The sequence below is a fragment of the Thermobia domestica genome, chromosome 6, assembly GCF_964235325.1.
Source record: "Thermobia domestica chromosome 6, izTheDome1.hap1.1, whole genome shotgun sequence".
Lineage (NCBI taxonomy): Eukaryota > Metazoa > Arthropoda > Insecta > Zygentoma > Lepismatidae > Thermobia > Thermobia domestica.
In genome coordinates, this window is record NC_137459.1 from 53,114,594 (window position 1) to 53,258,772 (window position 144,179).

At 35.0% G+C, this 144,179-nt stretch overlaps 1 protein-coding gene across 1 annotated transcript; it reads left to right on the top strand.

Moving 5' to 3' along the window:
* Positions 1-34,439: 34,439 nt before the first annotated feature.
* Positions 34,440-99,875, top strand: LOC145687664 (uncharacterized). Its single transcript, XM_081761125.1, has 3 exons — positions 34,440-34,551; positions 67,724-67,840; positions 97,620-99,875. Exons 2-3 carry the CDS (start codon positions 67,753-67,755, stop codon positions 99,698-99,700), a joined length of 2,169 nt encoding a protein of 722 aa, XP_081617251.1. The 5' UTR covers positions 34,440-34,551; positions 67,724-67,752; the 3' UTR covers positions 99,701-99,875.
* The last annotated feature ends 44,304 nt before the right edge of the window (positions 99,876-144,179 follow it).

Here is a 144,179-nt window from a genome sequence, read left to right on the forward strand (position 1 = left end):
TATATACTTCCGTAAGATACAAAAATAGTAGTACATTGATAAAAAGAAGTTTTAGTGGAATGGATAATACAAAGTTAGATGGTTTTATCAGATAATTGTTGTAGAAATAGTATTGAGATAAAAATAAAAGCAAAGGCTAAAATAATAAATAAAAACAAGTTCAGTAATATATTTACTACGTCCTGAAAACACCTACAATATACACTATGGAAAATATATGCATAACAAATGCGAGATTCAAAATTATTTGTCAAAATGACAAATTGAAGACCACTCCTCTCACACATTGGACAATGTTCCAGTTTTCGAAAGTGGTTGCAAGTTTGTATTTCTTCTTATTATTATGGGAGTGACCTGCATGTAACCGTTCAATTTGGAAGCTCGCTAACGCCTGCTTTCTTTGCAGGACATCCAATGGTCTTCATATTGAAGGATGGCTCCCACCAATGTGAGCGTCGAAACTCCGATGTCAAGGCTCAACAGCATTGAGCTTTACTTTTTCGAATTGGTATTGGTGGTTTCCCCAAATTTAGGCGGAACCTGTTTACTTTTTACTAAAATCGGTAGAACTGTTTTCGAAAAGTCTGCAATTTTCAACTTTACTCTTCCGGTAAGCTACATTTATATTTTCATGTAAAAAAAAATCTAGAAGATACCCTCTAAAACAGCATAAAAAGCTTTGGTAGCGATGGTCGCTTCTCTAAATCACACGGACGGACATCGAAAAACTAATTTCTCGTCATTAGATCTCGAATTCAAATTATTTCAAGATCACAATTTTTTAATTTCTTATAGAAGACAGTAAAAGTGCATTATATACAAAGTTTGAGCTTAAAACTAACACGCTCCTTTATTGTCAAGATTAAGTTTGTAATGGTTCCTACAGTCTACCACAACGAGTCTTTCTTTACACCTAGCGTTCCCCACACCGAGTTTTCCGTACATCAAATTTTCCCTTCACGGAATTTCCTTACACCAAGTTTTCCTACACCGAGATTTCCTACTGTTATGGTTATTTAATTTAATTGTTGAAATATTAAAACGAAACTTTTGCATACGAATGTACAATCACGAACATTTTATTAGTGTAGTACAGAAAGAAAAATAGCTAAAACGTCAGAAGACAAATAACTTTTCAGAAAAAAAAACAATACGAAAATAAGCCACAAGGACTTATTACGTACAGGTTGTTTTTCACATTCTTTCGTTTCTCAAACTAGTATATAAGCTTGAAAAATTGGAACATTATTTATCTTGGATCTTGGTTCTTGAATATCTTGAATCTTGGATCTAGACTCTTTCGAAGCTCTAACGATGATTGTCTTCAGTATACGCTACACCGAGATTAGAGAGAGACCACCGAATCTAATATGTAAGTTTTTACCTTTCTTTGAATATTAGTCTTTGAAGAAGTAATTTCTTCATGGCTGTCTCCTGCAAGGTCTCTTAGATAACAGCTCTTAAAGCTTATTTCTTAAATTACTTGTTAATTCAATATTGTTTGAAATACGCAGACTTTCTTTGAGCTCACTGAATCAATAATTCAATAATTAGTTATTATTTGTAACAAGTCTGCATGTTTATAATAATGTTAAAGAATTCTTTGTAATAAATCCATATATTGAAATTCTTTTCTTTCCACACATACTATCAAAATATTAGTAAACTGTTATCAAGAGTAAAGGATACTAACCACTATACATAACTTTCATACCAAAGATAAAACATATATATATATATATATATATATATATATATATATATATATATATATATATATATATATATATATATATATATATATATAATTTTATATAAACCATTAAACATTAGCTCTATATTTTACTCTCTTCTTCAAAGTATTAGTTCACTAATCTAAGCGTTTGTACTTCCATTCCTGCAATTTTGGCGGGTTCCCTACCTCCAGCAACAACACTAGACTTCATTCTCCTGCTGTTCTTGCTTCAATAACTCCAACAATGTAAATATATTTTGATGATCATGAGACAATTTTCTATTCAGTTTTGAATGCCATCCCTCAACACTGTTAGTCGTTCTTGCCTCTTCGCTGTCGAAGTGCTTCCACAGTACTCTAAAAACAAAAGAAATAACGAAATAATTACAGCAATGCAATGATATATTTGAATTATCTTGTAATTCTAGAAGGGTTAGCTCTGGCCAGAAAAAAAAATATCCATAGCGACCATGGAACATATTACAGGAATACCTAATCCATTCTGACCAGAGCTAAGACTTAATTTATTAAAAACTAAGTTAGCGTTGCAGTTTCGATAACGTAGCAGAACCAGATTATTCCATGTAATATATTTCGTTATATTATTTTATATTTAATATTGGCATATATATATACATTTAAGTTGTGTTATATTTAATGTTATTTCTATATACATATATATGTTTACTGTTATAACTATTTTTTAATATTTTTGTTATATTTTATATCCGTTATGTATCAAGTGGGCAAACGGAAAGGATTTGGCTTTATCAGAACAGGTGGACAGTTTTTACACGTGTGTCGTAAGATAAAAGAACAGGTGTTTTAACAGATGTCTTCTTGAATTATCTACATTAAAAAAGTAAAATTAAAACATTCTACTAACCGTAGCTGAAGGTAAAGGGAAAATACATACATTAATGTTAATAAAACCTTAAATTCGAAGTGCAATGTTAATTACTAATGTACATTTTCAATGGAACTACACGATCAGATTTTGTACGAAATACGATTCGAGAATGATGTTGTATATGCCTATACTTCCTTATAACTACATACATTAACAAGATAAGGAAGTAGGTGTACGAATATAGACAATCGTAAAAAGTAGATTCAATCGAGAAAATGTCAATTTTGATAGTGATAATTACGAATGAAACTTCGCATCTATCTCGTCTACCAACGTTTCCACCAGATAATCATGAAAAGCATTTCTATTATGAACCATTGGCGCGTTTTCTTGCAAATGGAGAACAGTGTCACCTATATTTTCAAATGGAACAAGCGGGAGAACTGCGGCCTGACGAAGCCGCTTCCGAACTCTTTTATCTTCTTGGTACAGAGAAGCCAGTCTTAATGATTGGACTTTTCTCCAAATACTCTGCGTGTAATGAAAAAAAAAAGAGAGAAAAAACACTATAGTGCTCGGGAAGAAGCGAATCACAGCATTTATAACGGCTCGAATAGTTCCCATGTAAAGAATATATAGTTGATGGAAAATTCTGGTAACGGCTTTAAATGTACTGTATATTGTTATAACAGCTCCACTGCAAAGTTTTAACAGGTTTTCGACCGTTCCAAATATCTATAAGAGAAAACTGTAATTAGTATTCATTGCTTCACTAACATTAAATTTACATTAGAATAACCATTCTTATTAGTTGTTAGTCTCTACATCCAGAAAAACGAAAAGATGATAATGAAAAATGAACATAACATTTCTCCAATACATAAGAACGACCCTAAAATAAATTAAAGAAAAAACTCTGGAAACCAGAATACGAGAAAGGTAATTAAGGAACACCCTTTCTCCAGAAAAAAACGGCATACTAAAGTATACCTTGAAATTTATAGAAACTCAGACTAAGTGAGGAGCCCAAATTTGTAAAATAAAACGATTAATTTTGTGTTTTTAGTGGATTTGGTAATATTGCTTTAAAAGTGATCTTTGAACATATAAGAACCTTGAGCTTATTATGAGATGAAACTTTATTAAAGGAAAATGAATTGGACCGATTTTATCTTAAGTGGCCTAACACCAAAAAACTATATAAAAAAAATAACCCAATGCTTTTATTCACTTGTATAGATGGGTAAATCTTCTAAAAGATTTTCGTAAACAGGAAATTATAAGACCATAAACTCCATAGTTTTTGTTTCGGTTGCAAGCATAACAGGAATATGAATTACTCATAAGATATTGAACCTCAAATTTCAGTCCTCGAGAATTCAATTTTGGAATTAGACCACTTGACATCCAAGTGGTTCAACTAAAGTAACAAGAATCTTAACTAGGATGTTTCTTGAAATTATAGTAAGGATGTTACATTTTATTTTGAGTCACCACTTTCCACATCATAACAAAAAGCAAAATATCCGCTAAGGAATATGTAACATCAATAGAAGATTAATTTTCCTGAACAATTTTTAATCATCTGCAAGCTAAAGCATATTAGCCGAAGATTGAGAAAAATATCTTATGAAGAGAACAAAAAGGAAGGGACCAAGAACAAATCTTCGAGGTATTCCAGATGTTACAGAATTTCAATTAGTGGCATTACCAGACGAAGGTAATATTAAACCTTAAAGCTCATATATTCATGTAAGTAAGAATGAATAATCAAATCAAAAGACCTAGGTAATAAAAATATGACTTAATTATGTCTAGTACATGTTAGTTTAATCCATACAACATGTGAAAGAATTCAAATTAGTTGGCACTGTCAAGTTCACTGTTTAAAAATGTAGGATAAACCCAAAATATTGTTGATGTATATTAATGTGAGTCCCAATTCAATTTTGGGAGGGTGATAGAAGGAGTGGATAGCAGAAAGGTCTGCAAGTAGCTTGAAATGGAAGTAAGTTTTATTTTGGAAATTAAATTTTACATTTTCCTTAGTAGAAAATATAATTAAATAGGTTTTTGCTCTAATGCTCAGTAGAAGAATATATGTTAAATGAATAATAAGTCTTATAGACTGATAAACAATATTTGTTTATTTTTTCCTTCTTTTTGTAGAGTGTGTCTGCTCATCATGAATGAATTCTACTATGACGTTCTTTTCCTTTTCGTTGCATTTTTTTTAAATGAAACACAATTGATGTCACAAACAATCCACATAATGATCTACTTCTTTCTCTTTATACATACACATACATATATATAAACAATTTTTTTCTTCTTTTTGTCGTATGGATTCATATCCGTCTTTGAAGTACTTAACACACGGATCAAAACTAGACTTATTAACAGAAATGTAAACAAAGCCACACTCTGTCCAACTACTACAGGAAATTCGATCTCATCCTGCAGTTTCTTCAAGTCGTGATTGTTCACTTTGCACAGCTATTTTGAGCATCTGCGTTAGAAATGCTACAGGATTTGCAAATGAGCTCCACTTCATCAATTTAGTAACAAGGAGCGAAATTCAACAACTATATTTTATCGTTAAGTATTCATGAACTATATTTCATTGTTAAATATTATTGTTACTTGGACATATTAATTCTGTTAGAAACTGTGAAAAATTATCAAACCAATTCGCTAATTTTTTCCCGTCACCTCTTTTAGCGTTTTGTTAAATGTGTGATTTTTTTTCCTTTCCTGGTTCTCACGAATCGACAAACGGAACAGTGACATCATATAAGCCACGGGGAACTCTCTTCTTAAATAATGATACAAACATATATATTTGAGTCGTACGTTGCTTTATTCCTTCCAGCATATCTAAATGTTTCTCAAACTATTTTTAATACGAGGGTAAGTCAAAAATTATCCGCAATTTTGACATAACTCTTCTTACATTCTTCGTACAGACCTCTGTCCCCGTGTATTTTATTACTATGCTATTGTAGTCGTGCTATGAAAGTTTGACCCTAATTCCTCCATTTGTCTTACTTTTATTGCAGATATATCATGGCCGCTCGATTTGAAGTTTGTACCAAAGAGGAACAATGAGCAGTTATCCGGTTTTTGTAGTTAGAAGGTGTATCATTGGCCACAATCCATCAAAGACCTTTGGCACAATACAGGAATGGTGTCTTGCCGCAATGGAGTGTATACGAATGGATTGAAAAACTCAATGGTCGCACATGTGTTATACGCAAGGATGGAGCCGAACGACCATCTACGGCCACAAATGATGACAGCATTGATTGTGTACGTGACATGGTTCTGTTAGACAGACGAATGACTATTGTGCCGGAAATCTTTGATGGATTGCTGCCTTTGATACACCTTCCGATTAGAAAATCTGGATCACTGTTCGTTTTTCCTCTAGTGGCCGTGTGCACCAATAAAGTTCAATTGTTGAACGATGGTCAGAACCAAACTGTATGTTGCACCAACAACGTTCAAGGTTAATACATTTCTCGTGTTCAGAAAAAAAATCTTCGTGGTTTCATTATTTTCTCCATCACAATTACGATTACTAAAACTAGACTACTCACAACTGTATGCACACAATCTCGAAAGTCGAAAAGACTGGCACGCGGTATGCTTTCTTCATTTGCTACTTTGCTAAAAGGAAATCAGAGACAAAAGACGACAACCAATCAGAGTCGATTTTACAAATTGACCGAAGTTTATTTAAACGAGATGTGCTGAGCTTCGACTTTCAATGGTGCAACAAAAGTCCTAGAGCCACTTTTAAACTTGAAAGTTTAATGTAGTGCGCGTTTGAGTGAACGCTCGTTTAAATTTCGTTGGACGAGGAGAGAGATCAGAATGAACAATTTAAGAAGAGTTATGTCAAAATTGCGGATATTTTTTTACTTACCCTCGTATGATCTTCAGTTTAGTACTTGAAACATTTTTTAAAGTTTGTTTTTTTTAAATAGTACAAAATGGTATAAAATACTCAGCTAGTTAAAATGGCATTTGTTTGCTTTTTCCTGTTTGGTACAAAAGTATATAGGACAACCAAATTTATTCATTCTTTTTTGTGCTTGGTACAAAACTGAATAGGTCATACAAATTTATCAGTTGATCCGTTTACAAGTTACTTACGTTTAAATATTTGACCCTTGACCTCGATGGTCACTACGTTTGGAACATGTTGTAGTTGATGAATGCTTGTGCAATTTCTGCTATGTTGCATAGGGTTGATAAAAGGGAACGAGTACACTCCTGCTACTGGTTCATATTCTCTTCTGTATTAAATAGGGGTTGTAGTCTGTGCTGTTAAATAGTGATTAAAAATATTGCATATTCTTTTATATATAGGGGTTGCGAAAATAGCTGTTCGTAGTCTCTGTGTAATTTCTGATTGGGTTATGTGTTATAGTCTTATGTAATTTCTTCTATGTTAAAATAGGGGTTGAAAAAATTGGTCATAAAAGAGAACGAATACACCCCCCATTATTCCCTGTTATGTAGCAGCCTTTGCTATGTTAAATAGGAGTGCTGCTAAAATATGCGCTCGTAGTCTCTGTGTTCATAGTCTCATGTAATTTTTGCTATGTTAAAATAGGTGTGAAAAAATAAGTCAAACTCTTTTATTAGGTCTGCTACGTGTTCGTAATCTTATGTAATTTCTGCTATGTTACATGGAGGTTGGAAAATGTTTTCATAGTCTTTTATTAGCTCTTCTATGTTCATAGTCTCTCTGTAATATCTGATTAGATTATATGTTCATTGTATTAAGTAATTTCTGTTATGTTAAATAGGGGTTGGCAAATGTGGTCATAAAAGAGAACGAATACATCCCCATTATTGTCTGTTATATTAGTAGCCTTTGCTATGTTACATAGATGTTGGAAAATCTGTTCATTGTCTTTTATCAGATCTGCTGTGTTCGTAGTCTCTGTGTGATTTCTGCTATGTTAAAATAAGGGCTGAAAAAAGTGGTCAAAAAAGGGAACGAATACACCCCCAAAAAGAGCTCATAAAAGGGGACGAATACAACCCAAAAAGTGGTCATCAAAGAGAACGAGTTTTCTGGGTGTTCGATTTTCCATGATTGGATGGTACGTGGGTCATGGCGTATCGTGTGACACTGAACTATCGAGTACTTTATATCAGGCGGGATCTGAACTGTTCTGGTATATTCCAGATCGATCATATATATATATATATATATATATATATATATATATATATACCACACAAACGTTTCTCCCTCTTCCTCCTCCATGAAATTAAAGCTGGCTAGTGATGAGCAAATGCAAGACCAAGACCAAGACCCGGGTGGTCTTGGTTTTGCACTGGAACCCTTGGTCTTGGTCTTGGTCTTGCTTGCAAGAGCCTCGCAAATCTTGCGTTTAAGAAATCTTATGCTTTTCGTAGGTAAATTTTACTCTGGATATAAGGGATAATAAATTCTACAATGCGCCGATAGTAACGGAAATACAATGTATGATTCTAAATATATTTATCTTCATAGTTTACCTTCGTGTAATATACAGGGTGGCCCAAAAGTAGGTATACAGTCCTGTACTGATCAACTCATGGCCTTTTATATCATTTACTTATTGTTATCCAGACTGGTATTGAATTAGTTCCTTCATTATTTGTCCCTAATGTCTTTCCACTTATATCTTAAGCTCGAAACCAACCGAAGCAAAGAAATTCATTATCTTAATCAATTAAAATGTCATACTTGATCGATGCAAATCTGTATACCTACTTTTGGGCCACTCTGTAGTTTACCTTTAGATAGTGTACAACCTTTACAGTAGGCGATGACCGTTATTTTTTTAATGGGTGCCCTGAGCCCATGCTTCTCTACTTATAAGATAAATCACAACGTTTCGTAATCTTTTTATATTTTTAACAGATCCAACACTCCACTGGTTCCCAAACTGGGGAGTCTGTCCCTGAGACGCATGGAAGAAAATCAAGACAGATTACTGAAATACCATGAATTGCAAAATTATTTTTACACTCTAAAGGCGGTAGATTTTTCTTTTCAGCAACGATTAGCTAATCTTCGTATTAAACAAATTTCCAATTAAATATTGAGATTTTATTTTACTGATTCCAATATGTAGTCTATGGGACAGAAATATGGACATTACGCAAAAACGATGAAATAAACAGGAGGCTTTCAAAACGGGGCATGGAGACTTTCAAATCGGAAAAAAAGGAGAGAATTAGCTGGGTTGAACGTGAAACGAAAGAGAAGGTGTTAGAAATAGTAGCAGTAAGGGAACAAAGAAGAATTTTTGAATGTAATTAAGAGAAGGAAGAGGAATTGGGTAGGGCATTGGCTGAGGAGAAACTGTATTTTGAAGGACGAGCTAGAGGGTATGGTGGAAGGAAAGAGAGAGAGGGGACGAAGGAGACTAGTTGAAGGAAGGTATTAAAACATAAAATTGCTACGAAGAAGCTAACTGGGGACCACCGTACATCGAAGCTTCTCAGTTGCAGCAAGTGATCTGCCAATAATGGCAGAATAGCTATGATGATAATGATATATTTAGCAATATTGGCCAAAAAAGAGAGAGAAATTAAAGTAATAATTATCATAATCAAACCTCTTAATATTTTAGAATAATTTGAGTGAAAACTGTAAATGACTCAACTGTCTACGTCTTTTGTGTAAATTCGATTTATGTAAATACACTGACGGAAATAGAAAGCCCAACACCAAGAAGAAGTTATGCTAGGTGAATGAAACTTACACAGAATATTCATCCACATGTTTTATTCCAGTGATACCAGTTACAAGGTCACAGCTCCCAGGACGCGCGTGCACTGCCATGTAAATGCGGAATGAGTGGGGCATTAGACACGTGTCGCGCTGGTGAGAAACAGTAGTGTCAACGTGTCAGTCTACATTAACGCGTACTACGAGTGTACAAAATGTCTGGAAGACGACAACGAACCGTTTATTGCAGTTAACGCAGTTCGAACAAGGTTGCGTGGTAGGGCTGCGAGAGGGTGGATTTTCATTTCGTGTCATCTTAGCAAGAATCAGTCGAGACGTCTCCACGGTATACAACTGTTGGCAGCAATGGTCCCGGGAAGGCACTACTACCAGAAGACCGGGTTTCGGACCTGTTGGTCCACCGGAGGAAGAGAGGGTCGGCGTATTTGCAGGACGGCCCTGGCGGATCGGAGGGAGTCTACAGCCAAAATTCGAGTTGCAGTGATATCTGGTGTCAGTACAAGAACTGTTGTGAATCGTCTACTGGAGTGTGGGCTCAGCTCTAGACGTCCTGTGGAGTGTTTGCCGCTTACTCCTACCCACCGTCAAAACCGTCTACAGTGGTGTCGCGAGAAAGCCCATTGGAGGGCAGAATGGAACTCTGTGGTATTCACTGACGAAATCCGTTTCTGCCTCGGTACCAGTGATGGACGTACACGAGTCAGGAGGCGGCCTGATGAACGTTTGTTGCCAAGCTGCATTAGTCGTCGTCATACCGGTCCGACCCCGGACATTATGGTAAGGGAAGGGATTTCGTATGACCACAGACCCCCACTAGTGATTATTCCTAACACCATGACAGCGCACGTCTACATCACAATGATGATTGAACCCGTTGTTCTCCCGTTGATGAACGATATGGAATGTGACCTCTTGCAACAAGAAAACACTCGTCCCCATACCACAGCTGCAACTTACGTGCTCGTCAAGAGCTACGTGCTACGTGTTACCTTGGCCGGCGAGATCTCCAGATTTGTGTCCAATAAAACACGGCATGACTGGATGACGCCTCCCGACCCGTCCTCAACCAGAAACGACCATCGTCTATCTGACCTTACAGGTGGAGCAGGCTTGGAACATAATCTCCCAAGATGACATCCGATACTCTACGATCGATTGCTTGCTGGTGTGGACGCCTGCATTCAACGGTGCAGTGACCATACTGGATACTAAAGACGAATATCGTCCACTTTCGTCCGGCGGTGCACCTGCACTCTCTAAGTTCTGTACTTCAAACTTCAATCAAAGTCATAACACATGTACACTCATGTGCAAAATTATTGTCGCATTTCTATAAATATGTTGTTGTAGGAATATAATTTGATAACGAATTCGCCCGGTATTCTTATAATCTTAGTATGTGTATAATCGGCAAAGACATGCATGTGGAAAATTTCATGTCAAAAGAGCAGTAAATAAGAACAATAAAATGAAAATAAAACTTTCTTATCCATTTAGCAACATTTGTTTTACTCATTCTAAATTTCGTATTTATAATTCTTTTCCTATGCAATTTACCACAACTATACATTTTTCGATTATACACATAGTACCGGTATTAAAAGTACCCTGCAAAATCATTATCGAATTATATTCTTACAAGAAGACAGTTATAGATGTGCGACAATCATTTTGGACATGAGTGTACATGATTATTCTGTGCAAATTTCATTCACCTAGCATAACTCCTTCTTGGTGCTGGGATTTTCATTTCCGTCAGTGTACTTTTGACGTATATTAGAAAGAAAAAATAACGGAGATGAAATGAAATATCGTTTAACATCCCACAATTATGCACTGAGGCTAAAGGAGACGGTGATGATGAGAACTGACAGAAATGGTGGAATGAAGAAAGCAGGAGGAAACGGGAAAGACCCGAGAAAACCCACGTACACGATGTTTGTCCACCAAAAAAGTTCACATGGAGCAAGACGACTCTCGTGTGGCTTGAAAATGAGTAATAATTACAATAAACGTGAAAAACCTATTCATAAAACGACATACTGTAACTATATGCTACAGGGGCAGATCGAACACATTCACTCCAAGGAACACACTCACTCCAGGGGCGCTTTTACTGAAGCCAAGAAATTCAAATGAAAGATGTAATGATATTTTCCCCCTTCCCTTTTACATTCTATAAAAAAAAGACAGTTGAGAATGCTCCAAGAGCATTGCCAGAACGAACTTACAGTTAGAAAGAATGGAGAGATGGAGCGAGAAGGATAACTGTGATTGTTCCTACATGTAAAAGATTTTTTTATCCACACCTCCTATTTCTGGCAAAAATTTGCAAAATATCATCTCTATGACTTACGTTTTCCGATAAAAGCCTCCTCAAATCTCCCGAAATTCGTACTTTTTTTTGGCCAATATCTGGGTAACGATGGCCAGTTTGCCAGTAGCCAGTTGTCCATGACTACCGGTTACTATTTGGTACCAAGTTGTTCACCACCCTCTTAGGTATTGGTCAAAACCAATATGTTCTCACTATGACTTACGGTTCCCGAGATATGGATCCTTAAATCTACCGAAATCGGAACATTTTTGGCCAATATGTCGGAAACTGTAAGTCATAGAGAGATGATGTTGGTGTTGATCAATATGTAAGAACATGATAAACATTTTTGTACCAATATTCACTGGTGGCCACTGGCCAAACTAGTGGCCACCGGTTATTATTTGGTACCAAAATGTTCACCATCCTCTTAGGTATTGATCAACACCAACATCATCTACCTATGACTTATGGTTCCAGAGATCTCGGGAACGGTAAAAGTGACTTGAAAAATTATATCACTTTCTCAGATAGTTTTTGATGCTCTAAAGAATAGAGGGCTCAAAATTGAAAAAAATCGCAAATAACAGACAGATGGACAGACAGACAAACGCATAGACATAAAGCAGGAGCGTCATTTCAGATTTTGCTTGGGGAGGCAAAACCCCTTGATATAAGTAAAATTTGGCGTATTTCACTAATTTACTACTATTTTATTGATAAAATCTATAGAAATCTCAAACTCAGGGGGGGGACAATTGTCCCTCCCTGTCCCCCTAAATGACGCCCCTGACATAAAGACTTCAGTGACGAATTTTTAAGTTCGTTGACCAGTTGAGAATGCAACAAGAGCATTGCCAGAAAGAACTTTAAAAGAATGGAGAGATGGAGCGTGAAGGATAACTGTCATTGTTCCTCCGCATTTTCTTTTCTTTCTCGCAAAATTAGCAAAATATCTCTCTTTATGACTTACAAGGCTCGAGATATTGCTGCTTAAATATCTAGAAATTCGAACCTTTTGGGCCAATATCTAGGGAACGGTGGTCAGTTGGCCAGTAGACAGTTAATCAGTGGCCACCGGTTACTATTTGGTACATAATTATTTACCATCCTCTTAGGTATTGATCAACATCAATATCATCTCTCTACAACTTATGGCTCCCGAGCTATGGCTCCGTAAATATATAGAAATTGGCCATTTTTGGCCAATATCACGGGAACGGTAAGTCATACAGAGATGATATTGGTGTTAGTTAATACCTAAGACGATGATAAACATTTTGGTACCGAGAAATTGGCCAAACCAGTGGCCAGTTGAACAGTGGTCACTGGTTACTATTTGATACCAAAATATTTACTATCCTTTTAGATATCGATCAATAAGAATATAATCTCTCTATGACTTACGGTTCCCGAGATGTGGCTCCCTAAATCTCTGGAAGTCGGTCATTTTGACCAATATCTCGGGAATGGTAAGAGTTACGCGAAAAATTTAATCACTTTCTCTGATAGTTTTTGATGCTCTATCGAATGCAGGGTTCAAAATTGAAAAAAAAAATCGTAAATAGCAGACAGACAGACAGACACAGATAATTCAGTAACGAAATTTTTAAGTTCATTGATCAAGTAGTATTGGTAATTGTGCAAGACTCTTGCGCAAGAATCTTGGTCTTGGTCTTGCATTAGAGGTCTGTACGGGGCGGAATTTTTAACCGCGCCCAGCCCGGCCGGTGAATGTGCGAGGCTCGACTCGAGTCGGAAATATGTTTTAACATTTAGGTCCCAGCCCGGCCCGAGTTCGTATGATAATCAAATGAGCCCGAAATAATTCCGAATTAAAGAAACTTAGTAACTAACGCAAAATTTTATTTTTATTTACAGCACCTAGCGCTTTAATTTTGCAGTTATGTTTTAAAAGTTCTGTAGAAAGAACGTTCCAGAAAGAACGGTGATCTATCGTTGTACTGTATATTTACAAATTTAGTCGCGAAAAGGACCGAGAAATATGGTTATATATTTAAAAATTTACGGCCTGGGCCCGAAGAAATCTGCCTAAGCTCGCGTTCTCTGCCCGAGCCCGCGCAGACCTCTGCAAGCTGCAAGACCAGGCAAACTGCAAGACCAAGACTCTTGCGCTCATCACTAAAGCTGGCGTCATCACTGGTAAGGACATCAGTAATATTTGAGGAGTAGGACGAGTGACTGTGTAAGGGCGTGGAGGGAATATGAGGACGAGGGAGTGTGAGGAAGTTGTTTGAGGATGTGTTTTAGTGAGAGCAAGGGCGTCACTATAATTTAAGGGTGAGGGAATTAGTATTACCGATATTTGAGACAGAGATGGAGTGGGTCAGTGGATCGTACGTAAAATGGGTCAAGATTTGTGAGTGGATCAGTGGGTCGTGGGTCAATAAGACGTGATCCACTGCAACCCACTCTGACCTACTCTGACCCACGAATCCACCACGACCCACCGACCCACACTGCTCAGTGCATTGTAGACATCATCTCCTGAACACTGGTGAATTTGTTTACGTTTTCTTTCAAGGCCTCCACTTTTCTTCCTTTCTCATTTGTTTCTATTTACTTAGCTGAGATTGCAAAAAGTAATTTAGGCACTTTTGAATACTTATATTTGTAATTGTAATAGTAGCAATAGGATTTACTACTTGACTCTCGAGAAACATTCGAATTTCACAGTTTCCCCCATTTACATTGGTCTACTTTACCTCGATTTAAGATTTTCAAATTTCATTCTATTCTCCACCGAAACGCATCTGTAATTCAACAAGAAAATAATTATATATGATACTTAAATTGAAATTCATCGTAATATGACCCATGACAAACACTTAATCATTTATATCGTAAAGGTCAGATCCACCGGTATTGTAACAGAGAGGTGTTGGAGTGATTGACCGTAGAAATCCAAACCCTGATTAGCATTAATTTCACAACCTTGTTTTTATTACAAGTGTCAACTGTTTAGTTAGTGGAGAGGAGGGCGTAGATCATGGGTCAGAGTTGATAACGATGGGTTTTGGTGGGTGGTGGATCAGAGTAGATCATGGTGGATCACGGTGGGTTGTAGGTCATAGGTCAAGTTTTCATTCACCCACACCATCTCTGATTTGTGGGTGTTTGTGGGTAATTGTGAGGGCATCAATAATATTTGAAAGTCAGGACGAGTGAGACGTAGTGTGAGGTTGTTGATTGAGAATGAGTGTCAGTGAGGATTAATAAAATTGCCCATCTTTGATCATCAATCTTTCTGTATTCTACTTCTTAGCCAACAATATCATTGTCGTCTCCAGTAATCTTTTAGCCATTCTCCCTTTTCATATATTTAATTACAGAGTACGAACAATTCTTTTTTTGCCTTTGTCCACCATATTCTTAATGAATTTGATTGGTATGTTACCTATACTGATTACTTCTTCATTTCCAACCTCATGCATCTAATTACAAAGTTGAAACATTTTCTCCTCATACGTATATATGAGAAACTCAATGTATATTTTCACTATCTTTATTTATATAATGCTAGAAGGCACTTTAGAATTTATTTAGTGCGGAAAAAAATTCTTTTATTCTTGACTTAATTCTAACTCGTCGAAATTTAACATTGAATTTTGATCTGTCATTTATACATTCAATACAACCATCGCTATATTTGAACGACATCTGCTTGCTTCGGAGAAGTTGGCATTCTTTGCTCAGTAGTAAGACAGGTTTCAGTCGCTACTTCACACGTTTCCAAGTGCGTACGGGTACGGCACGAGATGATAAGAAGGATAAAAGACAAAGTTATAGGAACTAAAATCTTTTGAAGTATATTGTTACCAGTTACGAGTGTTGTCAAGGTTGCAGTACTAAGTCTGGACTGTAGTGAAAGTGCTAATTCTTGAAGCTACCGTTTTTCACTGCGGCATTGACAATACCAGCCGTATGAACTGGAACATTGTCATATAGTATGCAAGCTGGATTGAAGCAGTGATATCAACCTGACAATATATAAAATCCCATCTCAAGAGTCAGAAATCCCATTTTGCTAATGAATTTCCTACGTTACACTAATTACAAGATTATTATTATTATTATTATTATTATTATTATTATTATTATTATTATTATTATTATTACCGTGTAACGTGGGTTCCTTTCACCACGGCATGGCGCGTCCTCAGGTCGCGGATCGAGGAGAAGGCCTCTTGATATAGAGGTTAGCTGCGAATATACTGAATAAGCAGTCGCGGACAGACGACTAGGAGTGGTCCTCCAGATTGGGGGTTTGGATAAGGCTAACAACCTTATCCTGTAAAAAAAAAAAAAAAAAAAAAAAAAAGCACTTGTTCAGAAATATTCACAAGAGCCTCGGACAAGGACTGATAACTTGGCACGACCTCAGCAAAAGAAAATGGACATGGGATTTGGAACATGAAATATTAGAAGTTTTTATAGGGCAGGCGCGTTAAAATCCGTAACGAGTGAGTTAGAGAAATACAGGATGGACCTAGTATGAGTTCAGGAAGTTAGGTAGGAAGGAAATAGATCTGTGAATTCCGGAAATTTATTGTTATGTTGGGCGCTTAGAATGTGGCTGTCTGAAGGCGACCATCTTGGATTTGGACGGCCATCTTAGAACAGCTGCTTTTCCCAGGTGGGCAGCATTCATTTTCGAACTTCCCATGGGCCAGACAATATTCACTCGAAGTTGCATTTCCTGCCCCCAACTGAGCCGAAAAAACGAAAATATGGGTCTGGCTGCCGGACTATATAGTTCAATGCTCCACACGAAGCATTTTATGAGTCTTTTTCTAAACTATTTATTCAAGGTCCCACAAAATATGTTTTCTTCCTTTTAAAGGCTTCTTTCGCCATTCCTATCCTTGGTTTTATTTAACGTTCACACTTCATATCATCATTAAAAATACTTTCCAGATATCGAAAAGTAGTCACCTGTTCTATTCCTCTCCTCCTACTTCTATATTTGATACTGACTGCTACGTTCCAATCACCATGGCTTTTGTCTTTCTAACATTTATTTTCATCCCATATTCTTCACAGCTCTTCCCCAATTTTTCTCTTCAGATTCTGCAACAAGCGCCATATCATCTGCAAACCGTATACACCTAATCATTATACCTCCTATTGGAATGCCGTCTTTATTTTGTAGGCTCTTTTTCACTATATCCTCTAGATAGATATTAAATATTGTTGGCGAGAGACAGCATCCCTGTCGAATTCCCCTTCCAATTGCACTGTCCTCCGTCATATCCTCCCCTATTCTAACACTTACTTGTTGGTTCATACATAAATCTCTTATGAGTCTTTGATTTTTTCATTCCAACACAAACTTCTTTAGAACTTCCAATAAGAATTCCCAATTCAAACGGTCAAAAGCCTTTTCTATATCAATAACTATCACATATACTTCTTTCTCTTTTCTATAAACCTTCCACCGATAATCCTTAATAATCCAATTACATCTCATATGCCGTTACCTTTCCTGAACCAGAACTGTTCCTTCTCAACTTTTTCATTTGTTCTTACATAAACTTTCTGTTCAGAATTCGAAGCAAATTTTTTGCTGCATGCATGGGCGGCGATTAGGGGGGCAGTTGCCCCCGCACTTTTTTGAAGTAACCCATTAATATATATAGCTTCATTTGGAAATGTAAAGTTTTTGTATGTATTACTGATTCATAGAAAAAATGAATCCATATAGGACTTATATTTGCCGTTGCGTGAGTACGTATTGGTTATCTTCCCGTGGAGTAAAGGAAACTACAGGAATTGCGTTTTAATTGCCACAGAAAATAACCCAAAAATCAACCTACTGGAGCCCAACAAATCCAGCATACTTTCACTTCTTACAAGGGCTCGATATATTAGGCGGTCGAAACAAATTGAGAGAACAATTCCAACTATAAATAAATAAATAAGTCACAAGTTATTCTTTAATTTCACAAAAGTTTAGTTCCTAAAATGTCTTTTCTTCTTTCTAAAATAAGGAATATTGATTAAAAAGAGCAAATAAGAAACAACTTCTACCTTTTCCATTGTTTTGTAGTGTAATATACGAATGAAGTGGTGTGTTTAGGGATGTACGAGTGTATATACAATTAAATTTAGTGAATTCAATATAATTCTAGATTTTAGGATTCTTTTGTATAACTGGAGTGTGAAGTGAGTCTAAGTATTCTTGTGTTTTGGTCCTAATGGCAATGGACATGTTTCGGGATGCTACAAAAGCAAATATTTCTTTAAATGTCGTAGCATATGCTTGTAGTATTTACTGTCTTTCATTTTCTAAGAGTAATAACATACATTTAATAGCATGCTTGGAATTAAAAATATAAGTTGTTTATTAATCCCCAGTTTCAACATAACTTCTACAGAACAAGCCTCATTATTCATTACTATGATTAATATTATCCTTTCTATTTATTTGTTTTGCAAATTTGTTATTAAATAATCTGATCACATAATTTTCCAGACATAATTTTAAGGTGTTCATGAGGAAGGAATCAAATCTCTTCTTACACTTTCATTGTTTAAGAGTACAAAGTGCTAGTAGCTACTTGTGTTTCTCTTGTCTATTTACTTAATAAATTATGAAATTCGGTGTACGATATTTTAACTGAAAAAAATAGTATCCTATTAGTTATACAACCTTTCGTCAAAGTTTTAGAAACAACCAGGAAACTAACAATTATGAACAAATATATAGATCATGTCGTGCCCCCCCAATTTTAACGCCCAACCGCCGCCAATGGCTACATGCGATATGAAACTAATAGTTCTATAACCCTTACATCTCTCTGGGTTCGATTTCTTAGCCTTCGGTATCATGATTATCTTCAGGAAGTCTTTTGGCCAATCTGCTGTTTCATATATTTCATTGCACAGTCAGAACAATTCCTTCTTGCCCTTGTCTCCCACATTTTAATGAATTCGAATGGTATATTATCCATCCCGCTTGTCTTTCCATTCCTGGTCCCGGATAAAGCTTTTTAAACTTACCCCGAAGAATACTAAACCCTTTATCATCCTCACCTACTTCATTTTCTACTTCAACATCTAGGCTATATGGTCTATCCCTACCCGCATATAGGTCCACAAGATATTTCTTTCCATCTTCCTAAGGCTTCACTTCTCTTGCTGACTATCTTCCTATTCTTATTTTTCTACCATTGTAATACACTCTTCTTTCCTCCGAAGTTTCATAGACTTCACCTCCTTATAATTAAATTTCCTCATGTTTCCCAACTCTTTCTAATTCTTCTATGTTCTTGCATTTGCTTTTGTAAAACTCTTCCTTCCTCTGTCTGTTTCCCTTCACAACTCGTTGATTTACTTCCTGTACATCTTTCTGCCCTCTTCCGCATCAACCTGTTTCAACGTCTTGCTTTTTCTCATTTTCTGCATCTGTTCCGTAACTAATTGCTTCTTAGCTCTTTTGTGTTCGTACTAACCTATTATTTTTTTCTGCAACCTACTGTATGCAAAGTTTAATATGCTCCCACCGTCTGTTACTACCTGCACCTATCTTTTTAGTACCAGATATTTACCATTCGAAAAATGCTCAAAAAGAAATGGGAAAGCAATATTCCGATACATCAACTATTTATTGATTTTAGAAAGGCCTACGACTCGGTTAGGAGAGAAACATTATACAACGTTCTTACAGAATTTAGAATATCGAACTTTCGATCCTGTACATCCTGACCAAATTTAGTGGTGATCCATTAAGTAGTCCTTGAATTTTTTGTCACCCGGACGGACGGACACACGGACAGACCACAAATTTAAAGGAGTTTTGGTAAATGGCAAGGGCTCTAACTGCCAATTCTGATTTTATTGTCATTATGTATCTGCATTATATTTTCGTACTTCTTTTCATTTTTCCCTCAAAATTAAGGACACTATATCATATAAGTTCAGCCGAACTCATACGAGCGAATCAAAGTTTGTATATGGTGGTAGATCTTGATCTGCTGTATAAGCATATTAAATATTATGTTGCGCAGGTTTACGGTTCCTGGATTATGGGCGGTTAAATTTTGCGTCATATATTCGAAAACAAAAACCCATACACCAAATTCATCCGATCATGATCAAACTTGGAATAATGGTAGAACTTTAACTAACATAAAATTATATGAAATATTATTTTTCGCAGGTTTATAGTTCTTGAGAGTTATGGGCGCTCAAATAATGCGTCATATTTTCAACACCTAATATTCATATACGAGGTGTGATCGAAAATACGTTCGATAATTATATTAGAAACAAAGTAATAAGTTTACATGGAATTTTACTTAATCTCCTTCAAAGTAATATCCTTGGCTGGCAATGCAATTATCCATACGTTGAAGTCATGACTGGAAGCATTTCTTGAAGACTTCTTTCGGAAGGACGTTCAGCTGCCCTGGCTTGGCCCTCTCAATGTCAGGAATAGTGTCAAAACATTTTTCTTTAAACACGGCTTTAATTTTTGGGAAGAGTCAGAAGTCGCATGGTGCTATATCTGGAGAGCACAGCGAATGTGGACAGACAGGAATATTTTTCGGCCAAAAACTCGCGAATAAATGCAAAGTGTGGCACGGTGCGCTTTCATGGTGAAGAAGGAAGCAATTTGCCCATTTAATCGGCAGTTAAAATGCTTTCACGGACCCATATGAGATGTTTATTCTTCGGAAAACTCTCGAATAGTTATTCGCCTGTTTGAACAAATCATTTGTACCATTTTTTGCACGTTTTCATCTGTTTTTGACATCAAAGGACGTTTCGGTTTTTGCTCGTTTTCAACCAACTCCTTGCCGCTTTTAAATTGCTCATACCACTTGTCAACAGTCTTCAATGCCACCGATTCATTGCCATACACTGATTTTGACGTTTCATGAGCTTCTTTGACACCTTTTTGCAGCTTAGAACAAAACTTTAATGTTGGCGAGCAACAGACACTCTCAACACATTCTCACACTTCTGCCTCTGGAAGCCAACTAACATGTTACAACTCGTTCAAACTCAACACTGACTGTACCAAAGGTTTTGGCTACCGGGTTTACTAGTTGAAATGGATGCGTCATCGATAGATGACACTGTGCAACTATATCCACAGTACCTTTTGATCACACTTTGTACGTGTAAATGACCTGATTGGGGTCGAAGTTGGTATGATGCTAGAACTTGATCTGCTGTATAAACGTGTTAAATATTATGCTGTGGATGCTTACGGTTCCTGAGTTATGGATGGTCGAATTTTGCGTCATATTTTTGAAAGTAGAAACCGGTACACTAAACTCATTTGATCGGCATTTAACTTGCCATAGCGGTACAACTTCAAGTACTATAAAATCATGCGAAATATTATGTTGTTCAGGCTTGTGGTCCCCGAGTATATCAGGACCTGATATACAAACATATGAAATATTATATTGTGCAGGCATACTGTTTTCCAGTTATGGGCGGTAGAATTTTGCGTTACACTTTTGATAGCAAAACCTATACACCGCATTCATCCGATTGAGATCAGACTTATCACTCTAGTAGAACTTTACCTACTATATAAAGGTGTGAAATATTGCGTTGTGCAAGCTTACGGTTCCGTAGTTAGGGGCCGTCAAAGTTTGTGTCATAATTTTAGAAACAAATACCCATCTATGTATAGATTGGATTAGATTGAAGTTATGTGTTTCTTTCAGCAGCGGGGCTATTTGGGACGTGGACCTACATCTTAATATGGAATACAAACCACATGAAGTTCCTCCAGGAAGCAAACCAAGATCTCCCGAACCAAAGACGCATACGCTAACCATATAAGGAAAAGAAAGCTCTCTTTCCTCCATATATATGTAGATCATTCCATCGAGATCAAATTTAACACGGTTTTAGACATTGACCTGCTAAGGGTGTGAAATATTATGTTGTGTAGGCTTTTGGTTCCCGAGTTATAGATAGTCAAATTTTGCTTCATATATTCCAAAACAAAAACTCATACACGGAATTCATTCAATTGGATCAGATTGGCATGGTGTTAAACCTTATTCTGTATATTAGCGTATGAAATATTACGTTTTGCAGGGTTTGGGTTTCCAGAACTATGCACAATCCAATTTATGAATAAATGGACATAACAAAAAACATAATAAATACCATTTAAATAGCAATTACAGGACAGTCTTGGACATAATAATAATAATAATAATAATAATAATAATAATAATAATAATAATAATAATAATAATAATAATAATAATAATATAATGAAGGAAATTTTGTACGACTAATGCCTATTTCACCTCTTTAAACAATTTTTATGCTAAAAATATAACAAAACATATTTCCCCTTTTTACTTGCTGAATATGTACTTTTACGTATGAAACTATAATTTGCATTTTTCTGAAAATGGTATATTACAAGACGGACTGCCTTGATTTTAATGTTATTTTAAAAATCAGTTTGAACATTAAAATTTAAATATTTTAGCCTTCTGACAACTGATTAGTTGACAGTTCTCTTACGTTCATTAAATACAACCACGATGGTAAATACTTTTCTGGTCTGAGGTAAAATGAGTGTAGAATGGTTTCAAGAAAGTGTTGCATTTTTGACTATGAGCTGTTCGCAGCACTGAATATATATATATATATATATATATATATATATATATATATATATATATATATATATATATATATATATATATATATATATATATATTGCTATTATTACTATTAACCCCAATGTAAGCGTATGGAAGCTCATAGTTTCACAACAGGTGTATGCGTATTTGCGTGTGTATGTATGGTACTCTATTTCTCGGTAACTACTGGTCATATCTAACAAGGGAACCTTCCAAAAACGATAGTTGCAGTGAAAGATATGGCCTATGCCAATTGAAGGAGCAGTAACAGACATGAGCAGTCCCAAAAAATTAGCTGCCCATAGCAATAGGTTCAAGAAATATAAGGGGTGTAAGTTCGGGAAACAGCAAGATTGGACAAGAGGAAAAGTGCAAATTCAAAAAAAAGGGGGCACGGCAAAATATAATGCTGGCAAGTGATGTATAGAAAGAGACTTGCCACAATAGGGAACAAATGGAGGCCACCAGTGGGGTTAACAGTGTTGCCAACTTCAATGAAAAGTACATGTTTTGCAAAGAGCACTATATGAATTGACTGCAATATTCAGTGTAATGTAGAACATAAGTTATGGCGTGTATAATAAGTGGTACAATTTAACTAAAGAGAATAGAGAAAACAGAAGTACGAAAAATGCGGAAAAGACGAAGTTGGCCATAATGCGCCACATTTGATCACAAGCTGTGCATATTAGAATGAACAAAACAAGAAGCACCGACTATGCAGGAAACCGACATACCCAAAGTCGAAAAGAAAAACTAGTTCCAAAGTTGGGAGCACTGGCCATGAACATCCAGACAAGTCTAATATAGTTAGGTCACTCGCTTCACAAAAAGAAAATTCTGGCAGCAAGCATCACTCGGAATGCATCAATGCTAGAGTGATTGAGGCAATGCCAAGTCGGGAAACATGAAATGGTTGGGTTGAGCCAACAACCTATAATAGAAGTAAACATTATGTCATGGTTGGGTCGTATGTGGGAATATACAGGGTGTCCCACCAAACTTTGTGACCTGAAAGATTTGAGAAACGAACAAAAATGTGACGGATCCAGTTGTGCAGGAATGTACCAATGTCAGGGGATGATGAAAGTCTGTGAGAAGCAAGTGCCTCCAGGGTCCCCATTATAGGGCCCCAGGATCCAACTTCAAACTTTCAAATGGCAACAGGGATCGAGTGGTACCTCTCTCGATAGATCATGGAATGTGCAACAACACATATAGGAAAAATTTGGTATATGAAGCATGTTTTTCAAAATGGCCGCCACAAATATATGTTGTGTCTTAACATGGCATCGAACATTGTGATCTCAAATTGCTGCGAAGCGAAAAGAGATGTTGCAAATCCAATTGCAAAGGAACACACTCATGTCGAATGCCAAGAAAACTTTGTAAGAAGCAAGTCCCCAGGGTCCCCATCATAAGGCTCGAGGGGTCAACCGCAACATTTCAAATGGGAACAGGGGGCGGATGATATTTGTCTGGATAGATACAACACCGCCTATAAGAAACATTTGCCATATGAAGCACGGGTTTGAAAATGGCCGCCAAAATGCACGTTGTTCTTGTCACCGAGCAGATATTTTTGGCGGCAATTTTGAAATCCCATATAGTAAATATTTTTGATATGCGTTGTTGCACATTCCATGATTTATCGAAAGAAATATAACTCGACCTATGGTGCTATTTCAAAATTTGAAGTTCGCCCTTGGGACCCTATGATGGGGGACTTGGGGCACTTGCGTCTCACAGAAGTTTCCCGCCCCCTGACATGGGTACATTCCTGTACAACTGGATGTGTCAGATTTTTTTTTTTTTTTTTTTTTTGCTTCGAAACTATTTCAGTCGCAGAGTTAGGTGGGACACTCTGGATACATCATATAGGCGGTGCTTGTGCTGCAGACAGCAACACATAGCAGATAAAGCCTTTGATTATGTTTGCTTTCTACTGGTGTGGATATGTAATAGAAAGACCACCAAAGGTTCCGACACCTCTAGAGTACTTTTTCGAGACATTCACAGGCGATCATTGTACAATGTATGACGGACTGGCAGTATTCCGCTGTGGTCACTGCAAATGTATCTTCTGTTTGGACCATTGTCTCATCGAACAATTGCACGTACAATGTGGACGAGCATGTACAAGTGATGCGAAGGCTAATGCCTCTTGCCGGAATTTTCTTTTTGTGAAGCGAGTGACCTAACTATATTAGAATTGTCTGGATTTTCATGGCCAGTGCTGCCAAATTTGGAACACTCGCTTCTTTTCGACTCTAGGTATGTCGGTTTCCTGCATAGTTGGTGCTTCTTGTTTTGTTCATTCTAATATGCACAGCTCGTGATTAAATGTAGCGCATTATGGCCAACTTCGTCTTTTCCGCATTTTTCGTACTTCTGTTTTTTCTATTGTCTTTTGTTAGATTGTACCACCGATTATACACGCCATATCTTATGTTCTACATGACACTGAATATTGCACTCAATTCATATAGTGCTCTTTGCAAAACATGTACTTTTCATTGCAGTTGGCAACACTGTTAACCACACTGGTGGCCTTCATTTGTTCCCTATTGTGGCAAGTCTCTTCCTATACATTACTTGCCAGCATTGTATTTTGCCGTGCCCCCTTTTTTGCGGAATTTGCACTTTTCCCCCTTGTCCAATCTTGCTGTTTCCCGAACATCCACCCCTTATATTTCTTGAATCTATTGCTATGGGCACCTAATTTTTTGGGACTGCTCATGTCTGTTACAGCTCTTTCAATTGCCATAGGCCATATCTTTCACTGCAACTATCATTTTCGGAAGGTTCCCTTGTAAGTCAATCAAATTTGTTGGGCAGATATATTATCGTCTACGGAAAAAAAGTTTGCTAAATTTGATTGCCGAGCTCGGCTTGGCTTCTATTTTTTCAGTAACTACTGGCAAAATTTCAGTATTTTTTCAGAATTTTAAACGAACTTTGGTGGTGAAATAGCCTATCGTTTAAGGAATAAATATCACAATATTTCGTGACCAAACTCGGCCAAGGACAAGCTCGGCTCGACAACAGAGGCTGTATTCCAAAGCTTTGCATGCCGGCAACTTCTGAGTTCAGTTCACTGACTGTCTTCCACTTATTATTATTATTATTATTATTATTATTATTATTATTATTATTATTATTATTATTATTATTATTATTATTATTATTATTATTATTATTATTATTATTATTTTGAACACACACTTTACGGCAAACACTGTTTAACATTCCAACCCACTGCTCCGTTTACAAATGAGTTCAATACGTGTCAAGTGCGGGGCACGATAGCTCAGTGGTAGAGCGCTTACCTGTGGTGCGTGAGGGCCCTGGTTGGACCCCTGGCCAAATAAATTTGTGGTGGGGAACATCATGTCAGTAGGTTTTCTCGGCGTACCTCCATTTCCTCCCAGATTCTCATTCCACTAATTCTTCCATCATCATTCACTTGCCTTAATTATCCTTCTCCTTTGACCTAACGGGCTTAAAGTGGGACGATAAACTGAAATATTTCATTTCCAGTGGCGTATTTACGATTTTGTTTCGGGAGGGGCTATGCTAACTTTCGGGGGGGCTTTGCCTGAAAATGTGAAAATTCTGCAAGATATTTCATATACTTTACTATAGTAAGTAAGATTTCGGGGCGGGCTTAAGCCCGGAAACCCCCCCTAAATACGCCACTGTTCATTTCATTTTTTCAAAATGTGTCACGTAAGAAATCACAGTAATCACAACAGTGTACAGGAACAATGTAAATCGATAATGACGTCATCTTGTGTTCCACACACACTATCCATAAATAGAAATTATACCTATTCTAATTTAACAGTATTCTATTTTACTCTAAACTATCCTACTATACTAATCCTATTTGTGTAGCTATGAATATCACGCAAGGTACACCCAATAAAAATTAATAGCAGATTATAAACCAATTAAAAACAATAAGTAGTTGATTTTTTATTTATTGCTTAAAAAAAGATGAAATTAACTTCTGTAAATATTGTAGTGTGTATATATACATTGACTATAGAAAACATTATGCCTACTAGCTACTTTTTAAACGAAGTACTTAGGCTGACGTAAAAAGCATGGGGCACAGCAGAACCATAATGATTTCCGTAGAGCAAGAACAGTAGGAGATATTCAGATGCTTTTCTTTTTTCTTTTTCTTTTCTTTTCTTTTTTTCTTTTTTTTGTAATCAATTCAACTAACCAAGAGTAGATTTTATTTCCTCCCTTAACGCTCTTTTCAGTCTGAAAGTTATTCAAATTAAGCATTTCTGGTATCAGCATTTATCCCCACAGAACAAAAATGGTAATAGCGACAAGCGGTTTTCTGCAATCGATTTAGAGTCTAAAGATTCTGCAATCGATTTAGAGTCTATCACAACTCACAACGCTCTAATAATACCGCAAGTGGTTGAGATTTACTACTACTTCCGGTTTTAATACTGATTTCCATAGAGCAAAAACGGTCAGAGATATTGAGATGATTTTCTTTGTAATCGATTAAGTGTCCCAAAAATAGGTCACTTCTCCTCCGTTATCTGTCTATTGAAACCGGAAGTTGTTCAAATTACTCATTTTCGGTTTCAATGTTCAGCGCCATAGAGCAAAAAATAATAATAGATAGCGAAAAGCTGTTTTTGTGTATGTCTTAGCGTCTCAAGACAGGGTACTATGACTATCCTGAACACTGTCAAGACCGGAACAGGTTCAAATTTAACATTACTTCCGGCTTCAATACTAATTTCCACAGAACAAAAACGTTAAGAGATATCGAGATGCGGTTTCTTGCAATCAATTCTTTATTACAACAATAGATTCTGTTTCACTAACTCTGGATTCAAACTGGAAGTGGTTCGAATTAGCAATTTCCGGTTTCAACACTTGTCACAATAAAACAAAAATTGTAATAAATATCAGCAAGCTGTTCTCAGTAATAGATTCAGTGTCTCGAGAGAGCATAGAGTAACAACCCACAACACAATACGAGAAGCGGAAGTAGTTCAAATTTACTACTACTTCTGGCTTTAATACTGATTTTTGTAGAGCAAAAACCGTAAGAGATATCGAGATGAAGTTTCTTTACAATCGATTCAGCTTCCCAAGAATAGGTTCCGTCTTCTCCATTAATCCTCTATTCAAACAGGAAGTGGTTCAAATTAATCAGTTCCGATTTCAACATTTATCTCCATAGAACAAAAATGGTAATAGATATCGACAAACAATTTTTCTGCGATCAATTCACGGTGTCAAGAGAACATACCATCACAATCCGCAACACTCTAACAAAACCTCAAGTTGTTGAAATTTGCTACTAATTCTGGTTTCAGTACTGATATCTGTATAGCAAAAACGGTAAGAGCTGTCGAGATGCAGCTTTTTGTAATCGATTCAGCTTCCCAAGAGTAGGTTCTATTTTCTCACTTAACGATCTGATCAATCAGGAAATGGTTCAAATTAACAATTTCCGGTTTCAACCTTTATCATCTAGGAGAGGAATAGTAAGGCGTAGCGAGTAATGGCTTTTTTATGTGAGTTGAGCGTCCGAGGAACAGGTTCTATCTTGGATCTTATTAATATGTGTCAACCAGTAGTTATAAATGTACTACTTCAAGTTTAAGTATTCAATTCACATAGTTTGGAAGTCTACCGCAGTTCCATCTATAAAACGAAACTCACTTGTTCCTTATTTATTTATTTATTTATTTATTACTGTTATTATTATTGTATCATAATATAGTACTCATACCACAAAATGTGCTGATTTTTTAAAAATAAGCTGTTCTTCGTATTATTATTATTATTATTATTATTATTATTATTATTATTATTATTATTATTATTATTATACTTCCAAATTATGCTATGCATAAGTGTCCAAAATCTTACACAATGGCTATGTCCGTACGTCTATTTGTCTGTCGACATGGTATCAGTGCAGAACGGTGAAATACAGGATGGCCCAAAAGTAGGTATACAGTCCCGTACTGATCAGCTCACTGTATTCTTATTGTTATCAAACAGGTAGACCTAGTTTCTTTATTATTCGTTATTAACGACTTTTCACTTAAACTTGAGCCCGGAACAGTCCAAGCAAATGAATCCATAAACTAGAATGTTATACTTCATTAATGCAGGGGTATACCTACTTTTGGGCCACCCTATATGTTGACAAGCTGTTTCTTCTAATCAACTCAGCGTCATAATAATAGGTTTCATCTCCTCCATTAGACTTCTATTGAAATCATAAGTGGATGAAATTAACCAATTCCTGCTTCAACGTATATTTCCGTAGAATTAAATAGGCAATAGATAGCAACCACCTTTTTTTTTATGTAATCGATGCAACGTCTCAAGATATCACATCATGACCACCCAAAACACTCTACCAAAACCTGAAATGATTTGAAATAACTATTACTTCCCGTTTCAATACTCGTTTCCATAGAGCAAAAGCAGTAAAAGATATCGAGAAAGCAGTTTCATCGCAATCAATTCAGTGTCCCAAGATAGGTTCCATCTCCTCCGTTAATCCATAAGCAAACCGGATGTAGTAGAAATTCGCTATTTCTGGTTTCAGCGTTGATCCCATAGAAAAAAAAACGGTAAAAAACATCGAAAAGCGGATTTAAAAAAAATTGATTCAACGTATTTCTTTCATTTTATGAGATTTAATGTACACACAGGTAATTTCAAGATTCCTAACCTGATGTAATTTATGATTTATTTCTAATATTATGAACATTTTTCGTAATATTAACAATTGAGGTTTACATTGTTTTTTATACATATCTTGTATAAATGAGAACATACAACCACTACCCACGACACTCTACGAAAACCGGAAGTGGTTGAAATTAACCATTTTCGGTTTAAACGTTTATCGCCATAGAACAAAACGATAATAAATAGTGACAAATGGTTTCTGCAATCGATTCACCGTCTCAACAGAACATAATGTCACCACCCACAAACTCTACCAAAACCAGAAGTGGTTGAAATTTGCGTTTACATCCGGTTTGAATACTGATTTTCATAGAGCAAAAATTATTTTTTAAAAAAATATGTCGTGCTGCTGCTTTTTGCAATGGATTCAGCACCCCAGGAATCGATTTAATCTCTTCCATTAACTTTGTATTCAAATTGGAAGTGGTAGAAATTATTCATTTCCGGTTTCAACATTGATCCCATGGACCAAAAGCGGTAACAATATATCAAGAGACGGTTTTTTGCAATCGATTAAGCATCTCAAGAGAACATACCATCATATATCCATATCATTCTACGGAAAGCGGATTGCGAGAGATTTAGTAGTACCTCCATTTTCAATACTGATTTTCAGAGAGTTCAGTGTCCCAAAAATAAAATGCATCTCCTTCGTTAATTCTGAGCTAAAACCAGAAGTTATACATATTAACCATTTCCGGTTTCAACTTTTATTGCCATAGAACAAGAATGATAGTAAATAGCAACAATCGACTTTTAACAATCGATTCAGCGTTTCTAGAGAACATACTATCATCACTAGAGACCGGATGTTTAGGCAATAAAAACGTGGAAAATAGGCAGGCAAATAGGCACTAAAAATTTTAAAAATAGGCAGTAAAATAGGCACTAAAATGTAACTCGAAATAATGAAGATAATACTCAATATAATTAAAAAATAGATTCAAGTCATAGATAATGTTCAAAGAATATAGAAACATACTTCTTTGTTAATATCTTCTTTCATTGTATATGTAAAAACGAAGCTTATTATGCATTCCATATATACTGGGAGAACCTGAAAAATTTGCACATACGTCAAGAGGTGATTCATAACATCAAAAGAAGACAAAAAGTCCTGTTGCATGTTGTCGAATTCCACGTCGTGTAGGAGTGACAAGGGGGCGAACTTGGAATCCAAAATCAAATCCTGACAATTGGACACATACTTCGGGAGGTGATTCGTGACATTGAAGAGGACTTTTTGTCTTTTTTTCATGTCACGAATCACCTCTCGAAGTATGTGCACATCTTTCGGTTTCGTTCCAATTGTCAGGATTCGATTTTAGATTCCAAGTTGGCACTGTCACTTGTACATGACACGGAATTAGACAAAATACACGAGGACTGTTTGTCTTCTTTTGATATCACTAATCACTTCCCGAAGTATGTGCACATCTTTGAAGTTCACTCTGTACATATATTGCAACGTACCACGTGCTTGTATTTACAAACACCTAATATACACATATATGTGTATATTATTTATGTTGTATAAATTACATTTTTCCCAATGAAGGCTTAATTTGAAGAAAATGCACAGAATAGGCAACATTAGGCACTAAAGCAATTATTTAGGCAGTAAAGGTCGAAATAGGCAAAATAGGCAAAATAAAATTGGCTTAAATCGAAACTATAACCCCCCATATAAACTTTAAAACGTTATTTGTGATCATATCTTTAATATTAAAGAATAGGCATTTTGCCTAACATCCGGTCTCTAATCATCACCCTCAACACTACCAAATCCGGAAGTGGTTGAAATTTACCAGTATTTCCGGTTTCAATGCCTATTTTCATGGAGTGAAAACGGTAAGATATTTCGAAAAGGGTATTATTATTATTATTATTATTATTATTATTATTATTATTATTATTATTATTATTATTATTATTATTATTATTATTATTATTATTATTATTTTGGACCTACTGACCAAAATTAAAAGTTCAAAATGTCTCCTATATGCTGATGATATTAAATATATATAAAGAAATCAATAGTTACGAAGATAAGTTGCTGTTACAAGATGATGTAATTGCTATATGCAATTGGAATGTAGATAATGACCTCCCATTGATTTTCAGAAAGTATTACTACTTAAGATATGTAAGTAGAACAGATAATGAAAGATGTGCATATACAATTAATGGTAATACCATATTAAGAGTATATTCAATAAGAGACCTGGGAGTTACACTGAATTTTAATTTGTCATTTCATGACCACATAAGAAATATAAAATATGGCTATAAACGATTAGGGTTTGTAATTAGAAATTCAAAATATTTTCATAACTTGTTTACCATTATTGTGATTTATAATACTATGGTTAGATCAAAATTAGAATATTGCTTTGTTATATGGAATCCATATCAGAATTTCTCGAGGGACAGCTCGAACAAATACAAAATAAATGTTTAAGATACTTATATTTTAAAAAGTACAACATGTCTGTCTATGAAAATACAATACCGGATGTTGCACTATTGAAAGAGTTTGGCTTTATGTCGTTAACTAACAGGAGAGAATACTTTGAACAATTATTTCTTTATAAAGTCATAAATGGAATAATATAAAACGGTTCCTTTTTAGATAAAATTAGTTTTAATGCAAAACAAAATCATTTAAGTAGAGAACTATTTTATTGAAAGATAGCCAGAAAAGAAACTTATAGAAATTTGCCACTTATAAGATTGTGTTCGAAATATAATGGAATAATTTCGACAAAGAAAGAGATAGATTTGGATTTTAACGAAAACATTATGGATTATAAGAAGAAATTAGAGAAGGTTTATAAAATGTAAAATATTTTATAACTGATTTGATAAAATGTTTAACTTGTAAATGAGTACATGAGGCTCTTTTTAATATTAAGTAAATTTTTAAATTTATTTTTACTTAATTTTATTTTTACTCAGTTTTTGGGAAAGTGAAAAGTGAAATTTTTGAGATGTTACACTTTAAGAACTAATATGGATTTCAGATTGTTTAATTTTATATATTACGTGTTTCATTTCGTTCTTTTGTATTTGTGTATTTTTTGTATTTTTGTGTTTCTACATAATATGTATACAAATGTATTTTTACGTAAGCTTCCTGTAACTGGAGTTTGTACTCTGTTGCGGGTAAATAAATAAATAAAGAATAATTATTATTACTTTACACAGATTCAATGTCCTAAGTCTCATATGCATTTTATCTCGAGTTTAATTTATGTGTTGGAACGGGAATGGGTGAAAATTTACGATTTTTCGGTTATAACATAGATCGTATAATGGATAAAACGGAATTAGATATCGGCAAGCAGTTTTTGATTCGAATTCACTACTGGCAAAAACTTGTTTCACCACTGATTTTATTTCTTTGTTGGAACAGAGAGTGATTAGACATCAATTAGCACTTCTAGTTTCAATATTAACTTCCATAAAGCAACAATAGTTAGAGATAGAAAGTAAATGATTTTTGACATGGATTCATCGTCCGAGGAACAAGTTCGATCTTTGATCTTATTTCTGTATTGCAAAGTAGTTATGGATATACTAGTTCAAGTTTGAGGATTGAATTCGCATATTCTGGCAGTTTACCGCAGTTTCACACGGTGAAACGAAACTTATTATTATTATAATTATTATTATTATTATTATTATTATTATTATTATTATTATTATTATTATTATTATTATTATTATTATTATTATTATTATAATATTCATTCTAGCATTTCATTCATTACTCATCATCCTCGTATTCTTTAGCCTAACCGGCATAGCAGTGGGACGTAAAACTCAAAGATTTCATTTCTTTTATTATTATTATTATTATTATTATTATTATTATTAGTATTATTATTATTATTACGCAGTACATATCACCAACAAGTGGAACAATTATAACTAAGAAGATAAAAAAATAATCCTTCCAAGTTGCTGAGCAACCTCTCCTAATGAGCTGGATGGTTTGGACACTGCATCCTTAGGATCAGTACAAAGCATGATAGTGTCGTGTTCAGTTTTCACTTAGGGCAAATTTATTTATTTATTATAATTTCAGTAGTTATATCTTTATTAGTAATTTATTATCATATCCTTTAGCTTGTATGTCTCTTTATGGTCTAGTGGTTAACGTGCATTCATTCTGTGGTCATGGTCTTGGCTTCGATTCCTAGGCAGAGCAATTCCATCGGATACAAACACGAGTAGTCCTTCGGATCACACTTTAAACAGCAAGCCACATCTCATATAGTATCGTTGCTGGAATGTGATGTTAAACTCATATCAAACGATCCATCAATCTATGGCTTCAAAGGAACTTAGAAATCTGTTATACAATGAGTCACAGATAAAATTACTGACCTTCTGGTAATTCTTGCATGTGTATTGTGTTGGCTTCCTACATCTCCTAATGGTCAGTGTTATTTTATACCCGAGAGTATCTTAAGCACTAAGTTGCAAGGCTTGAAAAAAGTGTAAAATGATCTAGAGCGAACCACTCCTTAACTGGACTCCTAAATAATTAAGTTAACACCCAAGGGAGTAGGCATGGTCTGCTTATTCCCACCCTGACCTAGGCTATTGTCTACCTTCACTAATAAGTAAATTTAAAACCAATTGCTCTGTCGTGGAGCGCGTGCCCTTGACCAGCCTTTCTGTCTGCTGGAAGTTGTAAAGAAAAAAAGAAAGTTGTTGTGTTGTTATTATTAAAAGTGATTATGAACATTGAACTTGCTTAAAATGATCATTTATGTTTATAAACGGAAAATTCAGGACATGCTCCCGTTTAGCGCAATTGGAAAACTAGACGCCACTTTCGCAGAATGTCCACTTAATAAGACAATTTCTAATCCGAGTTTTCTTTTCTTCCGTACGTTTTCGTCTCATCTCTTCAGAAAGAGGAAATTTTTTTGTCACGATGCATTTATATCTTCATCATTAGATCAATAGATGTTTTGTGATGCCTCATCTTGTTTTATGGAAATAAGTGAACCAGTTTCATTTGTGCTACTCGCTTTTTTTTACACGCTTCCACAATATAGACTTGACTTAAATATGCTAATAACAATTTTCTTAATTGTTTGTAAACTATTCCTCCATTTTGAGAACACGACCTCGGCGGCGTGAATCAATTGTTCTTGTTCGTCTGTGCAAGAGAAGTTGGCTTGACACACGCCTCATTAGCTCCTTCACTTTGAAACCTTTTAACTGTCAGCCACAGATCAACGGTACAGCAAGTACAAAAGACTGGCAGCACGTTACTAGAGGAACCAATCAGAGAAGACACGCGAGACAGATAAAGCTTCTTGCATATAGAGATCACCTTGAATTCAGGTTGAGAGCTTCTTCATTGTCAGTGATTGTTGTGGAGTGGATATTTACCAGTGAGGACCAACGCATTACCCAAGTTCGTCCAGCAACCTGTTGATGTCTGAACGAAACGTGACCGATCAGGTACGTCTTCATCATCCAAACGCATGGTTTCTTACTGCCGGTAGTGACGCGCCCAAAACAAATATTGACACTTCATTACGATGATTTTTTTTTTCGGAAAATACGAATCTTGTGTGTTCGCAGCTCGAGATTACACATCTTCCCTCCTGCATTAGTTCTTCAATCTAAAGAATTAAGTGTGGTCAGTGAAGTGCGTTAAAGATTCTTCCGGAGTTAATTGGAAAGAATTCCGTTAAAGAAAAGGGAAAAGCTAAGTTATATTTCACAACTTTGAAGTTGTAAGTGATTATCACAAAGTTTGCTCATTAATTTATGGTTAGCCTGTAAATTCGTCTTGTAATTGTTATTTTTCAAAATCAACTTCCGGATAAGGCAACTTCGAGTCTGACTGGATTTATTTTTTTAAAACGAATTTTCTCTAAGTTAACGAGGCGAATATATTACCATGGTATCTTTAACCAAGTATTGGACCGCGGTGGCTCAGTGGTAGAGCGTTCGCATCTGGTGCTTGGGGTCCCGGGTTCAATCCCGGCCCCGGCCAAGTGAACTTTGTGGTGGACAAACACCGTGTGCGTGGGGTTTCTCGGGGTTCTCCCACTTTCTTCACTCCACCATTTCATTCATTTCTCATCATCACCGTCTCCTTTAGCCTAACCGGCATAACCGTGGGACGTAAAAATCAAAGATTTCATTTTTTTAAACCAAGTTCCCTCATTTTATTTCATGATGAAATTGTTATGTAAAAAAGAATCAAACAGCATTCTTTTTGCTATGTATTGTTAAATCTTAGGGGTCATACGGATTCCCCAGAAGAACATCCAATTGAGATTTTGCAGTCATTTCGTTTCAATTCTAGCAGGCGAATACTGAGATTATACCTTTAATTGTGCACTCTTTTGAATTTTCCATCCAACTTTCTGGTATAAATATGTAATGTTAGTTCATTAAATAGTTCGTTAAAAAATCGACAAAATTTATGCATATTTGTAATCAAGAATTTCATATTAGATACTTTCTATCAATTTATTGATTGTCGGAACTTAATAGTGAATCTAGTTAACAGTCAGAGAATACGCCCACAGAATAATTTCTATGAAACTCAACGCGCTATGTAAGCATATTTTGAGTGATTTATCATGATCAAAATAGTTGTCGTCTCTTATTAGTGTCAAGGATGTATGAGGCGTGGACCTACAGAGTAAGGTGAAATTCAAAGCACCGTAATGCGTTCAATGTTCTTCCCCCTTCGAAATCAAACTCGGGATCCCCCACAGTAAAAGCGTGTGCACTACCCATTAGATCAGCTGGTAGGACTGTCAAATTACTTGTTAGCAACAATTAAAAGTAAATATAATATATCGATCTACAAAATCTGTCATTTCTTATTATCGTGAGGTAATCAACTACAATAAATTTTGATTCATCGTGTATTAATCTTCTAAAATGAAAGTTTAAAAGGCCCTGATTTATATATTACTATTAAAATTATGCTTCCTCATGGATTATCGTTACCTGTGTTTTTAAGATGATAATTAATAAATAAGAAATAGAAAAACTCATATATAATAGAAAGCAATACATCTCCAATAATATTATTTCACGGTTGTCATGTAATATTTATTTATTAATATCTTATCACGTAAAACTCCGATAACATTTGACATCGGAAAGACAATTATTAATAATAATATAATATAATACGCATAATATAACATGGAATGTGATTTTCACAAGAAAGGCGTCGAAGGTCTATATCTGAGGATGTCATCCTACTATTTGTCTGGTAGAACTGTGAGAAATTGCCCTGTAGAAACACAATGAAATTGGCCAGACATGGATTTGGATCCAATGCCTTTTATAAACTTACTCCCTATTCTGCCTGTGAGGACGTAAGTTGGGTATCCTGCTCTCGGATTCCAGTTCCAGTGAGTTGCAGTTTTCATTAATGAGGTATATGTGCCCATGGGATTTAATAAGAAGTAAACAAATAAGTTTAAAATACTTCTAACAATCTCAAACACACAAAAAAGGTTATACTTTTAATGAAATTTATTAAATCTAATTTCAGTGCGGTGTAACTTCAAAAGTCATTCGAAATTATTTTAGTAAATTTAACCTTACCTACTCTAATAATAATAATAATAATAATAATAATAATAATAATAATAATAATAATAATAATAATAATAATAATAATAATAATAATAATAATGAAATCTTTCAGTTTAACGTCCTACAATTATGCCCTTTAGGTATCTGTGGAATGAGAATGTGGAAGAAAGCGGGAGTATCCCGAGAAAACCCACTGACTGTTCTCCACCACAAACTTATTTGGTCGGGTATCGAACCAGGGACCCCAAACAGAAGAGGATTAATAATAATAATAATAATAATAATAATAATAATAATAATAATAATAATAATAATAATAATAATAATACAATGTAATATTAGACAAGTTTGGCAACTTTGTTCTGATTATTTTTCTTTAAAATCCCGGACATATTACTATATTATAAAAAGCTGCCCGCACATATTTCCCCAAAAAAAAGAGAACAAGTTCGGGAAGAAAAGAGGATATTTTCTAATCCTGTATATGAGACGTGGACCTACAGATTATGCTGGAACCGGAACCACCCTAATGCTTTGACATTTCAAGGTTCTCATACAAGGAATCGCACCCGGGATCCTGTGTATCAAAAGTGCGCGCGCTAGCCACGACATCAGCGGATAGTGCTGTCGTCAGTCAAGAAAGGTTGTAAAGCAATGCTGTAAGCGAAAGAAGAAATAACCATATTAATGAAAGTGAATGGTGAATTGATGTGGCAAAAATGTAGGAAGAAAACGATGAACTCCGAGAAAACTCATCACAAATTCAACTCTATTGTTCGTTACTTAAAAATCCATACTGAAAATTTCTCCAATCAAATCTACACTATAAAGTTGCTATACCATTCGTCAAGCAACATTAGTTTAATTGGATGTAATGGGAGAATTGATTTCAGCCTTGTAACTAAGTGATATGCAAACTGCAACACACTGAATTGTGGCGGGTTGTATAAATCACTATTTAAATTCTGTTACAACAAGAACAAACTGGCGTTAGACCCGACAAAAAGCTACAAATCCGACCGTATGGTCCACGTTCAACTGAGTGATGTTTGGTCAGAGCATTGGGTCTAAGTGTGAATATTTTTGGCATTCTAGGCAGCCATTTACTACATTTTAATTCTGGTTTCATCGCAATTTGATTCACGATACTGATCCACATTGTGCTTCATTTGTGGAGTTAACTCGGTACTTCGCGCACTAATGTAAATCGTGTTTGCGATTGAACTACATTAATTGTTGGTTCTTTACTTTCATTGATATAGTTAAAGAAAGAAAGAAAGAAAAATCAAACTTCATAAATGTATTACAGGAACGAAGTTACAAAGAGACCGAAAGCTCTGCCACTGGTTTTAGGTGCCCAGTAGACTCAAAGAGAATAGAGCAAAACAGGGGTATATGAAAACAATATAAAAGCATTCGACTATTTAAAAATTATAATTTAATTGCTCATGTACTCTATTATTTAAAAAAATATAAAATCAAGTAGCAAATGCCCCTACATGTTGAAAACAATATTTTGCGTTCTTCCATCTGCAGATTTTATACAGAATTTGTCTGAACTCAAAGTCTTCCACGAAATTTGATAGCCTTGTATCGTTACCCAGCCCCACCGTTATTTCCATTATCGATCAAACAAAAAGCGCTTAAACACGTGTTCCATTATTTTAAATGAAAGTTCAAATGCCAAATTTAATGACTTTAACCTTGATGGATTCCGAGATATGAATATTTTGTTATTACAAATACTTGACTCGATTTTGTAAGTTCACTTTAGCTTTGTTATTGGACATATTAACACAAAACTTTGCAGACGTTTTAAAAAAACGAGAAGTTTTTTGTGACATATTACGAGTTCTCTTTATATGCACCCTACCAATTCTGTAAATATGAAGTCTATAATCTAGTTCTTCCCACACTCGGTAGAGCATGTCCCTACCAATCTGTTGGGAAGCACTGTTGATGCGAGCGTACGAAGCATAAACACTGTATCTTTCACAAAACCTCACACAATAAGATCACATGATTTAGGTCCGGAGAGAGTGTAGGCCATAACAGGAATTACTTATCATCACCTCCACCACGATCGTGTTTTCAATTGCTGTAGGCCGATCACTTGATTTCCCTTTCCAGGGGCATCCTGAAGCTGTAAACTGTGCATACCTTCGCCAAATGGACTTGACACTTGATTGATCTTTCATCAAGTTTGTTCGGAATTATCATTGCACTGCTGGGACAGATTGATGACTGATATGAATGAAACTAGAGCAAAACTAGTGATGGGCAGTGGGAATATTCCCGGTGGAAAGGAATTTTAAAAATGGGAATATTTCCGGGTTTTTCCCTGCCCTATAATTTCCAGGGAAGGAATTCATTTCCATTTCTTTACTTTATCTTCCAAATTATAAGAAATATATGACTGATTACTTTATTTTAATATATTATGACTTACTTCTAGGTTTTAAAGAATTTGGAGGTTAAACAACTTAAATTTTTTTGACTGTACTGTATATAACTAATAATAATATTTTTTAGGTTCAATTTCCATTTGCACTAAAAAGTAGAGTAATTGTTTAATATTGTGGGCCCAAAACTAGCAAAAAGTAGGATGATTTATGGAAGAAATGAGTTGATAGTGGTGTTCAGGTAGTCAAGAAAGTATCGAACACAATTTTTTAGGGCAGTAGAGAATTTGTACAAACCGTAAAGTTAAGTGGGAGTGATTTATGTGAGAAAAGAAAGTGAATTATTGGTAACGAAGATAGAAAACAATGTGCCCTGCGGGACTCTAACCCGCCTTCATTCGCTAACGCTCTCTCTGCAATGTTGTCTGAATTTAATGTTGGTAACGTAGTTTTACGTATGAAACCATAAAACAACCGCATCGGAAAAGAATATCGCAAAAATGTAGGTGCAAAAGCTGGCCCCTCAATGCTAAACAGTAGCCAAAATTAGCAAAGTACTAAATTGTTTATAACATTTAGAAATTTAATATGTTTTTAATATCAGTAGTAGAGTCAAGTTTAGAAAAGACACTTACATGCAAACTTAAACGTTTTAGCGGTTTAAAAGTATGTGAACTTACTATACCATTTTTGAAACATATTTACTTTCATAGGACATATTGTAAATAAATATCTATTTATGGGTACTCTCTAAATATAATAGAATATTAATAAAATAACATAAAATCGGTCAGAATATACATTTTAAAAGACTCCTCAAGGAACAACAGTAATAACATACTGAAAAACGAATTTATGTTTGAAATCATAATATAGTAATAGAATGCAATTTTCTTTGTGATTGTACATAAATTCCCGGAAAATTCCCATTTTTGGGAATCTTCCCGGGAATATTCCCAGGGAATATTCCCGAAAAATATCTTCCCGGAAATTTACCCATCACTAAGCACAACATAAACTTTCTCTGCGCTTGTCACCATTTTGAATAAATGCTCACCGTTGGGCTGTCTTGGAAGAAATCAGAAGCAAACCTGTAACGCGCACACACAAAACATTTAGAGTTTTTCAACACGTCTGCAATTTTTTTATGATAATTTTTTCAATAATAAAGCTACAATGAATTTATGAAGTCGTGTCAATTACTTGCAATAACCAGGTGGATATTGGTAACCTTTATCCCTTTTTTCACCTCTTTTTTTTCCCTTCTAGGATAAATATGAGAAACGCTGAAATACGTATTTAGTTATTTTAAATAAGAAGTATAAATAAAAAAATGAACGCATTAATGTGGTTCGGATTCCATATTAAACTGTAGGTTCACAACTCACGTAGCCTGAGTGCTGAAAAGGCACAATAAACTTAGATAAACGAATAAACAATAATACACAAAGGAAGTGTACTCGTTGTGACCAATCTGTTTCGGTGACCGAAGAGGAACTTTGCCCTTAGAAAGCATTATTTGCTTCATCTTCGTACTCGTAAAAAAAAAAAAAAAAAAAAAAAAAAGCGCCTCGTGGCTGACTATTAAGGATTTTCTCATATATTATTCTTAGATATCGATTTGTTGGTTTAGAGGTTCCAGATTTTAAACATGTGGATACATGCTAATGTATTATTAAATTTCATCAATCTTGAAATTAGCAATAGCGGTGTTCAGAAATTAAAATTAAAATATGATTTTTTTTTTCAAAATCAATATCTTTGAAAACCAAACCAATACGTTCAGACCGAGGTGATTACAAGACTCATGTGTTATTTCATCGTTGATCATTACTATAAAATGAGACACTTACCACCAGGGACGTACGCAGGGGGTTGGTTCTGGGGGTCCGGATCCGGTCACCGGACTCGATTCTTAATCAGAGTACTTACCTTGATCAGAAACGGTACGGTCACGAATTATACGTTCCGTCTCATATAGCCTGGTCCTGAAAAGAGGCGTTACACTCCAATCAACCAAACGAATGAGTTTCTTATGTTTTAGAAGGTGTGATCAAAAAGTACGGTGAATGCAGTTGCACAGTGCCATCTATCGACGTTGCATCCATTTCAACCAGTAAACCCGGTAGCCTAAACCATTGGTATAGTCAGTGTCGAGTTTGAACGAGTTGTGACATGTTAGTTGGCTTCCAGAGGCAGAAGAGTGAGGACGTGTTAAGAGTGTCTGTCGCGCGTCCAAATTAACTTTTGTTCTACCCCCCCCCCCAATCAAAAACAATGAGTGATGTGCTGACGAAATATCAAAATCAGTATATGGTGATGAAGTGGTGACACTGAAGACTGTTTACAAGTGGTATGAGCGGTTCAAAAGTGGCAAGGAGTCACTTGAAAACGAGCAACGATCGAAACGTTCTTCGACGTCAAAAACAGATGAAAACGTGCAAAAAAAAAATGGAACAAATGATTTGTTCAATAGCCGAATGACTATTTGAGAGTTTTCCGAGGAAGTAAACATCTCGTATTGAGTTCGTGAAAAGCATTTTAACTGGCGATTAAATGGGTAAATGGCTTCCGTCTTCACCACAAAAACGCGCCGTGCCAAACCTTGCTTTCAATCCGCGATTTTTTTGGCCGAAAAATATTCATGTCTGTCCACATACACCTTACTCACCAGATTTAGCACCATGCGACTTTTGGCTCTTCCCAAAAGTTAAAACCATGCTTAAAGGAAAACGTTTTGACACCATTCCCGACGTTGAGAAAGCCACGACAGAACGCTGAACGCCCTTTCAAAAGAAACTTTCCAGAAATCCTTCCAGACATGGATTCAACATTGGGATAAGTGCATTGCTAGCCAAGAACAGTATTTTGAAGGAGATTAAATCAAATTCCATGTAAACTTATTAGTTCGTTTCTAATAAAATTATTCAGCATATTTTTTGATCACACCTCGTAGTTCGCGCATTTAGTCCACAAAAGCAAAAACAGGAGAAAAGGAACATCTTATATGCTACACAAAAGAAGTGTGGAACGAAAAAATAAGATCTTTAGTTTATGCTACTTTTAGCACACGGTATACTAAATTTCTGTCGAAATGTTATTTGGAACTGCTCCATCAGAAATCCAACCCATAAATTCAAAAGCGAGAAGCTTAATTATATGGCCATTCGTGAGCAACATATCCAAATATCATTATTATCAGAAGTAAGCCCTTAACATTGAGAGGTCACTACCGTAAATAGAGAAGCAATCATACGTCACGGTCGTCGACCATGTTCTTCGTTCCGATGTTGCAATTATCCGTTTTAATTGCGTGAATTGCTGTGTCTTGTTCCCTCTCTTCTTTTCCTTCTCCTGTATTGTCTATTACCCTCTTTACAATACACTTTCTTCTCATGCAATGTTTTAGGCAGTTCCTTTATTAACGGTTAACTGGTTAATATGCAACCAAGTACGTTATTAGGATCACGCAAGTGTGTCTTAAATGTTCTGTTAGTGCGTACGCATGTCCGTTACTCTACACGATAACTCTTAAACGAAAGCGATTTTTAGGATATTTTTTCTTGCAATAATCAGTTAGAGCGATTATCTTGGCCGGGTTCCTTGTTGGAGTTCCGCTAACATCTTTATGAGTAATGGTGACCTTGACGGTTGCTTTCCGTATTACATGTTCCATGAATTGAACCGCGTGATTCCTTTTACTGTCTTTAGTAGAATTTATTAAATTTGTTGCAGATTTGTTTGATAATCCAGTGCAAATGGCGTTCAGCTGTATCTGGAATTGGAAGGTAGGGTGATTCAGTGGTCGAGAGGTTACCTCTGGTGTGTTACGGGTCCATGATTCGATCGCTAGCCCTGTAAGTTTGTGGTGGACAACATCGGGTTCGTAAGTTCTCTCAGGATACTACTGAATCCTCCCACTTTCTCATTCCACCAATTTTTCCATCATAATCCGTTTGCCTTAATCATCCGTTTCCCTTAGTCTAATAGGCATAAACGTTGGGACGTTAAACTGAAATATTTCATTTTAGTTTTGCATGTGAAATTACGTTGGTAAATGAATATTTGTGTACTTGTGTTATTATATTTACACTTGAACAAGTAGGTTCAACGTAAGCGAGAAAAATTCGTCCTTCATTAATTATAGCAACACTTTATTTTCAACATGCAATGCAATAAAGACTAATTAATATAGGCAGTTTTTATACACGTAAAAGTTTGCTACTTCTCACCTAGAGATATATTCTGGTGGATAATCTTCAGAATGAATTTGAAGTTGGCTTCAATATGATATGTTTCCCGCATCACTTGGTTCGTTTCTTTACCTTGCGTGTGTTATATAAATATATCCTAATTGATTCATTGAATGACTGTCAAACAATAAAGATTGCAGATGTGCACTGAGCAGGTGAAAAGCTACTGTAATCAAGCCGAGTTTGGTCGTTGATCGCGTTTTAGTAAACTTTTCTGCGATGATTTGACTAATTAAGTCCAAATAACTTTAATGGCCAATAACTGCTAAACGAAAGGTTTATACACCTTAATACTTCATAAGCATACTAAGGTCATGCGTCTTGGTCAAGACTGGATGTGTAACATGAGTTTCATCGATTGCTTATTATATATACTGTACATCCTTCTTGTAATTAATTTTACAAAAGTCAAAGGAAGGACGAAAAAGTCTATTCGAAAATCATGTCGTATTTCAAGATGAAAGTTCTTTATGAGGAGCCATTTCCCGCACCCTTTGTATCCATCAAGAATTAGTTTGGTTTAAGTTTTTTTTTTTCATCTTTGTGCAATACCGAGATTATGAAATGGCTCCAAACTACGACTATGGCTTGAATTCGGTGGATTGTCAGTTGTTAGTTTACAGTTCGGACTCCCTTTCAGCTCAGAGGCTATATGAGATATTTACATACAGCTTATCGTGTAATCCGAACCGCATGAACCCCCACTGAGAATCGAACCCGGATCACCGGTACCAAAGGCGCGTACACTAACCATTTAGCCATGATTAAGCTCTTTTAAATCCGGTGGAATTGGTGAGTACCAGTGGCGGATTTAGCCCGGGGCCGGGGGGCTAGCCTCCTCCTAGTTTTTGGGTGACAAAAATAATTTTCTCCATTATTCATGTATTTTAAGAAGTTTACAGAAAACTCATGATATAACTATCAAAGTCTGGGTTCTGGCTGCCCCTCCCCTCGGTTTTTGCCTTATAGACCCACCTCTGGTGAGTACACAGACCATGATACAAAAATAAAATGCAATGAAACATTTTAGTTAAACGTTCCACGATTATGCCTGTTAGACTAAGGGAGACTATGATTAAGGCAAGTGAATGATGATGGGGGAATCGATAGAATGATAATGTGGAAGGAAACGTGAGTACTCCGACAAAATCTCCGATTATCTTCTTCATAAACTTACTTGGCCAGGGATGGAACTAGGAACCTCACACCCCGGAGGTAAACGCTCTACCACTGAGCCACCATACCACCACTATGATACAAGTTTAATTCTCACTGTAATAGGCCCTTCCCCACCGCACTATCTCTCCTCCAAAAGAATTTGATTGCAACGCCACTGCAAATGCATCAGCTTCAAAGAATTGGAATAATTAGAATTAAAACATTATTGAATGATTAATTTTATTGGCCTACCGTACGCATTTAACTTTACCTTTATATTTCCCCTTTCATTTTTAACGTAAGTAAACTGGAAAAGAGCAAATAATTTGAGAATGACATAAGTTTTGAAATAATCCGCCGAAAACGCCTAGCAAGAAACATATTCGCACGGGTAAGTCAATAAGACTGAAGATAAACAAGAGTGAATAGGATTGAAACGTTACCTCTTTGATAGACTAGACTTCAACTTAGCAATAAATGTGTTTGTCTGACTGAATTCATAACTGTACTTACCAGCACAAACTGGTAGGTTTGCAATCATAATAAGGTAGAAAATACTACTACAACCGCTTATTTGCGAAAGTAACAAGAGGAAGTATATACTCTTATTGCAAATGTAGAATATCAGAAAGTATTTGCAATTTAACTATGTTTGTTCGTGATTTTTATTGCGGCTCTTTCTGCAAATGTTTCGCAATAGCACGAAAATAATGAGGACGAAAATTTCATAGTAACTAAGTACGATTGACTCCATAGTCGTATTGGAAAGTACTTGAAATGTAACAATATGTGGTAGGTTCTTTGACAATTTTGGTTGTGGCTCTATTCGTAGTATTTTATAGGGCAAAATTGCTATTCCCAGAAACTAAATTAATGTTGGATTGAATGGATGAGAATGAAATAAGGTAAATATTGAACATACACAGCTTCATGAAGGTAGTAAATGCTATTTCAGCACTACTTCCTTAACGAGTCCTGTAAACCTTATACAACTTGTGTGTCAAGGCAGAGTTATATGTGAAGATGTTCATGGTGGCCCAATGGCTTTTCTGTATGCAGATCTTCTAGTCGTGGTCGTTGTTTACCAACCGAGAATTCCTTCCAGTTTGGTCACCGGTTTGACATGACAACTAAGGAATAAGTCCATTATGAGAGCAGTTTCAATAACATATTAGCATTTTGGTGTTTACCATTTAGCTTACGTCTCAAAGTCGCTCTTGTGTCTATGTGTAAGCGCGTGTCTTTACTATTTATTCATTGTCCATTGACACATCTTTAAGCGGTCTTCCAGAGAGTAGCCGGTCATCTATTGTAATTTATCCAAAGAGTTCATCGTTTACCGTTTTAATATGATGTCGATGACAAATATGCTTGTCACCTTATGGAAATTAATGACGTAATGGAAGTTGAAAGGAGGTAAATTTCATCTTCGGAAATTATAAATTGATATTAAGCTTGTCTTTCTGTAATTATATGTGCCTGAAATTCTCATGCTGGAGATGCGAAATTGTAAAACATTTTGATACCTATGCCTTTTTTTTAATCTGTAACATATTCACTTATTCGTTGTTTTATGTGTTAAAGAATTTATTTTTTTTAGTTAAAGAAACGCTGAGAAGATGCTGAAACGAAGTCAAGGGCAGTAGTTAGGAAATGAAATGAAATCTTTGAGTTTTACGTCCCACGCATATGCCGGTTAGACTAAAGGAGACGGTGATGATGAGTAATGAATGAAATGGTGGAATGAAGAAAGTGGGAGGAAACGGGAGAACCCCGAGAAAACCCACGCACACGGTGTTTGTCCACCACAAAGTTCACTTGGCGGGGGCCGGGATCGAACCCGGGAACCCCAGGCGCCAGAGGTGAACGCTCTACCACTGAGCCACCGGGCAGTAGTTAGGGTTGTCATACAAATATGTTATGTCAATTTATATTTATACATATTTCTGGGAATTACTGGCATTTATGGCCTTAAGCCTTCACGTAGTAAGGGTGACGACCCTTGGCGAGCACACTTTCCGGGGAAAAGGGGAAGAAAGGAAGCGACCTGGGACTTGTATGTTAGGTACCATCTCTACAATTGCCTAATGTGAATGAGGAAATCTAGGAAAAAACTCACTCAGGATGATTGGCCTGAAAAAGTTGTTATACATTGTCGACCGAGTGTCCCCACTGGGAATCAAACTCCGGACCCTACTCACCAAGGGCAAAAGCGTGAGAGGCTGCACTACCCGAGTCCAATTTGTTGTGTCCAAAAAAAAGGAATATACATATCTATATATTAAAATCCTAGGTTTGTATGTTTGTGGTCAAGAAAAGTACACATCTTTGTGAACGTTTTATATCTTTGTGACCAATTTTTTTGACAATGACATCTTGGAAACTAGAAGCTCTAGAAAGTTGCCATTTACATTGATCGATTGAAACTTTTGTATAGATTGTTCAGTTATAATTGAATATATTTTTTAAAAAAATGTCCGGTATTTCTTTATTACATTTTTTAGGGATACACTGCAAGAATTGAAATTTAAAAAAAAAAAAAACGTCATATCCTACGAATTATACATTCCAACACCACACATTTGTAAACAGGGTTAGCATGTACCTCCGACGTTGGTTTCGTGGCCAAATGATAATGGAAAATACGAAGGATAATAATTTCTCCAGTCTAAAATGAATCTTTATTGTTGGAGTGTTTTTCCCAATGCACACCATATATCACTGACATTATAATTATTGTGTATGTAAAGTATTTGCTTATTACAAACTGCATGCAAGAAGAAAGAAAATAATGATCATACATGAATTAGAAACTCGAACCGGAAGTAGGCTCAATCTTGCAAACAGTGCCTGATATTGAAAACAATAATAGAAAACATCTCCCCCTTTATAATACTCCTTGCCAATTTTTATCAAGACGTCCTTCACTTGTGTGTGTAAAGGGACATGTACAGATGATGTGAGGAATGACAAAGAGATTCATGCTCATAAGTGAATGATGCGCTGCGTAGAGAGAGCACAGGTTGAGCTAGTTACTACTATTAAAACGTTATGCAGTAGTTTGGTTACATATTGAGTACTATTGGTATTATGTTTGCACGTACATTTGAGATCGTTAAACAACACCGAAATAATGACTGAGAGAGCCTAGTAACAATATTGGTTCCTAACCACTACTGGTAATGGAATCCGATGCATTTGTTGGATACACACACCATCATGCATGGTCACTCTTTACAGTATAGGCTGCATACCATCAACCAAGATCAACCTTCACTGTATAGGCCGTTGCCCATCAGGGCCGTGCCGTGGAAAATCAGCGCCCGGAGCGAGAGTATACCACGGCGCCCCCATACCTATATTCCAAGCAAGTTTTCCTATCTTTTTCCTTTTTTTCTGCCGAATTTTTCGCCCCCTTACTTCGGCGCCCGGGGCTGTTGCCCCGCTCTCCCCCTCCCCACGGCACGGCCCTGTTGCCCACCACATAGCCACGTCAACAAGAAAGCTGAAATACAGGGTCTCGTCACAGTTCCCGGTTTGTTTAGTTATTCTTGTATTTATTTCCCTTTACCTGATTCAAACCTAGAAAGATTTTCTGGGAAATGGATGGGAATCATGTGGTATTTTGATATAGTGATATAGTGTTAAATTGTAGCAAAAATCAACATACAATAGAAGGTTTATGTGGTGAAAACTGTAAATGAGATAAGGTTAGTCTTATTGAAAGGTCAATCTATTTTTTATTCATCTTGCATTCGTCTAATTATCAACATTACTCTTTGCAAATCAGACAATAAAGGTATAAATTGAGCGCAAATAGAGCTTCGAGGGATGAGGTCCGTTACTAGCATTCTCGATTTTGCTTTAATCTCTAAAAATAATGTCAACCCTCTGTTTGTATGGTTAGCATATGCTTCGTATGTTAGCGTATGCGGGCTTCATCGTGGAAGACCCGGGTTTGAATCCCGATGGTGATTTATGTAGTTTGAATCCCTTGTTAAGCTGTATGTCTACATCTAAAATAGTCTCAGTGCTGAAAGGGGCGTTAAACTTCAAAAGGAAATAAAATCTCTAAGCTTTATATCCCACGATTATGCCGGCTAGGCTAAAGGAGACGGTGATTATGAGAAATGAATGAAATGGTGGAATGAAGAAAGAGGGAGGAAACGGGAGAACCCTGAGAAACCCACGCACATGGTGTTTTTCGACCACAAAGCTCAATTGAAGTGAGCTGGGATCGAACTAAGGACCCCATGCAACAGAGGCGAACGCTCTACCACTGAGCCACCGCGCCCCTCGTTAAACTTCAAACCAACTACCGAATGTCAAGACATGTTTCCTTCAACAGAAAACTTATGTTATTTCTTGACAATTTGTTTCCTTAGAAACTTGCTAATAGCTGGCTTTATCCCTTGCATTATAAGGTAACATACTGAGCTCATAGTGACAAATTAATTTTAATGAAAGTATTTGCATGACTTAAATTCTATTTATCAAGTACTAATAGACAAAACCATAATGATTAAAAAGTTTCTGGGTAATAAGGAGCAAGAACATACGCTGAGAATCAGTAACTGAATTTAGAATTTCTTGAAAAGATAAGGTATCAGGATAAACAGGAATCAGGTAATCAGGATAACACAATAAGACGACATTCACAAAAATTGTGTTGTCATTGCCTAGACATCAAATATTACTGATTTCTCCCTCCAAACCCCATTCTTATTTCATAAATATCTTTAGTAAACAAAGACAAGTACCGAAAAAGACCGCTGACATAAAAAATGCCGTATCTAGCATTTGACGGGCGATCTTCTGAGAACCATTTACATATTTCTATTTGACTTCAAGGTAATCGCATGTATGTGTATTCAACATATGGTACGGTAGTAGTAACAGTTGAAATAAGGTAGTCGTTTACAAGTTGTATTATAGTTGTTTGGTTTTTCTGTTAGATTTGTCTCTCTTGAGCTCCTTAAATGAAGCAAAACATGGCCAGTATGTATACCAAGAATTTCTTACCGTTCTATCAGTAGGCATACATAAATTTTAAATCTAAAATAATGAATTTAGTTAATTTGCGTAGAATGCTTTAAAAAAATAAAAAAAAGAACATTATATTAAACCGCGAAATTAGTTGAAAAATATGCATTTAGAATACGAGAAAGTAATCGATCTTGAAGAAGTGTTTTGTTTTTATTTAGGGATACAAACACTGAACTCATAAAATTCTTCTTCTGATTACTACATGTTATTGCATATTAGTGAAACGCCCTTTCGATCAGGAGGAATAGTTTCATGGAAAGAATTTCTACCCCTTTCCCCCTTAGAATACGTATTACAATTAAAGTGTTTACAATGATAAAAATCTGTAATGTCACCCCCTTTGCAACCTCAGTTCCATGGCGGTAGGGGATGAATTTGGACTTAAACGGTATTGGAGTAACACTATTCATCCCAGCGACCCCAAAAACTATGGATTGGACACTAATATGGGTTGTTTTTGATTATTTTTATGTCACCTTCATCTACTTGAACCTCTTTCTAGCACTAGCCACATTAACCCCTTCGTGCCCCACTTACTCTGTTCCATCCCTCGCTTCCTTGAACCCCTTTCCCTCTTAGGATACCCATTACAATGAAAATGTAATGACAAATATCCATAATGTCACGCCCTTTCCACCTCACCTCTAACGCCCTCCCCGTGCCGATAGGACTAAACTTGACTTAAGCAGCATCAAGACTGTCCCTATTCATCTCAGTGACTCTGAAAACTATAAATTGTACACTAATATTAGTCGTTTTCGATTATCTTTACATGTCGTCGTTCATTTTCTTTTCTTTTTTTTTTTTTTTTTTTTTTTTGCATTAATGTTTTTAAAGAAAATTGGATGTTCCGTCAGAGCCTTCGTCCTTCTCTTATTATAGTTTAAAATTCTGCTTAATTAAAAATTCAGATTGGTTACATTTCATTTTTAGGGAAAATCTACAAAGTGTAGTATACTTTTGGGCAAAAATTTCCGAAAACTCCGTATAATTTTGTTCGTATTTTACAAGAAAATGTTTGATTAAAAGCTACAGCACATGATTTAGTTTAAGGACTTGTAACGAGAAAGTTTAGTGCGGTGGACGTATTTTTTATTTTCTGTTTATCCACCAACCATCACAAACTTCATACCATATTTATGAAATTACCCAATGACTGCGTTATACAGGCAAGCGATAGCACAGATAGCGACATCTATTAGAGTAATTATTTATTACTATTATTATTACTACTGGGATTACCATGATCCACAGACTGAGACGTTTAGTGTCTTTTTTTTATTATTAAGATTGAGTGCTCAGCAACATATTTTCTGTCCAATTTACTTGTTAGCGTTACTCATGAAACAGAGTTTCTTCCAAATACACGTCCAGAGACGAGTACGGTTGCCTAGAAGTTACAAATTGAGTGTCTCGTCTTGAAAGGACGTCGTGAAATTGATGTCTACTCGGAAAATTTATTTGCTTCTATTGGGAGATTTTTGTCTTTTTTCGTATCTTGTCAAGCAAATTTTGTCACGAGATAGATTGAACTATTGTCTTTTAGGCGCAATTTGTCGACTCAATCACGGAAATATTTGCTTTAATTTGATTGGTTTTGGCTTTCGCGTCCCATTCAGCAGCAAAGCTATATGAAACGTAGTCCTACAGCTTAACGTGGGATCCGAACCACATGAGTTGCTGCCGCACAGAAAAATCCGTTATCCGGACAGCGGTATATTGCACAAATATACGGATCCGTATGTTTACTACGGCAATCTGTACGGAGCATAAGTTATCCATATGCTACATACGTACGGCCTTTTTCCCGCTTAGAAGTTACATCATGCCATTGCAGGATGTCTGACATTTAGCAGTCTTCCATATATTAAATACGTCAGCTGTATGTTATATACGCCCATCTGTATGTAAGAGTCTTACCGCTTATATACAGTTCGTTCTTTCATATGAAAAGAACGTATAGATGGAACACTTATACGGAAAGTATTATAAAACATACGTTTTCCGTTATTCGTTTGCTGCTGGTATATAGTAAAAAGTATAAGTCCAAAAACTATAGGATTTATGCATGTAACCTACGTTTTTGTGTACACCACATACGTTTTTTGTCTGTGCGGGAATCGAACTCAAGTCTCCCACACGAAAGGCGCGTACTCTAACTGCTTAGCTACAAGGGACCTTAATCATAGAAAGAAGAAAGACATAACGAAAGAAGATCTTTGCCCAAAGGAGGAAATTGTTTTAGCTGAAAGTTGAAAAATTTACGTAGATATTGCCATGTATATATATTATAACCACATGTCGTAAAAACGCTACATGTATGGGCTTAAACTACTCGAGGTAATTATATCTCCCTGTTGCTACGTTTTTGGAACCATAAAACATTTCTGATAAATACATAACATTACTCGTATTTCTAGCAAAGCGGTGAATTCTATATAAATACGAAAAAAAGCAAACATCAGAGTGAACCACTTTTTATTTAAATGTTCCTTGGACAAGGAAGTGACGAAAAGGTGGTGACACAGTAGCTCTCTCCTTGATACATTTCTTCATTCGTTGGTTGAGTTTAACGTCCTTTTTTAACGCCGAGACTAAATGAGACGTAGATCTACTGCTTGAAGTGGAATCCAAACGAATACTTGGGCATTTTAACCGAAATTTAATGATCGCACCGGAACCATTTGCACAGAAAGCACACGCGTATTTGGACAGAAAAGAGCAAAATTAGGATATGAATGCTTATGAGTCAGTAAATACTTAATTTTCTTTTCAGAACAAAACAAGAAATAAACAATTTTGCGACAATCTATCTTCTAATATAAATAAAATAAAGAGTTTGTGTGTTTCTCTGTGTGCGGCCTGGGGACCAGACGAGTGGACCGAGAGTTACGAAAAATTGGTCATGGGTACCTTGGTCCAGTCCCCAGTTTAAAACGAAACGCTTTTGTCAAAATTCGAGCCAGGGGTTTCAAGGGGAGGCATTTGCCGGGACATGTAAAAGTAGTAGAAAATGACCGATATTAGTGTCTAATTCATAGTTTTCTCAGTCGCTGAGATCAGTGGTGAAGCTCCGATCGCATTAACTTCCACATTCAATCTATTCGGCTGCAGGCCGGGGTCACCGAGGCGGATACCGAGACATGTAAAAGTAATCCAAAATGACCGATATTAGTGTCAAATCCATAGTTTACGGTCGCTGAAATCAATGGTGACACTTCCATTAGGGATTGTAAATTCAGCTACCATTGTATGCGCACCAGGGGTCAGCGGGAATGGGGATACCGAGACATGTAAAAATAGCCCAAAACGTCCGATATTAATGTCAAATCCATAAATCCGCGGTCGCTGAAATGAATGGTGATCTTCCACAGGCGTTGACTTCCAAATATAGCCCCCATGCGAAGAATGGATATATTCAGCTAGTATAATATAAAATAATGTAACTGAAAAAAACAATGGTAATATTTTCACCAGCTAATATGTGATTTGGAAGCCGTCGCTTAATCCTTCTTAGGTCAGGTTAAGCTAAGCATAAGATTTCGGTATTTAAATGAACTAAGAATTGTAACACTTTTGTCTCAACAGATTCAATTTAAATATATTTGTGTATGTATATAAAATACTGTTTGCTCCTTGCAACTTCACGAAATACATTCTTTATAAACATTTCTTCCATCAACCAAGCGTCCTCCTTGCCGAAGCATTACGTAAACCTAACACTGATGGATTACTACAGTCAGTTTCAATTGTGTAATAGTGCTGAATGGCTACACAAATAGGTGTATACAATGTCTTTCTTATTCAGTAGATTGTGAATGTACTTCAGCACAAAATGTATTAATTTCTGAACTTTATAAATGTTTGTTTCTGAACCTCAGTCTTATGAGAATGCTGTGATTTAGTTTGTGCTCAAAATGTTTCCAATACAAATACATGCTTTAGTAGTTGAAAATCATAAAACATCCCGCGAGAGACGAGGAGAGGAACAGTGATTCAGTGGCATATGTAAAGTCTGGTTAGAAAAGAACAGTGGTAGATTACCCACGTCTGGTGTGAGGTGTCCGTATTTCGATTCCCGGCCATGTGAGTTTGTCCTTCCACATTCTTATTCCAAGAATTATTTTATAATAATCCACTTTCACTAAACATCCGTCTACTGCAACCCAAATATATATATTCACAATACATCCCGAAATAAACATGAAATATTCTAAGTTGAGCTAAAAGAGATGAATAATGAATTCTAGTAAATTATATTAGAGAAACCCTGGTAAAGATAATAGGAGGAAACGAAAATAAACATACACAGAAACCCCACCTTTGTATTCAGATTTATTCTTTTAGACATGCAGAAATTAATCCATTGTGTCCCAAACAAGCTTAAATCTTCCTTTTGCTTTGGAAATTCATAATAGAGCTTCGAGGGCGTGTGTTAAATCACAGAAATGTACAATATTTACCCTGAATGCAATAAGCTTAAAAGCATCCCTGCCTTTAAACAATATTAATTGTCAAAAATTTGTCAAAACTTTCGTTAAAGATCGCAACGTTAAAGTTATGAAAGCACTGCGGAACCAAACGGACAAAGTTACGTGACAATGCTTGGTTTCCATCGTATTGGCTTTAAAGCTGCCGTTTCTTACACAATAGAGTCACGCTTTTCTACTGTCGATAATGATTTTAAACACCTTTTCAGTCACTGCATTCAAATTCAATTGTTGTTACCTCACACAGAAAAGCACATCTTCAACAATTCTTCATTTGTTGGGATGTTTCATTCTTCCAAATGACAGTAGCGTATCCATTACCAGCAGAAAGTAACTTATTATACACACGCTCATCCAATTAATTAGCAACACAAATTCCTATGTTTATATTTCTTTTCATTAGTTAATAGTGAATTCATGCTGTTGTTTTCTATGGCTAGGGTTACACGACATTTTTATATTTCACACAAATATATATATATATATGGCCTATATCTATATTTAGGCTATATTACTCGACAAAACTCTTGATAGCATAACGAGAAAATATCATTTATACAACTAAGCTTTGAAATTACCCATCACTGAAATATTACCGTTGATCTGTTGGCCCCCCTATGAAAGCAACATTGATCGGAATTGGGCTAGATAGTTTGATCACGTTTGATCACCACACATAGTGAGGTAATACTTATAATTTTGCAGGGGGCTAACAAGCTAAACTGTTAAGCCCTTATGCAATCAACATCAATCAAAATTGGGCCAGATCGTTTGGTCGTCGTTTGATCGAGTTTGATCGCCACATGCAGTGACGTAATAGGCATAATTTGTAGAGAGATAACAAGTTAACCTGTTCTGCCATATGCTTGCAAAGTTGATTGAAAATGGGCCAGATCATATGATCATAGCTTAATCTCGATTGATCGTCAACAACCATCGTTAGATCACTATCCGAAGTGACGTCATATTCATATTTTCTAAAGGGAGTTAAGAAGTTAACCTGTTGGCCCCTTGAAATCAAAGTTGATCGAAATTGAGTCAGATCATTTGGTCGTCGTTTGATCTCGTTAGGATGCCGCGTGTAGTGATGTAATATTCATCATTTTTTTTTTAAATTAACAAATGAACCTATTAGCCCTCCATTAACCCCCCAGATATGTTGTGTCGTAATATAAGTTAAGAAATATAATCATATTCTTTTCATATACAAAAAGATAGCGTCCCCTCAAAAAAATAAAAAAAACTCTTTGTCTCTGCTTGCCCTACCCAGAAATTACTGCTATCGTTGTTTCTGATCTAGCTGTAACTGGGGAGAAAAAAAAACTTAATATTTCACTGGTAACCTGTTAATCTCCCATGGTAGCAAAATTTATCAGAATTGTTTTAGATCATTTGAACACGTTTGATCGCCAACACTTATAAAGGTAGCCAAGAAAGTTCCGTTGCTTTTAGTGGAGGTCTGTGTTCCATTGGCCTTCACACTGTAAGTTGAATGCGAATGGAGATAAAATGAAGGTCAGTTGTTGGTGTGGGTATATCCAACATACTACCTGGTTGTGGCAATTCAGACACACCGTGAACTTAGGTCAAGACAGAGTGAACATGGGACCTTCACAGAGCGTCATAAGGGCGTGTATGTTGTACGAGTTCAAACTGAGGTCAAACGCCGCTGCACTGGAACAAAAGACATGCCAGAGCTCTGGTGAGGGTGTCGTGACTACGTGGATAGTGCAGTAGTGGTTTAACAAGTTTAAGTACGGTGACGAAATACTCAGAACGCTCACCACGTGCCGGAAGAGCAACACATGTACAAAATGAATTCTTCAGGCAGCAATTGAGGCGAACAGTGGCCATACATGTAAGGAACTGGGACTACAACTCAGGTGAGTGGAGAAACCATTTGGCAGTACCTCCATCCAATTGGGAAGCACTAAAAGTTGGGTCGATGGGTCCCATATGATTTGACTCCGGGCCTGAAGGCAACGCGAGCAGACATCCGTGTTTCTTTGCTGTATCGTCTGAGGAAGGAGCCATTTCTGGAAAGGGTGTTTACATATGATGAGAAGTGGGTGCTGTACGAAGCCCCACGGGGCCGTCATCATTAATTAGCATCCCACGAACCAGTTCCAAAACATCCGAAACCAGCACTGCACCAGAAGAAGATCCTCCTATGTGTTTGGTAGACTGCTCGCGGCATCGTGCATCGGGAACTGCTCCTAGCTGGTCAGAGCATCAATGAAACTGTGTACTGCCAGCAGTTGAGCCGTGTTCAAGAAAAACTCAAAACACTGGAGCCAGCACCTCTGAATTGCAAATGGGACCTCCTGATACAGGACAACGCTAAGCCCCACGTGACTAAGATGACCTGGGATACCATTCTACGCCTTGGGTGGGAAACACTATTGCATCTGCCATACTCCCCGGATATTGCACCGTCCGATTATCACCTGTTCCATTACTTGGACAATCGCCTTAGAGGACTCCAGTTGAAATCCCTAGTAGAGGTGCAAACTGCACTTGATACCTTCTTCGCTTCACGGCACACCAAGTTCTACCGCGATGGAATCCATGGCCTTCCAAAACGTTGGTAGAAGGTCGTCGATGTTAATCGGGACTATTTTTGATCTTCCAAGCACGTCTTAGGTGATATATCGATGTTCGAAGGTGGTAGGTGAAAAAGCGACAGAGCTTTCTTGGTTACCTTTATATTAGCGTTTAATCGCCGCGCGTAATGATGAAATACATATAATTTTTGAAGGTTGAAAAGTTAGCCTCGTAATTGACTTAACTTGCGCCAGATTTTTTTCTCGTTGTCAGATCGCGCTCGATCACCTAGAATCATCGTTTGATTACCACGCACAAGGGCGCCCATCAGGGGGCAAAGGTGGGGTGCTCGTACCCCTCTAGAGGAAATTATACTTCAGAAGATTGAAAACCCAATAGAATTTTTATAATATTTACCGGAAATTTTGAGACTACATTTGAAATGTCGCTTATATTTTCCCCCTCCTGGAAACCAAAGGATACATTTGTAGGGCGGTTAACGAGGTAATTTGTAAGCCTTCATGGACTCAAAATTGATTGAAAATGTTTAATATTGTTTGATTGTATTTGATAATTTTGGGACTTGATCATTGCAACAATATTAACAATTATATATATATATATATATATATATATATATATATATATATATATATATATATATATATATATATCACAATTCTTGAACTTGAAGCAGTTGTCTGTCCCTAAAAGAAGAGGCCATTTCTTGATTCTCCTTAAAAGAGGACCATTTTTATCTCTGGAGAAAGAACATTCCCGGATAAAAGAGGGTGTCCGATAATCTGATCTAAATGGCTTTTTAAATTACATTCACTAAAATGCTACGTAATGTTTATTTTTTTCTTTCGATCAATCATCGGAGAATAGAAAGTATGGTGATAATTAAAAAAAATGAATTCGAGATTTCAACGTATTTACACGTTTTATGACCTTTATACATCTGAAAAGTTATTTTTCGACATTTGTCCGATTGTCCGTTCGTTCAGGTGTAAATGTGTTCACTCGCCTAGAGGCCGTACCATTCAACGTATCCGCACCAAATTTTTAACTCAAGGTTTTCATAAGATCCCCTAGGAGGGATTTTAAAATCTTCCTCCTACCCGAAAATTAACGGTAGTTTACTAGAGATTGAAAATTGAAAATTCCGATTTTCTCGAAAATGGTTATAATGATATTGGTGAAATTTCGTATATCAATATTTCATTAACAACCCTATACTGTAGTATAAGTCATTTCTCTGGGGAAAATGCAGAAGGGGTAGTTTACTCTTACGGGCGAGTTTTTTTAAAAATACTTTTCTCAAGAACGACTCAATCCATTTTGCTCATATTTCATAAATAAATATTTCACTAGTAGCCTGACAATACGACATAACTCATTTGGCCTCAAAACATTCACAAGGAGTAGTTTACTCTTAGGGTTAAGTTTTTCCGGGCCATTTTGTCAAAAATAATTTAAGCGATTTTGTTCAAATTTCATAAATAAATACTTCGTTAGTAACCTGACAATATGTCATAATTTATTTGTCCTGAAATATACTCAAGGAGTAGTTTATTCTTAGGGTGATTTTTTCCCGGCTGATTTTCTGAAAAGAAAATGGCAGATAATTTTGTTCATATTTCATAAGTAAATATTATATTACTAACCTGACAATATGGCATAAATCACTTATCCTAAAATATCTATGAGAGTAGTTTATTCTAGTTCAGGTTATTTTGTTGATATTTCATAAATAAATCTCTCATTAATAACCTTAAAATGTATCATAACTCATTTCTCCTTAAATAATCCACAAGGGATAGTTTAGTCATGGCAGAGTTTTTTCGGGTGGTTTCTCAAAAAAGAAAAAAAAACAGGTGATTTTGTTCATTAGGTAGGTGTAGGTAAATACGCCATGTAAAGGGTGTTTTATGTTCTATGGCCGTAATTTTCATGAAACAAAAAGAGCAAGACATGTGAGTTGCAGAGTAGGCTTTTCCGTATGTAGAAAAAATGTGGAAATGATGCGACTCACTTCTATTTTCTACCCAAGGTAAAATAAAATGTGTTACAAAGTGGCGTATTTACCAACACGTGCAGGTAATTACGCCAAGTCTAGGATACTACTAGAAACCTGTAATAAATCTTGCAACCGAATACGTCATCTGTATTATACGAACACAAATATTACTACACAACATGGATGAAGCAAAAAATAGAATAACAAAGTGAAAGATGAAGATAAAAAGACAAAATGTAAAAACGATGATCCTCAAAGTTGAAATGAAGTTTCAAATTGAAAAATTTTAGTCCATAAGGAGATAATCAAACAGTGCCACTGTACTGTGACTTAAAATTAAAAAAAAAGAAAACTACACCGATATTCCATGGAGCATGTGGGACAAATGAAAACATTTTTGTGTTCTGCAGTCAGTCCTGCACAAGCCCTGGCGTATTTCGCTGCACCATGCTTGGTATTGATTTAGCAGTCATAGAATCACAAATACTGAAATTACACTTACAAAACAAAGTGCTCCTAGATGGACATGAAATAAGGCATATATTTTTGTAAACAATCAGCAATGTTCTGAGTTAGCACGGTTCTAATAACGGATTCTTATCTCTATTGAAACAATAACGTCCTTCCATGGAACCTTCCCGAAGCAAACAACACTGCACGGCGTGGCGTTCTCATCACTGTTTCTCAGAGTATACGTCAAATCGGACTTGTCCAAGACCGTGGCACATATTGGAGAGGCATTTTAGCGGATTTAGTCGGAAACGTCCCAGCATTGAACACTTGGCGTATTTAGCTGCACGGGCGCATATACCTGCAGTTATCTTATTTCATTAAAAAAAAAAAAAGATCTCGGTTTTCGGATCGCTGTCTTGTCCTTCATCTGCTTCTATTTTCTGTCATATCCAGTGTGACACCACAATGCACCATATCGTTGTTCACACAACCTCCTCACTTCTTTGGTGGGCATCGCACTCGTTCACATTCACTTTTATAACATCCACTCGGTGAGCTACATACTCCAGCTACATATTCCAAAGGCCCTCTTCTTACATGCCCAAACCACAATCTGTCAATATGGCATAACTCATTAGTCATGAAAGCCTCAAAGGTGTAATATACTGTTAGTTAGTTTTTTTTTTTTTTTCGGGCGAATTTCTCAAAAATTTCTCAGTGAATTTTGTTCACATTTCGTACATGAATGTTTCATTTATAACCTCGGAATACACGATAAGTCATTTCTCATGAATCAATTAACAGGAGGAAGTCTACTTGTGTAGTTGAGTTTATTTTCGAACGCTTTTCTTCAAAAACGACTGAGATCATTGTTTTTTTTTTTTTTTTTTACATTTCATAAATAACCTACATTTTTATGTAAATTATTTCTTATGAAAATATCCACTTATATTTGTTATGAAAATGTTCTGAAAATATCCGCTAGTTTACTTTTGGATATACGTCTTCTTCGGTCGAAGTTTCCTTCGAAAATGCTTTATAATTATGTTCGTATTTCACTAACGAATGTTTCAGTTATAACTGCAACATAACATGATTTAGTTCAAGAAATTAGAGCAAGAAGGTTTTGTTCAGTGGCCCATACCTTTTATTAAAAAAAAATCAACTCTGAAACACATGATTTGACACACTGAATTGTGGTAAATTGTGACTAATGACCTAGAACTTTTACCTATAGGTTTAGGCCTAGATATTTGTGCAATTTCACTTAAGCAGAAAGACAAAGGCTGTAATTGCAAAACGCCGTAAAGGGCTAACAAGGGAATCAAGAGTTAAATGATTCCTATATTTAAAATATACTGACTGAATACAATATAATATTCGTACAACAATTGTATTGCTTCCACCGTGACATATGTTTAGTGTTTGCGCCTTGGGCAGAGAGATCTAGGTTGGATTTCTGATAAGAGCTCATGTAGTTCGGATTCCGCATTAAGCTATAGGTCCATGTCTCATATAGCATGGGTGCTGAACGGTCACTAAGCTCTAATCCAACCAACCATTCAACAAATTGTTGCTAGGTTGTTCATCTATTGTTAAAAATAAAATAAACAATATATCAAATTTACTTGAGTTATAATAAAGCGGATACTATGTCGCTTTTGACGAGTAATACAACTGGAATCAGTTTATGACTTCCTGCGAAATAAACTGGAAGGAAAATCAGTATCATTCTTTACCAAAACGATAAAAAACATTGGACAAGATCATTACACAAACAAATCCAAGTATGTATATAAATATCTTACTATATTCCACATACAGTATACAACTATTATTATTATTATTATTATTATTATTATTATTATTATTATTATTATTATTATTATTTATTGCACTGAGCAGCAATGTGTAAGCTGGTACTTATGCACCACTAAGCTTTGTTCAATTGGCTACTGTCATCTTTCCCTGCACCTACGACAGCTATCACATATCAAAAACACATGAGCCGATATAGATATTTCCGCCATGCTCATCCTGTGTCCGTTTTTGTTTTCACTTCTAAAACGTTTGTTAACAATGGAAGTAAGCAATAGCAATAGTCTTAAACATTAACAATATTCATGCTAAAATCAACAAACTCATAGATGTTTTTGTCATTAAAGTGAATGTGAACAGTATTATTTTCTGTGGAACTAAAATATTTTTCCGTATTTGTTATCTTGTAGCAGATCATAGAGGATTTTAGTTCATTATCAGATGTTAATTTTTGTATAATTCCATTAATGATTAAACACCACGCAAATACTTTACACACATATTTTTAATATTAGAAAACAACATAATGTAACTAGAGTAACGCATGCGAATCTAGTAATATTTTCGACAAGACTAGTTAGAGGCTTTCGAAGTAATGTTTATGTGTATTGTCTACTTGTCTTGAATAAATAATAGTAACAAAGGCATTGGTTTTAAAGTTTTGGTTTCGAAACATGTAACCCCTCTAAAACATTAAACTATTCATAAACAATTCCTCTCCAACCATTATCCAGATTCAACCACTCAAAACTGACCATTGTATGACGCAGTAAAACTGACCACATTTACGCTCGGAGCAGTGGCACGGAGAGACAATTGGGTGTCCGAAAGGGCAGGAAAGGGGCAAAAGAAAAGTGTAGAAAATATTGCCAGCGTAGGAATAACCATATGAGTCTACGAGTGGCGTACCTAGAAAACTATCTATCGGTGTTTGTTTGCCTCCCATTACTGCCTTTGTCAACAATTGGTTTTCGATCAGATTTTTGTGTCTGTCTGTTTGTCTCGTTTACTAAGTATGGAAAAAGTACAGTATGACGTCACAAGGCATGACTGTGCTCAATGATTTGATAAAAGTCGCCAATTGCAACTCTCCGGCTTTAAATCACCAAGATACATCTCCAGATATTTCTACAAGACAATATATACCGAAATAATAGACGACCAAATATATAAAATATTAGGTAGTTTCAGTAGCATGCTCAAAACTTCATTAGTGGAGGGAGAGGTTCAAACACTAAATCTCATCCTTTCACAATACACATGATTTATATATTAATAAACTGATATATTAATAAATCAGCTGATTTCTAATTACAATATTTGATTGTAATTACAAACATGCCGTATATGTGAAATAGAAAACAAATGTGCGTACGGAATAGGGCAAGTAAATGCAAAATTTAAAAAAGTAAAACCTTATCTTTGTATACTAATATCGATAATAACAAAATGTAATGAGAATGTGACCATTATCTAGAAACTCGTAACATTCCTTTTTAGATAAACAGGAAATAGCCATATAGTTACATATAAATCTAGTTTACATTATCTTACATGTTTTTCTACGTCAAAAACACAAACGTTGTGAAGCATAATGTCAAGTGCGCCACGACAGAAGTTGACATTATTTTTAGTTTGCATGTTTGTGACATATTTAACATGTGCCGCGAACAAAGCATTTCTTGTTTTCCGCAGATCTTGTAAGACACTTTTCGCGGCACCACTGGAGATATTTCACATATCTAACTCAGTCACCTAATGAGGAGGAGAATTTGGCTCGGACTAACAGGAATGGTAAATACCACAATAGTTGTTGTTTAGATCAGTCAAGCACAACTGTAACGGGGTTCAAGACATCTTCTTAGCGTCCATGTCGCATTATTGGAGTAATTTGCGCATGAGCATTTTCTCGTACAAGGATATGTGGATTTTTACCCAAAATCAGACGAAAATGCTGAGTTCGTTAACACAACGCCTTTATCAGCGCTATGTAAACTACAGCGCACTACACACCGGTTTGGTACTTGATACGGACATGTTTTTCTATTTACCATCAAAATTTGATTTCTTCTTAGTAAAAATATTTCTACTAAGCACTTTCCCATACCAAGCTCACCATATTGACGGATGTTGTCAATTATGGATTAAACATAGTAATGCAAACGTTTAACGTATGCGCATCTTCCCCCGTAAATATTTTATAATGTTCTTGTCATAGCTATATTTTTCAGCGAAATATCAAATGAAGGAAGAAGAAGAAAGAGAAAGAATAGAAATAGTATGAGTGGGCTTTTAGCAGTGTTTTTTAATAACTCTTATCCACATTTTCTCCTTTTTATCCAACGTTTTCCATGGCATATTTAAATAACTTTTCTCCCTTTTCCATGCCCATAACCAGAAATCTAACATAGAAGGGCCGAGATAATTCTTTTCAGGGGCAGGGAAACTAAAGTTTGCTTTACGTTTTTGACTGCTTATTTTTTTTGAACAAACAACATAAAATTTCATGCTAGCTGAAGGTGGTGTCAGAGGAACTGTCCATCCCGTAGCTATTGGCCTGGCCTCCTTCTCTTTACAAATCACAAAAGCTAATACAACAACAGATTTAGAAAGAACTTGCTCCTCTATATTTGTATAGCGTACAAAAACAATTCCAGATTAAATAAAAAGATTCTGTAGTAATATAAAATAGAGAAAAGATTGCATGTGAAATAGGGATGGCCGGAACTGGTTCTTGATGGAACCGGTTTTCGGATCTGAACGGATCCGGTCTAGAAGATCCGGTTCCGGAATCGAGTTTTCGGATCCAGGTCTGGAACCGATTCTGAATTTATGTACGATGTCATCTCTTAAGGAGGAACATGTGTACGTAATCGAACAGGAATTTTTAGTGTGTAAGCTACAACTGATTTTATTTTTCGCAAATGACTTCTGAAACAAATGGTGTAATACAAAATCATTACTGAACATAAATAGCTCGGACTCATCCCAGCTTTCAGTACTCAAGTAACTTTTACTTTTCCTGTGTGAATTTAAGTATTTTCAATGAAAAATTACCACAATAATGTGTCTACGGAAAGTATCAATTCCTTAAAAATTCTAAATACATTGCAATACAAAGGCAAAATTACAGCTACAGAAAGAAACGCTTAGCAATTTTTTTTTTGTTTTTTGTTTTACACTGCACAAATCTTCAGTATTTGTGCATCCAACAAATATTTTTATACACTAACATGTACCTATTCACAAACATGTATATCTTTTAAAAAAAAGTAAAACCTTTCTGACAAAATTCATCTTCTGCTGATTGCTTTTAGGGATGGCCGAAACCGGTTCCTGGTGTAACCGGTTTTCGGCTCTGAACGGATCCGGTTCCGGAACCGAGCTTTTTCGGATCCAGGTCTGGAACCGGTTCTGAAAACCGGATCTCCAAGAACCTGTCTCTCGCGGAACACGTTCCGCCGGAACCGGAACTTTGTAGCCATCCCTAATGTGAACTCAATGGTCAACTATGTATATGAACACTAATTGCTTGCAGTTAAAAATTGTGAAATCATATAACGTAAAATCGGATTAACTCATATGTATTCCCTCTGCTTTAATTTTACTCTCGTTCTAAACAAAATACGTCACTTGTGGAAGTGATCCCAAAATAGAGAATCGATGAAGTTTTCAAAAATCTTTAAATGAAATTAAAAGTCCCACAGTAATGAGAGCTAGGCTAAAGGAGACGGTGAGAAATTAATGAAATGGTGGAATGAATAAAGTGGGAGGAAACGAGAGAATCCACGAACACAGTGTTTGTCCACCACAAAGCTCACTAGGCGCGAGCTGGGATCGATCCAAGGACCCCATGCACCAGAGGTGAACACTCTACCACTGAGCCACCGCGGTCCTCTCGCTGAAGTTTTAAGTTGTCAAACTTAAAACTACCGTGTAGGCATGTCAAAGATAACACTAGGTCAACAACATAAAACTTTTTATCTGCCACATGGACAAAAACATCATCTTAACGAAATTGCCCTCCCAAAGATGAAAATGACAATAATATCTAGGTTTGTAAAACGTAAGAGTTTTGTGTTACAGAAGCAATTTGGATTCAAGGAAAACGAGAAAATAATCTACTTTTTACTCAAATTTTAATTACGTCATTATTATATGTAATAATTACAACTGTGGAATCTGATCAGATAATATAATTGTTTTACAACCAAGATAACATAGAATACAATCAATTAATGTTACTTCCGTAAAATATTTTTTAAATTAAATAATTTGTAACAAGTATCTTCATTCTTGGTGTTCTTAAGCTTGATTTAATTTCCTGAAGAAAATTCAGATCTGACTCTAAATTAAAATTTAGGTCATAATTTTATTTTTTATTTAACTGATTCAATCAAACTTAAAAAAATATAAGAACTATTTTTTTCATAATTATAAATTTATCTCAGAATTACCGTCTTACACCACATCTAGTGGTATTAAACTAAATATGATGCTAATGGACAAAGTCTTATGAAAATGACGAATATTTTAAAATTTGTAGATATTTCTTTCTCTTATAGTGCGTGTGAGTTTCTCTGATTAAAACCTACAGTAGTCCTCCATCATGTAGGGATCCCATCTACCGTGATTCCTCTGCCCCATTTCCTGCATATCTTGATGTAATTTTTTATCCTTACTTGTCCCTTACAACTCCCAGGTTCTCGAGAAAAATACATTCTTTTACGGTGTAGTGTGTTTTAATTGCCCTACTGTCCCACAAGCAAAGAAAACAACAACATTTTGTAAATTTTCCATGCAGTCCTTGTAATATTGCAATGATATTTCAATCCCAACAAATTTGGTAGCTTTACTTGTTGTAACCAGTTACATCTGATAACACAAACATACTTTCATGTGTTTCCTTAATGTCTGCGGAATGTGCCACTGGTATTGAGATTTAGTCTTCCTGTTAGCAGTACGGCTTTAAGGCTTAGTTCTAAAGAGTCGTAAACAGCCTTCATTCTTCAAGGATGTGTTGAAAACCTACTGCCTCCATGAAAATATCCATATCTATACTAATAGAGAGACAATTTTCTAACATGGCAACCAGAAAATGGTTCATATGTGTTCCTGAAAATTAATATTCTAGTGTTGGGTCGAAGTAAAGTTCACTCTTTCGGTCTCATTTCATGAAACTCAATTTGATACTTACTGAGACATATTTGACCAGATGTTCAGTATGGATTCAAGGAGTGAATGTATCAATCAATTTATTTATTTGTTCTAGATTTGCAGGTGGACTAAGGATTGGAAGTTCAGGTCCATGCAATGCGGGTTTTACATCGGATAGAACATTAATGTACTCAATATTAGTTTTGGCTCTCTTCGAATAGTACCAATTTTTGTTAAGTAGAAATAACAATCTTCTGCGTGGCAAGTTAGTTCACTACAGAATTGGCACCGTGAAAAAGCACAGCTCAATTTTTGTAACCCTTCGTCCACTTAATAAAATTATTAAGTTTTGCAGCGCATATGAGGAGTCCATACTTTGTCTTCTTCGCCAACACGACATCCAAAACAGCTGTAATAAGCTTGTTTTGACGTTTCTGTTAAAGGCGGACGCTGCCTTTTCATAATATAGAGCACACACGCACAGGTAAATAAAATGTTTGGCAAATTTACACAAGTACAGCAATATATCTTCATAGCGAAGAAAGCAAAGTTAGACACAAGAACACTGGAAACTACTTGTAAGGAGCAAAGTCAAAATCTAAAATACGAAGTTTGCACAATAAAACATTCCCTTCGCCAATTCCCATTGTCCAGGCACTTAGAACAATAAAACGTTAGCATTCATAATAAAGTACACCCCGTTCAGGTCCTAAGTAGCTTAATACCTGCACATCTGTTGAACACGTTTCCTTTCAGCGATCTATGCAATCATATGAAAAACACAGAAGAAAAAAATTGTACAACTTTTCTTGTATAAAGTTTGTGTCCTGAAAACACTTACCGTCTTCACCTTTGTTATATTATCATAGTACACAAACACAGACACACACACACACAGAGAGAGAGAGAGAGAGAGAGAGAGAGAGAACAGAAAGCAGTGTTTCCAGCGTCAAAATGAAAATATTTCACCTTTTTCCTCGAAGATTTTTTTTGGGAGGGTTCTCATTCGATGTTTGCGAAACTTTCCAGACATGTTGGTAATAAAATGAGTATTTATAGAAGGCAATGTAAAATCCGTGGGTGTTACAGTTTTGAAGTAAGAGGGAATTGAAATCCTGGAAAAAGATATTTCTTGCCGGAAAATTTCACAGCTTTCCCTCAATTTCTGCCGAACTAGCGAGTTATTCAAAAGCTAGTTAAAGTACCTTTGAGTCAATCGCAACAAATAAAACAAGATGATATTCATTACATACGATAATTGTGGTAGCAGATATAGACAGTGATAAGAAAATATATGGTTTTCCCAAAAAAGTACCGAATTTGAAATGGATTTTAGTAATTTACAACATGGAGGGTGGTGGAACATTTTCATGTCCATATTCGTCAATAACGCATAAAATTGTTTTAATTCTGCCTATTTTCAGTGGCAAAAATCTTGTTGATTAGTGTAAAATTTTCTGCTCTTGAATGTTGCGCATAACCTACAGTATTTTGACAATAAATTGTTGGAAAATCTCAGCCATAAGTTATATATTATGTAATTACAATGCGTAACAAATATCATTTTATAAATGATATCTTTCTTTGTAACGTCCTTAGAAAGTGCCAGAGAGATTGTGTATTCAAACGATTTGCATTAAACAGAAGATACTTATAACTTTAAGAAAAACGTTATATATTTTATGGGTACTGTAAATTAATTTCACCCTTTCTTTTCAGGAAATTGATTGTGACTGACAATATTTGCTATGACACCTATACGAATAAAATATATCTGTGTCTATGCAATTGGAATCATCATTCTATGCTTTTGTAAAGCATCTCTTCAGGTTAATGGTAAGTTTAACGGATGCATCTACAGACAAGTTCTGTCAAGTGTATCTATAAAATCTTTATTTCTCGCAACTATCGCGATAGTTTATGATTTGCACTTGTGATAAAAAATCAAATAGGGTAAGTTTCGGAATTTTGCTAGTATATATGTATACATTTGGCTAAAAAAAAGTAGAATAATTTGGAAACCTGCAAAATATTGTTTGTGAACACTCCTTAAGTATGAGGCTCTAAGCAATAAGATTTATTTAAATCATTGCTTGATCGAGACTAGTTATTATATCTGTATTAATGAGATTCTATACGAAAGTAAACGCAAGTACAAGGCAATTTAATTTCTACAATAAAAGCGTTTTATGACTTCGATTAGCCAAATAATAGCCCAGAACTGAAGAGTGTCTCTAGAAGAATGTATACATATAAACTATAGGCAGGGTAGTCTTGAAGTCTCTAGTAAAAACAAAATTAATGTTTTACATTACAATGACGTAATTTAGAAATGAAATAGGTTGATGTACTTTTCTAACCTAACAGGCTATAGTTTCTTTTCTTATTATTGTCCTTTGCTGACTGTACAGTAAATAATTTGTATGGTCACATTCATGCCAAAATAATTAATTATAATTGAAAGGAAAGACAAGGCTATTTTTGATTTCCGATGAAGTAAGGATGCAACACTAAACATATAAAAACTTAAACAATATAAAACAAAGTTGATTTAAACTGTTTTTATTTTCTTGAACTTCAACACTCCTGACCCATTTTGGGCAAATTTGTGTCATAGAAAGCAAAAGTCGTAACGTTGTAAACAGGATAGTTTGCAAGTAATAATATAAAATATGAGAAAGTAATATTCAGCACGCTGTAAATGATTAGTATTGAATTTCTTTCTTGATGAGTTAAATAACTTTCGATTAGACTATAGGTTTATTTGTAGCACCGTATTCTTTAGTTTCAAATTCTGTACCACTCAAATGCACATAATTACAAGATATCAAGAAGTAGTCATCAAAATAAAGAAAATTTCAACATGAATTTAAACTATTAAAGTTATCATTTCACAGTACAGTATTTGATGTGTATTGCTTTGCTACATATCCAAAAGTATAATTCATTTGTTACAATGTGTTTTTTCTTTCTATTTGCATTATACTCGAGAATTTAATATATTCACAAAAAAAAAAATCGTTCTGAATGCAATACGCAGCCGTGTAAACAATCTCAAAACGAACAGCAGAATTGTAACCATCTGGGTGCAAAATCGAAGATGTTACTGTTTCTTCTAAATGAAAGAAAAGATCCACATTATTTAGACGTGAAATGTATTAAATGCAATTATATCCAGTACAATGTTGTGAATTTGGAAGAGAGCCTGAACCCAAATCCCTGGGCATTGCATTGGTGGTTATTAAACACTAATTATTCTAATTCAATATAAATGAAAAGGTTATTAATAAAGTATATGCGGTTCGGTGAATATGGCTGTAAATTAAGTTGTACGTTTTTTTTTATTATTTATTCATAATAACTTTCTCCTCTTTGCGTTTTCTCAAGTCACTGAAAATTTTGTTTGCCTCCTCTCAATTATATAATCAAGTGCAGAAAGAAACTATAAAAATCTACTTTTGTTCAGTTACATTTATCATTCTTACGAGGAAGATTCGTTGTGAGGAAGAGAAACTACATTTGTGAACACAAAGATATGGTAAATGAACCCTTTTATTTCTGTTTGGTAGAGAAAGGAACTAGGTATTGCATTTACAAGTAAAGGGTCCAAATGGATGAATCAAGTTGCGGGATAAGACATAGTATGCCTGATAGAGGATGTGAAAATATGTATGTGTACAAAGCTATAGCGGCTGAGAGCCATAAGAAACGGAGGAGGAGGGAATTAAAATTGGTGGGAGATGGTCTATGCTATGTTATTGAAATACATCAAATAAATTGTTGAATCATGAAAATGGTGAAAGATAGACAATGCAAACGGCGGTAGTTTCACATATCGGCAGAAGAAGAATGGACAGAGTAGATCACGAACTTCCGCCGCCATCTTGAAATCCACCATTTTTAAATCTGTAATTTTTTAAATGGTAAGGTAGTCATGTGATATATCAATAGGGCCAGCATATTGTTCTCAAAAAGTCAAATATTAACTTAAGTGATCGTTATCTGTACTTATTTGGAATATTTAGGATCATCTTTATAGTTATTTACGAAAATCTAGGAGACTGTTACCCGTATGTTGAAAGTTTGGATTATCACAAAAACACATGTAAGTTAACCATATCTACAAACTAAGAAAATAGTGAAATTTGATATCAAATAAATACAAATAACGATCACTTAAGTTCATATTTGACTTTTTGAGAACATGCTGGCCCTAATTGATATATCACATGACTACCTTTCCATTTAAAAAATATCACAGATTTAAAAATAGAGGATTTCAAGATGGAGGCGGAAGTTCGTGATCTACTCTGTCCATTCTTCTTTTGTCAGTATGTGAAACTGCCACCGCTTGCATTGTCTATCTTTCACTATTTTCACGATTCAACAGTTTATTTGATGTATTTCAATAACATAGCATAGGCCTTCTCTCACCAACTTTAACCCCCTCCCCGTCCGTTTCTTATGGCGCTCAGCCGCTATAACTTTGCACATATACATATTTTCACATCCTCTATGAGGCGCACTATATCCCATTCCACAACTCGATTCATCCATTTGGACCCTTTACTTGTTAGTTTCATTTTCTGTATAACCCATCTGTTGTTTTGTAACGCGGATTTTCCTGCTCGAATTTAAGATTTCATACGAGTATAATCTCGTTTTAGGGTAACACGTTAATCTTCCAGTGGTTTCACTGCACAGAAATTGCATTTGGCATTCTTTTGTAGAATACAGTCCTGGTTTAGGAAGATAACATCATGTTTAAAGATATCTTAGGATGGACGTGCATTATTGTGTTTGTATAGTATTTTTATTCACTATGGTGTGTATTAAGCGTAAGATAAATGAGGAGGAATATAAGCAGAAAACATGTGAAAATAAACACATTAAAACATATGAACATATTCCTTTCTGCTTCGAGTAATTACGTTAACTTTTAAAAGAGCCATTTATTTTTATGTTTTATTTATTTATTTATTTATAACTGTCAACAATGTTCATGAATAATTAAGGATTGTCTGCCTATTATCTTTAGGTCCCCATTTCGTATTGCTTTGGGTCAACGCAACGTAAAGTTTGTGTTTTGTTTGCAATAATGGATATAGTAGTTATAATTGGTTAATGCATTTTTAATATTGCATTTCAATTCGCAAGTTTTGCTATGACTGATACGTAACACGGCCGCTGATCATTTATCATATTTGTAACATTCCATGTTGCTCCAAACTAAGCTTCATTGTCTTCCAATTGGAGCAGCATTGTTTAATGTATGGTCATCAAAGATAAGTAGCAATACAAATTAATATAAGATACTTAGATGGAAAGCTGTTATCTCCCTGTCAATCGTTTTCGCTGTATGTATTCTAATTTTCGTCTTATCTCTTAAGTGTTTAACCTTTCTATTAATAATATCTCACAAAATGCCATGATCCGGTGTGGAACTATTGTATTGTTGTTACGTGCCTTTAAAGTCGTCGTCAAAAATTGAATTTGTACAAGGTTCAGGAAGAAAGATACGTGTACTTACACGCACAGTCATTAGTCATGTATTTCAAGTAGTAACATTTATTTCAAGTAGTTATTTAAGGAATATAAGGAATACAATATTTTACGGTAGCATTGTTGCTTTTCCACTATATTCATTGATCTGGAAATAGGTCCCATATATAATGACAAGACTTTAAGGAAGTAATACAGCAACACAATTCAATAAGTTCGTATAAGTTCATATGCAAATCGTTCAAAAATGTATTCGCATAAACACAAACAGTCTCATATATATATATATATATATATATATATATATATATATATATATATATATATATATATATATATGTGTGTGTGTGTGTGTGTGTGTGTGTGTGTGTGTGTGTGTGTGTGTTTGTGTTTATGCGAATACATTTTTGAACGATTTGCATATGAACTTATACGAACTTATTGAATTGTGTTGCTGTATTACTTCTTTAAAGTCTTGTCATTATCAACAGAAAACTCCAGTTCACCAGTTAGTTTTCTGGACTAAGTCTCCTAATAATTCATTGATGAACAATTTGTTTTTTTATTTTAATTAGAATTTTCGCATTTAAATTTTTGCAAAGTATTCGTAACTGGATTGGTGGTTTCTATTTTTATTTCGACAATTAATTTTAATGATAAAAAGTCTTAGAACATAAAAATTGTGACAATTTGCACATTTCAGAAGCACGTATAATTATAAGATATAACGTGAATTTAATTAACTTTCTTAGAGATACTTGTGTCTGGTTAACTTAGCAATATTCTTTTAGAAAATAGATTGTTACAATTATACCATGAGCAATTCATAGCCTAATAGTTTATTTAGCACATATTTTCTAGCAGATATATTTTTGGTAGGTATATTTTCTGGTTGGCATATCTTCCCGTTCATTGAGATAGTTGTTATGTTATGTTCATAGTGTTAGTATCTGGAAAAATATTGTGAAAGTCGCGCTTAGAAGAATGGCTAAATTATATATAATATGAAAAGTTATTGATAAGCAGAGTTGGAAGTTATGTCGAAAGCTTCTGGATGATTTTAGAAAAAAGAAAAGAAAAACGAACCTGGTATTGAACCTGATTTCAGAATTTTTCTACTTAATTGCTGGCAAAGTCCATCATCAAGAAGAATCATTTATTTTATTCGTATTCTCTAATCATCTTTTGATGCTCGACTGAATAAGATTTTTGCACCCTCAATTAGTTTTGGTCTCACCCTCTAGAACAGCGATTCCCAACCGGTGTGCCGCGGCACACTGGTGTGCCGCGAATGGACCGCTGGTGTGCCGCGAGGAAATCGAAACAAAATTATTAATTCTATAGCAACCGAATTGCAAGACATAGGAAAAAATGTATACTTTTGTATTTCACATTACTATGAATTCCTACCATGGAAAAAATACTGTAATTGTAATATATTATTCTACATCTATTACTGTGTAGCAGACAGTATTTCGGCTCGTACACGTTTCCACCGTTAGCTACTATGTTACGCTTCAATTGAGAGTCATACTAACACCGAGAAATGGAAGCACTTGTACGGTACGCGTCATATGAAAATTCGTAGAACACTCATTCGCACGTGAAAGACAGAACAACATTTTGTTCAACAGCTGTGTTTTGACCGAGGCATCGCAAGCTGTGTGATTGGAATAATATGCACCGGCTTTGGATAAAACAGCAAAATTAAAAGTACAAGACATTTCTTTGTTCGTCCGTTATTTAGTAATCTTCGTTCTTAGTGAAAGGTTGGATACAGTTTTCGAAAAAGAAAGTGTATTTTTAAAAACCTGAGTCCTATATTTCACTACAATTGTTTTCTAGTTTAAAATTAGAATAAAAAAATAAGCATAATGAATTAGCATAGGGGAAAATCAGTGATCGAGCTTTCATCTCTGTGAGAAGATCGGTAATCAAAAAAAAAAAAAAAAACATGGTATTTTATATTTGCAAATAGTAATAATAATAATATCTATGAGTGTGCCGCGAGAATTCAAGTTACACCCGTTGTGTGCCGCAAGTTGAAAAAGGTTGGGAAACGCTGCTCTAGAAATACAGCATATTCCCTATTGTATTTTTCAAATATTTTACAGCACTGGGCTTTCCTTGTATTATATTACTTCTTGTTGCCTGTTATAGTTTAGCGTCCTCTTGCAGCACCAGGGTTATATGAGACGTGAATATAGCGTACATATATATATATATACTTGTGCTTCGATTACTGTATGACATAACTTCATCATAGTATTTTGAAATGTCTTCCTAAACATTGTACTGCAGTACGTATGGAAATCAAGTCCCGTCATGATTCGAAGCCCATGTAAATAGTAAAGCTCATCCCTCATAGCCTCGGTAATGTTATAGATGTGAAACACAAATCAGTAACTAATGGAAATCATTCACATCATTTTTTTTCGGTAAATACAATTTGATGAAATGATTCAGAGCCGAGACTAGAGCTCTACTCTTCCTCTTTCACAAGATCTTGAAATGTGGTGCCCTCACAAAATCACTGAACGTTCTAAAGGAAATATAATTTCTGGGCATGATGTTAATCATTGGGCATTTGACCATCAACAAGTAAGAATAAATTAATTTTAAAGTTTTCTTTTTGAAACTCTCGGCAAGAAAATTGCCTACATGTTTAGTTTCTTAAATAAATTCTTCCTATTGGCATTTATTATATTTGTGGAAAGTTTATGTTCACTTTCTCTACATTTTACATACTTCCTCTGTAATTATTTATTCAAATAAACTCGAATCGAGTCTTGATTAGAATTTCGTGGTTACAATGCAACGCTAAATTCTAATTCGCTTATTCAGCTTTATAGAATTAGATAAAAAAAACGAGTCAAGTAGGAAGAAATGAATGTTTTCTTTTAAAAAATCTGGCTTTGTTTATCTGAGTATCCATAATATTTTATCATGCACATATATAAGCCTAAACAGTGATTGAGGAAATACACTTGTTAATTACGAATCTAAACAACTTAGTTTCTAAAGTATTTTTGTTGTATTTTATGTTTTACTTTTATTATGTTTTTTTTTCTTTTAATTTAAAAAGATGTTTTAAATACATATTTTATTTTATTTTTGTACTAATGCATTATGAAAACTCGCAAAAAATCTGATTATTTTGAACTATTGAATGTGCTAGATAATCTTGCTGAAGAGTGTAGCTGGTTTCATATATATATATAAAGGTGATATCGATCTTTAAAATCAAACTTTAAAGGTACATAAATATAAGAAATATATAAAAGTAACAATGGAATATTGTATTCGTACATGACTTACGTTGCTGTGCATAATTCTATCATTATATGACAATGGAAAATTCGTTAAAGTTCACTTATACAATTGAATCAATGCAGTTACAGAAAAAGATGTAAAATACAACAGTAGTACTGGAGCAGCAGAACTCTTGCAAGACTCTTGGCTCAGTGGTACTTCCAGGATTTTTTAAATATTTAATACACGAATGATAATAAAATTAATTGTGTGCATATTTCCAATGCATAGTGTGAAATGTTTTAAGATTTAACTGTCCGAAAAAGCCAAGCGTGGGCTGTAAATGTGCCATATTCGTAGAAATAGAGTTGCCATAAATTTGTCATCCTTTTTGTTCTACGGAAATTACTTAAATATGAACTCAAGTACAAATAAATTTTCCAAATAAACAACACTATTTTATTTCTTGGCAGTGAACAGAATTGCCATTGACACAACATTAATAGCAAATTTAATGTTGTCTGCAATTCTTCGGTATCAATTTTTTTTGACACAATCAACTTATTATTAAACCTGGATCATCAGTAATTATATTTAATATTATGGAAGAAAAGAATCTTCTGTTGAAAACAATCATTTTGTAAGCTTACTTCCATTCTTGCATTCAATAATTGAAAAAAAAAATCTAGAAACAAAAAATCCTCCCTATCTTGACTCTTAAGAATAACAAATGTTAACTTTATGGAAACAAAATTACTTTTCTTTTTTTTTAAGTTACAAAATTAACATTTTATTTTTAAGGAAAGCATTTTTTGTTGTATTGTCAATGTTATACAAGATGTTCCACTATTATGTCCCTATTAGGACACGTTATATTAGTCATTAATGACGTTATACAGCTGTTTCAATATACTATAGACTTTGCCATCTCATATTTCAATGTAGTTACCAGGATTAGTAACACAGTTGCTGGTGGAGTCTCCATTTTGTGTTAATTTCACGAGGAAGAATTGGCAATGATTTTATAAGCCACCTTATTGAACATCGTGGAAATGTTGAGGGACACCGGGAAGCCCAAACTTGATCAATTAGATTTTTTCTTTGAAAATACTTGAAAGTGTATGCCAGAAAACAGCAAGATTTCCATGATTTCGAAACTTTGGAAAGAGTGATTAGAAAGAAGTGTTTATCTGTGCCAATCGATATGCTGAACGGTCTATTATGATTGTTGGACTCCGCCTGCAGCACTCTGTTACTAATGCTAGTGCCTATGTTGACATATGAAATAGCAAGGATCATAATACCTTAGAACATGTAATTGAAAACAACCATGTAATTTTACTAATGACAGATCTATCGTGTGCTAAACATCCCCATCAGGATCCTGCCGCCTACAGTCGTACAATTTTTCCATGCCGACCAGATACTGTGGTCGGATTGCCGACGCCGGACACCGGCGTCTTTTCGCGCGATTTTCGACGGCGACGAATAGTTGCCTTGCCGAACAGTCGGCAAATAGCCAGAAATGAACACTAAATGCGGCGGCGCTGCCGTCGAAAAGAGGCCGGAATAAGGAGTTGGCAGAGGGTCGGAAAGAGGCCTTTCCGACTGTTTTGCCGACTATCACGCTCGGCAACAGTCGGCAAAGGGCATTTTACTTTACGATTTTCGACCGCTTGCCGCCTCGGAAAAAGGTCGGCAACTTTAAACAAGTAGATCATTGTGCCTTTGCGGACGGGTGCCGGCTGCCTCCGGCGGTCTGCCACTGTTGACGGCGGCAATCCCTCTTTCTGACCGAGACTTCCTGATGGGGGACTTTTTTATTTTTATTTTTTATAGGTAAGGGATTAGGTTTGGAAAATCTCTTTAATCATCTATTTTGTTTATTTCATCATACTTGGCTTCATATCAAAACAAACTACACCCAGCCATTAGAGTGTTACGCCCTCTCAACATAAGGGGCATGATAGTGGATCACCCTAAATTCTAAGAGAGAAGAAATGCGCGTAAAAAGCGAAATTTTACTCTGTACTTCTTTGAAAAAAATGTTTATTTGCTGTTGCTACATTCCTCGGTCAACTAGTGTGTTTACGGCCCACTACTTATTTCGTATTCAATGACGTTATATTATTGCGATAATATGAATATAGATATACTGAAAATTATTTAAGAGTACTGCCATCTAGTGACTTGAAATTGTAGTATAAATAGAAAACTGGTTACTCTGCTCTCTACTGCACTTATGTCACACATGAAGTGCAAAAAATTACCGCTTTATATTCGAATTGACACTTACGCTAGCCGCATATTGACCAGATAAAAGGCAGCTAACACGAGGCACAGTACAGATACAAAACTGTGAACAATAAAAGAAATCGACATACTTCACATCTACCTGAAGATGTGGTAGACAAAGACTCTAACGCTGTGATTGAGACACACGGTAAACGCATTTAGGATTCTGTCTGTGCACCTTCTCCAACCTCCCTTTGCCTCAGCTCGGATGGATGGACATGGACTGTTCTCTGTCAATATGCGGCTAGCCTTATGTATGTTTTCACTATTCTCTCGGGAAGATTCTTTTTTATTTAAGAAAATGCTACTCAGGACCCTCATTCCATATCGATTTGCGTCAAAAATGCAAGTTTGATTTTTAGTTTCAGATATTCGATATCACATACTAATCTTGTGATATGAAGTCAATGACGCAAATTTTGCTTTACTGAATCATTTATCATCTGCATTTTTTCACTGATTACCCACCAACGTTCTTAACGCATATTATGCGTTGCAACTCGCAAATTTTGCAAATACTGATACGAAATGAAGCCTCTGAGCAATGTTTAACTATATCTAGCAGTAAAGAATAATTTAAATATAAACGTATAATTTACTAATATGTATTGTGTAAAATTCTAATTCAAGCCTGGTTAAATTAACGTCATTAAACTGTAAAATAAATTATTGAACCAGCAGTGGTTAAATCTACTAGTTGATATGATTATCTGTAGTATGAAGTAATTTAACAACACATCATGGTGTTGTTTTGTCTGCAGTTGCCAAACAATATCTTTACTAAAACATCTTCTTTCAAATGAAATTGAAATGAATATTTTGAGGGGAAATGAAGTATGTGGCATAGTTGCGAGGAAGAGGAAAATAGTAGACATCAATTTTGCAATTTGGCAAACAAACTTCCTGTTTGAAACAAGAGCATCGGGAAATGAGCAGCAAGGTAACACAAATAACCAAACTCAATGTCAAATGCTCTTTACATGATGCTATTATGAAAAGTCTCTAAACGCACGTTGAAACAACAAGAACAAATGTAAAAAGAAGTGTATAAGTCCTTACTTTCCACACGTTCGAAAACAAGAATATTTGAGTACAGTATGTTATCTTGCGTAAAATATAAGCATAAATCTTTATTTATTTGAGCCGTTTCTTTCATTTGAAGTGTAACAAATATAAGGTGATAGTAACTAGTAATAAACTAAACAACATCACTTCTGCTAATGCAATTTTGTTAGAAAATGCATATGCTCACAAAACTATTTCCGTGAACTGGCTACTTGGTACATATGCCAACTATACCGCGTAAAGCAGGCATGTGCAAGTTGGAATAGTGGATGGGTCAATCACAGAGAAGTTACTGGGGTCGATGGAAGTACAAGATGATCTATAACATTTTCACAAGAAGTGCATAGCCAAATTCAATTTATAGTGTATAATTATCAGAATAATGCAAACATCAGGAGTTGAAAATATGTCAAATGAATGGTTTGACAACGGTCAGGCGGTGAAGGCAGTGCTGGGGTGTCGGCAGTGCAATGTTAGATCAAACTTCATACTACGTGAGGAGTAGTAGAACGGAAGTGTGAGCGAATTAAGCAGACATTGATAGTATATAATAGGTAACATTTCCAAAGAGGACAAATTGTTGGCACTCGATTATGTGATACAAGCGTGACGGAAGTAGTAAACGTGTCGCGAGAGATAGTGTCCAAGGTAATGATGATATGGAAACTAACAGCAAAACCACATCGATGAAGCGGTTGGTAGTCTGGTAGAAAACTCTCAGTTACAGGTCCCGTCCAACATTAAAGTGAATTGTCACTCAGAATAGTCGTAAGATTGCGGTGCAAGTGACGGAGGAACTCGAGCAGAACCTCCCACAATTTATGCCAACAGTCACAGTCCACTGCCAGTTAAATGATATTTATATACAGGGTCGGGTTTCTTCAATTGTATTAAATGATTTTATTATTTAGGCACAGATCTGAAGTATTCAACGGGGTTTTCAGGTCCCACATGAGTGGATTTGCGTATTAATTCCTAAAGCTTTATAATTGTTTATATTATTTTATTTCAGTCACTTAGTTTCATTGCTTTTTGACACTTTGATTTTTTTTATTTGCGCGTTGATATATATATATTAATGTACCGTTTATTTTTAACTAAAATACAAACGAGTAATATTATCTAAAACAACAGAATTCGAAATAAACATTCTACTTCGTTATACATTACCTTAAAGTACTGGAGTGGAATGTGGAAGAGCATCATTTCCGTAACTAATAACTCAATGGCATGGAATTGGTGTAATCTTCATATTCATTGCTACCCGTAAAACATAAATCAAAATGAAAACATAATTATACGTATTACATATTACAATATATATAGCATCAAATACAACAGTGTGATGAAAATTCTAGGCTTACAAAATGAAACACAGAGAAAGCAGCTAAATTATAAAAATAACAGCAGTGAAAACTTATTGTTCATCTTGTTTTTTCTAAAGAAATCTAATTTTAAAATGTCACTTTTCAATTTTATTGCATTTAACAGAATTTTTAAATAAAAGTCTATTATAGAAATAATTATACATGAGTCATTAATGGTTTATATTATTAGAAAATTTATTATAGTTTCAAAAATAGATAACACAGTACTTCTAAAATAACATATGTTTTATGTCCAATTCACAGTAGGATACAATCATAATACCTCAATGAATCATAGTTTCTAAATAGTGCTGACGTCAACAAAATTAGCATATTTTACACATTGATTATATATTCAATATACTGTTTATTTTGTTGATGATGGTACAATGCGAATGTGTCCAAAAATTTGCCACATACTACGCATATCACTCTTATGTTTGTTTTTTAACTATAAATTGTCAAATTTTGCAATAAAAATGCAGGTAAAACTCTATGATACAAACGTTGAAATTAAGTCAAATTTATGATGTTTTAATGTATTATAGGCTACTATCATATGTAAATATGATTGTTCATTTTTGTTTCTATGAACTTTTAAAAACTTTGTTTAATTATATACTTAAAAATACTACAAAGATAAAATGCATTGTAATACAAACGATACGTTCACTTTTAGTTTCTTTTTAATTGTGTTCTCTTACAAATATTTGGTATTGTTAATACAACTATCATTACTTGGATGTATTACCAAAACATTCGCTGATAGTTTGCTCACTTTATATTATCACATCACAACCTTTGATACATATTGTTTTTTGGATTAAACTTTCAACGTTTTTATTGATTATAATAGTTCACTGTACATATTTAAATAACAATTGATTATATTCGTACACATTTATCCTCTCAATTTATACGATATATGTGGTACAATATGTAATTCGTGGATATATTAATATTAAAATCAGGAAAATCGCATATCAGCAATTAAGAGAAGTTCTGTAAGTTGTTACTTGTAGTAAAGTCTTGTATTGTCAATTAATTATTTAAAGTAATTATACACATTCTGTTGAACGACAGATAGTCGAAACTAAAAGTTCTTTACCCGCCGCTATAGTTTCCTTATCAATAATTTCGGAATAAGTTGATTAGTCTGAATATGGTTTTCAGTTGTGTACACAACGTTACAAACTTTCTATGTTGAGAAAGTTTTATTCAAACTATTTGACGCATTCGAATGAATTGGTTAAAGAAAATATGGTGGTGGCAATGTACTTCTGCTTCAGATTGTACCTCACGCTAATAAATACACACACCTTCATTATAAAGGAAGTCCATCCTTCACTTTTTTCAAGCTGCAGTTTTTTCTCTTATTTCCTGACGAAAATCTGGAATGCTGTTCACCAAGTCTCTCTCAATAGATAGCATCACTAATGTAGGTAGTTTCTTTTGTGTCATGGTTCTTCGAAGAAAGGTCTTTATTCTATTTAGAGTAGAGAAGCATCTCTTTGCCTTTGATAAAATTGAAATAGTGAGCAAAACGTCCAGAAGTTTAGATATTTCAGAAAATATTTTCTCAATGCTATTTTGCTGGAAAAATTTCAATGAACTAACTGGTCCAGATATTGATAAAATCTCAGCAGTGTTACATATTATGGAAAGTTCAATAAGAAGTTGCTTTGCGTTAACAAATGGATAGAAGTCGTGAACACTTTGCACAATTTCTTCTGGAAATTGTTTCCTGTATTCTGCAAACTCTTCACTACAAAATAAAGCGCTCGTCACAAGATTGCCAGTATAACTAAATCTTTGTTTAATGCTACTAATAATGGCATCACAGACTTCCTTTGCTTCCATGTTTATTTGTGGGTTGACAATTTTTTCTTCTTTTGGGTGTCTTTGACGAAACTGAAGGTTCCAGACTGATTTTTTTCATTTAATATTTTTCAACACTTTCTAAAAAAACTTAGACATACTTCTGAGCATCTACCACATAAATGTCTTTTGTTTAGAACTGTTCATACAAGATGTCAACATGAGGCATAATTTTATGGAACAGGGTTAGCCAAAACCCAAAGCTGCGTTTAGTAAAAATGTCAATGTGTGCTCATGTTTTCTTAATGGTGCTCGCATTTTTAATGTCTTCATTCTTCAGAATATCAAACATATATTGAATTACTTCTTTTGTGCACAGATAAATTGTATTGAAGCTACGTGATTGGAAATTCCATCTCATAGGCACAAACAGGGAAAGTCTTTTCTTTAGGATATCATCAAGTAATTTTGTACGTTGTGGACTTGTCATGAAGAAGGACCAAACTCCCTGCAAAATAGCAAAGAAGATTCTCTCATTTCTTACCACCACTGAAGCCGCATTGAGCATAATTACATTCAGCTGGTGAGCATATCAATGAACGTACTCAAGGAAAGGGTTGGCTGCAACTACTTGGGTACCATACGAGAAGATAGGACCAAAGTTTCCTACTATATTTCAGTATTATTGGATTCGGTGGCAACGCTCTTTGCGACTGAAAGCGTGAAACTCTTTTAATGTAAACGACCAGTAAAACAAATTTCTTAGTTTATTGACATGAATTTTTGAGAGATGCATCAATACTATTTCGTGATAAAGAGATAAGTTTTATTTCTTCTAAAATACTATTTAATACTTCTAAAACTTCCTTTGAAGTTAAAATAGTAACCGGTTGCCGAACCATACAATCTATAGGACCAATCTCCGCTGCTATCCAAGATCAAAGTTAAATTCAACACACGTTAATTTCTTTGGCCAATTGAGATTTTATTTCAAACTGAAGTATCACAATTTCCTATGCATGGTTACCGAAATATCAGATTTTAAAAAGAAATGGGTCACCAATTTTATTGAGCAAGATTGTATATTCTTCGAAAGAATTTCACAAAAGCAGAGAGAGAAAAAAGTGCAGCAAATTAAATATAAGATATGCAATGTATGATTTTTAACTATTTAACTCAGAATTTGCAAGGTCTGTTAAAAGTGCGTACACAGATTGACAGAAATCTCACTTCAAAATATTTTTCTTTTGTTAATAATATTGGCACTAGTGTTTGAGCAAAAATACATTTCATCTAATAAACACGTTAGTAACTCGATTTGTTTACTCACATACGGCACAAAATATATATACATATATTTCATAAGAATATCCAACTTTACAAGAACTATTATATACACAGAGTGTTCCTAAATAACACCAATAAACTTTGGAAAGTCAGTCGTTACAAGAAATGTATTTTAAAAAAATAGATCAATGAGGGTGCAAAAGTGTGTCATTTTGAAGTAAAATCTCACCGAAAATTAGTAGAAAAGACAAAATAGAGATAAATAACTAGATAACCAAATGTTGGACCAAAATCGGGTGGCATGACTTCGTGGTGATTTTGAGCAACGGATATGCAGCAGAGACGATAACAAAATTAGCCTTGAATCATAGAAGCAAATTCATTAATCTTCTAGAAACGAAAATTCATAAATCAGAACAAGAACATATTATTTATAGTGCTATTTTGCGAAGTTTTGTAGAACCATAAATGATTATTTGTACATTTACATGAACATGTTCATACTTCTGAATTGGTAACCTTATCCAATGACCTACTCTTGAAGTAAGGTTTTGGAATAAGAGTAGCTTTCCGACGGGTAGACAGCTAATTCATCGTGTAAAGCGTTGTGCACTATAAAAAGACAATCGAAAAATCATGATTGGTAAAAAATAAGGACAACGTAGGATGGACGACTAGTTCATGTTGTTTATGAACTTTGGAAGTTTGAAAAGTTAGCAACAAATTCGCTTAAGTTGTTCTCTACGCTTCCCACCACTTTCTCTTATTTTCTTTGTAAGTAACGAAATAACAACAACAATAATAATAATTTTGGAAAGCGAGCCACTTAATAATAGCAATAATAATAATACCAAATGCTATTGAATGAACTAAATGTTGTTTTCAGAACCTTTGGTATTGTGCTGAAATTTGAGTCCTCGACAACTATGATACTAGAAACTGCACACCTAGATTTCTCCTACATGAAAAAAGACCGAAAACATGTAGCTGTACTAAGGACTAGCGTTTATAGTGTTTGAAGGTGATTCTGTGAATTCCCCTTAAACATTATCAGCAAATGAGAGAACTGCTATGTTACTACAACTTTGTGTACATTGTTAAATGAGACAGTGATGAGTAAATGTCAGCTGCTCGCGCTGTAGCGCGTCTGCTTATCCATACTTCATTACCACGCGGGAACGTCGCGCACGTCACAACCTTCCTTTCATTCGCGTCACAGCCATCGATTGTGTCCCACGCTTTACTTTATTTGATAATGTTGTGTAGATATTATCAGGCTCAATTTCTAAGTGTTTAATGTTTGTTGTGTTATTCGCTAAGATTCAATGAAAGAGATGGGAAATGTAGTGAAAACCCCTAGGAGTTTCTATTACCGGTTGTTTAAAGTAATTTCGTCCTTGAACATTCTATTTTATAATTTGTTTGCATCATTCTATATTTTTAAGATCAAAAGAAAACCCTTTCCAGGCCCAAGAGCTTTATATAAGTGTTTCGATGTAATTAGTGTTATATTACAGTAAATGAAATTAGCTGAGAACTCATTGCAACGCGCGTCGAGGGAGATAAGATTAGAGATCACGTGTTCTATGTACAGCTGAAACGTATTGCTTTTAAGAGCAATGCAGAAGATGCTGGTTTACTTAATTACTAAGGTAAGAAGGCTTCCTTTCTATATGGTTACAATCCATTTCTATATGGTCACAATGGTCACTCTATATGATCACAGCATTTTTAATGATTACAGTAGAAATAAATTAATTGAAATAATTTATGGTAAAAATTAGTAATGTTGAATTGAGTTTTCTATCGTATTATTAACATTTTTTATTGATTTAAGATCAAAGTTTTACAATTTTGGAATTTTGAACTATATGATTAGAATTAACCATACGTTTATAGTATTATATTTAGTTATTTGGTTATGTGTATTTAAAAATAAGTGTAGTTTGATATGTAAGTATTTTTTTAAGTTGCGCAATAATTATATACTCGTTACTAACAATTTAACATAGATATATTAACTTATTTGATGTTCTTTGGTAAAGTTTGATGGGTTTCTTACGTTTTACTGTGTCATATTTAACATTATAAAATAAAGCAACTAGGAGGGCATGAGGAAATGAACAACAAACGACAGTCTTTAATTTTACAATGATAAAGTGGAAGAAAACAGGAGTAACCAAGAAAATTCGCGAATAAGGTGTTAGACTACAACTAAACATACATGAACGATTTGAAATTGAGGTCTGGTCCTACTATTCATAGATCAATATTCAGATACATGAAGTCAATGAAATTCACTTGATATAGCTACAAATTAGTGTATCTTGAAGGAAAACAAAGCAAATAAATACTATATAAGCTTTTCAATGTACTGCATCTGTATAGGACTTCTTAAAAGCTTTCTAACTATTAGGACACGTCTGGATTGAACAGTATATGAAAGGATATATCATTTATTATTATTATTATTATTATTATTATTATTATTATTATTATTATTATTATTATTATTATTATTATTTTATTGTCGTGGTAAAATAAAAATTGTTAATTACTTTATTTTATTTTGAAAGTATTTGTGAGTTTACTTTAAACTCTAGAATAAAATCATAGAATAATGCAATTCTAAACGTTACAAGTATAGTGAATCATATCACTCTCTCTGTAGAAAATTTTAGTAGCTACTTCCACGTAAGAATAGAAATGTCAACATCATGAAAATAGTATTCTTAATCAATATCATAAAGATCTTTGGAACTCTGTGCAGCCTACGGGTAAAGCTTATGACATAATTTTTAAAAATATCATGACAAGAAGTTTATTAAAATCACTTTGCCAGTAAAAAGCGAATATTTATTTAATTACAATGCGTTAATTATATATATTATATAGTAGACCTTTACAGTGATCCTGTTTGTGTATGGAACACAACACGTTATAAAACACACACTAAATTTAGTGTATTATGAATTTACTGCCGATTACACGAATAATATTGAATAAGTTCATTAGGCAGATTTAATACAGTTTAGGAGTTCATATTGAATCAGCTACTATATATATTCAATTAATATATTCGGTTACACATTGCCCTTTTAATTGAATGGGTAAAAACTACAATGGTATAAGTAACATTTGGTCAACATTGAGATAATTTCATAAATGTCAACTACACACAACAAAGTTCCTGTCGCGAACAGTTGTAAGTAGAATAATGTTATTTGCCAGATATATGGTTGCTTATGATCCGTTTTCTTAAAAAAAATTATGGGATGAGCCAACTTTAAACTCGTTTTTTCTCGGAAAGAAAATTTACGCACATAAATCATTATAATTTTAACCCGTTCAATTGTAGGTATGACAGTTCAATTTAAATTAAAACCTCTGAGCAGAAGTAAGCAATGGCAGCTTTTTGCGGATTGTTAATAAATTAAACTATAATAGTACATTTGTACTATATTCGATTATAACGTTAACAGCATTATAATAAAAGTTCATAATTCATTCATTATAATTATATTATTTATAATATTTGGCCTCATAGAATGAATCGGTAATCAAACACTGAAATTGCAAGAAATTATTAGACAGATAAAGTTCGAAATTCTACGTTTGTGTCAGTGGTATTTTTAATAAAACATAATAGTGTAGATTATATAAAATTTTATTTATGTTTTTATTTCACATTGTAATTATAATTACGATATAACCTTCTAGAATAAATTACTATTACCAATAATTCTATGATCACAATCCTAAATGTGCTCAATGTGTTGTATATTATATGTTCATGGTATTAAATATACATTACAATCAATGCATGTGACTTTTACTGTTTCTGTCTTTAATGATCATTTAATTTATTTCTAACATCTTGATCCTGGAATATGTAATATAATACATACATGGTAAGATTATTTTTAGAAAACTGCTATTCGTTTTTCTTTCCCTCTTTCTTTTAAAGAAAATATTATTACCAGAAATGTGGCAAAAATATTTTAATGGTTTGGCTTGCAATAAAGATCTCGTACAGCCAGAAAATTTTCCTTTGTTTTATTTAATTTTATATCTAGATAAAAGGATATACTTTTCCGAAGAAGGAGTGTAGCTATTTTTAAAAGTCTGATTGGATATTTGTTTACAACATGTAGATTGCAAGACACATTATTTCTTCTGATACTGAACTACGTATGTTCCATCTCTGTTCTGTTCCTTAAGAACTGATATATACTAATTACATTTATACAACTAACGAAAATTTATATTATGTATGTTAACTGTGTGCTTATTACTGTAATTAAGATATGCTATTGTCTTATTACACAACACAAACCAAGTTAAATGCACAAGATAATCACACATTTATTACCTCTCTTCTCAGGTATCATAATTTCCTCTTCTTCTTCTATTACTTTCTTTTTATGTCTTAAGGTATAGTTTACTACAGTACAAATTTTAAGTGTAGATACAATACATTGTAGCTTTCTGTATAACAGTTCAAAAAAGTTATCCCGAACATCTTGAATAACATACAATCATTTGTTTTCACTCTCGACAAAATGCTTTACAACCAACTGAAACTCCTTAATAATTCCCATGAATATAGTTATTATAAGCTTTTTCATAACGATCAATAGAATAGAAGAAACATATTACAATTACAAGCAAAATCAGTACAGCTCACTCTAATATTAAATATAAAATGATATTTTGACCATACTATAAGTACTAAAAACATGAGAGCCCTAACTCAGAGATAAAAGTAGATTATATTACGGTGAAGATCAATCTGATGGATATTCTAATGAGACCTAAGCTAATGATTTGCAAGATGAATATAGCCAAAGCCTCTCCGTGACAATTCTTCTTGAGACAGTTTTTTTAATGTTTCTGAGCAGCGCTTCTTGGGTTTGTGATACTCTTCTGTATGGGGAAATTCCTCAGGTTGTTCCTAGTATCTTGATATCCAGTTCAGATTTACTTTTATCTACAAGTAAGTCATTTCTTCTTGCAATATGTCCATCTTACTTGCATTTTAGTGTTTTTATTTTAAAGACAATATATGCCACTCCAATCGTCTTGCAGATCTATGTAATTCTATTTCTGCGTTTGTGAGTAATTTTATCGTGCGTCTCTTGGTACTTCGTCGTGTAGTCTACAAACATTGATTGTTAGTTCTACCCATATGTAGAAAAAGATGAAATATGATCACTGACAATTTAATGCTTTACACATTTATTTATTTATTTATTTATTTGGTTTTGTCGGTTTATTGAAATTTTATCTTCTAAATGTAGTCCAACATCACTTAATACATCTGCTAATTTCTCTTTAAATGCTAACACTTATGTAACTAACCTGTACTAGGTGAAAGTCAATACTTATTTAATTTCTTATTGTAATTTCAACTATTATCCTAAGTTTCATGGAAAGTCATTGAACATTATTTTCGCCTTTTTATTTTCCTTTTCAACTTCACTTCCTCTTCTTTAAATCCAGATTTTCTATCATATACGGAAATGGATTATGTTGTTAGCACTCATCAACGAAAGCAAGATGAGACGAAGTTCATCGCCGATATTTATATTTTTATTTTTATCATTCTCAGAATTCAGGGATCGAAAAACATGTTTAAGTATGTTTGTAGAAATCCTGGCAGAAATATTACACAATTGTGCTCTCTTCTCGATTCTTACTGTCTTATATAGTCAAACACTTGGATATTTGCATCGCTTGCTCATAGAAGTTTTCAATAACTTTGATATAGACCTCCTTGTACCTCTTGATTTAAAAAACTTTGATAACCCCAAAGTCTTTGTCAAATCTCATAGATTATCGTAATCAATGAAAATGTACTAGATATACACAAAGGTAAACCATACTTGTTAGATCTTCCTATCCATTATATCATAATAAAAATTATCAGTATTCTATGCGCATATCCTTTCCTACGTACATGGCTTGTTCTCTTATTTTTGTATCTTAGATTTGACACTTGTCAATTCTTTTATCATGTGCAGAAAAATAAAAGGTTTAAACACAAGACTAAGCACTTTTCAAATGATCGCAATGCAGTTGGTCAACCAAGTAGGGGTAGGCTTCACGGACGCAGCAGTAACTGCGAGCACGGGACGCCTAATTGGGAGAAATCATTTTCTCTATAAAATTCGTTCTAGTAAAACCATCAAAGAATGGGAAAGAAAATGCAAAATACAGGACATGCAAAGACAACAAGAAAAGTAACTACATATTATTGCAAGGCGTATGATGTGCCTCTGTGTTTGGGAAGATGCTTCGAAAAATTTCACCTCAAACAAAAATTCTAGGAATACACTGTGGCATCAAAAGTGACGAAAAGGGAGGGGAACTTTATATTTACTTTTGAGATCTATTGAAATTCACACGAGAGCATATGTGTTCTAAATGCCTTTCCCTTAAAGTTTGCAACACTGTTGATTCAACAGTGATAATTGTAACTGCATTATTACTTCGTTCTTATATTGTTAAACGCTAATAATATTGAACCTGAAAGTTTCGTTTCCAAGAAAAGTGTAGTTTCTGTGTAACAAGTTTTTAAAAATACCCTTAAAATGACCGGGATTCAAAATTTAATATTCAACCCCTAGGGCCTCAAAGTGTTAAAAACAAACTCAAAGATGATTTCTTCATATTTTCTGTGTATTATTAAATAAGGTTTAAGTCTCTACCTTTGTCTGGGAGAAGATACTAGAAAATTTGGAAAATACAGATCTTTAGTTGATGAACAGTGATACCCTTAAAGACAAAGGTAACCGTTAGAACGATTTTATTGAGCAGTTGTCATTTTCCAATTTTAAAGTAACTTGTCTATTTAGAAGCGGATTTATTAAATACTAGGTAAAAGTTGCTTTCAATTTTATATTATATTTTATTTATATTCTTTCTGGTTTACTGGATCGTAAAAATCTCTATTATTTATTTAGTCACGATTGTGCAGTCTGTACCAAAATAAAATATATTTTATACAATATGAATGTAGAACATGCTATTTTCGAATGTCGATCGCTGTACAACTACCGAATCTTCTGTAGAATCTTTTTACAGGTTTTAGTGATTGTGCCACCCTGCTTTTTCAGCGCTATGTTCCGCTTTCATTCACTGCTTATATTATGCTTTACATTTATGCTTTCGTTTTACTTAGTTTCCGTTTTATGCTTTTCAATAAGCTAATTTCTCCAAGATTTAATGATCGAACCTTGCATAATAATGGTACTGAAGTATAAATTATTTTAAAATAAGATTTCTGTTATTGAGCAAGTAATTGAAAAATAATTGTCAAAAAAATTATCCTATACATTTATCGTTAGCAGACTTATCTAACTTTCTAACTGGTGCTTCATTCAGCAAGCTTAGAATAAAGATAGCGGTATAGAACATGTAAAATGATTGTTTGTGTTTGCTTTTTAAACAAAGTATAACAGAAATGAAGAAATATGGTACACTACTTCAGTTTAGAAGACCATTCAATAACTTTAAAGTTACTTTACATCATATTATTTATCAGTAAAGACAGTTTTAATGATAATATGAATGGATTGAAGGCAATATGATATAAATATAAGATATATATTGGCTATTGAACATCAATGATGTTACCTACATGACAATACTAATATATCTAAGCCATTTATTGAAATGACAGTATAACAAGACATTTTAACTAGAATGTAAAATAAGTAATATATATTACTAAGATATACCAAGATATATGTATAATGCAATTTATTTACATTTTGTCATTTCAATAAATGGCTTAGATATCTTAGTATTGTCATGTAGAGACATCATTAATGTTAAATTATATCCTATATTTATGTTATATTGCCTTCAATCCATTCATATGATATACTGTATATAGGGTCATTTAGGGACATTTCGAAACGTTAAGAAACAACTCGACACTACTCTAAAAGTTACGGTAATTTTATTCTGCAAAACTATAATATTTGACAATAACCCTTGCCCTAGCTACAAAGCACAAAATCTTCCCCGTGAATGCAGTACTTGCAAATGCAAGAACACAAAAACGGAATGGTGCGGATAAGTAGATTTTGGAAGTCTTGCAGGAGAAGTCGACACTTACTATGGAAGATGTCGACACTATATAAACAATGAAATCCTCCGTATTTTTGAAAACAGTATCCTTTACAATACACATAAAACGCAATTAAATACTAGGTGTAAGGTTTCTATTTTCTACGTATGACTTATTTGCAAACTTTGCTGCGTTTCATTACAACCTTGTACAATAACACTGAAATACTTGTACAATAACACTGAAACAATGTAAGCTTGTTAATAACAAAGAGTTTATTCTTAACCTGTTTTGCAATATATTGCTGTCAATATTTCACTGCGCATAATAATCAATAATCAAAAATCACAACTGAACACAATCATTGTCGGAGTTTATATGCGAAGAATCCAACAGAGGCTGATTTCTTCCAACTGGAATTCACTTTTTCATCGTCTTATTTCACAACATTTTGCCAGGTTTTCTACGAACAAAGTTTCCATAAGTTGAAATTGTTTTTCAAACTGCGGAAGAAAGATACATTAAGGATTGACAATTTTGAGTACTGTGTAGTGGGAGCTTTAGGGGCTTTCTTTAACATAAGGATCTTTGACACATGTACTGTGTTAATCTAAAACCAAAGGTAATTTACCGTTAGGCTCATACCGGACTAAATAACCCAGAAAGTGAGAAAGTGCGCTTGTTATTTAACCTAAACCTATGATGTATACACTAAGATGAACCAGACAGTAGTCCTTTTGTCTGATGACTTTCCTTATAACAAAGTAACTACTCGTTGAAATCTCCCTATACTATCATTATCGATTTATCCTCTAAATTCATTGATCAACAAAAGTATACCCGAGTTGTCACTGTAACAAGCAATGCGTGTCAGCCTGACACACATGCATACAGAGGGCATACTCTATCATAATACCAATCCCTTGCCTCCTTTCATTACCTCTATAGCATATTTTTTTACTTACTGAAACTTATAACATGGTAATTTTTTCTTAAATAAAGCTTTATGAAAATATTAGCATACTCCAGGTCCCTTGTGTACATGAGAATTTTTTTTTTTTTTTGGACTTCGGATCACGCCGGGACTGAGTCACGTGTCTCCTTTCGTCAGTCCGATTTATTTGTCCAAGTCACCAACTCTGTTGGATTACCAGCCTGACTGTTTCCGAGTCTTCCGAGTCACGGGTCACGAGTCACGGTGCATTGACACTTTCATCACTGATCTAGAAACTAGTTGAACACACGAAAATACAAAAAAAAAATCCATTTCCCTCTCTCTGCATCTGTGTCCTCCATTTTTAATTCCTACAAATGTATCACGCATTAATTTTATACTTATTAAAAACATAATAAACTAATAATATAGCTCCAAATGTAAAGTTAATTATTTTGTTTATTAATTACTAATTGCGGACACTTTTATCGATACTAGAAGCTAACAAATGGAAGATTATTCCCAAAAATTAACTTTGGGGATATAATCACAATTTACATCACACAATAATAAGGAATGGGAGAATACACATGTTCCATAATATTCTTCAAACGTTTTGTAAGCGCTTATTATCTGCCATACGTATTATGTAGTCTTTCAGAACAGCAAATGTTCTTGAATTATTACTATACACAGTACCGTTTAGAAATCCCAAGAGGAAACCTCTAAAAGGTGAGAGATTTGGTAATTATCGAAAGCCAGCTAGTGTTATCATTTGAGACGCGATTTGGAAGCATCTGAATCAATGCCCTGCTTTACTTTACAGTGTGAAGAGTTGTTTCACAATTTAGGGAGCAGATCTTATCATTTTCCATAGCTTACAGTGGCCGCAGATATGTACCAATATGTGCAATAAGTCAGCCACACTGATAAATATCCTTTTCTCGTTCTCAAAAAAGAAAAAGTCAAACAAATGATTAATCAGAAATCTGTACCCTACAGTACCTCAAAACTATATCTTTCATAAATTTGTTGTAGCTGTATGTATACCCAAATGCGACGTTGTTGTTTGTTAGAAACTCATTCAGACGATGTAGTCATCAGTACTCATAACAAATTCCTTGTTGGAATCTGATTCTTCGGCTCACTAACTTTTAAGCTGAATTTATTTGGACATGTCATTGTGCATTAATTCTCCAACAAGATGAATTTTATATATGTTCGTCAGCCATTAAAATTATCTTAAGAATGAACACAGAATTCTAAGTTATAGAAGATGACAGCAAATTGATATCTGAGGACTGCTTTCTCACTGATTCACTGACAGTCGTGATGCTCTCTGTACTTCCAGACGATTGTGGCATCCAGAACGGAGTTTCTCACAAGCATTGCCTTTGAAACGGACCTGAGCAACACGTTGTATGGTGGTTATATTGAGAGCAATGCACACATTAAATTGTCCTACTTGGCAGCTTTTCTTTTTTGAAGAATTCACCTATTTATTTTCGGATATTCAAAGTCATAAATTCAGCCTGAAACCTCGAGAAAAAGAAACAAAAACATAAAACTCTCAAATAATTTTTCATTCCTTTCCAAAACTCAGAACTGGTTTCAAATAATCAAGCTGCAAGACAAAGCATAGCATCACTTCAAGATAAGTTTCCAAATTGTGTGTCACGAAATAGTAATATGATACTAGCTGGCCACCGAAATATTCAGATATCTCAGCCCTCTATTTCTTTTCTCCAGGGCTTGTTGGAGGATGCTGAACAGAGGAATAAATCGAAGGTTTGGCGCTACGAACAAAAATCTACGCACGGCAATTAATAATCTCGTACAAGATACTTTGAAGCAGGTTATAGAATGTGATTCCTAAAACCCTTGCATGTTGCGGCATAAATGATGACGATATAATCAATATTATTTCTTACATAATCTTCCGTCTTTAGGCTTCTGATATCTAAATACACATGTTGCAGTATATAAAGTATTTTATTATGGATTCACTACTTTCATGTTCATCCTCTGGTGACCTTTCCTTTCGAAGCAAAATTTTCAGAAGTTCAAAATCATTAAATTAGCACCTATCTCCACACAAAAATTTCTTTTATCTTCATTTTTTATGATGATGTAGTTTTTTTTTTTTTTTTTTTTTTTACAATTTTGATAATCTCATTTATAAATGTAAATTGTTTTAGGTGTTTCATCGATATTGCATGTGGTTTTAGGTCAATTTAACTCACGCATTGAAAAACAATATTCATTTTTGTTGTTGTGGCTCTCAAAAATAATTTAGTTAGTTTATGCAGCTCCGACTACGAAAATAGTTATGGATTTTTGAAGAGTCAGCTAAGTTGATGTGAAACCAGATAGAACACCATTTTAAGTTATTTATGTTTATGCTCATGAAAACACAAAATATGAATATACAGCTTTCGTTTTTATTTAGAATGAAATTATCTATAATGAAATTATCTATTATCTAATTATCTAGGTATATGCATATTTTCACCCGTTCTACTACATTGTTTGAGAGTATGGTTATATGACACGCATTTATTACTTCGAGTTCTATTCTTATATGAATAACTAACAAATACTTTCCTTGTCTTTGCTGTAAACTTCCTTAAAACCAATGTAAATAATATTTTATTGATTTTTATTTAATTACTTTCTAAAATGTCTTAGTAACAAAATGAAATGTCTTAGCAATCTATGTAAAAAATAAAATTTCAACACTTAAAATTGATTTGAAACACATCTGTTGCAAAGCATAATATGAGTGAAGAGAGTACTTTCAAAAATTAAAATATCGTGTTTAATCTTAATTTAATTGGTCTTTGCGTCTAGAATTGCGTAGTTACAACCACAATGGATTTACAAGGGAAAAATGACTTAAATACACCCCATTTCAAACTGAATTTCAGAGTTTTAAATGTTCATTAAGAGTAAGCTACTGTACTTATCTTGGTGAAGCCAGTCATAAGAATTTAGTCCTTGAATATAAGCGTTTATTGTTTAGCTATAGTTTACATTTCTGTCTCTATATCATTAGACAGGTTACTGATCACTATTTTACATGGATGCAATAGAATTTTAAATACAGTAAGACAGAAAACATCACATTCTTTTCGGTACTATGTACTTTGAATATACCTGCTATCGTAGGCAGAAGAATGGCGACGGATTTAATAGTTTATATAACAATAAAACACACGCTATAATAAACCAGCAGATGTTGCTCTTTTCTTGGTACAGTTCCTTACTTAACTTTTATAGGTGTAAAATATCAGCAACCCATGCCTCAACTGAAAATATGTAACACGAAAACTCTTACTAAAAGACGGCACCGAAATTGTATGACGTAAGATTTGTTTCGTTTAAAATCCACTTAGGAGGAAATCAGAGGCCATATTTGGTTCATCCAATCAAATTGCTCTAACCAGTCATATAACTCGAAACTACTTTCCAAGAAGTATGTTTGGAGATAGTGGCAGACTATTAAAGAGAGGAAGACTTATCATTGAGGTATTCTGAGTAGAGAGACAAACACCTAAAGCTCATTCAACGAACCTTCTGGTCCTGATGTAAACACTGAAGAATGGTATTACTCCGCCAGTCATCGGATGATTGGCTATCCGTCAGTACTTCTTTCGAGAAACACGTACTTGTACCCTGTTGGTGTTTTACATATTCCTCGCACGCGGCCATATTTTTAACTGTGATTCGCGCGTAAGAGTACCACTTTCTACGCATGTGTATTCCCTTTTATTGCATTAATTCAATTTAGTTCTTATATACAGTGTTGTTTTTGTTATTTAAGTGTAAGGAAATTGCATTTCCTGGTAATAAGCCTTATAAGCAACAAAAATGTTGAAGAACATCTTGCTTAACAATGGACTATTTTCGTCTGTCGCATGCATGTTCCAAGTCTCTTCAATCAATAAAATGAAACAATCACCACGTGTATTTGTTTACATGAGACACTGAACGTTCCTTGAATAAACAATAACTCTACATTTTCAAACCTCACCCTCGTTCCTCTGCTTTGGCATTTGACTTTATGCTTTATTTTGATGCCCAGAGCTAAAAATGCATCCTGATACAATATTTGATGTACTATAAAGTTAAGATTAGTAAATTTAAACGGAGGTTGAGCATAACTGCGAACTATAGCTGCTGTACCTGAAAGTGTAAAGAAATCGCTCTGTACTAAAATACCGCATTAATAGATGCAGATTCATTGTTCAACTTGCAAAATTCGAAAACTCTCTTCCCTGCTGACTGTTCAACCATGTCAAAAGGTAAATCATTTCTCAATTCCTTTGCTAAAATAATCAAGTACTTCCCCTTGAATTTTAGAGAAAAAAATATTAACGTATATGGTGGTTTGTACATAGTCCACAGATATCAACTCAAACAGAAAATAGGGAAGGAAAAATACCAAAAACAACCTTAATAGCGTGAATGTGTGTGATATGTTCTGTCTTCACTACTGACACGCAATGACTTGACTACTGAAACGTTTCATCCAATAAGCGCAGGATGATGGGGATTTTGTTCAATTTCAGAACATGACTGAGAATGAGAACTTCGTTGAAAAGGTAGTGCTCAGTGATGAAAATACCTTTTATATCTGTACAAAAAATAAAAGTAATCCTCCACAATATCACAATCTTGGAGACTGAAAATTCACATACCCATGTGAAACATGAATATGATATACCGGGAGTTAATGTGTTCTGTAACATACGAGTAAGATTTTTTTTCTGGCTTTCACGGGAACAGTAGTTGCATATTTCTACGTGTGGTTCAGAACATACGGTCTGTGGTGCAAGTTTGCCGCACCGTGACGACAATAGTGTGAGTTGTGCCTTAGTGAAGACAAGTTGAATATATTTTTTTTTCAAGAGAACAGGTGTAGAGCTCACTTTCAAATTTAAATTTTTCCCTATTGTACACAATGCTGCCAAGATGTTGGATATGATGCATTTTGAGGATAATCAGCATATGACACTTTAGTCCAAATATCACCTGACATATCACTGTTTGACTTCCTTTTGGAGGTTAAATCAAAGGTACAGTATTCGTCCCAACGATATTGATATCATAGACCTATAGGAGCATTTTATGGTGAGAGTGGACACTAGCAATAGGTTCGTGCTCAATCGTGTGTTTAAAAAATGTACTATCGTGTAGACATGTGATGTGTCACTATGATAAACACATTGAACATTTACTATAAGTGTCAGAGAAAATTTGTTATTACTTTCACCAAGGGCAACAATGGTTTCACCAAGATGTGTTCAGTAGTTCCCACAGAACTAATATCGGAAAGCAAATCATTTCCAAACACCTTGTACTTTTAATTAAATAATAAGAACATGTATTTTGCTACTGTATTCTTGCTTCCGTGACAAAACTTCTTTCAGTTTATTTACTGTCTGACATTTAAAATGATGAGCACAGTCATTGTTGTGCTTTGGTTCAAAGTTTTGAATGTAGCCCAACAAGAGAAAGTTAAAATGCCTTTGAATGGGTTCGCTAATTTCTTTCCTGCGATATTTTTTCTTCGACGTATTTCAACAAACATTGAGAATAAAATAAGTCTGTAACAGCTGTTTATTCACATGTGTTTTTTTAAGATTTGTTTGGCTAATTTCCTTCTATTTATTGAAGTAGAAGCACATAGTTTTGAAAATCAATATATTGAATCTCGAATTAATACTTGTCATGTGATATATTAACACTTGTTTGCATAAACTCAACACTTAATAAGCTTCTTACATATTTAACATCATAACTTTTTAAGTAACATTTTCTTATGTTTTACTATTTATATATTTTATTTGAACTACATACAATAACTTTATGAACAAATAACTTACATTCGAATTAACTTTGAAGTGAAGTAACAAGTACTGCAATGCACTTGGAGTCTAACTTATAACTTACTTACTCTTTGTAAAATACTTAGAACGCACATGAGTCTAATATACATTCCATTCTCCTTTTCAGGAATCAACGATGGATCGAAATTGGGTGTTCTAACAGTTGGTAGCGCAGCATCTGATTTGGAAAGGAAAATGGAACAAGTAATATTGAGTGCCATCAGAGACCAAGAAGATCGTATTAAATACGTCGCACTTAGTTCCGGGGATAACGAAGACAATGCGATTGAAGCTTTTCAGTCACTTTACAAAACGAATGCGCGCGTCTTCATTGTGATTGATAGAAGCGCTTTTTCTCACGTTGCGGAGTACGCAAGACTGTTTGCTCAAGATGTCATTTTTGTAAATCCCTATGTTTTAAATAATAATTTTTATAATACCATATATTTACAACCTTCTACAGCAGATATGACACTAGCTCTAATGACAAAACTGAATTCTAGTATATGGAAAGAAATTGTTCCTCTTGTAGATTCTTGCCCTTCTTGTCGAGAATTCTATTCTGTATTCATGAATTACAGTGATAATTTGCAGCTTCAAGTCAAAGAAGCCATATATTGTGACTCGTCTAACGAAAGTTTAAGTAAGGCACTTCAACAGGTAAACGAAACTTTGAACGGAAAATCCGGCACTCCCTTGCTTGTAATATCTGAAAATATGCATACAATTTTAGAAGCATCTGACCAATTGATTGACTTGCATAAACGCCAATGGTTCTCGCCTCTTGCTTTGTTTGATGAAGATTCAGTGTTGAAAGATGACACTGCCTTACGAGTTGCACGACAAGTAAGTTTATACACATCAGTTTATGCAGAAGATTCTCCTACTGAGCGTCGTACTCTTCAACGGCTGTCTAAAATATCATCAGTAAGAAGTTCCCCATCGATTTTATATTTGGTCAGAGCGTATGATGCTGTGCGGTACGCCAGTGACTTGATTTTAGGCCATAAAATAAAAATTAATTCGATAGCTGGAGGAAAATGGTATGGCGCCTTTCTCAGTCCCAGCATAACACCAGTTCATGGGATTCATCTTTTGCAAAAGAGCGATTGGATTCTGGACAATTATGTCACAAAAATTACAGAAAATTCAGCTTTGCTAACTCCATGGACCTCCAGCGTGATTCAGCCAGATGATTTGGTTACGTTACGAGAGAAAGCAGCAAAGATGAATTGCACTGATGAATCTGCAATGATCCAAACGTACGACCCTTTTAGTTATGCGCCAGTTAGGTCTCATTTCCTGCCGAGTAATTTCACATCGGTTCTTATAATTCCCAACAAGAACGGTTACTTCATTCGATTTAGCTGTAAGAATGCAGCTGTGGAATGGCTTTGTCATCCGTCCAACAATCACCTTTCATGTATGTCAGCAGTGCAGAAAACCAACAGATCCAGAAGAGAAATCCGTTACTATTATCAGCATACACGTCCCACCTCTAATTACTACACTGACGTGTATGACAGAGATGGTAGCTATTATTATGATAAAGACGAACACCCACCACCACCTCCCCCTCCTCCTCCTCCTCCTCCAATGGATAAGAAAGATCCAGTAAGACAAAAGATCAAGAGTGTACTTCCAAACGTTGGTTCATGTCTTGGAGCTGCATCAGGATGCGTTGTATGTTATCACTTGCTATCTAAGTTTGATTTTGGAATTGTTCCAGGAGCTTGTATGGGTCCATGTATTGTAGGTACCTTGGGTAATTGTGCGGGCTTAGTGGGAAAAGTGAAATCAGATGCTACTGTCATATGTACTGAATTGTTTGTGCAAGGGCGAATTGATTTAGAGACGTTCATGGCGGATGCACAATTCGGACAACGTCTTGCACGTGAGATGCCTGAAGCACTTGCTGGGTACCACATTCTTGCTACTCCAATAGTATGGCTTATGCAACGATCGGATTTTATGTCGGACATTGTTGCTAAAATTGCGTTACCCTGGGCTAAACACATCCAGTTTTTAGAGGGTTATACTGATAATGGAACTTGGATAGGTTCAATGGTGCTAAAATTTGGATTACCATTATGCACAACAGTGCAAGGCTTTCTTGACTGTCAAATTCCGGTTACGTTAGGAATTACAATAGGTGCAATTTTCTTTATGTGGACATTGAAACGAAAACATTCAAAAATGTCCAGGTGAACAAATAAGTGTAAACACTATTGTTATTATAATTACAACAAATTATTGTTATCTTTTCTAAGCCAAAGAATTTCCACAATTTGTATAGACTTGAACCCATTCCTTTCTGTATTTAGATTAAGTATTAGAAAAGGTGCGTAGTGGTGATTGTCAGTGACAATCCATATTTATTATGTGCGTGTGAAAATAAAGATTTTTCTTAATTTTTATATTTATCTCTTGTCATTTTAGTTTTAATAAATAAGTACAAAGTAAATAAACAAAACCATTTATTATTATGTAGGGGGATGCTATTTTGCATGTATATTATGTTGGGGAAGTTAAATGCATTTTAAATCTGAATAGAGAAATTGTAATAGAATTACGAAATAATATTAGTTGTTGTATTGTTATATGAAATGTGATCAGTCTTTTAATTTGAATTATTCAAAAGGGAGGGGTTACTTGATTTATATTAAAGAATCTTATTTTTTTTTACTTAATTTAAGTGCAAACTTATTTGAAATTAACAAAAGACAATTGCCTTTTGACAGATCTTTCATATTGTGCAGTTAAAAAAAAACTGTTAGAAACAATACTGCTTCGTTGGAAACTTTTCATACATCTGACTAAAATAGATTAGGTTTTCAATATGTTTTAATTTAAATATTATTGAGATAAAAGAAAATCATCCGTATTAAAGTTTTACTTATAGTAACTAATTATAGAATATTTATTAATACATGTGATGATAGAATCTCTGTGTATGGCATCATAATACATTGCTATTTGTGAAAATTGCGGCAACTCCAAAGTATGACGGAAATACGTCCAAAGTCACACAATTTGTACAGCAAGATATACTTACCACCAATTATAATTTCAGCAGGATGGCGCATGTGTGTGCCCAGAAGTGTCCACAGTTCAGTGAGTGGAATGTACAGTGACAGGGTTGTTTCACGACACTTATATAGTATAGCGTGGACAAACGAACAGGAAATGTGTGAACCTCGTCGACGTCAAAGTGATTATAATAAAAAGACCACTGCGTTCAAAAGAAACTGCATGGTCAGTCTACAAAAAGGTGGCTCAAGTACCGCAAAATAGATTAGCGTTCAGTGTATGCCATGCCGCCACGATAGTGGTGGGTATATGAAAGTAATGAACAGAAAAAAAAGTAAGTTGCGACGAATTGGATGACAGATATCTTATCTTGTCCGCATGAACTTGACTGGCCGTACAACGGTTTCTATAATGTTAACTTCATGTTGTAGCACGGTTACAGATGTGAACGTGTCTGCGTTGACATTTTGATGGAGCCTGCTCAACTCTGGACTTCTAGTACGATTGTTTTCGAGTAGTATTCCATTGAGGCAGAACCATAAACACTTGAGATTGCAATGAGAATGTAAACACCATTGCTAGAGTACTGAGCTTTGTGTTCGGAAAAAAATCGCTTCAAACTGTACTACAGTGATGACAGTGTATACGTTAGATGGTCACATACTGACCTGTTATACAATGAGGGCAACCTCACCGCTACATTAGGGCATCTATAGGTCAATACCATATTCTTCTTTCAGACAACTCTGGATGTCATATTTCAGTAGAACAATGTCCGGTCAAATGAATTTCGGAATATGCAAGCCTCCTTGAAAGAACGGATTTTCTGGCCTGCACAATCATTAGACGGTTAACCCAGAGAAGATATGTGGGATATGGTTGGCCGCCACCTTGTTGGTGATAGTTCTTTAGCAGGCTGATTCAATTATTCTTGGACGTGGATACAACCAGTTGCAGGCAAATCCTTAGACCTGAATTATACGGACGCTAAAAATGCGACGTTAGGAACACGGAAAAGTGGGAGTAAGCTTGTCCAACTATACGAACGGTAATTATGCAGCGTTTTTATTAAATTTAATGCCACCAATGAAATAACATTTAGCTACGAAAATTGCATCAGTGAAAAGCACAATCCTGGTAAAATGCCACTAGTGATACTGTTTTCTGGCATACAGTTTATTTATTTTTTCTGGCAAACAGAAGATAATAAATGTTGTTACACTTTTCTTATCTTTACAACCATTGCCCACTTTACATATGAACGCACAGCTTCATTTATTATAACTACAATTAATAGGTTGAACTTACAGTTGTAAAGAAGTCAAATAATATTATTTTCAACTACAGTTTCCTCTTAAGTACGAGATTTGATTACATATAGCACTCTAAATCAGAGCTGAAAAGGGTCGAAAACAAGTTATAATGACTGACAAGAAACCGACAGGCCAACATAACAATAGATAAGAATATGGGTTCTGTTATCTCTTGCTGTTACCTTAAACTCAGTTTTGCTCTTGTAATTATTAGCTAACATGAGTGCATACGCTAGTATGGATTTAGAGCTACGATTTAACATGGTCTATACGATTTAACACACTTTTCGTCATATTTCTCGGGTTGTGACTTATTATTATATTAATAATTCAAAATCACATAAGCAAAATGTTTATTAATATAGTAAATCACAACCTTAATATGTCTATGAAACTTCCATCGTTAACACTATATTAACGTATCCGTCGTCTACATTGAACAATTGTACCATCTCCCCAGGAAAGTAAATGTGTTTATCGTCCATGTTAAATCGAAGTTACTCCTGGTCCTTCTTAAGGTAAATATTTTCAATACGTTAATTCAGCATCCTAACATACAATATGGTTTTAGTCAGTGTTCAAGGTTTTAAAAAAGAAACACATACATACAAGGAATAAATGTTTGTGTGTTTCAATTTGACTACCATGAACTTTCTTACATGTAGTTCATTTACATATGGAAAACTTTAGCTCTAACAAACGAAAGCTGGTATGGCATATCAGCCTATATGGTATCAACGTAATTGCTGGTCTCAAGAATCATACCACTCATTATTCGAGACATCATTATCATTCATTCAGAATTACTGTTATATATATATATATAATTTAAGAATGAAAGGATACGTAACTGTCAATGTTGTTAATTGTGGAATTCATATACTTAACCCTTATCCGGGCAACCGGGGCCTCCCAGGCCCAGTAGCTTCATTTTTCTAAAATTTCTCAATAACCATACATATTTCGAAGACATAAAATACTGAATTCTTCTATCTTTCGTCGAAGTTAAAATCATGAACATATCGAGTTGGTAAAGCTTTTTTTTTAATTTGAAAATCTTTTCCTGACGTAACCGGGCAACCGGGGCCTAGGAGGCCCCGTATAACTTTAGTGAAATTCCTGTCAAATATTAGATCAAATTGTCACATAATTATATATTGAACACGTGACTATTGTAACCTTTAGTCGGAACAGTATGCGGCAACAGACATTGAATTTTGAGTGTTCTGCACTTAAAATATATACTGGGCCTGACAGGCCCCGGTTACCCGTTTACGTTACAAAAATGTCTGGACCGGATTTGCTATTCTGCTTGGTCGGCTTACAAAAGCGTGACACGAAGTTTCGCTACTTGACAAAAATATATACCGGTACATTCTAGACAAGTCTGAACAGTAAGTGACAATAGGCATTGATTTTGTGTATTCTGCACTTAAAATATATACTGGGCCTCACAGGCCCCGGTTGCCCGTTTACGTTACAAAAATGTCTTGTCCGGATAAGGGTTAAATCTTAACTGTTCGCAATGTTTAAGATAAGATGAAATCAATATTAATAATTTGTTTGATAATCCAAAACACAATGGTTTCTTAAGTAACAAAATATGATTAAACCTGTCAAAGGCTTTAGCGAAGTTCGTATATATAATATCAACCGTGTATTTGTTTATTGATTCTGAGATATTTTGATTAAATGTAATTAAGTTCGTCCTTTATTGAAGTATGGAAATATATGATTTAACACGATAAAAAATTAAATTGAAATGTATATGCTCAAATATTTTAGCTGGAGTTGATATGAGTTGATATCCTTTCTTCAAGATTGGACACTACTGATTTTTCACAATGTAGGAAAAGTTGATATTTTCAATATTAAATTGAAAATGAAATACAAAGATACAACTAAAATATCACCACAGACTTTAAATACATAATTAGGAATATTGTCTGGTCCACTTGATTTCGAAGACTTAAGTCTTTTTATGAATTCTTCAGTTATGGGATCAATTGTTAAATTATGGGAAACTTCCAGTGTACTTACATGTGGAACAATATCAGGCGTACATAAATTAATATAACAGTTTAATTTCTTTATATTATCAATTATAGATGAGGCGTACAAAGTTGATTGTAGGCTCAAATTAAAGAGCAAAAAATATATATTTTTATCTTAGACATACGCGCAGCTAGCTTATCTTTGTTTCCGTTTGGCATCGACAGTAACAAACATGGCGACTTCTCACCAGAAAGTATTTTGTGTTTTGCAGTTTGCTAGATGCGAAAAAGTTATTGTAGTACAACATGCGTTTCGTAGAGAGTTTAGTGATAATCCCCCAAACGCCAACATTCACCGATGGCATAACAAGTTTGAAACGACCGGCTGTCTTTTTAAAGGTAAAGAAGAATGTTCAGCGTGTTAGGGAATCTTTCTTACGAAGTTCTAGAAAGTCTGTTAGGAAGGCTCGTCTTGAAACTGCAATGTTAGTGATAACAGCATGGAAGGTGTTAAGAAGACGCTTGCATATGCGTCCTTACCACTTACAAGTGTTACAGGCTTTAAATTGTACTGACTAGGATGTGCGCCGCAATTTGACAATTAAAATGTTGCAGCACGAAAATAACGACTTTCTTGATTGTGTTGTGTTCAGTGATGAATCAACATTTCATCTTAGTGGTAAGGTCAATACGCACAATGTCAGAATCTGGGAATCTGAAAACCCTTATGAACTCTTACAATGAGAACGTGACTCTCCAAACGTTAATGGTTCTGTGCTGTTTTCCGACGAATATTTACGGGCCGTTTTTTTTTTGCAGAAACAAAATGAAATCATTCACTTTAACATCCGAAGATTATGCCCTTTAAGCTAAGGGAGGTGATGATGAAATCAAGTGAATTATGGTGGAAGAGTCGATGGAATTAGAAAGTGGGAGAAAACTGGAGTATCACGAGAACACCCACAAACACGATGTTGTTCTCCACAAGCTTACTTGGCCGGAGACCAAACCAGGAAACCCACGCACCAGAGGTAAGCTTTCTACCACTGAGCCACCGTGTTCCCTCTTTACGCTGAAGATGCCGTAACTGGCATTGCCGTAAGAAGGTAAGATGCCGTAAGAAGGTATTTGGGTGTGCTCCGAGAATCTCTCTTTTTCTGACTGCAAGATGAACCAAATAACTTCCTTTGGCAACAAGATGGCACACATCCACATTGACATCACTGTGCATGAGATTGGTTGGATGATGTCTGATAACTGAATTGTTCGCCATAGACCCCATGACAGGGCTTATCTCCAGTGAACTCCTAGGTCACCGGATCTCACTCCATGCGATTCTTTCCTTTGGGGTTTTGTAAAGTTTTGTAAAGGACCGAGTTTACGTGGCTCTACCGCCTCTTGACCTGCCTAGGTTGAAACACGGGATTCGAGGAGCTGTTGCTGCCATCACTACAGACATGTTGATTGAACTATGGGAGGAACTAGCCTAGAGGTTACATGAGTGTCGTATGACGAACGGGGCTCATATTGAATATTTATAAGATAAACAGAAGATGTTACTCTTTCATTTAACATAAGTTTTGTTATTGTTAGTTAAAGTGTAATGCAACACCTTGAGAACTGCTCTATTCATTTATGTACACCTTGTATAAGAAGATTCTGAAGTATATACACTTTTTGAATAATGAGCAGAACTATTTACTGTAGATCTGATGGAGTTCAATTTTTGATTATTATAAACTATATTTTATGAACAAAGTTACTATTTTTCTTTGATCAACTAAAATTCCAAAAACTTTTAAGATTCTTGTCCAAGGTATTTTCTGTTTAGAATTTATAACTTTTGTACGCAGCATTTAACATACTTTTCAGCTGTCAACGAAGTTGAAAAGATCTATTGTAATTATATTCCGTTTGATTTTTGTGTTTCATATAATAATCATTTTGTTTTAGGATACTCATGATTTTAGAGGTAAAGCAACAATGATATGTGTCTATTAACCAACTTTTTGTTGGGTACATATTTAACAATAACACAATTTAAAACTTCATAAGGAAGATCAACGGTCTCACCAACATTGTTGGCAATAATTAATTGATTCCAATTTTATTTCTGTAGTGTTTCATGTAAATTGAAAAAAATCAGCTTTACTCTTTTATATACAATAGAACTTGTTCTAACAGCAAACTCGTAATTCCTTAAGCAAATTTGACAAGTTAATAGAGGATGTTGTGCGTCTTCAGATAATAAGGGGTAAATGCATTTAAATATATTATACCTCCTTCAATATTAGAAAAAACTAATTCCAAAGTTCTTCCATTATTGTTTTTCACTGAATTGAATGATTGTAAATTATGTAATGATACGAAATTGACTGATTACATGCAAATGGGACTACCCTATAACAAATTGTAGTCTGAATCACTTATATCTGAAATGTTCACTTATATCTGAATAAAAATTAATAAACTGTTACAATGAATGACGTTTAAATGCTCAATTTTCGAAAAAAGCATATATTTTTCACCCTTTTCTTATGGTGGAAAACAAACAAAATTTATGCGGTATAGTTGGATTTATGCATAATACTTCAATTGCATCAATAGATAATTGATTATTTTTAACATGATAACCTTTGACGACAACAATCAATACAGCACGTCTATTTCCACTCTAACAATCCTTCGGAACACATTATATCTATGATCAAATGTGTGATTTGCCTTTAGTTTGACACATTTTGTTCCGCTGACACAGTATTACTCAATGAGACACATGGGCACCGACTAACACCATGTTCGGATAAGCTCCTCATGAACACCGTGAAAAATATCTCCGAAAAGGTCCATTGGAGAAGATTCAGGCACACATCATACCACTACCGTTCATCGACTTCTGTTAGGTAAAAGTTAGCTCAAGAATTCTACATGAGTTTACATGGGTCAACAATATTCACCATGTGGAGGTGTACAGATCTCTGAATGTAAGAAATAACTGGAAAATTCAAGTATCCGATTGTCACTTTTGGTGAAAAATCTATCTGCTACGACAATTATAGTCAGAATAGTAGGACAGTGGTTTTCCAAGAGTAGGCTCCATCTTGGTTAACCCTCGGTTCGGCAGTGCCGTATCATGTACAAATACACAAAAGCTCTCGAAAAGTTGTGAAATAAAGTTGTGAAATAACTACCAGCAGTGTTTTGGCCATCTCTGGCATACAGTTTACTTATGTGAAAGAATTATTACAAATATTTATTTTTTGGATTATAATATCTTGTTTCGAAAACATCGAAAATATTTTGAATGAAGGATCTGTTGCTTATGATGTATGTGGTCTAGGTTTCAATTCAAGGTCCCAGTCGGTTTGATTTAACTTTAAACTACGGATCTACGTTTCCTTTAGCCGAGGTTAAACTTAATAAATTAAAGCAAGCAAAGTAAACCAAACCACTACATTTGTTGTTGTAATTTTTGTATTTTGGAAGAATTTTAACGTTCCTATCCACAACGAGTAAAGTCAAATACAAGATAAGTAGTGAACAAAAACAAAACTTAAAAAATTCAAAATGTTGACTGTTCACCTCAAACTCAACCTGAAAGAATACCACAATCCGGAACTACGGGATTACAGATCAGCCAGGCCGTCACACCCCTGTCGAAAAACTCAGAAAATTCAATATTCATTCAAAGGACAAGGAAAAAACACAATAAAACATAATAGAAATAAATGTCATAATATTTTCAATTGAATAACAATTTTGTTAACAAAAAATCAGGCTCTGAATATGTACTTATTTGTTAGATAAATATATATACATGTAACAAGAACAACAATAATAAAAATAATGAAAAATAGTAATTTGCGAATGTAACCAAGAATTATAATAACTAATTAAATAAAGGTCTCAACCAATTAATCCTGACTCTTCAATATCTCGATTAAGAAGCGATTTAGATAGCCAATTTCTAGCCAATTCAATAAATTCCAAAAGTCGGATGGAAACATATAATTGCAAGTTCATAATAATCCGGGCCCTAATTTTCAATTATCTTTATTATCTCTAATAAATCGGTAAAGAAAGTATTTTTTTGTCAAAACCAGTCAACAAACAAAACTTCTTCACACAATACGTTCCAAAACTACCATGTAGCACATGTAATTTAATAAACAAATATTCCTATTTTTCTTTAATTCGTTGTTTTATTTAAAATTTAATCGTATCCAGTTATATTAACCAACAAATACACTATTCAAAATTGAATACAATAGGATATTTAAATCCAATCGCTTTGTTCAGCTCAATCAAAATCTCCATTCTCAGAAATTAAATATCACAATAATTAAACGTTCTAAATAAATTCGCTGTGCAATAATGACCTATTTCGATTCTCAACTCTTCACAACCCCAATCTTTCCGTTTAGAAATAACATGGGCAATGACTTTCGGATATATGAAACAAACGGGACAAAATGAAATTTTAAAGCCATAGTGAAAAATAATAAATAAGTCAACAATTATAACAAACATTGAATTGTCTGTGAAGAATTAATCCAAGTTGTAAAGAAAGGAGCAATTCAAACTAATTTGGGGAGTGCATTGAAATCACTAATTTTCTTAAACATTTAGAAAAACGGAATATTTCAAAGAATATACGAATATGCTTTCGCTTAGAAGTAAATGTCTCTTACACACAACTAACTACCTCGCCAAATCGACCAACACCTTAGGTCAAATTCACCCACTACAACAACTATTGACCAAGTGGTCCACTTTCCAATTTTAATTCCTAGTTCTTCCAATGCATTATTTTCGCCCAAAACTTTACCTTTTAATCCTCTCGTCTCGGTGGCTCTCTTTCTTCATATCGGACAGATTATTTTATAGGTAAAATTATGCGAGTTGATGTGAGTTGTTTTGAACTCGCATCAAACGTTAAGTTGAACTGAGCTCTCACAAAACTTCCAAGAATGTAGAAGGAAACAATAAACTACCTTAAAACAGAAAACTAAAGGCAAAAAGTCAAGACAGTTTGAAGCGTGTGCACAAAAAACACGCAACTGCCCTCGCAAATCACTGTATTTTAAACACCACTTTAACTTCTCACAATTAATTTTCACAAAAGCACTCAATTTGGTGAAATGGAGAAAATATAGGACTAAGAAAGTAAAAATACGCCATTTATATTGCGTTTGAATGCCTTCAAACTACTCCAATTCACCTCTCGTAACAAATCTCTCGATTCAGTTGCATCAAAATTCAACTCAATTACGCGAAAGAGCGAAACCAACACACACTCTCGAGCAACTACCAAGTGTGCTTCTTCCGATCGTAACCTGCAAGTCATGACCGCAAGGGAAAGCACTTGCAAACACCACTCGCACCACAGCGCTGTCACCATCTACGACCCGTATCATTGCCTTTCTTACTCATCTTTTACTCTTACTCTTACTCAAAGAACTTTACAATATAATTTAACATTCTCTCCCTCTTTAGAAATAATTAATCTAGATAAATATATATTCCCCTTAAAATTTAGCTTTAATTTCTCTCTCCCTTTCTTTTTAATTTTTCATTTCTTATTTATTTAAACCAGTCTTCTCTCACAATTTTCGCACTAAAAGATACGCAATCATGAACATCCACGTAACGGGCCGTTATATCTTCCTTGCATGTCGAAAAAAATCAGATGAGTGAGAATTTTTGGAATCTATAAAATACAAAACAACACATATAAGTAAATAGCAGTACTAAATTCCAATAAATAACAATTAATGTAAATACATTGATTAACAACATAAGAATCTTACTTATGCAAACAACATTTTTAAAATTTACATGTTTACATTTTTTACATATTCTTAAATTTTAAAATTTATTTATGGATTTTCACAAAATTTTAAATGTAAATATGACCATATTACATTTAATCGTTTGAATATTTAGTGCATTTACTGCTTTCAAATTTAAACTAACAGAAATGAATATTTACAATTTCCATATTGTCAAAACTAATTACATAATTTCTAACACTATATTTTTCAAATAATTTTCCTTGAAATTTGAACTGAATTAAATCAAAGATCTAATTTCTACGGTCTCGTTAAACTTTAACCTCGGATACGCGGTTCTCCTGTAAGAATCTGTAGTGTCTCGTTCATCAGAAAGCAAAAATATTAGGAGTTGAGAAATTCCGGATAACAAACGGACCCAACCATTTATAATTCAAGGATTTAGCTATCTTATCTTTCAGCGATGATTTAGTATGGGAACGAACAAGAACCTTATCTCCAACATTTAGATTTACCTCTCTTCTCCTTTTCAACATCGGTTGTCTTGTTTCCGCCCAGCCTTTCTCCATACTTTTCAAAGCATTAGACCAAAGATCTAATGATGATTTCCCTCCTAGATCTGAAACACTGATGTCTCATCGGATTTCTAGTAGTGTATAGTTTGAACGTCCATAAAATACTTCTACAGGGGACATCTTAAGACAGGAGTGTTCGCTTGTATTGAGAGTATACTGAAGTTCTGGTATCAAAAACGACAAAAGATGTTGTTTATTAGAAAAATAAAATCTAAGTGAAGATTTCAATATCTTAGTAAAGCGTTCCGCTGGATTTTCCTCAGGATGCTAATGATTTAATCTTGTATGTTTAATGCCAAGTAAAAACAAAAATTTCCGAAAAAGTTCGGAAACAATCTAGATCTATTATTTGCAGATATAGCCTCAGGGAATCCTGATCTACTAAATAAGTCTAACATTTTTGCGATAACAATCGAATCGTTCTTAATCTCTCCAATATTACATAACGATTTGCGTTATCAACACCAATGAGAACGAATTTATAACGCTTCGACGTAGGTAATGCACCAATAATATCATAAAACCAATGAAGATTCACTATCTTACTAAATTTAGAAGTTAGGTGTCCCATTTTCTTTTGATCATCTTCTTTCAAAAGTTGACAATCATGGTAAGATCTAACATATTCCTTTACATCTTTCGCTATATTATACCACGTAAATATTTTCATAAGTTTTTTCAGCGTCTAATATATACCTGAGTGTCCACCAAACAGGCGATCATCATGATGATACTCTATCATCACTCTCCTTAAATTCATAGAGATAACTCTTAATTGGATTTACCTCTGATTGTGTTATTTTCATCAAAGCTTTATTGTTTAGAACATAACCAGCACATACCTCTCCTCTTTCTAATTTTTCAATAATTTTAGCCAACTGAGGATCCTCCCTTTGCAATATATCTAAAGAATCTTAGGTCAAATTCACCCACGCCTAATCTCTACGTATTAGCTATCACTAAATTATTAGTAAGGATGAGATTAGGACATCATCAAAGTATACTTTTTCACCTTCAGGTTCCAAGTCTTTTGATGATTTTTTCATGACTCTAGTTACAATATTGCTTCCTGTCTTAATTTCAAACCTTACTCTTCCATATTGATAACAACCTTTGGGACCTTTAGGAGTCACGATTGTTGTAATATCTCGCGAGCCCTCATGTAAATAAATTTGATTATAAGTTTTTCAGAGGTCCAGCTTAGAATGCACAAGCTTACCTGCCAAACTTGTTATACAATCTTCAAGGTTTGGAGATGGGTACACATCGTTAATTATCAAATCATATTCTTAATGTAATTTCGTACGATTCTGTATTACTCTTATTTCTAAATAGAAAACAACTATTTGCAACTAGTTTGAATGGTCCATCTCGATCAAGATCCCTTGCCGAACTAACTCTGCAATTCGTTCTTCAAAAATCTTCTCCTTATTACGCGGTATTGAGAACTGTTTCTGCAAAATGTTTTATTCTCTTTTATGCAAATTTTATCTACGAAATTTTTTTTTACAACCTATTCTATCGGTAATAACAGTAGAGGAATTATTTTTCATCTTGTCAATGAAAGACAAATATCCGAATCATGATATCACCAATCGTCACGATCCATTTTTGGTTTTGGTATATCCAAATGGTTTTCCATTTTATTCTCATTCTCGCCCAGAGTCGAACTATCAGGGAGACAAAAGTTTCTATTGCGATTAATCAAGGTATGGAAATATTCACTTCGCTCGAAATCCACATCTTGAGCTTCTGAATCGCTTTCGAGTAAATATCCACAATCCAGTTTATTCACTTATTCTCGAAGTTTATTATTCTCAACCACTGGAGGATCATCCGAAAACTTAACTATTGTATTTGATACTTATATTTTAATGATAAGGAAGGAAGAATCGTAAGTGGAAGACATGGTTGGTGTGGCAGTTCCCAAAATCGGCTTTAATAAGAAATGTCTCGTTTCTCTCACCTTCAAAGTACTTAGTGAAGTGACGCACTTTGCTAAGCAACTGTGCCTTTTCCAGAAATATTCCTGAACACGTTTTCCATGAGGCTATTCAAAATGTTTAAAGTGTCGCGTTCGATACCTGGAATGTCATTAAGCCTCTATCCTTATAAGGCAACTTCAAGTTTTGTTATCAGCCACACCGTGGGAAATAATATTGTTGGTAAAGTTTCGGAATTGATTTTTGTGCCAACGACTCCCAAAACTGTATGTCAATATGTGAAGTAACACTCAGCGCAAGGCGCAAAAACAAATGTTATTTCCTCTGCTACCGATACTTCCTGAAGACTGAGTCGAGTAGTCTGACGTATTCAAACACGTCAAAACACGCTCCATTGCAAATGGTTGTGTAACCCATCATCAAAGTGTAACGACAATCGAACTCCGGAAATTAAAATGTCACACCTCGTACATCTATGCTTATATATATATACAAGAAACACTCGTAAACAACCTCTCGGTTTCCTTTAAAGTCGCAGAACGTAAGTGAAATGAAGAAAACAATAAAATAAATTTTGAAAAGTGAGAAATCCATTGTTAGCTTCTGAGCATTTGACTATAATTTGTGACTGACTGAAATGGTATTTTCCTTCCCAGAGGAACCTAATCAAATGGCATAGGTTATATTTATTACTACATTAAGACCCAACATGAAAATGACTATTTATTCTACAATCTTTTAAGTGGCTCACTAGTTTCAAGGATACAATTGATATGAATCATATCTTATTACAAGTTTTCTTTTGCCAATAAGATTATTAAATATTATAAATATTTACTGCCATAAAGTGAGCATGTTTAATTCAAATAGACATGCTAAAGAATCTTGTCGTGACCTAAACAGTCATTCCTTTGAAGAATAAAACTGAGGGAGGAAGACCAATTATACTTATTATTTAAATACAATTCATTTAGAACAAGGTAGCAGTATAAAAATGCTAATCTTAAGATCATTTTCAGGTAACAAACAAATATCATTCTGATATCATACGGAGCCATCACATTATCATATGTTCCATCACATAAGGAACAAAACCCACGTAGTCGAATAATGTATATACTAAAATGCTAGGTTTATATGTTTATCACCAATCTTTTCGACAATGAGATCTCCACAAACCACAAGTGCTAGAAGCATGCTGTTTTCGCTGGTCGATCAAAATTGTCCAGTTCTAATTAATATTTAAAAATACATGGCCGTTGTTTATTTATTACATTTTTAGGGTACTGGAAAGGTTGAAATTTTAAAAAAGTAAAGCATCATAACATATGAGGTATAAATTCTAACACAACGTAGTTGTATGCAGGGTTTGTATTTCTCTCAGTCGTTTGATTCATGGCCAGAATAACCATTACTTTACGCTAATCTTTACTGTTTTGAGTGTTTTGCCCAAGGAACACCATATATCACTAACATTATAATTAATTTTGTTTGTAATGTATTTGCTTATTACATATTGCACGCAAGAAGAAAGAAAACACTGATCATATATGAATTAGAATCTCCAATTGGAAGTAGGCTCAAACTTGCAAACGGTGCGAGACATTCAAAAATCTCCCATTTTATGGTACGCCTTGCCGACTTTTATCAAGACGTCTTTCAGTTGTGTCTGTAAAGAGACATGTACAGATGTTGTGAGGAATGACAAGGAGACTCATGCTGATATGTGAATGATGCGCTGTGTAGAGAGCGCAGGTTCACCTAGTCTATATATTAAAATGCTAGGTTTATATGTTTGTGTCTAAAGAGAAGTTTGTTTGTCTCCAGTCCTTTCAACAATGAGATCTCGGAAACAAATAAGTGCTAGAAACGTGCCATTTCCACTGGTCGATTTCAGATTTTGTTTAGATTGTCTAGTTCTAATTGAATATCTTTTTTTAAAAAAAAACATGGCCATTATTGCCGTATTACATTTTAGAAGTATACTAGAAGTGTTGATTTAAAAAAAAGTAAAGAATTATATCCTATAAGTTATATATTCCAACTCCGTATATTTGTTTAAAGGGTTGTATATCCCTCAGGCGTCTGTTTCATGAATAATGATGAAAAATGAAGGATAACCATTTCTCCAGTCTAAGATAAATCTATTGTTTGGAGTGTTTTGCCCAATGGACACCACATATCACTGGCATTATAATTAATTTTCTATGTAACGTATTTGTTTATTACATATTGTATGCAAGAAGAAAGAAAACACTGATCATAAGTGAGTTAGAAACTCCAACCGGAAGTAGGCTCAAATCTTGCAAACGGTGCGAAGTATTGAAAAAATAATCGAAAAATCTCCCCTTTATGGTATCCCTTGCCGACTTTTATCAAGACGTCTTTCACTTTTGTCTGTAAATAGACAAGGTGTACAGATGTTGTAAGGAATGATAAGGAGAATCATGCTCATATGTGAATGATGTGCTGCACAGACATCGGAAATTTGGAAAAAGCGAACAAAAATAATTTATTCCGTAACAATTGAATTTGACGGACGTCTCTCTATCGTTATATACGTAATTGCCCATGCTAAATCGATTGCAACCACTATGAAAATGATTCGAAGAGCCTCTGTTGCAATACGAGCAGTTATATATACAGGGTGGTCCAAAAGTGTGGAAACCCCTCCCATAAATATCAAATACTGCAAAATATAACCAAAGGAACAATGTAGAGGAGTAATAAAGGTGAGGAGAAATTGGGGAGGACACAGAACAATGAAAGCCGCCATCTTGAAATTCACCATCGTGAATCATACATACAGTTTATAAATTGAAAACGTAACATGTTGACGCCCTATGTAAATTGGACATTGCTAGCCAGTAAGAAGTTATTACAGGTGTTAATATGCATCCAAGAAGAGGTCACAGATTCAATGTGCTCTCCCTCTAATTATATGTGCAGCTAATAAAAAGACGGTGTAAAACAAATGTGTATTTGGCCTTAGGATACAAAATTAATGTTCGCTGTTTTGCACTCGCACCATATTCGAAGAAACACTAATACTTACTGGAGTGTAGTTTAGTTCAGGATTAGGTTGTTTCGGTAAGATTAAAGGATTCAGTATAGAATCTTCTTGTATACTACTGCACTGACGTGTAATATACAGCAGCTCGACATGACAGTTTATCACTGCAATATGTATGAGGCTTTCACTAAAACTTTGATTCAGGGGCGAAGGGCAATCCAATTACGTACAAGACAATATAAATGTTTAAAACATATCATATTGTTTGGTTCATATTTTACTGATTTTTCGGCATTTATATTTGTTTATGTTTACATACATTTTATGGACAGGAAAAATATTCCTATGTCCTGAAAAATATTCCTATATTTCCCTTAAATATATGAGAAAACCAGCCCATTGTATGTTTATGTATTCCAAGATGTACGCAAATATATTCTTGTATGAAGGGAGGCCCACATAAAATAAGAAAAGGTAGAATTTCCATGACGAGACAGAGCTCTTCCAATAGAAACAGACATATTTTCCGAGTCGAAACATCACTTTTACGACACATTTCTGAGAGCAGACATCCTCAGCTCTTGTGTTATAGGCCCCGGTGGCTCAGTGGTAGAGCGTTCACCTCTGGTGCTTGGGGTCCCGGGTTCGATCCCAGCCCCCGCCAAGTAAACTTTGTGGTGGACAAACACCGCGTGCGTGGGTTTTCTCGGGGTTCTCCCGCTTCCTCCCTCTTTCTTCATTCCACCATTTCATTTATTACTCATCATCGCCGTCTCCTTTAACCTAACCGACATACCCGTGGGACGTAAAACTCAAAGATTTCATTCCATTTTCTTCAAACTACAACACCAACAATAAAAGTTATTGCATTATGATAATTTGGTATTTGTGATATTAAGAAGTTTCATATCCAATAATCAATTATAATTTGTGCATACAAAATATAAACTACTCTTGAGCGCGAGAGGAATACAATTTTAAATAATCAGGAAGAATTTCGATGTGAACTGCAAACGAATAGTTGAGCAAAAGATTTGGTACAACTACCGATAAAGTATTTAAATTTATTTTGTCACCATTTACAAATCGTTTGAAATTTTAACGTTTGGTATCTCAATAGGAAATTCAACATTTAGATTAATAATTTTAAACATTAGTTTGATTCTGATCTAAGGACAAAGAGAAAAATAATTAAAATTCATAATGTAATCTTTTTGTAGATCTTATTTAAGGTTATAAATAAGCATGACATTTTTCATTACAGGAATTTCAGGTGGATCAAAACTAGGTATAATTACAGCAGGAAATTTAGCGTCAGAATTAGAAAAGAAGATGGAACAAGTAATTCTGAAATTTCTTAAAACCAACAAACATGACTTTGAATATTTAACAGCAACTGGTGGTGGTAATGAAAATAGTAATATAATGGCTTTCCGAAGACTCTACGAAAGACATATCCACACTTTTATAATTATTGAAAGAGAAGTTTTAATTCAAATTGCGAAGTACGCAAAACGATACGCTTTAGATGCAGTATTTATTAATCCACATATATCAAACACCAAATTAGACAATATTATTAATCTGCAACCTCCTCTTACAGGCATGGTTACTGCATTAATAGAAAAACTAAAATCAAGTATATGGACAGAAGTTGTTCTTGTGATTGATTCTTGTGTTTCTTGTTATGAATTTTATGACTTATTCTTAATTGAAGCCCATCTTGCCAAAATTGAAGTAAGCGAAATTATTTATTGCAACACATCAAATGAACACTCAAATGATTTTCTTCTTAGTGCTAATGTATCCCTAAGTAAGAATCCTCATGTTCCTGTCTTAATAATATCTAAAAATACACACAAAATATTGGAAGGTTGCAAAAACGTTGCAAATGTTCAAGAAAGACAGTGGTTTTCACCCTTTGCTACATTTGATGAGGATTCTCTAATGAACAGTCCTACTGCTTTACATATTGCACGTCAGGTCAGTCTGTACACTATGGCTTATTCAGAAGATACACCACGTGAACGTCGGATTCTTAGACGTCTTTCTCGGATGTTTTCAATCAAGAGTTCCCCATCCATTTTTTACGAAGTCCGTGCTTATGAAGCTGTGTTACACGCATGCTATTTTCTAGCAGGTCAGAAGCCGAAACACAATCCGATAATGGGAGGTAAATGGTTTGGAGTCTTTCTTCTCCCCGATATAACATCAATTAAAAGTATGCAAATTCTACGCAAGAGTGAATGGATGCTTGACAATTTTGTCATAAATATACATGGAAAATCTCTGTTAATTCCATCAACAGCATCTGTAATACAGCAGGAGGACTTTGCCTATTTGGAAGAGAAAACAACGGGTTTGAATTGCACAGACAAATCTTTTGTTGCTCAAACTTACGATGCTTTCAGCTCTATGCCGATTCATTATTATTTCAAAGATGGCCATTTCCCAAATGTTCTCATCGTTCCGAACAAAAATGGTTATATTATAACAGCTAATTGTGGAAGTGCAACAATAGAATGGTTCTGTCATCCATCGTCAAGCAGCATTCTTTCCTGCAGTTTCGCTGTAAAAGACACGAAAAGAAGTCGTCGCCAAGTTTCACACTACCTTTCCATAGAGTGGACCCCAAAGTCTTCCTATTTTGACAACGAGAATGATTCGGACAACTCCAATCCTAAGGATGGGAGAAAGAGTCATGATAAACTCCAAGCCTGTGAATATAGTAACAACGATAACCTTCAAATGTATATTTCTCCGTCTTACTCTATTGACGTTCCAACCAAAGGGAAAGAAAATGAAGAAAAAATCACAAACGGAATATCTTGTGCTGGATTTGCATCCGGATGTGTCGTTTGTTATCATCTACTGAGTGCCATTGATTTTGGAATTGTTCCTGGAGCTTGTATGGGTCCCTGTATTATCGATAGCTTTGCAAGTTGTGGAGGATTTGTGGGAAGAATGAAAGCTGAAGCTACTGTAATATGCACAGAATTATTTATGCAAGGACGACTTGATGTAGAGACTTACATGGCTGATATACAATTTGGTCATAGGCTTTCCCGTGAGATGCCAAAAGTACTAGCTGGTTATCAAATTCTTGCTACTCCGGTTGTATGGCTAATGCAACGTTCAGAGTTTGCTTCTGATATCATAGCTGCAATTGTATTGCCATGGGCGAAACATATTCAATTTGTGGAAGGCTACTCTAATCACGGAACTTTCATAGGATCAATGCTTCTACAAATTGGATTGCCACTATGCGGCTTAGTAAAATATATTCTTGATATCAAAATTTTATTTGTGACATCGGTTATGACAATTAGCACATTTTATATATGGAAATTGAGACGCATTCTGTTACTACGAAGGTATGATTTGATATTTTAAGTTTGATTATTGTACGTTGTGAATAAAATCAGTGCGTTGTAAATTATTTCAGCGCTTAAAAGAAGGTGTGTAATGTATTTATATACACTACAAACATTTTAGCATAAACATTGTTCCTTCTTATTTACATTATTATCGTTTGACCTATTGATAACCGATATTCAAGTAACAAAAGATTTACTCCTTTTACTTAACTCAATACTTTTGGGGTAATATCAGGTTGAGTCCTAAGTTTTGCATTGTTCTGGTACACAACACACCTGTATTTAACATAGTACAATGAAAGCAGGTTAATGTTCAAAATATAGCCATTTGTCTTGGACTGTCTGCAGCCACCTTCCTGCAATTTTCTTCTCGATTTCACGTCGATATCACGTCTTGCTCTTAGAAACAAAGTCATTGTCAGTCACAGTCAGTCAACTGTTGTTTCCAGTTCCACAGTGAGGTATTGTGATTTCAGGAAGTGTGTCATGGACCGATACAGATAGTAATCCGAACGGCAAAGTCAGAACTATATTCCGGGTGTAACATCAGTTTGATGCCATCAAATTCCTGAATCCTTTGTTGTATTTTCGAGCTGATTGTGGTCTTGCATTATTCTGTTGCAGCAGGGCGCGTTTTCGTTTCACCAATTTAGAATATTATTTTGGTTTAGTACAGCATACATCCGCTTCAACTGTTCGGAATAAAGAACAACATTGATGGTATGACCGTTAGGAACGAACTCGAAATGAATATCCCCTTCATAGATGCACCACACATAAAGCATGAATTTATGCTTGAAACGACCCTGTTTGACGACCGGTTTTAGAAGTTGGACCTTGCTTAACTACTGCTTTTGCACATTTGAATTTAGGATAAACATCCACTTTTCGTCTCATGTGTCGATCATGTGGATTTTGCAGCAGTTGTCGGCACACTTCCACTGTCATCTAAGACTGAGCTGGGGTTAACTCATATGTCACAACGCATCAGCATCTGATGATTTTCCTGAGTTCCTAAAGATAATGCCCTACAGTGGACTCGGATATGCTGAATTGGTTTGACAATCGTCGTGTGTTGGTGGGTGGATTTTTCTCAGTGGCGTGTAGTGACCTCAGAATCTGTCACCTTGGATGCTACCTGTTATTCACCTTAGCTGATCTTCGATATTTTACAATCTACACGAAATATCTGGAACCAATGACTTGTTGTGGCTGGTTCATTGTATCTGCCCCTTTCGCATGATAAATGTTTGGGTTGTTCCCGCAGCGTTAAGCCCGAGTTCTAAGTCATACAGTAACAGTTCACGCATCAGACATTATTGAGCACTCGTCATCACTGCCACTAAAAACTGACTGAAGGTACTGATGAAGTGTTGGCCTCCATGTTAAATAGGCTGCTTGCCACACTACCTCTTAGCCCAGTTTTACCTTGTATTTACTGTTTTCAGACTCACCTTGGTAATGATTGAAATCGTTTTGTGGAACCTTTATATATTTTCCGGTCATTAATATTTTCATTTGTTGAAAGTTTATTCTTTCATTGAATAATTATATATTTTTTAAAACTTTCAACTAACTATACCATACATGTAAAATTGTCCTCGTCAAGGAAACATAGAGATTTCTTGATATGAAAATTAAAATTAAGAATAGTGTAATTTAAAATTAATGTATAAGAATTATGTTCGTATTTTTTAAATGTATATTTGGTAGAATGGAGGTGTACTTATTTTCTTGTATCTGGTAATAGAAATTGTTGATAATACTTTAGAAATCTTCGTTTTGGACATGTTCAAAAATTAATAGCGTAAACGAATGTTCTTATGAACAATTCTATCTTCATTAGAAGAAAAAATAACGAATTATAACACTAACTTTACTTCAATGATCATACTACTCCGCGAATGTTTACATGAATCAGAGTTTATGTAACATGTAAACTTGCGAAATATAGGCTATATATTATACTAACGCAAGCTGGCTAATATTTATTAATAACTGTTTACACCTTTATGTGTTTTCTCACTAATTCAACATAACTATAACTGTTTTCTTATATCATTAACCATAATGTACCATAATAACTATGACATGAATTTTCAACCTTAGTTATTAAATTTAGTTATTTTTCTTCAAAGAAACTGGCATTATTTAATTACATAAATATATATTGTATATTTGGAGTTGTGTATTATGTACTTCCACAATCTATGATGTACTTCTCTGTCAATATTTATTCTTACATAACATGAAAAAATAACATTTGGTGAAGAACTAACTGAAAAATAATAAAATTACTAACAAAAATGTTACTATGTGTATCACTTAAAGAGGAACCTGGCCCTGTCTCTTATAGATTTATTCCATAATAAAAGCAACAATTTTGTAAACTTCAGAGATTAAAGTGAAAATTTTATTCGAAAACAGTGCAAAACATACGAGAAAATTGAGGAACGTGAAGAATACTTCTTTTTACATATTTATACAGATTGTTATACATTTATTTATGTAGTTCAAACCTCCCATATTTTATCTGATAGCAGAATAGAAAGTAAACATCGGAGAAAAATAAAACCAAGAGAAATTGGAAAACAAAACAACTCATAATAGCTTATTCTATACTTTAGTACCTCTGGGCAACATTGTACCACGAATAATGTCTAATTGCTATTTCATTTAATTCTAAATTTTCTGCAACATGTTCATTGCGACAATAGCAATTGTATAACGGTATGTAAATATGCATTCATTGACTGTAATATCAAACGTATGATCCCCCATATACCGTAATCCCAGAGAAACAAACAGCGGGGTGAGGTATGAGCCACCAAAGTGGTCCACCATGTCTGATTTGAAAAATTGATATTTAGGAATCTTGAAACAACTGACAATCAATATAGGTACACAATTACAGCACTATGTGAATGGCTATAAAGGCTGTAAATCAGCTAACTGGGCATACAGTAACTATTCAATTCACCAAGATACACGGAACGAGATGTTGTAGCTTCAATAAAGAAAAAAATGACCAAAAATTCTATTCTTCATCAGGACCCACTGAACTTCATTTTCCGTAGATCAGTGTATTTTGAATTCTTCAATTCTCTGTTATGATAATTGACAACTCATGATAGACGAAATGTGGCTTCGTTTGAAAATACATAGTCCAGAAATTAAGAGATCGTGTCTATATGATCCATTCTTTCGGTAGAAAATTGCTGTCGGCGGTTTGTCACTGGGCTTTATTTCTTGAACAATTTCCATTTTATACAGATACAAAGTCGCTTACTCAGTACTTAGTGCACTGCTGATTGTGAACTTCGAAATGTCACGCTGCTTGACATAAATTTAGTGGGATTCATATGAAACCTTGCTTGATTTTTGACTTTTCTCGTCGGAAGTATTTCGGCGATTTCCACCTGATTAGTCATTCAATAACAATTATAATTGCTAAAGTAAGTTATCAGTTGCTCGAACGATCCCTTGATGGTTTTGGAGGCTGTTCTATCTTGTTCGTAATTTCTTTGCACTACAACAACTGATTTAGCTTCCATATATCATGCTACAATTTGAGCACTTGTTGTGCAGTCTGCATTTTAGCTATAAGTAAACAGAATAAATGAAATGAATGATACAATAATAATTGAAACAACGAATATCAATGCGAACTTAGATTTGTAGTTCCACATATAGTTCTTCAAGTAATTATTTATTCTCATGCTAAATTACCATCATTTATCATTCGTAAGTCATAACAGGGCTATTTCCATTCCAAGAGTTTTAAACAGGGTGGATTGTATAATGTTATATATTGTAAATAACAATAAAGAATAATGTATCTACTCACCTTAAGCATTAACTACATAAATTATTGAGACTGTAAAATGTTCCAACAACTTACATTGATTACTTGGGAAGCAACTCTAACAAATTTCATTATAATTTAGTGAAACTAACATTGCATGACTTTATTTTGAGAACAAAATTAATGAACATTTATTTGCTTTACTTTTCGGGTTACTTTTATGCCTTACAGAGTCATACGTAACAAGCCTGCCGTATTACCATAAAAAATATTGTATATGTATTAAGTAATAAAAATATATTTAAATTCCAGGCACCTACTATTATGGTTGCATTGTTTATATTTAACTCTACAACTCAAAACTAGGATTCATATTGATTAAAATAATTTTATAGCGTTGTTCTACAACTTAAGTAGTTTTCAGGAAATTTGGTTTAAATTGAATCTCAGGATCGTCGTGCCAATCGTTCTAAATTGTATTTTGGAAGAAGAAATCCATAAAATGAACTAAGACGTGTGTCTGACAAGCTTATATAAAATTCTATTATGTAGTAATGCTGTCACTGTCAAAATCTTCTCAATTAACTATAATTATAGTAAAATTTTTAATATAACAACAAAATAACAAAGGATTTAGGGATTTAGGATTTAGATTTCTGGGCTTTCGGCATTTATGGCCATCTTAACCTGTCACGTATGAGGTATGACGTCTCTCGGCGAGCACACAATCCGGGGTAAGGGAATGAAGAAAGGATTGGGGAAGGAAGGGAGCGGCCTGGGAGCTGTAAGTTAGGTATTGTCTGGTGTGAATGAGGAAAACCCAGGAAAACCCCATTCAGGATGGCTGGCCTGGAAAAAGCTTTTACATTTTTTCGACCGAATGTCCCCACCAGGAATCGAGCAAAATAACAAAGTGTGAACAACTACCAGGAAGTTGATAAGTATTTAAAAATATAAATTCTAACAGAAAAGATTAAGTAATAAGTGACAAACAAAATATTTAAGTTGAATTGTAAAACAAATTTATTTATTTATTTTTTACAATATTATAATTTCTTACCTTACGATATTATTTTAAATTTGCTCTTCCACTGCAGTATTTTCAAAAACTTCCATTTCTTGATTTCTATCTTGATAATACTAATACAAGAACAATTAACATAGAGTATTTTAAACAAAACTACGGTAACACACAACTATAAAATACATGTCGCATCAATTTTAAATAATTACTTGGATCAGAAATTTTTATTTGCTTTTTCATATAAGTTGTTGAGCCGAACAATATTATTAATGAACACCCTATTGGAAGCAATTTCCACCCGAAACCCAAGAAATCGATCTGTTTTGGAAGGAAGAACATTTTTTAAAAAATGAAGAAATAAAATGAAATATATTATGTATAAAAGATGTAAAAAGTATTTTAAAAAATTATATTTACTGTAATTTAATAAACATAAAGTATGGTTCTTTTAAAGGTTTAGAAATCGCCTTAAGAAGTGGGTTTGCAAATAATATATCCATATTTCAAAATGCCTTAAAGGTTAGAGACATGAAATTTAATGTTAGGACTTCATCTAAAATAATTAAACATATGGCTAAGCGCTTTTAGATAATTGATCTAAACGGAAGAAAAAGGGGTGAGGGTGTTTCTCTAAGATGCTCATACTGGATGCTGGAATTATTTGCAATAATTCGAGTTCAGACGAATTGTATGTGGTGTGTGCAGAAAGAAAGACGCAAAATATTGGTCGCAGTAATACGTGGAGCAAAAAATGTTTAGTTTTGACGGTTGTACAAGATATATTTTGAACTAGGGGTAACATGCCTATACTTGAAAGTGAGAACATTAAACCAGGAACAATTACTTACAGAAACCAGTGTCATACGTAGTAAATTATTAATGAAACGCCAAATATTTTTTTATAATTCAGCATAATTATTATTATCCATTTTCCGTTTTCGTTATCACAATATTCCAATTGAAACTTAATAACTCAATACACTGTCTTGATTTTAATTCGTATATCACAAATTAGAACTTGCATGCTATATACACGTCTTGAAATTAGATCTCAATCAATTTGATACAGTTTATCATAAATAGTCATTGTAATAGCCGTGCGCAAAATTCTTGTTTCACACAACATATATCATATAGCGTTCTTAACATTGCATACTTCCTGCGAACAGTACAGACTACTTAAAACTTCACAGAACACTTCAAAAGTTTAAAATATCATGTACTTCGTATTTGACGTAGACTATGTAACCACGGTGAAAGAGGCATTCAGCGTTACCCATCTGGTTGATACTTCTCGAAATCTCATCCGCACAATCGACTCCTTCTATCTAGTAACATCTGGTGACAATATCTTGCTCCAGCCTCCATTTTTCCTGGGGCTATTTGAAAACTATGTTGTTCCGCACACAGCCCAACAGCATTGCGGAGTTGCGACAACACATATTTGATGCCTGTCATTCTATACCGGTAATGACTTTTGCTCGTGTTCGAGTTGTTCATCCACATTTACATTACTGCCAGGAGTGGGCGGGCTCTACGAGCATCTGCATTAATTTCGTTTTCGTATATTCCAAGCGGTACCATGTTTCTCTCTGCTTACAGCCTTACAATGTTTCTTCGACCGTACTTTGTGGATGGCCGCCATGTTAGCTAGGGACACGCTAGCGACATGCAGTTTCCAAACTGGTCTTTACACGTGATTAACTTTCAAACGAGGTACCACACGATCGGGGTTGCTATATAAAATTTTGGAGTTACTTCTCATAGCCCCTTAGGCCCCCCTCATGGGGGATTCTTCTTATCAGCATAATATTGTCTTTTATGTCCCTTGAAAGTTACAAAACTGTTCATGTTTCTATCTGCCTTGGTTTCTTCAGGAGACGGACCTTAGTATTATTCGTGGAACGCACTGTATATGTTTTCATTAGTTAAATGTACGTAAATTCTTAACAAATTCGAAAGTAAAATTTCCCTTTGCCTTTTAATGAATTACATTTATTCCATTTCTTTCACACTTCATTTGTGTGTTTCAAAATTTACAATTACAATGCGCTTCTATTTCATCATTACAATTTTCCTCACTCAGGTAGTAGAGTATTCATAATTCATCCCAATTTCTAACTTAGCTTTTCTTAGAAGAGTATAATATTCATCGTACACAGCTGGGAGCATCAATATTGATTTTCCATATTTGAGAGCTGTTCCGAAAGTTCGTGGACTGAGATCACTATTAGGAGTCCGAGTCAGTAAGACGGTTGGTATGGGTTTACTTTCCTTCACACTCTATATACAAGTGGCCACTTTTTGGTTTGCGATAAACCTTCTTCCGTGTAAGTTCTTCTTAAGTGTTAGAAAATTTAGAAATTGCAGGGTACAAGGTCTGGGCTGTATGCAGGGTGGTCTAGAGACTGTCTATCAATTTTCTCCAAAGCTTTGTTAGCCTGCCGTACCACATGAGCCCTAGCGCTATACTGCAGAAGCAACCATTCTACACGAAGCATTCAGGTCTCTGTTTCGAATTGCTCCCTACAAATGCACTTGCCAAACTTTAGCGTAATAATCTCCATTTACAGTTTGGTTACCTGGAACCCAATAGTATGATTAAACAAAATCAACATTATCTTCTTTGAGGGACCAAAAACCCAAAACTTTTTGGAAGGCAGTGAGTCGCTGTGTTTCTATACCCTGGACTGCTACTTTGATTCGGGATCATACTGTATGATCCACACCTAGTTAGTGGTGATTATTACGTTCAAGAATTGAGGCAACATCGAACGAGAGGGAGCTTCTGTTCTTCATTCAGCAAACACGGCGTTTGTCTTGCATAAACACGAGATATTCCCAGGCTACATCAACATTCAGTTTAGCTCCCAATTCACGAATCAATAAACTTCCATCTTCTTTCAATAATGTTTGTGCTTTCAAAATATTTTCATCGTTCACTTATATTAAAGGATGCCCACTTCATACCTTCTGATGCACATTGTGTTTGCCTTCCTTAATAAAATGCTTCCACTACTTGAATATCTGTTTATTGCTTTTTTATCGTATGCTTGTTTGATCATCTCAAATGCTTCCTAGCCACTTTTGCATAACTTCACACAAAATCCAATAGCGTTCATATGTCTGGCAATTAACAATATATCATTCTCATCTGGCATTGTGATACGCACTGGAGTTCAACTTTTATGTAAAGCAAAGAGAGATTGAAGAGGTAAAACAGCTCAAATATTGCAATACTTTTGACGAGAGTGACTTACTGCACAAAGAGATCAAGTGAAATTCAGTAGCCAAAGAGACATTCAACAAGAAAAGATCACTCGTAACTAGCAGGCTTAACAATCGACTAAGAAAGAAACTGGTTATATATGGAGTGTTGGACTGTAAGGTTCGGAGATTTGGATATTGTGGAAGTAAGATAAGAAATATTTAGAGAGCTTTGAAATGCGGCATTGGAGAAGATGGAAAAGAATATAATGGACGGAGAGAGTAACAAACGAAGATGTTTTAGCACGGGTACGTAAAGAGGATTCTTTTAGCCAGCATTCTTCGTAGAAAGGTCAAATTGGATTGGACACATCTTGCGAAGAAATTGGCTTCTTCCTAGCGCCATAGACGGAAATATGGAAGAAAAGAGAGGACTAGGAAGAAGAACACAACTGATCGATAAAATTTGAAAAACAGAAGAAAATATTAAAAGTGGAAGATGAAAATCGAGAAAGGTGAAAGAAACATTTCCAGACTCAATCTAAAAATAAAACAAAAAGTCATTAGTCCAAGGACCTTCCAAAAGCTAGAATAAATAATAATAATAATAATAATAATAATAATAATAATAATAATAATAATAATAGCGAAGAAACAAAGACAACTGCGCGTTGGCTTTGCCTACATTAACACAACACGCCCGAGACTATCTTCATCTACAGCAAGCACAAAATCGACGCAGCGCTGCCAGTCCACGAACTTTCGGAACGCCCATCGTACACTTAACGTCAATTGACAAATCCCTCGGGGATCGAAGAAACAACACAAAATTGAAAGGAACGTAAATGAATTCACAATAAATGTATAAAGTAATTAGTGGTACACATCCCAATAATAAAAAGGTAAACGTCTCAGTCTGTGAGTTACGCTATCCCATGCCGTAAACGTTGCCAACACCTAGTGGCCCACTTGCTAGTAAATGTCGATCGTCGATATAGCGACGAGTCGAAGAATTGCCGCTAGTGTGCCACTAGTGGCAGGGTTTCGTCGAGTCGAAAGAGATATCTAGAGTCAGGATGTTGAAGTTACAACCGCAAGCAGTGAGGATTTCACTTTGGTCCGCGCTCCGTCGCAAAGAATCGCGAAGGGACCAGCACGAAGTTTCGCCAGTCATGTGCATGCGGTTATTATTATATATGATTTTTCCCTGACGAATTGTTCCTAAAGTAAGCTCCAGGGGTCAAGAGTAACCCCTGCCTCTACATCATGAAGTGAAAAGTTTTGAGATGAGTGTGTATAATTTATGAACTTAGATGGCAACTGTCGCCGATCATTTGAAAGTGAATATGGGAGAACCATGAAATAAACTAAATAGACGCGCGTGATTTTGTTATAAAATTACACGGCGAGCGGATTTTTATCTGATCCCAAACGGTTATCCTCGAATATACACGGTTACAGGAGCACTCTGATTAGTCAAATTAAAGAGACCCCAATGATTTATCCCTCTACAAGCTTCGGTGGCCAAGCCGAAGAGCACGCATCTAGTAATCAAAAGGTTGGTGGACCGCGCCCACCCAAGGGTACTTTTTTTTAAATATTTTTAAAAGTGTTTTCTAGACACCTTAATGTAAGCAAATTACGCACATAGGCGATTTAACATATTTTTGGGGAGTAATTTTGTTGTTCATTGGCGTTTCGTCGCATCTCTGCCACTGGTGGGCCGCGGGTGGTATAATATTCAAAACAGAAGTGGGACAACGGCGGATCGTCGCTGCATGGCCGCCATTTCTTCGCGAGATGTCGCTAGTTGCCCATCGGTGATCCACCGACGTTTACGGCATGGGGTAATTTCTAATAACAAGCGATAAAGCTAATAGGTGTCGCTACCTGCGCTATCGATTACCTTTCTGTCGCTAATAGATGCTGCTTGCGTGCAGACCCCGATCTGTGCAATTTGCTGCCACATGTAATAGCATCAGTTGTCATCTCCTTTCCTAGAAAATAGTTCTTTTGTGGCTATATGATTAGCGTACGCATCTTCAGCGCGGGGACCCGAGTTCAATTCCCAGCAGAAATGCATGTGGTTCTGATTTCACATTAAGCTGTACGTTTACGTCTCATATAGCCCCGATACTGCAAAGGACGCGAACTGTCTTCCAACCAACCAAGGAATGAGTCCTTGTGCAGAAAGGACAATCTTAAATATCAGAATTTAAAGTACCTTACCCTATAATGATTTTAGTAACGTTAATGAAAACACAGAATTCATTGAATAGTAATAATAATAATAACTAGGTATGCATTAATTGCAAATTTGTAGCGAAGCATAGACCTTTATTGATTACTAGCTGAATATACCCATTCTTCGCATGCGTCAGATAAAATATCTATGTAAACGAACTGAACAACGGAAAAAAAATATTGGTCATTTTCTTATAATTTTATATATCCCGGTAAACGACCCCTAAAAGCCCCTGGTTCAAATTTTGAAAAACAAACTCCTCTGGGCCCCAGAAAATAGGGGCTGTATTTGGAAGTCAACGCCTATGGGAGTATCACCATTCATCTCAGCGGCCGCAAAAATTATGGATTTGACACTAATATCGGTAATTTTGGATTTTTTTTTACATGTCTCGATGACCCCTCTATGGCCCCCATGCCTTACCTGATGGGGGCTAAATTTCAAAGTAAACGCGATGTTGAATTTCACCATTGAGCCCAGTGACCCCGAAAAATATGGATTTGACAGTAATATCGGTCATTTTGGATTATTTTTACGTCTCGTCACCCCATCCCCGCAGGTGACCCCCAGCCCGCATACAATGGTAGCTCAGTTTGCAAGTCATCGCTAATGAAAGTGTCACCATTGATCTCAGCGACCGCGAAAACTGTGAATTCGACACTAATATCGGCCATGTTCTACTACTTTTACATGTCCGGTAAACGCTTCCCCCCTGAGACCCCCCTGGTTCGAATTTTGAAGAAACGCTTTGTCTAGGTCTGGGGCCTGGACAAAGGTACCCGTGACCAAAATTTGGTAACTCTCGGTCCACTCGTCTGGTCTCCAGGCCGCACAAAGACAGACAGACAAACAAAGTCTTTATTTTATGTTTATTAGATTCATGGAAGTTTTTACTGCATCAATTGTTTTCGTGAACGAACACGACGGTTGAATTTGACATATAGCATAAGCGAAAAATACAATGGCTTTGAAAAGCGAAAAGGGTTTCATCCTATTCCTAATGCTGAAAATTCTATTTTCCATTGTTTACAATGAGAATTCGCACGCCAAATGCTTTTCCAAGGTTGTTTTAGGCACCCCGTTTTTCGGTGGCATATTTCAAAGAGATAGAAGAATTCTAGAGCGCAGGACACGCAACGAAACATCTATTAAGAAAGTTGCATTAAAAATTGACCAGGGTGCCTCTGAGGCACCCCCTGGGCTTTCTCGGGTTAAATGTTTGCCCTCGTCGGTAGTAGTTTCGATATTTCTGGTTCCACTATTGGAGGGCATGGTGGCTCAGTGATAGAGCGTTTACCTCTAGTACTTGGGGTCTATGGCTTGATTCACGACCAAGTAAGTTTGTGATGGACAGAATTATGTCCGTGAGTTTTTACGCGGTGCCCCTGTTTCTTCCCCCATTCTCATTCCATCATTATTTACTTCCCTTAATCAACCGTCTAATATAGACTAAAGAACACAATCCTGGGACGTTAAATTGAAAGATATCATTTTCATTATGGTCCCACTGTCAGAAGTATTACCTATCTGACAAAGTCACTGCGTTTGTTTTGTTTGGTCGCTGTTATGATTATATAGTGCTTCTCGTGGAAGGAGTTGTTAGAAGGGGAGATCTGAGTGTTTTTTGCGTTACTATACAGGGTGGCCAGAACATAGGACCACTGAAAGTCAATACACACAGTACACAAACATATACACAGCAACATACACTATCAAGTTCATGCTAATTTTAGGTTAGGACAGGAGAAAGAGAAGAACACCCTATTTAAAACTTCCTTGCCCCTTTAAACAAACGAAATCACACACAAAAAAAAAACAGCAACGAGAATATACAGGCTTTTTACGCAAAATAATAATCCAAAAACGACAACGAAAATTTGCACTTGAATAAAGTAGCAAAAATGATAAAAATTCTCCTTCCTCGCAGGAGGGGAACCTTCGGTCTGATAATGATGATTTTTTTGTCTCTCATACTTCATCCTGAAGACGAGAACAATGTTGTCAGGTCTCGAAACGTTGGACGACGTAGAATTCATCTGGCTAATCCCCCGAGAACAACTATAAAGGTAACCAAGAACGTTCTGTCGCTTTCGTGGAGGTCCGTGTTCCAATGGCCCTCACACCGAGAGTTGAATGCGAATGGAGATAAAGCGAAGATCAGTTGTTGGTGTAGGTATATTCAACATAGTACCTGCTTGTGGCAGTTCAGTTACACCGTGAACTTGCGTAAGGCCAAAGTAAACACGGGACCTTCACAGAGCGTCACTAGGGCGTGTATGCTGTACGAGGTCAAACTGGCGTCAAATGCCGCTGCAGCGAGGCAGAAGATATACCAGGCCTTTGGTGAGGATGTCGTGACTACATGGACAGTGCAGCACTAGTTTAACAAGTTTAAGGACGGTGACAAAACAGTCGAAGACGCACTACGTGCCGGAAGACCAACACATGTACAAAATGAAGATATGACTCTGGGCCAGGAGGCAACGCGAGCAGACACCTGTGCTTCTTTATTGTCTCGTCAGAGAAAGCAACCATTTCTGGACAGGTTTTTTGACATGTAATGAGAAGCTCCACGGCGTCGTCATCATTGGTTAGCATCCCACGAACCGGTTCCAAAACAGCTGAAACAAGAAGAAGGCCCTCCTGTGTCTTTGGTGTACTGTTCGCGGCATCAGGAACTCCTAGCAGCTGGTCAAACCATCAATGCAACTGTGTACTTTCAGCAGTTGAGCCGTGTTCAACAAAAACTCAAAACTCTGGTGCCAGTACTTCTGAATCGCAAAGGAGTCCTCCTGTTACAAGACAACGCTAAGCCCCACGTCACTAGGATGACCCGGGACACCATTCTACGCCGTGGATGGGAAACACTATTGTATCCGCCACACTCCGCAGACATTTCACCGTTCGATTATCACCTGTTCCATTCCTTGGACAATCACCTTAGAGGACGCCAGTTCAAATCCCTAGTACAGGTGCAAAATGCTTTCCAGAACGTTGGCAGGAGGTCGTCGATGCTGATGGGGATTACTTTTGATCTTCCAGGTACGTCTTAGGTGACATATTTATGTTCGAAGGCGCTGGGGGAAAAAGCGAGAAAACTTTCTTGGTTACCTTTATATATTCACACCTTTAGTTATTTTCAATGGGAAGTTTATATGCAGAATTTTATTTTCGTAACTTCAAGGATTCGTAAGATACTCTATTCTTGCCAAAAAGAAAAAAAGATAAAGAAAAAAGAAAAGAAAAGAAAAACTTCCGCTACTTCCTACCTTAGGATACATGTTTCAAATTCTTCCTTATCTCTTACTTCTTGACAAAATGTACTCTATTCAAATTGCATGTTTTTACCTGTAGTAGTATGTACTGGGCCATGATGAATCACCCACTCCTAATCTTTTATATAATGGAAGTTTATCGATAGATAATGGTGTAAACATATGCTGATAAATTTTACCTAGGTAGAAAAGTTAATTAATTGTGTAACATAAATGTAACATGATATACAGATATAAAGTTCATATTTAGAAAGTGTATTATTAAATCTTCATGTTTTCATACTTTACATTTTTGTTTTCATATTTTCTTATTTTTCTTCATAATTTGTCTTTCTTTAGTCATGATTTACAGAGACTAATCTGTTTCTATACTGAGTTGTTCTTTATTTAAGACATTCCAACCCGCCAACATCAATCATGCTTCATGTGATAGCCACTGGTATGGACCATTACACGACATCGCAGTTTCCACTGCAGCAAACTAAGTTACAGCTGCACCAGGGGTATATTTTCTCACTCCTGCTCGCAGACTTTCCAGAGCATATTTTCTGTGCGAACCCGACGTGATAAAGTGCGCCGTTTCAAAAGTTAAACTATGAGACTAGCATCTGTATTTTTAATGCGAATATCCTCGAACAGAAAAACATAAATATCAGTTACAGCTACTATGTGTCGGTAAAAGATCGGCGATGTTTTAGACGCGTGACATAAAGCTTTGTCCTGATTTAGTACCACACGATGGAAGTCACCGCCATACAATATTTTTTGTCTGTCTAAATGCTAATAGGACATATTCGTAACAATAAGTAGCTTTGATTTTGACATTAACCGACTTTACAAATCTTAAACTCTCCTCTGTAGCAAACGCCAGTAACAACCACAAAATGTTTCAAGAAACTTTCTTTGCATTGAGGCATAAAGTTATATCGATCTTTTTTCATGAACATCTCTGTAAGTAAAGGCCCGAACTTTTCCACAGTAAGTAAGGTAGCTCTATGCTTGCTTCGTCCATTGTTACGACAACTTTCCAGCGGTCACCAGCCAAGTATCCTCATACAGCCTTCTGTTCTTGCTCTTTTACTCCACGATATGCCATGGTATTAACAGAGGCGGCGATTGGACGTTAAACGTGGGGAGCAAGACATGATCTGAGTATTTATATATGAATGTTAGTTTTCCTCATTGTTTCTGGCATTTTGTTTGACGAAAGGTTTTATAACTAATAAGGTACTATCTTTTTCGGTTAAAATGACGTATATCGTATTTCATATAATATTAAGTAAAAATTGACAAGAGCAATGCAAGTAGGTTCTAGCCCTTTGTACTCTTAATCAACGAAAGTGTAAGAATGGATTTGATTATTTGCTCATGAAATCTTAAAATTCTGTCTGGAAAATTATGAGATCAGATTATTTAATAATAAATTTGCAAAATAAATAAATAAATAAATAAATAAATAAATAGAAATGATAATTTAATCATAGTAATGAATATTGAGGCTTGTTTTGTATAAGTTATATTGAAACTGGAGATTAATGAACAACTTATATTTTTAATTCCACACATGCCATTAATTGTATGTTATTACTCTTAGAAAATGAAAGACAGTAAATCCAGTGAAACCTGTCTATGTTGGCCACCATCGGTTCCATCGAAAAGTGGCCAACTTACAGAAAACAAGTGTGATTGGGGTATTTTTAGAATAGGATTTCTAGTATTACTTGATTGTAAAATTTTAATAAGCAGTGGCACGACAGCTACTTATAAATAATGCATATAGAATAATCATAAAAATATACAGTACTAGAAAATATTACTATAGTATGTTTAATATATGTGCATACCTTTCTCTTCCTGAAAACTAGTCTGGTACATTGGATTATTCGGATTGAAAACACAATAACACAAACAACCATGAAATAGAAGCGTGTGTACACAGTTTATTGAAATTGATATTATAGCACACTGAGTTATTCAGATTGAAAACAAGAAAAGCTAAGTTATAAATTGAGAAATTCATATGACTTCTTTTCAGTTGTTACTGAATGGTGGTTCATTCTAGACATATTTGTTTTATTCTTTTTGGCAGATATGCACACTCTAACATTGTAGTTAACTACCTCTTGTTAATGAGCTAGAAGTGTTTCCCTCGGAGCAAAAGATGTTTTGAGAAAATCTTGAGGGAATTCATATCTCAAAAATTCCGCTATCTTTTGACAAGCCGACAGGTGCCAATATTTGACAATTGAGATGGTTAGTTTTAACCTTGAGAATTTTTCCGGAATTACTAAAGCTCCCCACTGATGAAAGGAGCTGATATAGCTAATGGTTTTACTAAAACAGACAGGGTAAACAAATACGCACAACCATTTCCTAAATTCCTGTACGTGCTTTCTGTTATTCACATCTTCCTTCACCACCCCTTTATCAGGGTAGTCTTCTGGCCATTGACCTCCAAGAGCAAATCGCGGGAATCCTTGCTTCTTTTCTCCAGTCACAAATACAGAACATCTGCCTCTCGTATGGGAATACGAAAGAGTTAAGAAAAATAACAAAACGGTATTTTGCGTGGCCAAGATATGCAGGTAAATTTATCATTATCATCATAGGATAAACATTGCTTCAGTGTGGCCAACTTCCAAGATAGACAGGTGGCCAACTTATAGAGTAGTAAGTAGCGAATGTCTTATGGGAAAATGCAGGTTCAAGACGAACTAGGCCAAGATAAGCAGGTAGCCAACTTAGAGAGGTGGCCACGTAATTGGAATATTAATTGCTTTGACGCAATTCCCTTTCAGTTAGTGTCTGATGAAGACAACGTTACGTTGTTGAAACTGTTACACTGGAATTTAGTTTTTAATAAACAAGTGTATATACTCTGGTCAGAAGTGTTTATTATTTCTTCACTAACAAGTTTCCTCAAACCTGATTTTGAAGCTTGTGGAATTTAACATGATAGGTTATTAAAATAATAAACATGAAATATTAGGAGTATTTAATAAAGATTTCCCCTTATACACTTATCATAGGCTCAGAGACACTCAGGTTGGTTATAGTTACTAGTTCTTCTTTCCATAAGAGGATTAGTAACTATCATACATTTACGTAGTTCTATATGCAGTTGGGATACTCATTTTGTGAATTTCGGTGACAGAACTCGGTAGGATGGAACTGAAGCTATGAGCATATCGTCATACAGAACATGTTTCGCTTTTAAAAATACTTTCACGAAGAAAACGAAGGTAAGTTGGACTGCACAAGATCAAGTGAATAAGGGGTATGTTAAATAATTTTGTAACCAGTTTGTTTCCATTTGCGTGAAGTGGTAGTTGTGAGCAGAAACACTATTTCGCAAGACATGGATACCTCTAATAAATACTGCATATTACTTTTTTTTTAAATGTTTACAGCAATTTGACTAGTAATGACGTTTAACTGTCCCCTTTTCTTTTTTTTCCCCAAGAAATTTGTCTTCACTACTCTTTCCTGGTTCCACCCCTCATCCTGTGATATTTCCTTCTTTGCCGCATGGTTTAAGTTCACTGGAACAGTTGACTCGCTTTTCGTGAACAGGTAATAACAAACGTGAACCCATCACGCTAACCCCTTTCACTTTCGGGGATACTTCTCAAATATAATTGCCTCCATCTCCTTGACGGTGGTCTAACTGTTGTGATTGTAGTAGACCTGAATAGAAACCGTTTCCACCGACGCCTGCCTACGTTTGATTCCCAAGTGTCGATGCTTTATATCACAAGACGAGAATCTGGGCTCATACACCATCACCTTCTGGGCATATTGTTACGTGTTGCTTATCGGAAACGAGAACCTCATAATAGTTCTGTGTTTCATTTATTCCATCCTCACGCGTTCCTAATTCTTCATACCCCAAAACAAATAAAAAAAAAACACGCAAAAATACAATCTTCCAGTTTTACACCCCATGGTTATGCAGTGTAGGCTAAAGGGAACTGGGATGATGAGACTGAATGAATGAAATGGTGGAATGAAGAAAGTGAGAAAACCCAAGCACACGGTGTCTGTCCAACACAAAGTCCATATGGCGCGATTTGGGATCGAACCAGGAACTCCACGCACCAGAGCTGAACGCTCTACCACTAAGCCATCGTGGTCCCTCCAAAAAAATGCAGATATGTAGTTCAGGGCTACCACATCCATTGTGTCTGTTAAACATGTACCTCAATTCATGTTTAATTTTATCTTCCAACGACAACCAGAGGTAAATTGGAGAAAACTGTTAATGAATGCTCCTCGTATTTGACTTACTTCAGGACCAAGAAGTTCTAAATGTTTAGAACTTTAACAAAAACAAAAATCTGTATATCAAGATGTCAATTTCTCAATGAAAGTATTGAATTCAACATCCATATTTCTAAATGAATTCATTCCCGATAGATCATAACTTCACCTTTGCTTAAATTTCTATTTATTATATTAATCAATTCATAGCTTCTAACAAATTAGAAAAATCAAGGCCATAGCAGAAAATCGAGGACAATTTAAAAAATGTTTAGTGTTTAAAATGTAAAATGAGCGTATACTTGAGAAATTGGGAGTGATCTTAATGCTACTGTCAGTTATATTGAATACAACAGAAATAATATTATTGTATCTGTAAAATAATTTTTGGTGTTTAATTATGAATTATAATGACGAGAGTTCGGCTTTGAAAATAATACATATATCATTTTAATACGGAAAACATCCATTGAATGAGGTATTTGTCAGCTTGAGTTGATGCACTTGCCGAAATTAGAATTGAATGACACAATTAGTGTCCCTAATTTAAAGAAAACGATGATACATTCAAATTATAGTAAAATTATTGAGGAAACAGTAACATGAAAAAAAAGTTATACTTAAAAATCAAAATTCATTATAATTTTCTCTAAAAATACACTTTTAGTTTAAGTTTTATTGTTACGTATATATTTTGTATTATTATATTATGTATAAAACTTCAAAGTATCACACACCCTCTTTTTAAAGAAAAATATGAGAGAAATCTACACATCAAGAGGTTCGTTTCGGGTGGTTCTGTACATTCTTGAAATTTTTCAGTTGTTTTAACTTTCATATACATTGTATGAACTAAATGTACAAATTTTACAATATCGGCATTTGAAAGCATCTGTTTACATTCATGTAAATAAGTTAATCCAATATTCATTATAATTGTCTACCAGCATGTTCATGTGGCAAAACCAGATGGCGAGGAGCAAAGCAACATGTGCTCGAGACAATATCTATTACTGAATCACAGTGTTTCTTCACACTTTTTATTTTCATTCAATAAGGTAAAACATTTATTGAACATGTAATTATCTTAGTCTAATCTACTAATTGTTTTCTTTTATTTTATAGAAATTTCAGATGGATCAAAGATAGGCATAATAACAGCAGGAAAATTAGCATCTGATTTGGAGAAAAACATGCAGCAAATAATCCTGAAGGCACTGGCAGATAAACATCAGTATGTGATATCTTCAAGAAGAGAAAGTTCCAGTGATGTTATTAAAGCATTTAAGAGATTGTATGACAAGGGCGCTCGCATATTCATTGTTATTGAACAAACAGCACTTTTACAAGCAACTGAGTATGCTAAGTCCATAGATTCAGACGCATATTTTCTTAATCCACACATTTCAAATCGCATTTTATATAACACAATTCAATTACAACCTTCTTTCACAGAAATGGCTGTAGTCTTTTTGGCAAAACTTAATACTACTTCTTGGAATGAAATCTTTGTCTTGGTTGATTCCTGTGAACAATGCCATGAATTCTATTCAGCGTTTTCTGACGCAGTAAAGTTATCAAAATTTGACATAAGAACAACTCTGTACTGTAACTCATCAAGTAAACGGCTACACGAAGAACTTCAAAATGCAACTGTAAGTCTGGATCTAAATTCTGGGATTCCTCTACTTGTAATATCGAAAAATACTCACAAAATCTTAAAGGCCTCATATAAGTTAACAAAAATACGGCAACGACAGTGGTTTTCACCTTTTGCTTTATTTGACGAGGATTCTATGTTCAGAAGTAAGATTGCATTAAAAGTTGCTCGTCATGTAAGTCTATATACTGTCGTATATACAGAAGATACTTCTATCGAACGTCAAATTCTATACCGCTTATCCAAAACAACTTCACTACGAAGCTCTCCTTCCATTTTATACATAGCGCAAGCTTATAAAGCTGTTCAATACGCTCATAACATATTCGTAAGTTACAAATTAAAAAGGAAGCATGTATATAATGGAAAATGGTATGGAGCATTTGTAGTACCCACTATAGCGCCGAATCATAACTTGTACTTCTTGCAGAGAAGTGACTGGGTTCTTGACAATATTGTGACGACCACTGTAAAGCCTTCTGTTTTGATCCCATCCACATCTACTGTAATTCTCCCTGAAGATTTAGTTCCATTACAAGAGAAGGCAGCCAGAATGAATTGTACAGAAGTATGTATTTTAATTCAAACTTATGACCCTTTCAGTTATTCCCCAGTTCGAAGCCAATTTGTATCTCACAATTATACTCATGTGGTAATAATTCCGAATAAGAATGGATATTTCATAGAACTAAGTTGTAACGATGCAACCATAGAATGGCTTTGTCATCCACTTCATAATGGGCTTCTGTCCTGTTTGCTATCTGTGAAAGAAACTAAACGATCACGTCGTCAAGTACGTTATTATTCTCAAGAACTGAGTTCCAGTCCTTCCCATGGTAATAGTGTATATAATCAATATGAATATTACGATGGATACGTTACCTACGATAAACCCGGAATTAAGCCACCAGTATCTATATCCATGCAAAATCCAGTCAAAAAAACGGTAAAAAAGGAATTACCCGGTCTTTTTAGTTGTGCTGGAACTGCAACAGGATGTGTTATTTGCTATCACGTATTGAGTGCTTTAAGTTCTCAGTTGAGTGTTGTACCGGGATCATGCGTTGGTCCATGTATTATTGGCTCATTTGGTAATTGTGGGCGTTTACTTGGTGCACTTAAAAGTGATCTTGATGTTACAGTGATATGTACAGAGTTGTTTCTTCAGGGGCGTCTTGATTTAGAGACATACCTAGCAGATGCACGATTTGGTCAACAACTTGCCCGTGAAAATCCCGAGGTGCTTGCTGGCTACCATCTTCTTGCCACTCCAATCGTATGGCTAATGAAGAGATCCGAATTTATTTCAAACATAGTAGAGAAGTTCGCTTTACCTTGGGCGAAGCATATTCAATTCTTGGAGGGTTTCGCTGATGACGGTACTTGGTTAGGATCAATTTTATTGACATTTGGAATTCCAGTATGTATAACAATACAAACAGTTTTTGACACTAAAGCTATTTTTGTAACAGGAATTACTATCATTATTTTACTTTGTACAATTAAATTACTGTACTTAAAATTATCCTGATGAACATACAAATTATTAAAAGTATACTTCACTAAAATTTATTTTCTTTTCATTTTCACCTTTTAGTTATATTCATATGAATTGAAAGATAGTTAAATTTACTTCTGCACTAGCAAAGTACAGAGTGTATTATAAAATCAATTTATCCATAAAGCTACCCATCATTATTTACTTGAGTAAACTGACTATTGCGTCACACTCTATAAGCCGGTGTTACTGATGCAGGTACAATTTCAATAATTTAGATACTGAACATCCATAAGGTGCCCAGCTCAGTGGAATCACTGTTATTGCTCCCTTTGTAACCGGTTCGTCGTTTCTATTCGGGCGGACATTTGTTTGTAATCGCCCAGAGTGTCGCTGTTCGTGGTTCTGTCCTCCGTGGTCCTGCCAATGGGTATTTGCTGGAGACCTGGACTTACTTGGTAGGACGATGAAGGACCTCTCCAAGAAGGGATTACCAAATTGTTTCCAAATTGCTCGTCAGTCACAATGACGAGATGAGCAATAGGCGCCGAGAGGTTCGGATGTCTCGTCTCGAAAACGTCACGGACGATCAGACGGTCATCCAGACCATAACGCACACAAACATCATTCCCACATACAACAAAAACACACTGCGTTAAATGACACTATACTTATTTATTAGAATACTATTAAAAAGAAAAATAACGAAGAGAAATGATCACAACACTTAATACTAGATATATATAATTATTTCATTATCAAAATCACACTTTACTTTTCACCATATTGTAGCACTTCATCACTTTGATTTATATATAAAAAAATATAACTGAGATTTCACTATAAACGCTTTCCTCACATCATTGATGCACTTGGGGATTAGCACTGGGGAAAAAGTTGCCTGGATAATCCCACGTAGTAATCTAGTTGCTGCTCCAAACAATCCTAAAGAGTTGAGATGAGTCTTCAGCAAAATAACAGTCTCCAAAGTGGAATGCTAATGTTGGAGGGCGCGTTTATAACTTATACGCACAAGGTATGTGAACCTGGGACTTCACTAGTTGTGGCTAGCCGTAAGAAAACACCCTTCACCGGCCAATAGCTTATGCCCCTTAACACAAAGTCATACTTGAAGCTCGACGCGACGTGCGTAGTTACGGCTTCCAAACCTGGAGTCAAACTCCTCGAGCGCAAAGGTTCGAGATACGAGCTGCAATGGTTGACTGAAGCATGTTGGCAGTTCATTCTAAAAACCACTTAGTTAAATCACCTGTATGCACATGCAAACAGAATACGGAAAAGAATTTATGTTAATTTTAGTCCACTGGCCACGACGCACCAGACATTGCGATAACTCGGGCGTGTGAAAGAACAGGTAACGAACTGGAAAAGCAATATGACTGGCGACGATCAGACGCTTGGACACCTGTTCTGCTCTAATCTACTGCAATATTACCATAAACGATTAAAGAAAGCACTTAATTAAGTTCCAAATAACAGTAGAATATAGACTGTGCATGTTAATAAGTCAGGGAGAAACACTGAAAAGGTTAGTCGCTCACTGAAACGTTCTCACCAAAAAGCAGTGTTTTAAATATTATATATATATATGAAAAAACGATGAAAGATTTCTTTGTCCAGTTGCGTGGGAAGGAAGCAATTCCCACCGAAGAAAAAACTTATTTGCGTCGAAGAATAAAGTATACATCAAATAGATAATCACTGCCTTTACGAAATATACAGAGGGTTCACAGAAAATACTTCTATAACCTGGTGGCGGTTATACCTTCACGCTACCAGAATAAGAAAATTAAATAAAATAGGTTCGAGACGAGTTACTATACGTTTTTTCCTAATAAGGCGCAGATTATTTGTTATATACTATCACAGTTTTTGTAACAATATGTGCAGTTTTCTGTAAAACCATAAAGAAAAAATTCAAAATTTGATGCTTGCCATTAGAATAATTTGTTCTTTTAAACTGTATTCGTTGTTGCAGACTTTCACTCTCGTCATTTCTCAAACAGGTGAAAATTGATTCTTAACAGAAATCGAAAGGGTAGTACAATACCTGATTGTTCCACTCTAGGTGCCGATAAAATCGGTGAAAGATAATATTGTCGGAGAAAAAAAAAGAACTATAAGAAAAAAAAGGGGATCATGGAAAGAAAACTTAATAGAAACAAAAATAGAAAGAAACGCACCTTTCCAGAACCATTGTTTGTACCGATTTTGCCGGGAAACTCTCAATGATATGTATAGGTAAGATATAGCTGCAGAAATTGGATGACGGAGAGACTAAAGCGATGAGATTCAAAAGTGAATTCAGAATGTACTTTATGATACACTCAAAGAGTTTCTTAAAAATTTCATTTATTGCTTCATCAATTACGTCGACCGTATATTCATCTCTCTTTAAGATTATAAGAGCAGTAGATGGATAGAATCTAAAGACGTAGATGCACAATGAAACCTCTAAATCGACAATTCAGTTTTCAACTAAAATCGGTCGTCTAGAGGAATGGTATTATTTAAAAGTTTCAATGGCTTGCCAACGAATTTCAAAGACAACTCAAAGGAGGAGGACGAAATAGAATTTGCAACTAAATTATACAGTATATTGGATTTCTGCTGCTTACACTTAAACGTATCTGTTCTATTAGTACCCACACTATTCACCATTCAGACCTTCCCTTAAAAAAGGTCGAAATGCGAGTGTACGAATTTATTACTCAATTGCACAGTCTAGTTCAAAAATCTTGGCCATCCACCTTCCATTAGAAAGGTGATATTCTGGCAATCGTGCGTAGGAAATTCCAATGTTCTAATAAAACTTTCAATTGGTCAAAGAAACTCCTCATTGGTTTGATATAATTACGACTGTCGATAAAGATATAGGACTTTTTAAAGAGAGGTGAGGTGGGTGGTCAGTTTTTCTAGAACAAGATTGTACAATTATTGATTCAACAGATTAAAACATATTTTAATGAAGACTTTAGACAGTTGTCCTAATCTTTTGCCAAACTCACACTCACAGAATAATCCACAAAAAAGTCACTGCAATTGGTTCTAGTTTTAGAACTATATCAATCAGTTTGAGAATATCTAGAATTGTGTTTTTATATATATATATATATAACAAAACTCATCATCGCTGTCCCAAAGGACTGGTCGGCATTAAAATACATTGCTATTATGAAACTATAATTTTGTTCCAGTAAATATTGGTATTGACGTTGCCTTTCTGAGGGCATTCAATGTGGTTGAGAGTTACCAGAAATATAAAACACTATTAAAAATACCCATTTTTCACACACACAGAATAAAATTATTGGTAAACATTTCAAAGATATACGAATTTCCAGTTCTAGGATATTCGTTGACCCATGCTGGAACTTAGTCGCGCTTCGTAACATTGTCCACCACACGAAATTTGATCAAAATTGGGTTATTATCGTCGATAGGATACCATACAGAATATCCTTTAACAAGGTCCAATCCCAGATTTGATGGTCAATAGCTCAACAATCAACGACCTGCACATTACATTATTTCCAGTGTATACTAAGCTCGTGAAGCTCTATCACCATTCCAATTTTCGTCAAGATCGGTTGGGTTTCACCGATCGTGTACGCCATATAGTATTCCTTGCGATTCATTTTTAAGAAAATCAAATGGAGGACGATAAAATAAATAGTTAATTATTCTGTTTGCAGTGAACTGAACGACACCTCAGGATTCGACGCTGACCACTGGGTGGTTAATACAATTCTAGAGGAAGATGAAGACTGCAAGAAGTTTGAATATGGTTGTTTAGAGATATGAGGTTTTTGCTTTCCTGACATGCATCAACGCGTACCATGTACCCTCATGCGCAAGAAAAAATTGCGTGTACACTGTAACCTACGATTTTTCGCAATTATTCCATTTTCCTTACGTTTATGGGTAAATTTCAGTTATTAGTAAGTGGAGATAATAGAAAACAATCCACCTAAGAAGATATTTCCAAAAAAAAAAGATGATAAAATAATAATAATATAAGCAAAAAACAAAATTATGCTCGGTTAAGCCTATGAGGCAGTGGAAGGCAGCAAAGAAAATTTATGCGCTGGAACTAGTCGGCTCCAGGTCCCCAAAAGCCTTAATCCGCCCCTGTCTATAAGCAATATTTCACGAAAAGCTGGTATATTTTTAACAAATGTGTTCGTCATCAAGTTTTCATCAAGTAGTCCCTTTCTCCTTTAAATAATTTCAGAGGCCGCGGTGTTTCAGTGGTAGAGCGTTCACCTCTGGTGCATGGAGTCCTTGGTTCGATCTATGCTTGCGCCAAGTGAACCTTGTGTTGGACAAACACCGTGTGCGTGAGTTTTCTCGGAGTTCTCCCGTTTTATCCCACTTTCTTCATTCGACCATTTCATTCATTTCTCATCATCACTGTCTCCTTTAGCCTAGCCGGCATAAACGTAGGACGTAAAACTTAAAGATTTCATTTTAAATAATTTCAACCAAAAAACAGTTGCAGGAGGCATGTAATTTCGAATAAAACAAACTACTATATAAAATTCTGAGTATATTATTTTTTTATGAAATTCTCGTGAACCTTATTTCTAAATCTAATGGTAAGACGCTAAATTCACTCTCTTATTGTTATAGATCCATTTAAATTGAAGCAGTTG

Excerpts from the sequence above, each read along its gene's own strand:
- LOC145687664 (XM_081761125.1), top strand. The coding sequence starts at position 67,753 with ATGACACCTATACGAATAAAATATATCTGTGTCTATGCAATTGGAATC. Across the intron at positions 67,841-97,619 it reads AGCATCTCTTCAGGTTAATG|GAATCAACGATGGATCGAAA; the intron begins GTAAGTTTAACG and ends TCTCCTTTTCAG.